Here is a 110,464-nt window from a genome sequence, read left to right as displayed (position 1 = left end):
GAAAAACCAAAATGTGAAAGTAACAAAAGTGTAAAAGTCATAGAATGTCAGAGGGTAGCAGGCAGTGAGACACCAGCTGTGCACAAGAGACACTGACAGAGAGTGAGGGTAACACAGGACTATATATACACAGAGGGCTGATTAGGAAAGTGGAGACAGCCGATTAGGCACAGGTGCACACAGTTAACAGACGGGGAACAATTAGGGAATCATGGATTACAACAACAGGAGGTAAATTAGGATATAAGATAGAATAGACTAGAATAGAATAGAATAACTTTATTGTCATTGTAACCAGCACAACAGAATAAAAAGTGTCAATCCCCATGGCACTCATTAAAAAACAAGAAAATATTATTATTAATAGTAATAATATTAATAGATGAAAAAGATAAACACATGTAAGTGCACACATAATAGACATATGACAGACATAGAAGGCTGATCTTCAAAGTAAAACAAGAAGCAACGGAAAAGACACCTGCTTGGAGTGTGGAAACAAGAAGACTCGCATTAGAACATGAAAACAAAGAGACAAGACAGACGGGAAGTAAAACATCCATCCATCCATCCATCCATCCATCCATCCATTGTCTTCTTTCCTCTTCTTTTTAGAGAAAAAAAATTAAACCATAAACCAAAACACGATTACAAAACTCAATTTTATCACTAGACATCAAGTCAAATGAAAAACCAAAGACTCAAGAATAAAGAACTTAGCCTAATTAAAAAGAAGAAAAGAACGAGCACTAGAAGCTCAGTGAAACCAAAGACAACTTTTTTTTTTAATGCATGAACAGTGCACCATGCTGAATCTCACTGTGTTCATCATGCTCAAATCTGCAAAGAGACACATGCTAAAACCAACACAAACACCAGTCACCACCACAATGCACCCTGCACCACGAACAATATACCTTTTACACATTTATCCACATTATCTTTGTGCTTTGTGGTGTTTAAAAACAGAACAGGTTGCACAGACTGTGTTTGCCAAAGTTTTCAGGTGGACATGTAAACTAAAAAAAGTGAGCTCAGATTGTTGATTATCTAGATGGAGCAGATTGGGTAAAAGACAAATGAGGGCACACACAGGAAAACTTTTAGGTTGTTTTACTTTGAGAGGTCTGAGGCGTCAATAAAATGACTCAGAGAAAAATGTCTTTTTTGATTTGCTGAAATCTGTCACTGTTCCACAGAGTTCAAGACTCTGAAAAGCAGTAATCCATCACCGCCTCATCTCTGTGGACATTTGGCCCTGACCTTGAGCCAGCATTACTGATGTATTATAGCCACCGAGACTGAATAATTACACTGCAGAGGAGAGGAAACTTAGCACATAACCCGGCTGTCTCTCGAGTGGTTATAAATATGTATGGAGAGGTGTAACTTGAACACAGATGCTGCTGCAAAGACGATTATATGCAGAGTGAAAATCACTGCGTGTGGGTGACCGTGGTGGAGCTGGAACGTCCCCTCGCGAGCATACCGTCACTCTGAGCCTCCTATCGGTGTTTAATGAATATTTGCGTGACTGAAAATGTGATATGTAGACGCACGCTTGATGCACATAACACAATTAGTCGGTGTTACAAAAAGTCATGTGAGACGGTTTTGTAATGAGTGAATCAAGCTTGTGCAGAGGTGCCTTGACTACTTTTGTGGAAGGCAGTGATAAAATGATAATTAGTACCATTACAAGTTCATCCAAAAAATGCTCCTAAACATCACATAGTTCTTGTTGACTTCCTGTGTGTTTGTGCTTCACTACTATATTTAATCATAAGTAATTATTAAACTTGGGATCTCTTGTATATTGTGTCTTTTGTCCTGTCTCTCTTGGTCTGTACTCTTTCCATCTTTCCCGTCACCCGCTCTGAGCCTGGTTCTGCTCGAGGTTTCTGTCTGTTAAAAGGAGGTTTTTCCTTCCCACTTTCAAGTGCTTTGACGTAGTGGGTTGTGTTATTTAAAGTGAAGTGAATAATTAAATTGAAACTGATTATTAAAATATATGAAAAGTAGTAGGCATTGTGTAGAGTAATATCTATGAAAATAGACACAACTTCAGTAACATAAATTAAGCATAACATGATGTGAAAAAGTCCTAAACTCGACAGAGTTAGAAAGTCACTCAGGGTGGGCAAACAGACCAACAGTGCGCTGACTTTTAAAAGGCACAGACACATGGCAGCGCCTAGAATATAGATCTTTGTGTGCATCAGCTTTTCATTTCACTGTGGGACAAAAGCCACTGAATGTTTTATATTCTGTAAAAAGAGTGTATTTGAACTCAGACCAGATCTTTTGCTAACCACACAAAGTACTTTTGGAAATCTTAAACAGGAACTGAATGCAAAACTTAACACCGATGTCAGATGAGATCTGAACTCCATTCTCCTTGTCAAAAGTTGAGTCTACCACCTCCGAACTGACTGCACCGCATTTTTAAAGTATAAACTCAAACTGAACTTTTACTGCTTTCAGAATTCAGTCTGTTCAATAAAGTCTTCTTTATTGAAGAGCTGCTGATCAAATACTCGGACCTGATTACAGCTGCTTGCCAAGTTTCACTATGTTACTACCACAGGCGATGTGGAAGTGGATGAGCTTTGAACATGCTGTTGTGAAGCTACATCTTCAAATCAGAGTTTCACAATGAACTCACCCGAAACTCTGGCTGATTGGGACCCACACCCAGTTTCACACCTTGGCTCAGGTGATTAGAGGATCATCAGGGGGTCCTTTGGTCCCTCTGTGGGGGGATACTCCCACTAGGTTTATATCTGGGACTCTCCACCATTTGACCTTAGAACTGAAGAAGCTTCTCGGATGAGAGGTGAAACGTCTTCAAGAAACTTAAAGAAGTCCAGACGCTTTTCTTTGCAAGCTCCTTTGACAAATCAGAGTTTACTTTAAGTTTGTACTGTGTAAAAACAGAAAACAAGGAGAAGCTTGAGAAAATTTAACTCTGCAAATGTATTTTAAAACATCTTTAAACAAAGGTGAGCAGGATCTTTAGAAATGTTAATTAGTCCTGACCTGTCTTGCACAACAGCTCTGCAAAAGGCCAATGTATTCATCCACTCAGAAGCAAGGGGGCTCTTTTGAAGTAAGCAATCAAAAACTGAGCTATTTCAAAAATGTTTGGGGTTACCTTGGGAATATGAATAATGCATTTGCAAATGGATCTGTTTAAGCACAGATAAGTTTTATGCATTCATTTAAGATTTCAGGAACCCAAGCCAGCAAAGATGTGTGATTGCTGTAGTTTGAGTTCCCCTCCAAAAAATTTTACACCATTTGGACAGAGCCAGTGATGAGGACCAATAGTTTCACAATGATGTTGTTAATATGTCCATGAAATGACAAATGATCTCATCCATGATGAAGAAAGCCGGGCTTTGTGTTAACTGGCTAAATCTCTGGTTATAGTATGGTTAAGTGGTATCACATTGGTAGTCATCAACTTTCTTTAACCCAGAGTTTCTTTTTCAGGTTCACACAAAAGGGCGTGTTGCACAAAACATTGGACTCCACTTCCTCACAAACTTGAGTGAGTAAGTAAGTGCACCCTACCCTACTATATATATATAATTTTACAAGTCACACTTAACAAGAAATCCTGTGAAACCAGCTGTTTCTAAGTAATATTTTTTGTGGCTAAAACCACTTTGTTTTAAAAACAAACAAACATTTCTTGTGCTTTTCACTCACAAAGAGACTCAGTCACATCTTCAGACACTCTGATTAAAAGTTGTCCTCTAGAGCTGTTATTTGGGAGTTACAGATTAGCGACATCCCCTGGGTATATTCATTCTTCATTGCTGCCTAGCTCAGTTTTATCTCAGTTTAGCTAAGCATCTGATGTTCGAATAAAATAATCTCATAGATATTCCCCAAAGACTCTTTGCAGTTTGGGGCCATTTCTATAAACCATAAAAGACTGTTAGACTTTCAGAAAGGCCATTTAAATTAACTCTCAATAAAAACAACTCATTGACTGAGGAAAAAAATGTTACAGAGCCAAATGAGACAGACAACAAACACCATCTACATCAGCAAAACATCCAAAATACAAGCTCTTCAATTTAATACTGAACGTGGTGAATCACGTGTGGGACTGCTACTAAAGTGGTTACACTTATTCCAGTAGTTACATAGTAGCCACTTGAGGCAAGCTTCAAAAGTGAGTCAGTCCCCACAAATTCAACTGAACTGCCAGTTGTTGAGTTGTTGAGGTCCCACAAACTGCAGCTCCTTGAGTACTTCAGGCTCAGTGTAATTGTGTTTAAAAACCAAAGAAACAGTTGTAATACAGATTATACACAGATTATACATACATGTCACATTTTCCAATCCAAACAATTAAATTCAATTTTATTCAACACTAAACACAAATGATATGATATATGGCCTGGAAGAGCCATTTACCATCCAGTTAGCTGACAACCCGTCATGCTCTGCCCCAAAGATGATAAGAGATCAAGTCAAGTCAAGTGGCTGTATTGTCATTTCAAACATGTGCACTGTTACAGTACACAATGAAGCGAGATAACATTATTTCAAGACCATGGTGTCACATATAATATATAACAGAGAATCAGCACAGGACTACATATAGTGCAAGTGTGCAAAAAATGCAAAAAACAAAAACAGCGCAACACCAGTCAGAACAGATCGATACACACACAAGACAGTGCAGACATACCAGTGCAATAGAAAGTGCAACAATGACAGTGGGTTGTGCAAAAAGACTGAGCATTGTGCAAAAAAAAAAGATTAATGATAAGCTAGTAGCACGCAAGTGATCCAAATGCAAAAATACTAAATGGCAGGTAGTTATGATGCTGTTTTGATCTGCAGGTTGTAACCACAAAATAATTTTGCATGCGCTAATTTTACATCCACTTTTAAGAGGCCACATTGTGGCGGTGTTTCTGTCAGTATCTTATATGAAGAATGGACTTCTTTGAATTCTTGAAGAATTTGTCCCACAGGTGCTGCAATCACACAATTCAGAAAAGTAGAAGTTAAAAGAAGGGAGGACAGAATAATAACCCTGCTGTGGTCACTAGTTTGGCAGAGGTTTAAAAAAAGAAAAAGAAGAAGCAGCTGTTCCTATGATTCTCGTGGTCCCTGTCTCATTGTGTCCCCGTTGACTTCTTCAGCCACAAAATCATCACACACAAAATCCGTCTCGCCTGAGCAGTCCCGCCTGTGGCCTGCGTGCTGCTGACCCCAATGACATCACTGTTGGTGTGCAAGCACAGGAGGTCTGCATGCTGTCAGCGAGGTTTCTTTAACAGCGCTCACCAGCTGACACGAGTCACAGCAGGATCTCGAGTCTGTCAACAGCAGATTCTTACCGTATCAAAAACCTGCATGCACATTGTGGACACTCTTTTCTCCCTCATGTTTACAATGCATGCAGAAACAAAGTCAGTGATGATGGTATTTATGAAGATGTGAATTTTTACACAAGTAAGTGAGTTTATATTGGTAAACTCCCATGAGATGTACAAATTACACATGGCTGTCTATAATCCAGACTGTATATATACTGTACTGTTTTTTTACAGTTTAAGTACTTCCCAGGCGTGTCTGAGGAGATTACTGCTGACTTGACAAAACCTAAAACCCCAATCAGAGATGATTGGTATCACAATGGTCTCTATCTGTGTACTATGTATACAAAAGCCCAATAGGGGACCACAGTTGGAAAAAAGCAATACTTATAAACTCTGTGCAGTACATCAGTTCAATGCTCTGCTTTGGACCAGTGTTAAACTACATTGTTCCTATTACAGTTTTTTACAGACGCTAGGACACATTTCTCAATACTTAGGTTACTTTTGCAAAACTCCTCACACAGTGAGCACAACAGAAGTCTATGTGGGCTAAACTGAGGATCAGTTTTCATTGTTTTGGCACAAAATGCATTCAATGACTACATCTCTCAAATTTCATAAATTATTTTCTCACTCAGACACAACAACTGCCAAAAATCTTTGTACGTACAGGACATTTTGCATGTACTTACATACTGTTTTCAAAACTGTTAAACTTATGGTCAAAACAATAACATAATGCAAAACTGAATAAGACAGCAAAATTCAACAGCAATATTTTATTGAAACATATTTTAAATCTAAAAATCTAAAAATCTAAAAAAGATTCTTTCCTAGGTGTATTGCCCTAGATGACATGAGATGTGATGTGGATGAGAACCTGTGGCCAAATGGAGAAGACCGAGTAGATTAGCATTACTATTGTATGTGTATCAGTGAATGGTGTGTATACAAATTCTTGTATTTTGGGATTACTTAGTGCAAAAAAATACATAAACAAATATTAACGAATTCTGCATGATGTCTGATTCATTCCAGTAACATATATTGAAATTATAAACAGAGATGTGTCCTTGTTTTACACAAGAAAACACTGTGTAATGCTACATGTTGTTAGTGTTCTTTAGGTCATTGTTTTGTGGGTGACAAAGTGTGTTTGTCAGTTGTCAACCTTTGCTAGTGTTCTGGAAGAATGAGTTTATTTGAGACCTGAATAAAGTGTTTTGGTAGTTGTAGTGCATTTTGAATGTGAAATGAACTGCTTTGCCAAGCTGAAGGTCAGTTAGGAGAATTGTGTGAAGAGTTTTGCAAAAGTGACCTAAGTATTGAGAAATGTGTCCTAGCGGCTGTAAAAAACTGTAAATTAAAGCTTAAAAAAAGCTTTTAGACAGTCTTTCCATCACCATGCAATAATAGTCGATTCTGTTTTTCTTCCCTCGCCTTCTTAGAAAATCAGATTCCATCTGCTTCACTGGCTTACAAAAACAATAGCAATTTCTCAAACCAAACCAAACTCACAGTTTTGGTGTCAGTATCTCATTAGGTAATCATCAAATCTAATTTTAGCAATCAGAATAACATCAGCCTTGTCACACATTCACACATTGCTGAAAACTTGCTTTACCTCAAATAACTGACAATAATCTTGACTCGTGATCTGATTTGTTTCCCTCCGAGTGCCGCAGCATGTGTCGTTATAACATGTCCTTTTCTTGTTCTCCCTAATGAGGTGTTATTAGAGGCACCGATGTGTCTCTCCGTGTAAATAATACCTGCTGACAACCACCCAGCTGCTGTCACCTGAATCGTCACGGCATGTATGTGTATGTGTGTGAGTGCATACAAAGTAGGTGGACAGCAGTCGTGGGAAGCACAGTCATGTCAAAGCTTTGTGTTCACGTGTTATTGTTATAGCTCGGAGAGAGGCTAGGTGCACATCGACATAAATTAGCCTGACATCTTCTGCACCTGAACGCATCACAAAGCAGCAAACGGTGAAGTTATCTCCTCTCTGCAGACAGATGCATATTCATATCCATTAGAAATGTCACATGGCGAAGAAAAAGTCCCACCTAACTTTTATAGAGCCTACCATTCAGAGATGTAAATGTATGGTAATTAAATTTGCTGTTTCGACTTAATTTAACAGAGAAATAATTGATTCAGACATTAGCTGTCTAAATCTCAATTGATGGAGCGTCTTGCAAGTACTAAAAGCCGCTCATTGATCAAGCTCTAAAGCTCATGTTCATTGATTCAACTCTACTCTGTACCATTTCGCAGAGACTGTGCTCATGTTAATAGAGTCAGTGACGGAAGAATTAAAGCTTCAGTAACAGAACAAAAAGGTTAATAATGCAATAAAAATGCAGGGTTATAATTCAGGTGAAAGAAAAGATAAAGCCACTTCAGAAAAAGATCATTTATTTTCAATTCACCGAACAAAAAACTGTTTGTTACTAAAATAGCTGTACAAATTAAACTCTAACAGCAGGTCACTCTAACTCACTAACACCACAGTAAACCTTCAGTACAATTAAAAAGGATTGTGCTGCTATAGTTCAGAAGTGAAGCACTACTAGAAGAGAACCAAACCTATCAACACCACCTTGAAAAGTACTCTTCAAAACAACTCAACACGACATTCACTAAAGAGTTCACACTATATAAACCGATTCAGTGTCCTCTTTAGTCCGTGGTTTTGCATTTAATCGACATTATTATTTGGTCTTCTGTTCCTCCTCCAGGCCCGTCTGCATGCTTCTACATGTAGTGGAGTGATAAAGCTATGTTGTTTTCCCCAGCATGCCCTGCATCGTCTTCAAGCATTTGGTGCCATCATTGAAACACACTTCCATGACTTCTCCTCAGTTCAAAGGTCAGGTTTATCGTAGGGGTCATTTTTAACTTGCACACGAAGATGCTGCTGAATCAGCTAATAAAATCTAATGACATCTGGGATGAAAAGAGAAAATACAATAAAACTGAAATCCAGTCCTTGCTTAAAATACACCATAGAAAAAGACAACTTACAATGTTCTCAGCAAAAACATGACCATATACTGTGTATGCAAGCGGTTCACTACATTTAATTTTCACACCATTCCCGGCTAAGAGCAATGAACACAATGAGAGAAACTGAAGAATTTAGATGAGGTTTTTCTAATCTCACTAACCTTCCACAGAGAGGAGATTGGGGTGGAGTGATGGGTTGACAAAATATTTTACATAGGACAATGTATTTCTTGTGTTGTTAACCCAAACCTTTATAAACCTAAACAAGTTGTTTTCAATGAAGGTGAAACTTATAGGAGCAAATTTGGGGGTTTTATTTGGCCAGGAAGTGGGTTGGAGGTACTTGGCTCAAAATATAATATTTATGTTATACATTTTTCATATAGTCCTTTGGTCTGCACCAGTTGATACATAACAAAAACATGTTCATGCTTAACTGACTTTCAGATAAAAGGAAAAAAATGATATTTGGACAAAAAGTGGAATGCATTCATAGGAACCGGAGGCGGGAAGTAATGAAGTGTGGTGTATCCATTACTGGTGTTTATCATGCGTGATATAAAAAGATGTGATAGAGATGAAAGACGAAAAACATATATGCAGGGAATATGAGTGCAAAGCAAAGACATGCCTGCGCTAGAGAAAAGTGACATCGTGAGAGAAAATGAAGACATTAGTTTGCTATCGTTGAACCAAAATAGTCAGCAATGTCCTTACATGACCAAAGCCTTGTGATTTTTACTTACTTGCGTAAAGAAGTTAAATCAGTACCTCAACTTCTACCAATCTGTGGTTTTTCCACCTTTGTTCAGATAACAGATTCCAGAAAATAAATAGAAGCCATACTTTGCTTTGTGTAACAATGAAAGAAGCATGAATAACAGATAATGTCAAAGAAAAGAGAACACAAACATGTTCATTGTGAACAGATACACTTTTCTTTCCCACCATGAAATATAACATTAAAATAAATGAACTGAGCTCACTGACAAAACAGCAGACATTCCTTATCAACATCATTCCTGTTCTTGTCCTGTTCTTTCTATAATCACAAGAGGGGTTGATATAAAGTCAGAATTGTAACATTTACATCATTTTCTATGTACAGTTTTTCCACCGATGATATTGACAAATGACCATTTTTAGAGTCTGTTTAAAAACACTACCATAGAAGCAAAAACAAAGCAAACAAAATGAAAGAACATGAGTTTCTGGTTCTGTCTGTGTCTTACTGTCTTGTTGAGCCAGTAGTCAGGCTCAGTTTGTTGTGTAAAGCACTGAGGCTTGACAAGGCATCTCTATCTCTGTCTGTCCCCTCAGCTCCAACACTGCCAGGCCAGAAGCAAGTTGAACCGTCACTTAAATAAAATATTCCTTCTGGTTCTCAGTGGGACCGTTCTGTGAAGTGATCCGACTTCTGAATGGCAACTCTGCATTGTCTTCGGGTTTCACTGTTTTTACTTCCTGGCGCTGGCATGTGCATTTCCTCCTGTAGAGGAATCGGGCCATTATGGCTAATGCAGACACGGTCACAAAGATCGCCACGGCTATCACACCTGCAAAGCAAATACATGGACAAAGTTATAACAGTATGGCAGAGGCAATATAAGTATATGTTAAGGACATCAACCATAGACTTCACATAAACAGTGGATGTAACTTCTCAGTCTGAAAAGCTGATAATAAAGTGCCTTAAAGCAGCCAATAGGAACATCCCTTAGCTTAGGCTCCAGTTCTGTAGACCTAGAGAATTGTTGGAGACTTCTTCCATGCAAACTGTATACGACAACGGCAGCCTTACTTAAAAAAGCAAATACAAGGTATGCAACTATGAGGTGCAATCAAAAAGTTCTGACTTGACTCATAAAAATAAAAAGTGAACAGTTCCATTAACACACCTGAACAGTTTTAAAAATGTCATTTTGAAATTCAAACCATATTTTTTTGCCTTTGATAAAAATGAAAACTCTTGTTCATAATTTCTTGGTATCACACTAGCATTTTTCCTAAAAGTCAGTGTTCGTAGAGACAATCTGTTTGAGTCTATGTTTCTGCTTTTTCTTCATGTCTAATGAAAAACTTGTGAAATTCTCAAGCCAGCAATTTCTGGATTGGATTGAGTTTTGAACATTTTAGCCATATGTGTAACATGGAGATGAGATATTCTTTTATAATACATCGCTGAAAATATACCCGCAACAGTTTAAAATATGTCAGAACTATATGTGATCAAAAGAAAAAACGTTTTATGCATCATGAATTGTTAACACCTGTTAATTGTCAAAGCTGAAATTAAAAGTTTCTTCAAGTTAGCATACATCTTTACATTTCTTCTTGTAAAAATAACTGCAACTCTCTTAATCCTTTACAAATTGAAATAAAACCAGTTATAGACTTATGGTACTTATGGTGCCCACCATCTGGACTACTTTATGCAAATCATAATGCAGGACACACACCACCTCTGGAAACTCCTGAAAAAGGCTCAAACTATTCATTGATGTTCTAAAATGAAAGCAGATTCAGGAAACTAAACTGGTTACACTTGAGTGCTTTTGTCTTATTTTCAATTGGAATAAATTATCACCGGAGAGCCAAACTGGAAACAAAACATTATGAAGTAAAACTCCTATCTGAAGGCGAGTGGTCAGTGGCCCAACAGACACAGGACACAAAATTGCTTTGCTCCATCATTAGTACTGCAGGGTCCACATTTTCTCCAGGCTCCCTGGGCAATTTGAGCTATTAGAAGGTATCTACACTGATGTTAGCAATAACAAAAACTGACAGGAATTGTACTTGGAGTCGAACGTAATTTGTATTCTAATTAGCCATGTTTTCCTTTGTGTATTCAGACACAGTCAAGCTGTTTGAGAGGCAGCTGTGGGCTTTCATTTGCACAACACGCAGTTCAGTTTTAATCATCATTTCACTGCCAGTTCCTCTGCACTGAGGTGTGTCAAAAGAAAGGTATAAATGAATTCCAATAAAGGAAAAAAGATGTGATAGGAGAACAAGTTTGAAGCTGTCTATTAACTGACTTGACATCACATTATCCCCGTTGGCTTTGTACACAATTTCTGTCTCATGATTGATGATAATGGCAGAGCCACATTGAAACAGGTTGCTGCCACAGTACCTCCGATGAGAGCTGAGTCACTCCTGATGGCATTCACTAAAGGCTGACCTGTTCCCACTGATCCAGACTGGCCTGCAGAACAGAGACATAGAAGAAAAGGTGCAAGGAGGATGAAAATATGAAAGAGAAAAGAGGGAATTTGCAGCACAAGCATCACAGGGGAACAGAAAGAAGATGATGAAATAAAGTACAGAGAATAGATAAGAGAAAAAGAAAAATAAAGAAGCAAAGGATGGCCATTAGTGAGGCGAAAAATAGATATTGCGACATGCTCAAAAGAGAATGCAGAGAGGGGGAAACGGGAATCATCTACGGTGGGACTTCAGAGCGGATTAGATGAGTGACCACAGGGGAAGGATATGACAACGCAAACTCTCACCCCTGGTTCAAATTAATTGCCTCATTTTCTAGCCGTTACTGCAGTGCACAACAGCATTAGAGTCATCCACATCATGAAGTTGGAGAGGTATCACCCACAGAGAAGTGCCTAGGATATGAATTTCAGTAATATTAATTATTTGAGTCTGATGGGAAACATAATCCCGTGGCTGTGTGGTAAAGGAACATTATAAATATTGGAGGATGTGTTTGCTACTCACTATCTGACCTGTGTGGAGGATGCTGCACCTTTCACAGATGAGACATGTCCAAGCGTTGTCCCCTAACTACAAATCTGTGTTTTAATATATGCCTTTATTTCCTGTAATACGTTTAGACTGACTTTTACAAGAATAGCACATGACCTTTATGACTGTTATTGCTCCGCTGTGCAGAAACCTGAGACATGATAAGTCTGAGTGGTAAGCAGTTTAGCATCTTTCTTTTCTTTTTTTTGTAGCAGTGTTTATTTGAAAATCTGCAGGGGGAGACCAGACATTGCATTTATGATGATATTCAAAGCTATTTGGATGATGTTCTAATTATGCAAACCACCAGGATAATGTCATTACAATTAATTCCTTTCCCTGACACATGCATTTGCAATTGTAAAAAGAACATCTGTAGAGGCTGACATAAAAAAACTGATGTTTGACACTGTCCTAGTCGCAGGAATAATGCAGAAAAACCATCATCTAGCAGAAATTGCTCCATGAAATGTCGAGATTGTCTTCACCTAGTCGTTATGCGTGATTCCAGATCTGCATATAACACAACTGAGGAAGCAACGGCTCATTAAATAGGATGTGCAGCTTTAGAAATTCAGATGTCCTTGGTAGAGACACAATATTATATTTTCAAAACGTATTAATAGTTTTAAACACATAAATAAGTAAGTCATACTTTTTCTGCCTATGAGACACCAGTCCTTTCTAATTTTCATTCTCATTTGGCAAAACACCTGCTGTCTCGGGTGTCCTTTGGCATTTGTGCTGTGGCAGTAGCAGCGGTGTCATTCTTAACTCGTCCCATATGGATGCTTTTAAAGGATCTCCTGATGCCACATGCACATGCACAAGCTAACTGACACTTTGCAACATGCAGAGTTAGGGTGAAGAGGCCTGAATTAGATGCCTAAACTGAGGTGTCTGAAGAAACAAACATAAAAAGCATCTGAAAAGAAAAGAAATCAGCCAGTGATTTCAAAGCAAATCACTCTGCGTCACGTAAATAGCACCAGCTCTATTTTTTTATGTAAGCCATTTCAAGCTGAACAAATCAAATAAGGGGAGCAGGAAGTCAGATACAGGAACAGCAGAGAAAATCCAGTCAACTCTCAAAACAGATGACCCCATGCAGACAACAGACAGAACAAAACTGTGTTGGAGACACTGGGGTTTGACCATCATTGCCACCACTTCAATCTCCTTCAATCTCCAATACCAATAAAGAAAGCAAGGAAATAACCCTCTTACCTGATAGATGGTGTGTGGTTTCTGTTGCATGAGAGAGGTTGGCTGAAGTAAAGCCACAAATGGACTGGATCAGCGGACCAGTTACGGTAACTGGACTAGTTTTTGGGTGGAGCAGAGCAGCTTTCAGAGGGCTGATGGAGTTAAAGAGGACAGCAGATAGACAGCCAGTGAAACCCAAAGAAGCAATCTGAGCCAAGTCCGGATCCAACCCTTCAGAATCTATAGAGAAAAGACAAGCACACAGACTGATGTTTTATAAAATATACAGCAAAGATTGTGATTACTTCACTTTTTTTTATAAATTGATTTTGCTTTAGCAGTGCTACTGTAACTCTGCTAAAGAACAAAAAGGAAAAATAATACTTTGGGCATAACAAATTAAATTAAAGTGCTGCCGGCAGATGATAAGAAAACAAGCTGAAAGAATATCGCTTCAAAGTGGTAGGTGCAGCGACTGATTTAGAATATTGATCAAATAATCAGTGTCTGGTTTTCTCTCTTCCAAATAGTCTGAGGTCTATTAACTCCACTGCAATGCACTCATAATTACTAGGAGAAGATGACAATGATGAGGTTACTGATGCAGTTTCGCTATGAGGTGAAAACTGGCATCAGTGAACCTTCTATTAAAGATGCTAATGTTGTACATTTAGTTGTTACAAATGATCAAATGTTTTATACAAAAACAAAAAAAAGTACAAATAATGCTGACAAATGGCTGGGAACAAAAACAAGGTTACTGGAGGATCCAACAAAACAGCGACAACAAAACAAAACAAAAAAAGTCCCAAAAAACTCAAGAAAGCATGAAGACACATATGAAGCTTTTCTGTTCTTTGGCTCATTGTCTCCTCTGTACTTTTTGCCTGTGACGTGACCCTGAAACGAATCTTAGTGCATTTGAGGACACTGATTTTGTTACTTGTTGAAAGTCAAGCTTTAGCTGCTTGGCTGGAGTCGGGACACAGCTTTAACCCTTTAAAGCCTGAATGATTAAATAGTTGCCAGAAAATTCAAATGTTTATAAAACAGAAGTTTTTTTAAGCCATCTGATGAATTGCCGGAGGTTTCTTCCTGTTAAAAGGGAGTTTTTCCTTCCCACTGTCGCCAAAGTGCTTGCTCATAGGGGTCATATGATTGTTGGGTTTTTGTCTGTATCTATGAAGCGCCTTGAGGCGACTTTTGTTGTGATTTGGCGCTACATAAATAAAATTGAATTGAATTGAATTTGTATAAAAATAATTTAACTTGCAATGTATTTTGCTGCATCTGGCATTTAAAAAAAAAAAAAAAACCCTTTAAAAAATATTAAGCAATTGATTTAGTTTTTTTCAGAAGGGGAAAATATACATAGATGATCTAGAAGTCTCAAAAACAGAAAACTGAATGCAACCAAGATTGCAATGGCAGAAACATTCGTCTCAGTCTTTCAGGAACCGGTGGGTGATGTCACAGCAGCTTTCATTTTGTATACTGTCTATGGTTAGCACTTAATGAAGTTGTAAAGTTGTAGTAAAGCTGGTGTTATGTTAACAGCAGGCAATAGTTGTTTCTGGCCTGGAAGGAGTTTTGTTCTTGTCATTTTGTGCAGTAAAACTGAAAGCAAACCTTATGTCGTATACACCCTATAGAGTCTAGACAACACCGCCTCCAGTGAGGGAACCAGTGAGGAAAGTTTTGAAAGCCTTATTGTGTCTGATATAGCAGAAAAAATAATTCTGTCTGAGTGCTCTTCAGCCTGAAAGGCCTTGCTGTCTCACTTACCGTGCACTCTGCCAAGAACCAGCGACCTTATGCCATTGAATTCTACACCAGATGTCAAGTTGAAGTCCTCTTTGGGATTCTGGTCAATCTGACAGAAAATAAAAGGTTTCCCTTCAAAACGGGCTTTAAAATAAACGCCAACACTTGAATAGTTAGTAAGTACTTTGGTATATACAACAAATGATATAATGTAAATACTGATTTTCAGAGAGGTTTTCTCTGATAAACCTCCTGTCTGTTGCTTTTTCTGCTGACAGAGGCTGACTTATTGTTTATTGTTGACTAAGAAGACGGGTTGAGTGCTTTTTGTTTGCACGTGTGTGTTACCTGCATAGAGACAACGTCTGCCAGTCGACTGATGGTAATAACATGCAGCTGTCGGTCGGCGAGGTTCTTCACTTTGCTCCTCAGTGTCTCTGCATCTTTGCTGCTGTCCAGTCTGTACCTCACCTCTAGCTTATCTGTGGTTAACAACAGCACAGTAAACTGCTATATTTCTGTGTGGCACAAAAGACAGGACTGAATAACATTGAATACATGTTTAAATGGGAAGTTTCAAAAGCTCCTGTAGTTGAAGAAAATATTGTCTAAAATCACCTTACATAAAAGACATTTTTCTCCGATTATATTCAAAAAATAAAGCTTTCATTGCCACCATGCATCCTTCCCCTTTGCCATCTCTGTCCATTGTCCATTCATTGTAAGCCTCGTGTTACATATTAAAACACCAAATTAAGTATTGGAATTCCTTCATACCAATTGATTTTTTTGTAGGTGGCTGGTGTGGATCTCATGCATATTCTAGACTATGTGATGCTCATTTTCAAGAGCATGCTGAACTTTATAAGGTGAAGAGGAAATAAAAACATATTGCTTAACCTCCTAGGACCTGGCGTCAACATATGTAGACATCACATTTTGGGTTGTCTAGACCCAAAAAAACAAATTTTGCCCCGCAAGGGCCTGATATCCACTTACGAGGACATTATACTGCCACTGTTCTTTTGAAATTTTAAATGAATGTCCTCATATGTGGATCATTTTTGATCCACATATGAGGATATGTGGATCCTCATATGTGGATCAGGTAAAAAAAAATAAAAATCAGGCAATTCTTTGTTTTCACATTCATTAGCTCCCAATCAGCCCAAATAGCAAAGAGAAATTAAAAATGCGTGCCATGAAAGAGTTCCAGTCTTAGGAGGTTAATATGAAACAAAAACAGCCAAGATTTACATTTTCTGTTTTCAAACTCACACACCTCTGTCAATATGCACAGTTTACCTTTTCAACTTTACTGTGAGTGTTATTAGTAACTTCATTTATATAATAGTGTGCTTTCATTGTAGGATTGTTTATATGATCCTCTGTTGCTTTTTTGCTTTGAACGTTATTCGAACCATCTTTCTGGAAACTCACATTTCCTTTCCTCCACTTATGTGTTAATGAAAATTGCACTTCTTCCTTAGAAAAGTCTCAATTGCATTATCTAATAACTTGAGGTGTAAATGTGTCTACATCCAGTAAATAGTTTTCGTCATGTCTCAAAACTGTTTATGTTGTTTCTGCCTGATCTCATCCACTCATCAACCTGTTGCATATATAATGCGGTCGTGTCACTTACTCTCCCCTTGATTTTGCTATCAGTGTGGTATTAAGCAATGGTTACATCCTTTTTGCACATACTCTTTCTTACTCTGTAATGTTGCTGTCAATTTATTGATATTTATTTATAATCACATCTGTCAACCCTGAATATTTATTACTTGGTGACTTGTATTTGTTGTATATATTGTGCTATTCCTCATATAAAGATATTGTATTGATAAATGCAAATGCAAAAACAAATGCAATTCGGATTTCGCACTCTTCATTCAACTGAAACGGCTGTCTGTGTTTTTGTTGAGAGAGTGAAATCTTACTTAGACAAGAGCAGTTATGTTGCGGCTGTTTTTCTTGATTTCAAGCGTGCGTTTGACACTGTGAATCATCTTAAGCTCTTGTCTAGACTGTCGACATTTAACTTTAGTAATCACACTGTTAAATGGATACAGTCTTATCTATCAGATAGAAAACAATGCGTGCAAATAAAGAATAGCAAGTCACCCTATCTTTACTGTACGCAAGGTGTCCCCCAGGGTTCAATTCTAGGCCCCCTGTTATTTTCCCTTTATGTAAATGACTTGCCTAATGTGTGCAAAAATGTGGACACGATTATGTATGCTGATGATACGGTAATTTTTACGCAAGCCAAAACTGCTGATGACGCAATACAATACTGGGGTTTGTGCAATATAATTGATGTGTTTCCGTTATTGTTATCTATACTGTCCTCTGTGTCCACTCTCCTTGTCATTGTTTGTTCTAGTATAATGTGATCACTGTTTTTGTCCTTGTCACATGACCTGTAAATAGTGTCTCTGTATGTTTTTACTAACTTGTGTTTAACACCAACCTGCCAGAGGGTCTGCAGATGGAAATTAGCCCAAGGCTATAATCTGGCATATTTTCATTTGTTAAAATGTTCATTAATATGTATTGCCCCTCTTTCTAAAAATAAATAAATAAAATAAAAATAAATAGTCTAATTTGTTATTGTTAATGCTACTGTACTGTAGCAACTGTAACCCACAAAATTTATCTAGGGATTAATAAAGTATTCTAATTCTGATTACATTTGAGTAAGGTTTTTCCACTTCCACCTCCTTGTCCACTCTCTGTTGTCGTTTTCATCACATTTACTTGTTGTGCTTCCTCTTTTGACATTTTGACAGCTCTTTATATTGGTGTTATTCACTCCATTAAACCTTTTTAAATGCTCCATAGGTCCTTGTTCTGGATCCTCCAGCCTGTGCTTAACATAAGGGGGGCTTTAGAAGTTCTGCTGCTGAAGTTCAAACCTAGCATGAGAATCGAGTATAAAGGTGTCACGAAGAATTAAGAGAGTTCTATAGACAAAACATAACGTAACTAAGCAGCCGGTGAGTGCACAATTCCTAATTTTAAACCTTCATGACTTAATTCCAAACATAAACCTTTTATGTTTGTAGCATTTTAAAAGCCATCTTCCTATTTATATTAAAAATAGACCCAATCAAATTTTCTCCATAAACATGCCTCATTATGTAATCATGAATATATTAAAGAATATATTAATTCAAAAGATCTAGCTCTTCAAGGGTATTAGCAACTAAACAACTAAACAATGATCCATATATTTGGAAAAGCCAGGCTCTCTACAGCATGAAGTACTTAGATTTTCCTCACACCTTTTTAAAATGAATAATGACTGATCACCATTGGTTGTAGGAAGATGTGTTGCTGATCAGGCCTTTCTCAAAAGCAAATGTTCCGTCATCCACTGCGAATTTAAACACATTATTTTTAGTTTACTCTTACTATTCATATTGGCATATCTTTAATAATGATTTGGTTATGAGAACAATGACAGGAGAGACAGAGTGAGAGCAGCAGAAAAAAAATGGGGGCGAGAAAGAAACCTGTTCCAAGTTTCAAATCATGCATTATTCATATTTTCAGCTCTGCTAATAATTTTTTTAAACAATTTAATACGTTTAACACCCGTTTGGCTTTTGAACCGTGCTTATTAAAGGTGAAGAAACAGCAGCAAGCCAAAGGCAGTTATAAAGTGTGTTCACACCGTAATGACCATGATTAACAAGTCAGGGGAGGTGATTGCCGAGCTGACAGACTGAAACTACTCCACAGAGAGAGTTTGTCAGCAAGCTTTAAGCTTGTAGGTGGTAAAAAGTTAGAAAATACTGAAGTTGAAAGGTTCAGCCATCACTAACAACAGCAGGTGCCAGAAGTATAAAACTCCAGAGATTCACAACTAAAACTGTGGGAAAAAAAGAGAAATTTGCATGCACATTGTTTTTGTTCAGTCTATTAGAAATATATTATCTGTATGTGCCCGAGGCTAATTTCCGCTCTTATCATCATCCACGAATGGATGTAGAGACTCCCTAAAAAAAAGCCTATAAAATGCTGTCTAAAACACATTTTCCTGTAGAAATACCAGTTCAAGTGTGAGAAAAGGCATTTCCATGCTTTTACTAGATGGGTCTAAACTAGAATAAGTCTGTTTGCAGACAGTCAAATCACTCTTTGACTTTTACAGCTTTCAGGTAGCTAAAATATCCCACGAATGAATCACAAATGTCAGTGCACCTGTTACCTCTTATGTACTTATTAACCACATGTGCTCAGCGGTGGAGTTATTAGATAAACAAGATGAAATAAGAGGTATTAATTCTGTCATTTCAGCAGTCTGATATATATGGTTGAAAGTGAAGGTGGAGCCTCACTGACTTAACAACTGGTTTCACGAATTATAAGCGTAAAAGTGGAAACTCGGCTTATAAATGGAATTTCAGTCAGCTACCAAAGACAAGCCCCTGCCTTCTAACCTTTTTAAAACAAGAAAAAAATATAATTATGGTAAATTATGTAATGATACCACGGCATTCAAGCTGTATTCAGTATAATTTTCACTATTGTAGCTTCTGAATGCAATGCTTTAAGCTCTAAATTCTTCAGCATCAGCGGCAGAAAAGCCTGCAGGATTTTCAAAACCTGTGTTCACTCAGAGCTGTTAGCCTACAAGACAACATTAGCTTCATAACAGAACACTGAATATTAGTAAGATAAATTTCACGAGCTGACTTTTCCACTAAATTTCAAATACAGTGCAAACCATGTTTACGGTCCCAGAATCATCTCAATGTGTGCGGTGTGGGATAAAACTGCCAAAAGGATGAAGCTGATGACATTTTCTGTCAAAGAACAGGTCCAAGGATAGTTTAATCCAACTCTTGAAAGCAGCGCTTTTAATCTTTTCAATCTGGTGTACTGGCATAAGCCCTTTGAAATGGACCCAAACCACATTGTGTTCAAACTCATTTTAATTCTCAAATCCAGTCTCACGTGTCCATACTGCTTGCTCACTGTTACCCACTACTTTAACAGCTATGAGGCTATTGAGCATAATTTTTAATAATAATAATAATAATAACAATAATGCATTTTATTTGAGGGCGCCTTTCAGAAACCCAAGGTCACCTTACAAAAAACAAAATTAATAAAAAGAACAGTAGTCATAAAATACATAAAATAAGTTAAAATTACAAAACAGAGCTTGACAACAGATAAAATCAGCATTAAAGCGAATAAGCCAGTTTAAACAGGTGTGTTTTGAGCTGTGTCTTAAATACGGAAAGGGAGTCAATATTTCTTAGTGCAGGAGGGAGAGAGTTCCAGAGCCGGGGAGCAGAGTGACTGAAAGCTCTGTTCCCCATAGTAATAAGGTGTGAGGATGGAACAGATGAATAGCAGATGATGATCTGAGAAAGCGGGAAACACTGGTGATATGGAGCAGGTCACACAAATAGGAAGGAGAAGATTTATGGATACACTTGTATGTAAGAAGTAAGATTTTAAAATTTATCCTGGCTTCTACGGGCAACCAGTGAAGCTGCTGAAGAACTGGGGTAATATGAGTGCAAGTTATGACCCGAGCTGCAGAATTTTGAAGAAGTTGGAGTTTATGAAGGGACCTTTTAGGGAGACCAAATAGGAGGGGATTACAGTAATCAATTCGGGACGTAATAAGACTATGGACAAGGATGGCAGCAGCATGGGGAGTAAGGAAGGGACGGAGTCGGTTAATGTTACGTAAGTGGAAGTAAGTAGACCGGGTTATGTAATTAATGTGAGACTGGAATGAAAGAGTATTATCAAGTATGACACCCAAACTCTTAACCTGAGGGGAGGGAAGGGTGGGAGAATTTTCAATGTTAATGGAAAAACTGTGGGATTTGGTTAAGATAGATGGTGTACCAACAAGTTTAGTCCCTTTTTGTGTTCCCACTGTTATCATGCTTGTCTATATTTTCTATTGTTATTTAAAGTGTTAATATATACTGTTAGTAAACCATTTAACTGATGGCCAGACTTTTAGCTCCTAATTTACAACTCTTTTTGGATAGTTTTAACTGATTTTCATCATAAGACCAGGAAGGTAACAAGACGACTGAATAATTCAGAATATAGAATCAAAATACAAGATTATCAAAAATACAAAACCAGAAAACCCCAAATCCTAGAAACTCAAAACCCTAGGTCCAAGACCCAGGGACTATGACAGTGTGTCCTGGGTCAGCCTATGATGGAGCTCATGCTCCAAACATCTCCCCTAGGAGGTGCCTAGGAGGCACCAAAGTCAGATACTCGAATCACCCCAACTAGCTCCTCAAGGATTAGTGCTTCTTCTTTAAACACTCCTGGATGACCAAGCTCCTCACTTTAGCTCTAAAGTTGAGTCCCAGCACCCTGTGGAGAAAGCTCATTTCTGCTATTTGTATCTGTGATCTTATTCTTTCCATCTCTACTCACAGCTCATGGCCATAGCTGAGGGAAGAAACATAGATCGACCAGTAAATTATCAGCTTTGACTTCACACTCGCCTCTCTTCTCCTCCTCTCTGAATGGTTTAGGACCAAAATACATCAGTGACCTCCTGACCCAGTATGAACCTTCCAGATCCCTCAGGTCATCTGGATCCGGTCTTTTATCAGTTCCCAGAGTCAGAACCAGACACGGAGAAGCCGCATTCAGCTTTTATGCTCCTTATATCTGGAACAAACTCCCAGAAAGCCTCCGATCAGCTGAAACACTCAGTTTATTTAAATCCAGGTTGAAGACTCACCTGTTCTCAGCTGCATTTGAATAAAGCACCAAATCCGCACTCAAAACTTACATTTTAACTACTGATTTTATCTACTGTTCTGATTTTATCTGTTTTGATTTTATATACTGTTTTGTTTGTTTGTTTGTTTGTTTGTTTGTTTGTTAATTAGTTAGTTAGTTTGCTTGTTTTAATCAATTTTAAATCATGCTTTTTATTTGTTTTTGTTTCTAATGTCTCTGTAAAGCACTTTGAATCACCTTGTTGTTGAATTGTGCTATACAAATAAACTTGCCTTGCCTTGCCTTGCCTTTACGACAGCAGAGTAATGTACCATCCACTCTTCCATCCTTCGTGAACAAGACCCAAAAATATTGATTGGTGTAAATTGTAATGGTGCATAGACTGGTGTTCATGCAGTACTTTTTAGCCTTACTGACCATTTAAAGCACTTTCACACTAAAATGCCATTTTGCAAACCTTTGTATCTTACTTTTTTCTAGAACATTTCAACATGCAGACAAGAGTAGACAAGGACCAACTTTACCTTCTGAGCCCGAGTGCCCCACCAAAACATGGTGGTAGATTGGTTAATCATTGGCTTGATCATCTTTTTTATTGACGATCACAAAAGTGCTGAATTTCAGCAGACGTATCCTTTATTTAGACATGCGATGAAATATAATCTTCCTGTTTAAAACCACAGCAAAGATAAAAATGTTACACAGGTGCAGTAACAGCACAGCAGCAGCAGCGACACATCAACCAAGCTGCTCGCAGTCTTGGCACAGAGTCTTTTCACCAGAAAAGGCTTGTCCAAGAGTTTTAATGGGGTGCTTCAGTTTATTGTCGTGTCATGTTGACTACCTGATCACCATGGCAACTGTGTGACCTCCTGGTCATCAGCTGCCTCCTGGGTTATTAAAGCAGCCGATTCGCAGTCTATTTACAGCTAATTTAGGTGGTATCCCACTTTCAATAGGTCTATCAGCCTTCTTTGTCCTTTCCAACTCAGATGGGCCCCTCTTGTCTCTTTTTTGGCTGAACTCACAGCGAGTTGATTAAACACAGAAGTGAACAGGAATAGAGAAGAGGAGAACTTGATGATAGGAAAAAGAAAGTGAGTGAGGGCAGGAAGACTTGTTGTATTAAAAAACAGAAGGATGACAAACGGAGAAGAGTTGAAGTTATGGATGAGGCCTTCATTGCCTGAATTCTTGATTTTGATGTCATTCACTATTACATGCCTATTACAGAAACACCAAACCTGTTATTTTGATAAGACTGAAAAAACTTTTCATTCATAACACTCCTCATTTTTTTTAGGTACACCTGTTCAACTGCTCACTAAGGCAAATACGCAATCAGCCAATCACATGGTAGCAACATGGAGGCCCATTGACCATGACCATGTCTTCATTTTGATGAAACTGAGCATTAAAACAGGGAAGGAAAGAGATTTAAATGACTTTGAATGAGACTGTCCGGGCTGGTTCTGAAGCTTACTGGTTTAGGAGCAGGTGATTTACTGGGATTTTCCCCATACAATCATCTCTAGGATTTACAGAGACGGTCTAAAAAAAAGAGTAAATACTGAAAACATCTGGTTGATGTCAGAGGAGAATAGACAGACAGATCGAGCTGATAGTAAGGCAACAGTAACACAAATAACAACTCGAAGTTGCTACAACAGCTACAACACCACTGTTACAACTTATAAATATAAGCAACAAAAGGTCATGGTTATTTTATAACGGCCAAGTCAAAGTATTTGATGCAAGAACACTTTCCTTATTAAAAATACAGAGAGGATCTCAGGGCTCACCTGGCTTGCTGAGCAGCACAGCAAAGTACTCTCTGTGGTAGGAGCTGACGTACAGGAGCAGAGCAGGACTCTGGCTGGTCCTGAAGCTCAGGGACACGTTTTCTGCTTTTAGGGTTATGTCAGAGTAGATGGAGGAGGGGAAGGAGCTGCTGCCACTGCTGCTCCTGTTCAGCTCGTTCACCATCTGCTCCTTGAAGACATAAGTGACTGATGTTTCTGACTTAAAGCTGGCTGAAACCTCTGTAGGGAGTAAGTCGATAAATTGAATTACAAACATAGAAGTTACAGCAGTTATGCAGTAGTTGTGGCGGGCATTATATTTTAATATGTAGATGATTTATAAGATGTGAAAGATTTTACTTGAGCTTTTAGGTTTTAGCTAGGAGTTCTTCTTCCTCACATCGAGCTTTTCTTTACCATTTCATACACATTATACCTGATAAATAAGCCCCGGAAACATTTTATCCCAGTCGTGTCATTTCACTGAACCACATCATTCTGCAGATACTGTATAGTATGATTTACATGGCTATAAATAATATGTCTTCATACTGACAACTAATCTCACAAGAGACAATATCAATGATTCATATATTTAAATGTGCCTCTGTTTCATTGACAACACCTAATTAGTGAGCTGGTGAAAAGGCAGCCACAGGAAACCAGCTGACAGGTGAAAAAAAACCCAAATCTAGCTCTCTAATTATAACAGAGTCGGATGTCAGAGTTATGATTTCCACTGTAGATAAAAATGCAGAGTTCCAACAAGCAACGCAGCTGGGATTGTTAATAACTGAATATAGATAAAGCTGTGTTACTGTGCCGATGTGATGACTCAATATTTCTCTGATAACTTAAATAAAAAGAAGTATGGGTACGCACTAGTGTTATGACAGAATCTCTCCATCAGGATGCCCAGCAGGGGCTTCTTTGCTGACAGTTTTCGGAAAATGAAACATTTGTCAGAAAAGCTCAGTCGAAAATCTGCACAAAGCTTCTGGTTCCATTTTAAAACCCTCTTCTTCTTTTGGCTTCTTTAAGAAGTCAACATAACTGATCTTCCTCTCTCACCACATCAATACATCTCCTCTTTGGCTCTTATCTTTTCCTCCTGCCTGGGCTGGCTTTACTCCTGCCATTAAGGTTGCAAGCTTTTGCACTCTCAGTGCCGGGACCAAGCCAAAATGAATGTGAAGCATTTTGGCTTCGATTTGACGGCAGATGCCACATCAAATACACCTGCATGCAGCAGTGTTGGTCAGCAGCGGTACTGATCCTTTTCCATCATAGTTTAAAAAGGATTTGAGTAGATTTTAAAACTTAGTTTTGCCTTTCAGAATGAAGACACAGTGATAGTACACTATGTGTCAGTCACACTAAACCAAAAATAGGACAGCAACCTGCTAAAGACTAGGAAAAACTGGTAGCTTTAAGGTGATAGAAAAGGTAGCTGGTAAGCTTGTATCTTTTATGTTCTAACAGTGTTGTTCAATTATTTGTTTTATTTATTTATATTTTCTCTTGATTTTAGGCACTTTATGACCTTGTTTGTGTTTTATAAATAAGTTTTACTTGAGTAAACTGATTACAAGTAGTTGCAAATAGTTAACCCGAAGGTAGGGCATGTGACACAGCCTCTGGGTGACCACTTTTGATTGGCTTTTGATTGAGAGGCAACCTGTCTCCTATTGCTGTCCAGCTTGGACGGATTGCAATCACTCTCAAACGGATTGCTAAAGGTTAGCATATAATTCCTGTCTAATTCATAAATACAAACAGAAAGGCCAACATGTCACAATCAATTACAGTAGTGTCGATAAGTGCAACTTGTCTATGATGCATCTCTTAATCTTTATCTTTAAAACTACTATTTCAAAGGCAAAAACAGCACACGTTTGTTGCGCATCATAGCAATACTTTTGGTTGTACTTTGGTCTCCAGCACTGGTCGCCGTACATCTACATGTACAAACCAAACCTCTCAGCTAATCCTTGAGTATCTACAGTAGAGTATGCGGAGTGTGCCCCAGCACAGCTGGGTGTGACCTCACTTAAATATGACATTGCTGTATATGTGTTTTATTTATAGGCCATCCAGGTGCTGCACTGTAGCGCATATGAAGGTGGTTGTGTTGGAGGTCAGCAACTACAGTTGCTCAAGGGATACTGACTGGGTTTTTAAAAATTTCAAAAGATACACTCATACTTCAGGTTCCTGTGTTAATTTGGATTATGTAACTTTTGATAGAAGAACAAGAACAAGAACTGCACTACTGCTAAAGTGACCCAAGGCTACACATTATTAAACCCCAAATTTAAGCTTTTAAGTGATTTTTAATGTAAGTTTCAATTTGACATTGTGCATCTTTGAGCTTGAAGACCAAGTCTCTGTACCTTTGTTGCAAAAAGGTCCAGTGTAAGCGGATGAGCTGCAGTCGCAGGAGAAGCTGGTGGGTCTCTCCACACAACGACCCTGATTTTGGCACAGCGAGCCGTAGCTGCTACAATGACCTGGGCATCCTGCCTGAACCCCAGGGGTGATCTTTGCTCTCTCCTCCAGGTCCAGAGTGACGCCATTCAACTGCAGAGAGCGGATGCAACCTCGAAAGCCCTTCTGCCTTGAAGCTGTGCCTCCTGAACACACAGGAGACACACAGAAAAAAAAACCATACACTGTAATGAATTTTCTCTGTTGTCTATTTTATTCTACTTATGTTTCTGTGCAAACCACCAAAATAGATACAACGTGAAATAATATAATCCCAGTGATGTTTAAACATTTAACAGTTGCCTGGAGAACAAGTTAAAAATTGCAGGTTTGTCCAAGACCCAAAATATATTTAAAAACAGTGGCATAAATCACAAATCCTTGCATTTGAGAAACAGTTGCCATAAAACTAATCTAGCAAATATTGTTCTTGCACATGCGGAAAGGTTCCCTTCTTGAAAGCTGATGTATCTATTGCTAATTTAAAAAAGAAAACAGCTTTTCTAACTGTGGCAGTCTGTGGGAACATTTTTAGCCACCTGGTCTTAGGTTGTCTAGGATTTACCTGATGAATAGGTGAAAAAGAGATGCAACATTTTGATAATTGGAACTAACAAAGTCATGAATGTAACTCTATTTTAACCAGTTTATTTTTCTATATTTATCATTCACAGTGAAATAAAAGTGCTGCAGGACAATGCAACTTAGGAGACATATTTGCAGTGCTTTATCTTTTTAGATCTAATTTATCTTAATCTGAAACACTACCTATATGATTTTTATGTATTCATACTGTACAGACACGCATGAATGACAAACAATCTGTGTGTTATCAAATTCTTAAGCAAAACTGACTGATCTGATTCTATTATTAATGGCAGAACATACTCTGCACCTCCAAGAAAAAAAAAAGGCCTGTCATCGGTTTCATACTGAATTTTTAAAATGAAGCACAGTGAAACCCAAACTGGCAGGTGAAAAATTCCAAAAATTGACATTTCACCGGCTGTGGCTCTGCTCACCCAGCACCAAGCTGATTGTTGTTATCTAGAAAGTTAGCGACCTGCCAGTCGCTCTGACAGTCTGCTTGTCCTGTCTGGTTGGCTGACAGTGACAGGAAAATATATTTTTTTCCTTCCAGGTCAGAATTTAAACTCAAAAAGTTATTGTTTTCTGAGTTTTCGCATCACAACCTCCAGCTGTCCTCAGAGTTCACGCTCTGCAACATTATAATTGTCTCAGACTGCCAAACTGGCAATCTCAAGACTGTTATGATGAGATAAACAGTTTCCCATGGCTGCAGAGTTGATGAGGTTCGTATCAGGGCCAAGAGTTTCATCAGGACCTGTCAGGAAATGACTACCTTAACTAATGGACTGAGTTCAAACACTCTACCAAGGTTACTGCAAGGACACTGACCACAAAAATGTGACTTTTTTCTACACATCCCCAGGGAATTTCTATCACTTTGTGGGGATTTTCTCTTAAGTCCATTAAGCTTATATCGAAGTAAGGTTTAGAAACAAGAACTGCTTTAATGTGGACTTGTTTAAACCTGTCAGCATCAATGCGGATCAATAAGCAGACAATGCAATATGTTCTTTGTGCACTATGAGGGAAGTGTGGAGTCGTGGAAGATTATATATTCTGTGACGAGAATGCAAATCCACCAACCTCCCAGGGGGTCAATGAAAATGTACCCCATGAGCACAGAGCGGTTTTGTGTGTAAAAATAAGGGACACAGTGAAAGCAAAGCACAACGAAACAAAGAGCGAGCAGAAAACAGACTATTTGAAAAGGTTTAAGCAATAAAAGGAGAAATCTGACAGCTTCGACAACAAGCCTGGGCTGAAATGAAAGAAATCTTAATCTCTAATAATAATTACATGAGTAAAAATGTCGTATTGTTTTTGTTGGGACCTCAAAAAAAGCAGCTTTGACTTGATTGCACACCTATAAATAACTGGCTGTTCAGCTGCAGGTGGATGTGCCCATCAGCCGGCGCCTCCTGCGTGACAGCAGGAAGCTCGTCGAGGCGAAGCGATGCCTCTTTAACGTTTCGCTCGGCTTGAATACGATGCCACCTGTTGTCATTCAGCGGTGATCCAGCTTTCACCGAAACCTCCAATGGCCCATTACCCACGTCAAAGGAGAAGAGGACCTCATTGGAGGCTGCATCAGAGAGGAAAGAAAAATAAGACTTATTTTAGAACATGTAAGAAGCACCTTTTGTGTCTCCTGTACCTTCCTGCAGCTTTTTTGGTACTTGTTGCCCTGCACACAGGGCAGCTCACACACAAAGATGTGCTCATTATTTGCATGATTTAACTGAGTGAGCTTTTGTTTGTCTAACCTCTAACTAATTAATGGTGGGTAACAATTGTAAAGGAAAAAATATTATCCTATTAATGTATTGAGCTATTACCTTGCCAAAAGAAGACCTTCACTGCATCTTGGTATTGATTCTCTGCAGAAACTCAAATAGACTTTCAGGTGACTTGAGTTCTGATGACTGCAAAGACCATAGCATATGACTCAAATCATTTTCTAACATCATATGGATGGGAGCATTTCCACCTTGGAGGAGACCGCTTTGTTCAGTGGTAATTCTAGAGTCGGTTGAGGCGCCAGGCAGCAATTCACAGGAGGCCTCTACAACCAGCATTCATCATAGTTATGTTATAACTATTTTGACACCATCTAAAAACATTGTGAATATTGGTTGGGGGCCATGATTTGTGCAAATGATGTTTATTACAGTATGTCCCTCAGGCTCAAAGATTGCATTCAGTCGGTAAGCAGTATGAGTTGAGTCAGGCACGGCCAGGTCAAGTCAGGTCTCTCCCACTGTCACTGCAAATTTTGAGCATTGCCACTGCTAAAGCTTAAAGTTTGGCAGCCCACTGCAGTTTCCTGCCTTGCCTGGTGGCAGGCGGTGTCTCTGACTCAAATAGGTTAAAGGTGATCAAGCCATTTTGTATTGATTTACAATAAGCTTTCAAACTGAAGAGACAGGTAGACACAAACCATGCAAGTAAAACACTATCCACAGCTACACAGAGCCACTGCATCCACTCACTGCAATGTCCTTTAATTTGTCATCTGTCTGTCATATTTATTTATTTTTCCCCAGAAAATAGAAAGAAAGGACACAGAGCAACATTTTCATAGGCAAATCTGATCACATCAAGTTGTTTGCCTGCCAGGAATTATTACCAGTACAGCATGTTCCTTTGTTTTGAACACCAGAAACTTTGTGTTGTTTTATAGTGGAACCACAAAGGATCTTTTATCTTGCTAAACTCTTTCTTGCTTTCCCCTTTTACTTGTCAGCATGCTCACTCTGAAGTCCTCATTCTCTGTAAGAACTACAGCACATCATCTGTGGAAGAAAGATGAGGAGGCAGCTGACACACGAGCACCACTGGAACTCTGACAAGAAAAAACACTTTCAGGCTGAAGTAATCTATCACCTAAGTGATGCAAACACAACCTGACACCAAGCAGCTCGTCAGCATGTCACATAAAACTGCTGACAACTTTGGGAGATAAAAATGAAGTACTGTAGTTGTGACAACCAGCTACGAAGATAAAACACTAGTTTGTTTTCACAGAAACAAGCTAGCTATTGATGTAGAGTCAATGTCCATCCATCTTCTTCTGCTTCACAGGGGCAGCAGCCTAAATGGAGAAGCCCAGACCTCACTCTCCCTGACCACCTCCTCCAGCTTGTCTGGGGAAACACCAAGGTGTTTCCAGGCCAGCCAAGAGATATAATCTGTCCAGCGTGTCCTGGGTCTGCCTCGGGGCCTCCTCCAGGTGGGAAATGCCTCACCCGGGAGGCGCCCAGGAGGCATCCTTGTCAGATGCGCGAACCACCTCAACTGGCTCCTTTCAATGTGGAGCGGCTACTCTGAGCCCCTCCAGGATGACTGAACTCCTCACCCTATCTCTAAGGGAGAGGCCAGCACCCAGGGCAGCCCTGGTGGAGTCCACACCCACCAGAATGAGTCTGAATTATTGCTAGCTATGTGGGCCAAGCTCTTGCAAAGAATGTGGCAGACACCCCATACTCCAGAAGTACGTCCCATGCACCCTCAAATTTCCCTGAGAGGGTAAAGAGCTGGTCCAGTGTTCTGCAACCTTGGACGACAACTCCTGAATCTGATGTTCGATAAACAGATGGACTCTCTTTTCCAGCAACCTGCCACAGACTTTCCTGGGGAGGTTGAGCCTGTGATTCCCATATAGTTGGAACACACCCTTCGGTCTCCACCATCCTGGTCTGCCAATCCAGAGGTACCGCAACTGACCTTGATGCAGCATTGAAGAGCTGCATCAACCAAGATGCAGCTCCAGCATCCAGAGCCTTTAGGAACTCAGGACGAGCCTCATCCTGGGGAAGTTCTTTTACTGCCTAAGTAATATGAAGAAATATATCACTTAAGTAGTAAAAGAATCAGTCTTGTACAAGGAATTCATGGTGTTCACAGAAGTAGAAATTATGTCAAAAATATATATGCTGTAAATGTTTGCCATTTTAAAATTCTCTTCAGGGTTTGCTTTTAAGGAACGTCAGGCAGGTAGGAAAGTAGGAAAGAGGATATTTGAAAAGATCCTTATTCTTTTCTCTTCTTTTCCTCACTTCTGAGTTCCCATGCTACCAAACTCAGTTTGTTCTTAATTCTGTCATCATTCCCCTGGCCAAATAACCTCCTCATCCACCTGCTATTAGCCCGTTAGTCTCTAATCCCTTTTCTGAATGTTCAGAGAGCAGCATTCCACATCTCAGTTCAATGCTAGCTCTCCCTCTTCCTGTTTTCTATCTTCAGCAGGACCGGCTCTCCTTTATTGCTTTGTTGCCTTCATCATTTTTATTACTCAAGCTCTAATTATCCTAACTGAAATATGTGGCATGTTGAACTAGCTGCTTAGTCTGGAAAAAAATGAAACGAATAAAATAAGAGAATATAAAAAAGGAAAGAAAGTAACAGTACCTCCACACTGCAGATACTGTCTTGCTTACAGTGCAACAGTTGTAGCTTTACAGCACAAATACTGATAAAGCACTGAATCAAGTGTCAGATCTGATAGCTAGCCTTTAACATATATACTTACATGTTCTTCTTTTTAACCCTCTCATGGCAGGCGTTGCAGATTTGCAACAGTTAAAAACTAACAACCTGATTACCCCACATACATATTTTAAGAGTTTTTTTTACTCAGAAGTACCACTGCAGGACTTGGTTGTGCATTAGCAACAAAAAGTTTAATTTGAGCCTGAGAGGGTTAAGGTAAAACCAGCTACAGCGGTAGATTAGTTTTCTTTTGCAATCACATGAAGTGAAGCACCTCATCAAGAGAGGAACAAAGAGGAAAGCAACAATAGCACACACGTCAGTGTTTGAACTACAATAGTAAATAGACTTATATAGACTTGCATTTATACAGCTCCTTTGTAGTCTTACTCACCACTCAAAGCACTTTTTACTGTACAAGGCAATTCAAGTATACATTGCATACACCACATTATTCTGTATACTTTATCAATAACACTACACACACAATCAATACGGTGGGGGTTCAGTAGTTTGCTCGGGGATACTTCGAGCATGAGACCCATGATCAAACCACACTCTTTCTGATTACTAGACAGGCTGCACTGCCTCCTGATCTACAGCTGCACATCATATGATCTCAGTGCAAGTTCACATAAACTGACACACAGACCATGCCAGCATCTCTTTTTTAATACTATGCTAGACTAGTCTGTTGTCATATTCAGGGGTACACATAAGTGGTCCGCAGGTGCGCATGCACTGTCAAAATAAAAAACGCGCACCAGATAAGAAGTTGCAACACGCGTTTACGTACATAAGGTTTTTTTTCTGGAGAAAGACAGACATTTGTTTAGAAATTTTTAAAAAGTCGAAGAAGCAGGCTCCTTTAAGCAATTACTTTGGTGTTCCTCCACCTCCAAAGAAATTTCAGGAGTCCGAACCGCGAAAGAAGTGCGTATTCTCGGAAAAGTGGTTGCAGGAGCTGCCTTCAAACAAATGATGAACAGAGATGTGGTGCAAAATATGCCGTGAAAATCCCTCCAGAAAATAATGTCATAATGTCTGCTCTGCAGGGATGTGTGTGTGGACTTCCACCAGCAGATATAAATGACTGCAGGTGGGTCAAATGTTTCTTTTACATGGTAGTTCAGGTCAGCACTGCTATGAAGTGTTTTAAGTAGAGTGATAGAGAGCTACACGCTCTGGTGGTTATAAAAGCACTGCAGCTGGCTGCAACAACAACATCAAAAACAACAATTCTGTGATTTCCCAGAGGAGGAGAAATAAATGCCAGTGCTGCAGTGAAGCATTTCTTTTGAAGGGTTGATGGACATCATCACCTCCGGCTGAGTTAAAACCGCATGAAACTTTAACTCGGAGGACTCTCCTTCCTGCTCAGTTTGTACTCACATCTAAGTGAAGTCTAGATTAGACATCTCACCAGAGAGGTTTTACTCACAGTTGAGTTCAATCCGAATGAAGTCTTTGATGCCCAGGTTTTCCAGGAAGACACCAGATGACGAAGTGGTTTTAAACAGGAAGGAGATGTCGGCACTCAGCTCTCCGTGTAATGTAGGAAAGTGGAGGTATGATGTCTCCTTGTCAAAAAATGCAGCATTCCAAACATTTTCTGCAAAATGCATGAAAGCATTTAAAACATGAAGCAGGGTTCAGGAATGAGTTTACAACTCTGACATGACACACATGCATCATTTTAAAAACACGTACAAAGTGACAAACTGACATTGGCACTCTGATTTCGACTTACTGTCTCCATGACAACGGAGAGGTCCCACCTTGTAGGTGCTTTCGGAGCCAGGCCTCTGGATATCACCCAGCACCAGAGATCTAACCGGGAGCGTCTCCTTATGGGTCAACAGGCCTGAGTCATTAGTCCTAAAAAATAAGGAGCAGAATTTTTTATTAAAAACAAACTCCAAACTAGAGGAGGGAAAGACATATCTACCTTTCGCATAAAATATCATTCACTGTAAAGGATAATACGACAATATGTTGATTTATGCTCTTGCAGCTGCCACACCTACTTGCAAAAATCCGCTGCACTGGCAGCAAATTTGGTAACTTATAAATGCAGTGAGGCTATGAGCTATTTTTTTTTTTTTTTACTTTTTATTTTATTTATTTGAACAACTCACCTGTCCATTACACATACAGTTTCTTCAGAACAACAGAATACAAAGAGAGTCAAACTCAAGACAGTGAGATTAGAAAGAAAAAGGAACAAACAAATATATATATGTATAAAAATATAAATACATATAGAATAATAATTAGAAAAATAAGATAAAGTAAAACAAAAGAAAAAAGAAGAAAAAAAAAAAAAAAAGGTAACATGCCTGTGGTGTCAAACATTTCCATTGTTCATTTCACATTCTTTTTTTTTTTTTTCTATGCCCATCTTCATTCAGTTCAGTCTTTATCCTTTTTTCTTCGAGGCTATGAGCTATTTTTATAGTGGAACACAACACACTATAATTGTTTTGATATGAGTATTATGATATACAGTACCATTCATTGCTGTCAGCATCACAGTTGCAGTGATATCTGGAGTCCACACAGTTATTCTGCAGACTGCAGGCACATTGCTGGCTCCCTGGTGGAGCTCCGCCCCAGTGAGTGTGCATTTGTCCCACACCTGGGCCTCCTACCCACCAGCTGAGTGGAGAGCCCTCTGAAACAAACAGACATATCACTTATATCAAGTGACCGATCCCCAGATGGTAGTTATGTTTCTATAATGGGACACATTTTTGTAGACTATTGTAATCAATAAAAAAAGAAACACAAAAAGAAAGAGACATGGCTATACTGAATGATTTTATATCACAACCACAACTATTTGGTAGTAAATTCAATCAGAAGGTCCATCCAATCATTCGATTCCACTTATCCTTTTTTAGGGTCGCGCTGGAGCCTATTCCAGCTGTCATATGGCGAGAGGCAGGGTACACCCTGGCCTGATGGTGGAATTGAACTCAGGACCTTCTTGCGGTGCAGCAACAGTGCTAACCACAGTGACCTGTGCTGCCTTAATAAGTCAAAAGGTCCTACTTTTTTATTACTGCTGGCTGCCAAAGGTAAAACAGACATTCTGTTGATCATATCTCAAATTATAAAAAACAATTAATTATTACTAAAAACAGAAACCTGTTATGATGCAATGTGTTACACAATACACACTATGCAAGAGTCTTAACTATTGTCTTGAAGTACCCATGCTTGGTCCAAAATAACTTCAACTGCATGTTTAAACTGCATCACAACAATACATAAATTTGGCGTTAAAGATCATCCAAGGTCTTTACCTGATGAGGTGAGTAGGCGTGACTTCCTGCAATGATAAGCAATTTCCTGTTCGCAGTGCTCTGATAGGCTTATGATTGCTGCTAGTTGCTCCTCATCAGATGCATATTCAAAATGCACTTCATATGTATTCACTTCTGGTGATGGCTGGACTCTCGTTAGGTCTGTGTTGTTGTGGTGGATCACCATCCATGTGTTGTCCTCTGGTGCAATGAAAGAAGAATAAGGGAAAGCGTGTGTTTTTAATTTTCACCTGTATCTGTATTTGTATGTTGTATGTATGCAGGACTGAAAGATGGAGAATAAGGCAGGATGAAAGAGAGAGAGGAAGAGATTGTGCGCCAGGCATGTTGACGGGTGTGTGTTTTGATGTGTGTATCAGCTACCTGTCATGTTGCAGTATAACAGCTGTGGCTTGATGGGTCCGCTGCTGTCCACATCAATGTAATAATACCCCGAAATGTTGCCTTTGTGTTTGTAAGCCTCGCAGGACTGCTCATATATTGCTGAGGAGAGAGAGACATCCTCGTCATCATCGCTGCAGACGTTTAAGTTTGTTTTTCTGTCTATGCAACTGCACAGTGGTTGCTCATTTTGTTTTTCAGCATCTGGTCTTGTTCAACATATTGCAAGTAACTTAAGATTTTTTTTACAATGTAGATGCAGAGGGACCAACTCTTCTCCACTGGATTATCTGTTTAGCTACATTTTACCATTTAATACACTCATCACTTTAATAGGTGCACCTGTGCAACTGCTGGTTAATGAATATGTTAAATTACTTCATCATATGGTTCCAACTCAATGCATGTAAGCATGTAGACATGGTCAAAACTATCTCATAAAGTTAACTATATACTATATAGATCGCCAGCCCACTTACTATTTAATTTAATGCACCAGTATTTTTTAATTTATGGAAAACATTATAACTGAGAATAAATGTGACTGACTTTGAACATGACATGATTGTTGGCGATAGAGGGCTGATCTGAGTATTTCAGAAACTGATGATTTTCCCACACAACCTTCTCTAGGGTTTAGAGAGAATGGTCTGAAAATGAGAAAATATCCAGTGAGTAGTAGTTGGGTGAAGATGACTTGGTGATTCCAGAGGTCAGAGAAGAAAGGCCAGGCTGCTTTGAGCTGATAGGAAGTTCAGTAGAGCTAAGGCATTCAGAGGTGCATGTCACATCTTGACGCAGATGGGCTACAGCAGCAGGAGACCACACTGGGTGCCACTGAGGAAGAACAGGAAACTGAGACTACAATTCACAGCTCACCAAGACTGGACAATAGAAGATTGAGAATCATCAGACTAGAGAACATTTTGTCAAGTCCAACCAGGTACAAAAAAGGTGCACCTAATGGTTGCAAGTGTATCTGTCTACATATCTTCAAGGTTTAGTGAATAAAGTTTATGCTATATATCTGATTTAATTTTGCTGGTCTTTTTTTTAACTCTTATATTAGTGCAAAGCAACAAAAATGAATTATTGCCTAATAATTGTAATTATTATATTGATATGAATTATAATTGTACTGTTTATACTGGTCAAATTAATGAAAAAAATGGAAACCTCAATAAAAGCTGAAGATATATTCTCTAAACCCAAATCTATGTCCACAGGTTGGTGCACCTTGATTAACAAAAATTATTCAGCAGCAGATGAATAGATGTGGATATCATATCTTGTGCTCTTGTGCGTGCTTGAAACCACTTAAAAGCATGGAATAAAGCACACTGTGAATGGGTGAATGTAGTGAATGGGTGTAAAGAGCAATTTGAGTGCCCAGTTACAAGAGTGCTACATAAAGCTCTATACAAGCATCAGTCCATTTACCATTTAATTTAATGCACTAGAATCTTGTAATTACCACTTATGGTTTACAGAGGCTGCTGTTGCCACTGCTGAACAAAGACTGCATAGCCATGCTTGTCCTGTAAAATATCCAGTGATTTTCAGTTTTGTTAGATGGTCAAAAAGGAGCACTTTACAAAGCCCCGAAAAGAAGAAAAAAAAATAGCAATGCTTTTGCAAAGGAAATTCATTATTTTGCTAAAAAGAAGCACATGTTACATGCTCGTCTAAGAAACTGCCTCATGGTTTAAACTAAAGTGCTTATAAAGGATGTATTTTCCAATAGAGTTGTGTATCATTTCTTTCATTATTTCTTGTGTGACCTCTAAATCACTCTGTTTTTGTGCTAAGAGTTATCCCATGAGTGCTTACAATCATGACTGCTGGAAAGAAGTTAGATCTCTGCTTGACCTTCTGCCACAAAAATGTCTGAAGGGAAATGAAGTTAAAGCAGCAGGCTGTCTAATTCAGCGGTCCCCAACCTTTTTTGCGCCACGGACCAGTTTATGCCCGACAATAATTTCACGGACCGGCCTATAAGGTGTCGCGGATAAATACAAATAAAAATAAAACTAGTACCGGTACCGAAAAAAAGAAGATTTAATCATAACACACGTGAAAAGACCCAGGAAAACCGAGTTAACGATAAAAACGATAACAACGCTGAAAACCGATAAAAACCCTGAAAACCATACATTTCACACCTGAGCCTCAACTCTTGCGGCCTGGTACCAAATGACTCACGGACCGGTACCGGTCCGAGGCCCGGGTGTTGGAGACCGCTGGTCTAATTAACAGAAACTCACAAACATGAGTTGAAATACAGATCTGTGACCTTAGAACGACACCACTCAAAAAACCATCATGACCTTACAGCTGTGACAAGTGGCTCCGCTGTACCCGGTCCCAGAGCAGTTACAGTGGAAGGTGCTCCATGACTGACTGCAGCTGCCTCCATGTTCACAGTGGCTGGGGGAACATCTGAGAGAGAGACAGGAAAGAAAGCACACGTCTCCATATCTATGTAACTTTGTTGCAGGGGAAGTACTTAATGAACTGCTTTATGACACAAATCATTCTGTGTTATTGGTCTTCAGCTTAATGCATCAGTTATTCAGTGAGGCAACTGCTTTAAAATACCCCATCGTCATGAGAGAACAGTGCAAGTAGCTCTCGATGCCCAGTTTGGTGGAGAAAGGGAGAGAATGCATCAGTTCTGGGGTCTTATTAAAACTTGTTTGCTTAGTCTCAAAGACAATAAAGGCAACTGAAGACAAAAGATGGGTACTCCGGCTCCCTCCCACAGTCCAAAGACATGCAAGTTTGTGGGGATAGGTTGATTGAAAAATCTAAATTGCCCATAGGTGTGAATGCGGTAGTGAATGTGAGTGCGAATGGTTGTCTGTCCCTGTGTGTTGGCCCTGCGACAGACAGGCGACCTGTACAGGGTGTACCCCACCTCTCGCCCTATAACAGCTGGAATAGGCTCCAGCACCCCCCGCAACCCTGAAAAGGATAAGCAGAAGCGAATGGATGGAAGGATGGATGGATGAAGGATTTCATAAATCTATTTATAATAAACTTCACTAGCTGGGCCCACGTCCTCATTTTAGGTTTGACAGTGTTTCAGTAGGTAAAGGTGAATGGCTTGGACATGAATTGAGCTCCAGTTTGGGACTGGTGATGGCTCCCGGGCCTGGCAGATCCCCATGTACAGAATAGAAGTGAAGAAGTTAAAGAATTGAAAAGGAGAGGGGAGGTGGGGCCAGTAAACAAGAATGAACAGCTTGGTGAACTGGGGGAACATAAACAGGTGAGAACCGGAAGGTTAGGAGGGGTGGACCCGCTCCTGAAATTTATCTCCAGTAATGTGTAATAAATTACTTATTTTGAGTAACAGCCCCACTCACTCAAAACAAAGTCTAATGGGCTTGCGTTAAGAATGTTAATATCTGTTCGTAAGATGGACTACAAAATGAGTATCTTACCGCTACTTATTTTAAACTTTTTACCACAACATAAAAATAATGCCATTACAAAAGTTGGAACTTTAAAGATAACATATAGGCGTTCCTGCTGGAAAGTAGCCCAACTCAATTACCCCTCCTTGGTTTGGAGTTTTGTGACCAAAGTTAAATTCACTTTGGTCACTTACCACAGCTGACTCAAAGTGAAAATGAATTCATCATCATTTCCGAGGCATTAGTAAAGACAACTGAACTATAGTGAACTTTAAACACACTTTGATCAATTAGCACACAAACTTGATTTAGAGAGCTCATATAGTTCTTCATGCAGGGGAACATCTGGACAAGAAGCAGATTTTATTACAGCAGCTGCACCAGCTGTGAGTTTGACAGCCTGTTGTTTAAAAATTCAAAACATACCAGCAGGTCATGCACATGGAAAGCAAATTTATTATTAATATGTACATGATGTGTGCCACTTTGCCTATTAAGTTGATATTTTTAATAAATGGTTGGATGGCGCCTCATTTTGACATCTAGGATGGAATGATCTCCTCTCCTTGCATAAAAAGATGGTCAATAAAGACAGTGGAAAAAACAAAACTATACATACATAGAAACACAAAAAACCCAACTTATATAAAAATCTAAAACAACAAATATATTACAAAACCCAGTGACAGGTGGAGGGGTTGAAACATTAGACAGCAAAGCAGACTGGTGCCAGTTGTACAGAAATAGACCACTAAATTAGAAGGTTTGGTTTGCTATTTGTATGTGCAGGTGTGTGTATGATACACATAACACGCCTATGCCAATATCTCAGCTTCTGCGACAATTTTCTTTACATAAATATTACCTTTTTAAAAATAACCACACTGGAGGCAAATGATTATTAACTAAGAGTCTATGAAAGCCCACTGCTGGATAAACCTTGTTCTTAACCACTGTTATGTTTCCTTAAAAAGTCCAGGGGGTATTTAAACTAAAAATGTTCCATCAAAATAGAGGAGAAGTGCCGGGGCGGATCTCACTTCACTGCGGATATGCAGTGAAGTGAGAGGGCTTTATTGACACAGAACCCGAGTGACAACAAACAAAAGGAGAGTGTGGCGAAAAACCGAACTTAGACATAAACTACACTGGGAAAACTAAAACCTAAACAACAAACCTGAACACGAGGGAAAGCGACTTGCAGGGAGATTCACAGACAAGAAAACACTAAATAACACAGACGAACCAGCAACACACTGGGGAGACAGGAGGGAAGCACACCTGGGTGAAATCACAACTGACGAGGCAGGGGAAACGTAAAGTGAACACACTCACATAAGACAAGGACCTTCAGAATAAAACAGGAAACTAACAGACACAGAGAACCAGACAAGACACTGAACTGAACAGACAGACTCACAAGCAGACACAGTGACACCATAGACAGACAGAGGGAACACAGAAGTGGGAGCAGGCAGGCACAAAACAAAACCCTAACGAATGGCAAACTGAACCCAAAGACAACAGAATAAACAAGAACACAGAATATTATAAAGAAACACAGAGCACTGAGTTGTCGGACTCAGGACCATGACAAGAAGACAATAAAACTGTAAGTTTGTTGCCAAACAAAACAGTAAGTCAAAGACAAAATGACTCAAGCACCCTACTCTCCACTGAGTGGGATGAAGCGGTGCCAAACACAGCTCACAAGCAAAAGCTACAAAGGCTCTCAGGGCTGGAGCGCCCCCCCGGTCTTTAATACTGTGGCCTAATTGCTGAGTAAAATCAGCTGCACAGGAGGGTGGCACTTAAGGCCAGAGGGCGAGTAAGACACCCTCATACAGGATAAATCACCACAGGCCCTGCTTGTGCTGTATGGACCTCACATATTAAATACTGCAAAACCAGATTAATCATCCACAAGAAGTGATGTTTAAATTCAGCACAGCCATCACAAAACCTCCTATTTATGGATGCAAACAGAACCATCAGTATGCCGAGCAAATGCCACCTCAAGTTGCTAAAATATTTCATGCCTTTTAATGCGAGTGTGTGTTAAATAAAGTAATTGCACCTAATGCATTGTGATTTTACTTGGATGAGGCCTAGGCAGCTTCAAGCATGAGAGTCAAGCCTGACCTAAGTGAAAAATATAGAATTATAAGATTGAAAGGAAACTTGCAGATTTACAGTACACAGTTGTATGTGTGAGAATAATACATCACTGGACAAAAGTACCTGAATTTTCACAGCAATTCGTGTCAAAATTACACACCATAGAACAAGTCTGAGAAAACTGTGCTGCTGTTAACTTTTTCCTCCTCGGTCTTCCTGTGTAAAACACGGAAAACAGCAAAGCGGATGACTGGAGGAAAAGAAGCGGAACAGCAGAAACATCGAGAGGAAAAGAAGAACACGGAGAGAAAGGAAAGGGGAAATAAAGTTTGGGGTGTGCTGAAAAAGAGGAATGAGCAACAAAGGGAACGAAGGTTGGATGAATAGAGCGGTGAATGAGTACGTAAATATATTTGGAAGGGGAAATGAGGTCAGCAAATTGTGACTGCGGAGAGTGAAAAAGAAGGGGAGGGAGAGCAGCATGTATTTTTAATCTTTTAGTCAGGGGGAAATTTGCTGTTAGAAAAAGACTTACTCAGCAGCCCTGTCAGATGGTAAAGTTAGTTTTTTTTAACACCCAATTTCTTTGCTTCTTTTCTTCTCAAAGTAAGTTGGCATGAAGCCAGTTGCAGCACTCCACCACTTTAAATATTTGCATTTATCATTCTTTTTTTATACATTTTTCAATCAAGCCTGAGAGTCCACTGATACATTTGGTATGCATATGATCAATCAAGCACCACTTATTTCAACAAAAGTGTGCTGTGGGTTGGAGGTGAGGGGTTGGAGAAGTGTAAATCAATTTTTCAAGTTGACATTTTATTGAAACAAAAGCTGCTCTGTGGGTAATATGTGTGCCATTCACCAGTGGGCTCTAATGATTTGGAAAAAGGTCTAATGTCATGTTCTGAGAGCAATGTGTTATTGCTCACACACAGCACAACATTAAACTCACACAGTGGAGCTTAACTTGACATTTTCGGCAGTATGGAAAGAGAAAATAGACATATTAGTGCAGTTGCTCGACTATTTTATGATATGGAAATCCCAGAAACATCGATTCTGTCAGACGGTAAAAAATGATTTTTCAGCTACAGCGTTTTAGTCCCCAGCATGTATGCATGCACGGTGCTGGTGTCCTTATAAAATGTTATACTGTCGATACAAAGCACAGCACCAGATGCAGAGCACAGCCACGCAGATAACAACTGGAAGAGCAGGAATGAAGAGGCAGCAATCAGGAAACTTGAAAAAAAGTTTAATCAGCACGCTGCTGAACACTAATTGCTTCGGTGTGTGTGTGTGAACGCCTCCAGGTTTATTTTCCTCATACCAGTTGAAACAGAGACAAGCTACATGAAAAAATTATGACGTTTTCTTAGCCAGAACACATTTCGGGAAACATTGACGCATATTGCGTTTGTATCAGATTCACTGTTGCCTAATAATCCACATGCGACCCCATTTCACAAAAAGGCTTCAGAGGGAGATTAAGAAGGTTTACAAAGCAAGCGTGAAAACAAAATCAAACATTTTAATGCCAGTGAATCCTCTTTTCTGACAATCCTCGTTAATACAACAAATGCATTACATAGAATAATGCGTTTCTTTTCCTGGACAAATGGAGAGACGGACATAAGCAATACCCAATACACGGCATTTACATAAATCAGTGTCGCAAACGGCCCCTTTAGGTCTTACCTGTCAATAATGCCGCACATATCGATTTGCAGGTGACTGTAGTTTCCGATCAGCCTCTGCTGCACCTTGATCAGGTCCAATGGCCGGTTGTCCACAGTCAGTAGACGCATGCATCCATGGAAAGCTTTGAAGGGGTTCAAACACTCCTGGCTATTTTCTTCAGCAGGACAACCTGGACAGAAGAGAAAACATCAATCAGTAAATGAAACACAGGAGAAATCAAGCCATCATTCTACCATACCACCATTATTGTAGGGTCTCTAACTTGCAATATAAAGCTGTTGTTGTGATTTGGCGCTATATAAATAAAACTAAACTGAATGCACTGCGTTGCAAGATTCGATTATATAGACAAAGATGAATAATGATGCATGTGTTTTATCGTTCATTTCTCGCTTACCACCAAAGAATATATGACCTCCTGTGGTAATTAAAAATGAGGGGCTCGCATGAGCACTGGCTCCTTCATCACCATCCACTGTGATGGTCAGACGTCCTCCTCCTGATATCAAGTCCACAGAGTGCCACTGACCATCATTCAGAGCTGAACCTGAAGAGCCACACATATATGTCTTTATGTTGATATCATGTTTCAATTCTAATTCATTGAAAATGGAAAAAATAGAAGATGGTTCTTGCTCAGGAATCTTTAAGTGTATGATATTATACCTTATAACATAAGAACTCCCAACAATGCTAGAAGAATAATTTTGCACTTTCTCAAATCCCACACAGCCTATAACAGGACATAATTTCATTCAGTTCTATTCTCACTGCTGGAAGTAGTTTCTATTAGGAAATGGTGACACTTGGAAAAATCATGCAAGCATACAAAAAGAAGGATACCTAAAAAATACCTGTGTAATTCTCACATTTGAACACTCAGCCATCAAACAGACTTCATACTATCAATCAATCAATCAATCTTTATTTATAAAGCACTTTTCATACAGCAATGTAGCACAAAGTGCTTTACATGATTAAAAGCAGCCCACCCCACCCCGCCCTCCAACTCACTCCCCACACTCTCATTAACATAAACAATCATGGATACACACACACACACCCCCCACACACACACGCACTTAAAAAGTAAAATTGGGCTGGACAGACATGAGCCCGGTGATTACAGACTAATTATGGTTTAGTTTGGACATCTGTCATGTTTGGGAGTCAGTTTTAACTACAAAAATGTCTTTCTGAAGCTGGTCAGGATTTTGTATCTTGATCAGTAAATTTGGATGTTTGGATGATATCAGCTTGCTGCCTTCCAGTGTTTTGGGCTCAAAACAGAAATTTTATATCACGATTTTTGATACTGAATTTCTAACATTAAGCTCCTTTTTTACATCACGGCTTTAAATTAGTCCAGTTAGTAAGTGCAGGCAGGATGGAGGCGGGCAGACTGACCTGCGTTGAGCTCCAGGGGTGCCCTGCCAGACTTGTGGATCTGTAAATGTGTTCTGGCTTTGCTCAGGTAAAGCCAGACTCTGCCTTCTCGATTTGGGAGTTCAAAGGTCAGGAGCAGCCCGGCCTTGTTCCATGTCCGAAACTGAAGCCCCACTGAGATACCCAGTGAAGATTGATCTATCCTTGGTAACCGAAGGAAACTCTGGGGGCCGGTGAACGTCATGGCAACAAAAACGGGTTCAGAACATGAAAAGGTCACATTGCCCTGAGACAGATGGAGAAGAGAAGAGGAGACAGGAAAAGATATGAAATTAGTATAGAAAATAATCATGTCTGAATATAAATTAGTTCCAAGGCTGTCTGGTGCCACCCAAACACACAAAGATGTCATCAGCAATTCTCCTTTAAAAAGCATAGGAGCATTACCATGATGATTATAGTCAGGCTTAATATAAGCACAGGCAGATCTTAGTGAAGACCAATGTCAGCCAAAAGATTTCTAAGGTCACACCGGGGAGCAGAAGTTTGGAGAGGCAAAAACAGATAGCGAGAGAGTGAGAAGCAGGCTTATAGTTTCGAGAAGTGGTAATTGCAGTAAATCCACCGCTGGGGCAGCAACAGTGACACGTTCCATTCCATGTCCTCCAATGGGAATACTGGGTTTCTATTTTCAGTTCAGCACAGAGCACACTGACACTTGATCAAATCTAAAAGCTCTTTGTGGGGTAGTCAAAGCAATATAGAGCAATGCAGACTGAAGAGGTGAAAGCTAAAGATGGTCAGTTTTCTTGTACATATTGCTGTAGCTGGACGAGATCTAAAAGCCACGCATACATTTTCATGTGCACAAACACACACACACAAGCAAACAAGGTTAATTGGTGAATTTAAATTGACTGCAGATGTGGACGCAAGGTAAATAAAACAAATAAAGTGCTGCATAAATATATGTAAAGAGGCACTTTGTGACCTGCAGGTATAAGTACTTTGAGTGGTCACTAAAGACTTGAACGGCACTATATAAATGCCAGTGTGTTCTCTTATGTGTTGCATTTGTAGTTTTCCACCGTTTTTACTAAAATATTTGTTTTTTACCCGACTTCATCATTTCAACATCCATTAAAATTGTCTCTACAAAGTGTGTTTGTAGTCAGTTTCAGCATCCATGCTCGTTATAAACAAATATTCCACATTATGAATAGTTAGAGGTTTGTGTAGATAGCAGAAGGGCCTCCAGAATTAATGAGAAAAAAGAAGAAAGTCAAACTCTCCTCTAAAAAACAGGACAAGAAAAATGAGATACAATATGTGCCCATGCTGTCAATATGTATAAAGCATAGACATAAATGTAAGATCACTCTGCTAGTAATGAGTCTAGGAGGTGGATGCCATCCAGTCAAACAGGACTAGCAAGTTGGAAGATGATACTCCCCTCACAGAAGGAGAGAGACTCAAAAGCTATCAGTGTATCAACATCTGGAAGTTTTAATCTCACGGTGTGAGATTCAAAAGCAGCTGGTCAGCTGAGGTCATCATAAAACCATCACCAAGCATCGCCAGAGAAGCTCTAACATGCAATGAAGGAAAGAGAAAGAAAGGACAGTCAAGAAACACCTGGACAGAGACCTCCAGGCAGACATCAAGAGGACAGAACTTAGCTGGAGTTTAGATTGACTAGATGTTGGTCTGAGGTGCCATTTTTATTATAATAGACGCCTGACAGAAAATATTTAATATGCAGAGAGATACATTGAACTATATTGAACTTTTTAAAACTAAATTAATTCCTAATCACATTTTTACATGCATTTAAATACATGAATATTGTGACATTATTTTTTACATCTGGCCCTTTAAGAATTATTTATCTGTTTATTGTTTAAATCAAGTAGTTTTACTTATAACTATGTAGTTCTACTTTGACTCCTGTCTACACATTGTGAAAGATACACAAAATAGCTTTTTCAGCAGCACACTGTGAGCAAGTTTACCTTCACTGTAACCCGCTGGTCTTTTTGTTTAGCGAGGTCTACCAGGTGCAGGCCATTGTAAACTGGGTTTTCCAGACAGCCATAGAATGACGTATAGCTGAAGCCCTGCTGTGCTCCCAGTATCATCTGTACAGGAGACAGAGTACACAAACAAGCAGATACAATAAAATGTCTGCAGCTGCGAGATTTGTGTCTTTCTGCCATCTGTCTTTTCATGAGTTATCATCCTATCCTCAAATACATACCTGATCATGGTCCCAATGTGCAAATGTTGGTGAGATGTGCACCCACTCTGTGCTTTTGTCCACTGTGAGCTTGAGGTGATTGCTGTGATGCTCCACTGCAACGTGATGCCAGTGCTGGTCGTCTAGCAGGCTGCCCAGAGTCACAAGATACCGGCTGTCAGGAGACAAACTTTTTCCTGGCGCGTGGGAGGAAGACGAAGAATGACACGATCATGTAGTAACAGTGGTTAAAAGAGAGAACGCTCGAATCTTAAAACGTTTTTCTTTACCGATGGCGATAAGTATTACATCACTGACTTTTCTTTCTGCAGGCTGTCAGGATCTTTTCCATGTAGAAACTATTTATTTTAATTCAGTTTTCCTCCAAATTGTTTCTGCAGTGAAAGAATTTGACTCTGACATATTTATTTCTAACTGCACAGCAGGAGCTATCGCTTCTCCTCCTCCTCCTCTCTGGAAATGAAGTTTCAAATTTCTCATCATCTTGAACTCCCCGCTGTTTTCTAGGTCTCTGAAGTGGTGCCACGGTGTCACAGTTTTCTGCCGGGGTTTATATCTTGGAAACAAAACCAAGGCTAGGTCTACATTTCAGAAAGAACCAGAAAACGCAGATGGCGAAACATTCAGTAATTAACACTAAACGGGGTAGAGAAAAAGAGAAAGAGAGGTAGATGGGTATAACAAAAATGTCCAGTGAAATGCTTCTGATTCTTTCTACTCCCCAAAGTGTCAGCAGAGTGAAGCACTTTCACTGAGTGATGGGCGAGCTAAATGCACTCTGTCATTAAATATGAATTAGATATTGTTTGAAAGGAGACTATGTCTGTGTGGGGAAAGAAAGAATGAGTGAATGAGAAAGGGAGACAGACTGGGGCCAAGTTCACTGTGTTCTGTCATCAATCATAATTGATCTGTCAAACAGATAGTTGGCGCAAAAAAGGGAGAGACCTGAGAAAGAGATGGGAGTAGTCATCACTGATCAGCAGACTGATGTCTGCGCCGCACAAGGATGAAGAGAAACAGGGAAACTGAGCAAAGGTGTAGTCTACTGACAACTGTTTTGTTTTTTTACTATACTAATAACTTCTGTGTTTTGGGTAAAATATTCACTCACAAGCCACTTTACACCTGCTTCAGCTGCTCATTACACCAAATCACATGGCAGTAACTCTATGCATGTAATCATGTAGACATAGTTAAAACAACCTGGTCAAGCTCACAATGAGCATCACAGTGGGGAAGATGATTTAGGTGAGTTTGTACAATCAAAACTGCTCCCAAAAAACAAAGATGATTACATCAGCGCTGTAACTTGCACTATTTTATCAACCGATTCACACTATAACCAGGGTTTGCTTCTTATCTGTATTTAATTTTATTTAATTAATAACGGTACAGTACTGTGTTTTTGGTAACCATTGTCCTTGATGTAAATATGTAAAAACTGTGTATGTTTCCGTTCTGTGTCTTGTGTACTGTTTGTTTGTTTGTATATGTGTCTTTCTTGCTGCTGTTACATCCAAATTTCCCCTTGTGGGACAATTAAAGGATTATTCTAAAACCAGGGAATGCAGAAGAGCATCTCTGAACACACAACACATAAATCCTTGAAGCAGATTGGCTTCAGCAGAAAAAGACCACACTGGATGCCACTCTAGTTTAGAACATAAAACTGAGGCTACAATCCACTCGTGCTCACCAAAACCTGACAGCAGATGACTGGAAATATTAATAATAAAAACACCATCTCTCGTGCCAGCTGAGTCCACATTATTCTTCTCTCATGCACACACATACCAGTGATGCAATACACCTTCATACCAATGGTTTCACAATATTCCAGTGTTAAACAGCTGGCAACAGGTGCCAAAGAGACAAATACATTTATTATAATTATTACATCAATATGGCACCGAAAGCAAGAGAGAGGCAGATGGTTTGGGGAAAAAAAGAACATGGAGGTAAACAATTCAATACAAGTTCAAATTGTGCAAGAAGTCAACTTTAAAAATGTTTTATGAGGAAGGAAATGCATTCAGCACATTTGTTGAATGTATACATAATTTTTATTTACCAGAAAAGTTCACATGACATCTTTAAATTATTCGAAAACAGGCCATGAAGATAAGCAAAACAATGTGAAACTCTTGAATTTTTTATTATCCCACCGTAAAAGCTTTTTCCTGTCCAGAAGATCCTTCTCTGGAATATTTGTTGTATAAGTATCTGATGGACTTTTGGAAATTTCCCAGTATGACATCATCTTAATTTAGTATATGCCCTCAGAATAAAAAAAGATTTTTTTTCTCCAATGTTATTTTTACTTTGAAAAGTTCCTCAAAGCTGTTTTAATTTTCACATAGGTCCTTGTTTTAAATCATTTCAGACAGCTACCCAGGGCAATACCGCCTCATAATCTGCTGTCTACTTCTGCATTTCAGCACTTCGCTGCAGCTCTAAATCTAATTTTGTTAGAAGGCACTGATAGATGACAGACTGATATAATTGCTTCAGTATTTTCATTTTATTCTATTTAGAGTAAATGATTGAGACGGTGTGCACAATCAGTCAACACAAGCATAATGAACAACCTCTAAATGTGCTCACAACACAAGCTGCTTGCTCCAGGAGCAAAAGTTTCTCAAGCAAGCAAAAAAAAATAAGCAAAAAAGAAGGAATTACAGTTAAAAACAAAACGGAAGCAAGAAACAGCAAATCAAGTCGATATGAAGAATTTACAGTACAACTATTCTACTGCTGGATTGTTTCTGAGATGCATCAAAAAGTAAAGCAAGTGGACATGTACCCAAGTTGTTACAATGTTAAAGAATTGGCTCCTTTGGAGCATAAGCAATATGGAATATACCAGAAGATCAATGAACATATTCAGTAGTTTCTAAACATAGCAAGCAAATCGAAAAACATTTGGTCCTGCTCCAAACTCAAGACCATCCAAGTCTCACAGGGCTTACAGCTAATCAGTTTACAGTTGTGAGTCAAACATAGCCTCTGTGTCACTGAAATGATTCAGCTGTGGGCTGTAAAATTAAACACAGTCGGCTCCTTCTGACATGAGCATGTTGCTTCTTGGATGAAAGCTAAGCAGCTTATTTACAACCCCGTAAGACTGAGTAAGCCTGCAACGCCTCCGCATCAGTCAATACAGGCAGAGCAGAATAACAAGGTAAGTCAATATTGTAAGACGGTATTGAACATGACATGCAGCCCACCATTCACTGTGACAGCTGAGCTGGCAGAATGAGTCATCACCTGCATCCGACAGCAGGGTCGAGAAGCACAGCCACTAAATGACAGGAAATATTTAAATATTTTACACCTGTAATAATTCATCATGTGCTATAAAAAGCTCTGAGTGCTCATAATAATGCAGGCGATTCCCAGCTGCCTGTTGGGAGTAAAATACGACCAGTCACTTTTGACATGTTCGGCATTCTGATGTGCCGCCTAAGACTCCTCAGTTTGTCATTTTGATTTGTCATGTGTGCCTACATGGACAGTAAATGAACTGCACTCTGTTTGTGCAAATGAGCGTGAGTAAAAGAGACACACTTTATCAACAACTCTAAATGCATATTGTTGTGTACAGTTACGGCCTTGGGACATGACCCCTCTGTTTAGTGGAACCTCACTATTTTGGGGAAGCCTGAAGGAGTCCCTTTCTGAGTTTTTCCCCCTCTCCATGTGGTGCCTGAAAAAAGGGCCTTAAGTATAGCTTTCCTTGTTATTACTGCAAATATCTACAGTGCATTTGTAGGAGCTATAGTAAAAACTCTGGGGATGTTGTCTGCTCATCTGTCATTTTCTTGATATTTCTGCAAAAAAGGCATTTATATTTTATACCTGTCTCCTAAGGGATTATTTTATATGTAGAAAACCTCCAATATTTCCATGATATATATGTATATATTTATATCTTATACCTGGTAGGCAGCTTCTTTATTTTACAAGAGAAAAGTGCTACATTTTTTAAGCAGCACTGTCTTTATTCTTCACCTAACAAAGACACTTGACCAGAGGGCACAAGATCAGTGAACAATGTCTGCTGGCAGATTTGCTTTCACTAAATAATCAAAAGCCAAAATAAAAGAGAACTCAGCTTAATTACAAGCTTAGGTATGACCCTGAGAACTATAATCCAAGAATTTGATGAATGTATAGTAACCATGAAATGGGTTGCTTCTGGAAAGAACACATGAATTTTAATGAGCCAGCGTATTTATTCAAACTGGGCTCGAGAGCTAAGCATCGTCTGTTAAATACTGCTGAAGGCTGCGTTGTGAACATGGGCAAATAAAACTCTCAATCTAATGCTGGTACAGGTGCAAATCAGTCAGTTATTACCTTTGCTGTAATTTGGAAAGTTAAACTTTTAAAGAAGTGCACAGAATGACAAAGGGCTGAATTATCACAGAGTGATTCACTGAGCCAACAAAACTTATCAGACATAGCACGACCAGTTCTCTCCATGCAGTTCTGTGAATATGTGCAGAAAAAGAGGGACATCCAAAAATGCATGTTTCAGCCATGTGTGAAAGTTAAGCTACACTGTCCTTTCTTCTCTTTACCTGTGAAGTGTTTTGAAGAATCTCCTGTCAGTTTTTTTACATTAACTCAAGGTTTGATCCAAGGTTGATCTTTGGCTGGCATAAAAAAACTGCTTTTCAAAGGCTTTCATGATCAAGAGGTCAGCGTTCAAAAAGCTCTGTCATCTCAGTCAACTTCAACCTGATTTTTGAATGTTTTCATAGTGATTATCTCAGTGGGCTGCATGCCTTTATTCTTTTCAGCATCTTGGAACAAACCCACAGATCGAGGATGGCTTCTGGATGAACTGATGTTTATTCATATGCTCTTTAAAGAAAAACACATTCAGCAATTAAATTTGCTTTAGGCCAAAATTCAAACACAAATCACAGAGAGCTGCTTCAGACAACAACTTCCACCAGAAACTCACGACAAAGTCTCATATCTGTGTAGCAGCTAAAAGGAAAAAAAGGGAAAAGATCGTGTTACACAATTAACCTTACTGTCGCCATTCCAACACTGACATTTTTGTCATGGCCAAAAATATTTTGGAATGAACTCATTCAAGCTTGCATGTCCAAAAAGTGAAAAAACATAAATCTATTTTCACACAGTTCTTTAAAAACCTTCAACAAATTTAAGGAATCTGTGTTGATCATGTTCAAGCTGAGGAATTTGTTTTCGCTGCAGTACAATCAGGAACTACAGTTGTAAATTAGACATTTCAGTCAGGTCTCATGGGTCAGCATAACTTTGAAACCAGTGTAATTCAAGAGGAAGAATGTGTTGCCTCTGCACACCCTATGTTTTGGAACTTTTCTACGAATTTCACAGAAATCTATATTTTTAAGTTGTTAGTTGCAACCTGAAAGTATTGCTTTCAGGCTGCACATATATAGGAAGAAGGGGGCAAGTAGGTGGGAAAATAATGAGAGAGAATAGGACAAATAAACACAGTCCCACAGTTAATGGAAGGTAAATGACTCAATTTCAAAACAAAACATAAAAAGAAAGGCAAGCAGAGAACTGGAATGACATATTCAAAGGATGGTGATAAATTACTAATGCAGAACTGTTAAGGCAGAAGAAAAGACTGAGTGCAGAGGGCAGAGGAGCAGAGATAAACCCAACCACAGCAGCCAATGAAATAGGGAGTGGAATGACAAAAAGTAAAATACCAGAGAGAAAACATGCCCAAAAAGTCAGCTAGCCAATCAAATATGGACAGAGTGGATTTTTGTTTTTAATTGAGGCATAACCGAGATTGCGGAGTGACGATAATAATAATAAGTCCCTATGATGACATACTGAACCCAGATAGGATCTAGGATATTTTCATTTTATCCACATCAAAGCAAAATGAATATCCTGTTTAGTGAAATAAATTAAACGAAGCGCAGCAGAAGTATAAAGGTTAGACATTTAATTAAAACCAGAGAATTACTTGGAGGAAGATCTTTTATGAAATATTACTGTACTACACGTGGTAAATGTAAATTCAGCATATCCTGTAGTGATGAACTGAAGAAGCATAAACCATAGATAAATGTGTTCTTCTCCTCCATAAAATCTCTGGGATAACATTAATAAAGCTGGCAAGTTTGCCAACCAAATGAAAAACCAATAAAATAAACCATTGAAAGGTTATCTTGTGGCAGCTGGTTCTTACTTGATTTTTTCTTTAAAAACTATATATATATATATATATATATATATATATATATATATATATATTACAGTTCTTTTAATATTATCTAACATAGCAAACTTATTTGAAATAGCAGTGTGATGGAATAAAATATTGTGAAAAAGAAAGTTTTCTCATGACTCTGTGCAATAATGGAAAAAACAACCTTATTGCTTCCAGAGGAATCAAGAGGGTAGGTAGCAGCCAGGTGCTACTAATCTAGCCCACCTAAGTGATCATCATCAAATGTGATCTCCTCCATAAAAGCTGAGGTTTTGGCATTCAGGTGTGTGTTACTACACAATGCCAAAATCTTCCCAGGAGTGGATGTCCTAGCAAATTCACCTCAAAGTCAGAAAATGCAATTTTCTGCAAGACAAACTACATCTCAGACTCTAAAGTTATCATAACACTGCAATTAGAAAAAGACTGAACAAGTATGGTTTGGTGAAAACCAAACACAGCATATCAGCACCTTATACCAACTGGGCTTCTTTCCGTCATTGAGTCGACCATGAACTCTTCTGAGTATCAAAGTACTCTAGACTCAAACATGATTCCATCTCTTATTTGCCAGACAAAGCTTGAATGATACTGGGTCATGAAACAGGACGATAGCCCAAGCACATTAGCAAATCTATAACAGAATGAGTCATGGACCCCTTGTTGATCCTCTACTAATCACATGAGCCAAGGTGTGAAAACGGGTGTGGGTCACAATCAGCCAAGGTCTCGGGTAGGGATGGGTATCCGGTGTTCTGACATAAACTGTAGTAACCAGACTAAAAAGCAGCGCACATTTCAGTGCTTTATTTCGGTGCTTTCTTTCCCCCTGAGATGTCATACACTTTGGATTTGAGACAATCATTTTACCTTTCCAAGGATAGTAGGCGGGCCCAGGTACGTACGTTCTTTTAGAGCAGAGCTAAAGATTAAAAATGCCCAAGGCGAAGCGGTCAAAAGTCTGGCTGTACTTCACAGCAAAATATGCAAACTCAGCAGCCTGCAACAAGTGCTTTAAGGTGATACTGTCAAAGGAGGTAACACCTCGAATCTGATGACACACCCGGCAACGCATAGCGTTTTTTTAAAAGCCGAGAAATGCACGTATTTGATAGCTTGCTGCGAGACCTCACACTTAGCAGCACATCTTCTGCGGGTGTGGTGCCTGTTATCGACCCGGAGTTAGCAACATCCCCCAAGAATCCGAAGAGGAGAGTCCTGGCCCCTAGCCCTACCAGTGTAGCAGAAATGATGACGGATGATGATGGCAGCAGTAGCCGTTTAAATTAAATTACTGCATGTAAGGTGAACTAGCAAACACCGTCATAGTTACATGCGGCTGTCTTCTTGTTTGATGGCAGATACTCCCTTCACCCTGGCCAAAAAGGCTAAAATGACCAAAGAAAAAGTGGAAAACAGCTAAACATGAGAGGTTTTTGGACAAAGTTTTTTTTCCATTGTTTAAGCACTGCTTCCAGCCCAGAATGATACCATATATGCCCTATAGCTGCAGAAAAGGCTAACATTGTTATCTTTTTACAAAAAAAAACTAAACATGAGAGGTTTTTGGACAAAGTTTGTGTTTTCCATTCTTTAAGCACCGGTTCGAGCACCGTTTAAGCACCGGCACCGTTTCAAAAGTATCGGTTTGGCACCGGTATCGGATAAAACCTAAACGATAACCATCCCTAGTTTTGGGTGAACCCACTGTGAAAACTAGCCTACCCTATCAACTACCCTATCATGTGATTTACTAAGATCAATTGACCCAGGAAGTGAGTGGGCGTTAAGGCGTCTACGAAGGGATCTCCCAGAAAATGAATCAAGGTGTTGCAATGGTCTAGTCAAAGTCAGACATCAATCCAACTGAAATGCTGTGGTGAGAACTTAAGAGAGCTATGCATAAATGAAAATCCACAACCTTCAAGGAGTGCTGTAAAGTTAAGTGGGCCAAAATTCTAGACCTTGAATGATAAGCCCTGACCTTGAAAGTGAGGTTTCCCTTGTAGTGAAATTTGTTTTCATGTTTTTATATTATTATTATTATTGGGAAGTCTTTGCTCTTTTCATCTAAGAGTTAACAGGTGTAAGATTATGCATATGCATATGCACACAACCCCCCCTGTCTAATAACAATGATGACCAAGCAACGTTCAAGAAATACATCCACCAGAAAATGCTGCAATGTCAACACAACTTTCATTTTATAGCTACTAGTAATTCACCACCAAAATGTTTGTTAGTTCTTTTAGTTTGTTCAATAAAAACAGCAGCACAGTTTCCACACTGCATGAATAAAAACTAAGAGTTGTACCTTTTCTGATGAGCAATTGAAGTTTTCCTTTTTCTAACTCCAAGGTGAGGCTGTGCCCGTTCTGTCCCTCTGCGTGAAGCAGTATCCCAGAGTTCTTCAGGGTTTTAAACTTCAGGCTGATGCTCTCACTGGACATCTGCCTCGGCCTGGGAGTCAACCTGTAGATGAGGCTGCTTCGGCCATTGAAACTCAACACGTCAGAATCTTTAAAAAGACACACACACACACACACACACACACACAAAATCATTACCCTGGATTCAGATGCTTGTTATTGTTATAATTCATTACACTCATTAAATATTTAATTATGCAACCCTGCTTTCCAGAAATCCCATCTGATATGCTGCACATTTTGCAATTTTCTGTTGCAAAACATACATTCTGGATTCTTCATCTTCTACCTGCAGTGTTCATATACATATAAAATATTACAGTAAACGCTTCCCAAAGGCAAATTAATATTTAAGCATCAATAAAAGAAGAAGAGAAGCTAATATTCAAATGATGTCTGACTATAGAAAGCAGATTAATGACCACTGTGCAGCTTTCATGTCACTCTGAAGAAAATTATACACTAATGGTGAAAGTGTTGCTTAAGAACACAAATCTCTAGCCTACAGTGTCTCTATTGAAGCGTCAAATTAGAAACGCCAACTCAGACACATCAGTTATTGGATCCAGTGCATGTGAACTTCTACAAGTGACAGAAAGGCTGAAAGCACCAGAAAAAAATGCCTTGAAATTGTTCAAAAGTTTGTCTGCTAGGGCTGGTATATTATATGCTTTACATAAATCTTCTTTTCTACAAAGTTAGTGCAGGTAAAAAAATCAAGTGAAAAATTAATTTAAATTCCTTAATCATATAAGATGTTAATAAGTAAATAAAATTAACTCATATAAGATGCCCTTATGTGGGGTAAATCTTTGGGGCTTGAAATCTGAAAGACTTTCGTTTTTTTATTTACAAAGTGGGAGATCACATACAGTTACAGAGTTGTGAGGTACATAGTGCGGAAAAGTCACAAAACGTTTGTGCGCTGCCAGCAACATGTCAAAGTCTAATTAAACCCATTAGCATTAACACCATTAAAGCTGCAAGGTTATATTTTCACACCGCGCTAACCCTCTCCATCCACACTTCCTCTCAGCAGGTGTCTGGTGAGCTCCTACTGTCTGTTTCACCTGTGGCTCATTTCTACTGTAATCAGCATTGATCTGCCGCCTCTTCACCAACTCCCAAGGTACATTTACATCCCCTGTTTTATGTACACATTGTTTTATTTACGCCTTTTGAGGAAAAAAATCTTTGGTAAGGTTCCAAAGGTAAAAGAAATGAAATTTATTGTTTAATTCTAAGAATTGGTTAGCAAATGCATTGATGTCCAACCCTTTCACAAGGCTAGACGATGCAAACCTGTCTCTATTAGATGTTAAGCATAACAAAAAAAATGAAGAGACACTGAAAAAAAAAACATTTTGGTATTTTATCCCCAAAATATGCTTCAAAGTCACACAAATGGGAATACACAGTAAATACAAAGTGTTATATAATTTTTTCAAGACGAAAAAACAAAATTAAGTGTCTAATCTACTGTCATGCTTTCAGTTAATGTCTGTAAGTGTAGAGAAACAAGTACTGAAAAACAAAAACTGACTGTAAGGACATCCATAGGTTTCCAGTCTGAGTCCAATCCGACCATTTGGATTCCAGTTGAGAGGAATCAGGCGGACGTAGCGAGCGATCACTTGGTGCTGTAGCTTATGCTGAACCACACTGTCTGCATTACTGTTACCTGCAAATGCCTTAAAGAAAACAAACAGACAAACACATAAAATCACAGTTAGCTGGTTTTGTGGCTTTGCATTCATGCATCAGTCGACTCATCTTTTGGTTGTGAGACACTACAAAGATAACTAAAATTTCCTCCTGTGGACATTTATTGTAGTAGGATTCTTACAGAAAATGAACATTTCATCTCTCCGTTGAAGCTGAACTAGTATCCCCAAGGTATCTGTGAGAAGTGATGTGTTTGATTTTTCTCCTAATGGAGGGAATATTGTTGAGATAGGGCCACGTTTCTGGTGAACGGTTTCTCAATCAGGTAGAAAATTAGATTTGTGAAGCAGTAGTTGTAGTTTTATGTGCGTTAAATGCTTTGGTAAACATGTGGTCCGTGGAGAATAACATTTATTAACTTCTGCCTGTCTGCATTTTGTTTTAGCTTTTCAGCTTCAACTTGGACTTAACGTGATGCATTAAAATTCCTCTATGTACGTTTTAAACCTTTAGCTGACTGTTTTTCTTTTCTCCTCCCTCCCAGAACCCAACAGGGACATAAGTAAAAGACTTTTAATAAGTAAATGACTTCCATTATAAATTGCAGAACCTAGTCTGTTTTTCCTAAAATACAAGCACTTATGCTTTTTCTTAATATTCCCTCTCTTGGTGCTTTTCAATTAAAATGTTTCACTTGAAAGGTTACTTTGTGTACCTATTCGGATCATTATTTTTAATTAATATGCAAATACTGTAAACTCAACCTAAACAGCAGAATTGTAGCTCTGCGAGGAAATAAAGGATGGCTCAGTGAGCAACGTCCTTCACATGGAGGACATCTGCCCAGCTGGAAAGCCCTTAAACAAACCATTCAGTCCCCACTAGCTCGAGGCTCTGACAGGAGGGTGTGGAGCATGAGGTTAGCCGCTAATTCAAATCACTGCATTGGACTTCTTGACCTTGTTTGAAGTGCCAGGTAGGTTTGGTTAGATAATAATAATAGTAAATTATTACTCAGGTTATCTTTATCTTACATTAACACAGACGTTCCCAAAGTGTGGGGCCCGCCCCCTAGGGGGGGCGCAGAGCCATTGCAGGGGGGGCGCGGCATGAAAAGGGAAAAAAAACAAAAAAACAACAACGCTTGGACACTGCTAGCACGGGCGCCCACACAAACGCAAAGCAGGAGATGAAGCATAGCTGAATATGTTTCCAAACCAACTTCATTCTAAGCCAAAGACTAGAAAATATGGTGAAGCATATCTTCCCTTTGGCTTCACCTGCACAAGTGCCAAGGTAGGTCTCCCTGCAGGATTGGTTTTCCCTTTGTTGGGAGCAGCGCTGGGCTGTTTAAATCACGGACAAACAGTATCCCACATTCTTGATTTGTAGTTCACAAACACTTGTTGTAATGACTAACTACTCCTGACTTTTTGGAGATGTTAGCTCTTTATACAGTAAAGTTACAGTGGGATACAAATAACATCAGGCTGATCCTGCCACGATTTGTTCCCCCGGTTCAAATCACGGACAAACAGCATCCTACAGTTATTTATGTTTTTGAACCCATTTTGCAGAGTGATTCGAAACGCCGTTTACGTGTGGATGAAACAGCTGCGTTTTCAAAAATACCCGTGTAGGTGTGGACGTAGCGTAAAAGACTTAGTAGTTTATTTTTTTTTACTACCTGTAATTTATTGCAGATTACTTGTATTTGCTTAATTGTTTACTAAATGTTTGAGGTGTGAAATAAACCGCAATGGAGCAAAATATGGGTGTGTGTGGTTGGAGGATGTGTTCGTGCGTGCGCGCGCGCGCGCGAGGGGGGGCGTGAACATTTTTCTTGTAAAACAAGGGGGGCCCAGCAAAAAAGGTTTGGGAACCACTGCATTAACATATGTATGATGATCCAAAGGGAGCAAATACTTCTTTCATAATAACTTGTTTTGTGAGCTGCAGTAGGTTTTTCAGCTGGTTGTGATCAGCTCATATTCACTGTTTTTTGAGGTCCAGCCAACTGAATGCAATGAAACAAAGGGCGTTTTTACTCCTTGACACTATAAAGTTGGTATAAAAGGCAGAATTTGACTCTAACGAGCATCATCACCTTAAATATAGACTCATATCTAATACCCTTGATCTACATCCTAACATTTGACCATGAATGCCACAGCCTCTGTGCACCAAACATAATTCAGCAACACACGTGTAGATAACACTTGCTTTACAAACAGTAGTTTAAAATGAACAAGACAATATATGCATAGTTTAAGTTTCCATTTTTTTAAACGTCACTGATGACACTCAAAGTGTCAAATATGTAGGACAAATGTGAATTTGATAGAGGACACATTTTGTGACAAACTGCGCAGAAATGCTAAATGCATGCACGTTTACATGTGATGATATGTGAGCTGCTTGAATAATTGCATTTGAAATGACTGGCCTCTTAAAAAAGAAACATTTTTTCATTTAAATTGTGGCCAAGACTTTATTTACATTTAGACTATGAACAAATTCAAGGGAAGAGAAAACAGAAGGGATGTGTTGAAGGTGTAAGTGGGCTGTGGGATGTAATTATTTTCTTATTACTGGGCAAGAAATCTCCATGCTGTCAATCTGCAGCACACAAAAAACTAACCAATTAACTCATGATATGTATTATTCTGTGTATAAGGTTTAATTGCTTGTGAACTGAAGGTGCCAGAATGCTGCTTCAGAACACTTTAACCACTACTAAAGCTACAAAGTCAATGAACATCCAGGAGCCATAACATAGACCAGGACAAATCTGCTCCACTAACATTAACAGAAAAATATTTAAGAGACAATCAGCATCAGAAGGAAATGAAAATATGTTATGCAAATCTAGAAAATTTACCACATTGAATTTGTATTTCTTAATTAGAACAGTATATAGATCCCCAACACAATCTGCTCTTTTATACCATAACAGCTGATGTGAAGCATGAAAGAGGAGACGATGAGAGCGAAAATTAGAGAATGAGCGCTTCACTCAGCCTCACAAACTCTGTCCTCTAAGCTTAAAGGAAAAAGAGGTCCTGGAGGAATTGTGACTGATGAAGCTGCTCAGCAGTCGACTCTGTACCCTGAGAGCCGTGATAAACTAGGCTGACTAATATGCAGAGCTTTGGAAGGACTTCTGAGACATGCCAATGATTTATACCGACTTATGCTGTGTGTGAAATCAACAAGCTCTTAAGCTGTGAGAAGTCTTTTTTGTTCTTCCTCAGAAGGAGTATTAAGCTGACATTAGTTTTACTCTTGCTGTGAAAGTCTTAACTCTCCTAATCTTTAAAATAAAGCTATTCGCCACAGCATCAGCCTGACTGGGATTCATTACCCGCTAGGTGTGGTTTAAGCAAAAAGTTGTTAGATCTTAGAAAGTGATCAGAAAATGCGATGCTAATTACTTTGGATTTTGTACATTTGAATAAACTGGAAGGTAGTTGTTAATATTCAGTTTCTGGCCAAGCAAAATGATCACTAGTAATGAAATGCAGACTCCTGGAAAGGTGATCCTTTTATTTAGTTGACTGAAAAGCTATCTGCTTTATTGACTTCTGATATTTTATATTTTTGCTGCTTACTTTCTACAGATTTCTGTTTTAGATCCAGCATTTTAGTCAAGACAATGCATTTGGATGTAAGCCCCACATCACCTAAGAACACACTCTCGGTCATATATTTTTAACAGTTTCTAAATTATTAATGCTGTTATAATAACATAATTTTTTCAGTCTTGCTTCCACCAAAGAAGACATCAGAACACCGAGGAGAAAAAACACAGAGGTTTAAGAAAGAAAGTAACAATAGCTGAATTTCATTTAGCTCCTTCAGTTTCACTGCCATGACATTGTACTGTTTCTTTCCACGTGGTTCTAGACCCCTTTTTTAATTTCAGTATTTTTTTAAACCTTTAAAAAAAAAAAAAACTACCTTAGTGCCTGCCTTGGCGTGTGGTTAACCCACAGGGCAGCAAATTGATGCTATTTTTGTCCCGCTTCAGGGCAACATCTCCAGTGCAGATAAGTCAGAGGTCAAAAGAAGCCAGCTGAGATGGTTCAGGCATTTAATTAGGGTGTCTCATATGTGCCCAGAGGCGCCATTTGCCACTAGTTAAAACTAGATAGTGTTAGGGACTCAGGTCAGTGGGGAGACCCCCAAGGGCTGACAAACTTTAAACTACAACAGTGGCCGTGTACAAGAGACTTGACCTCCCTCAAGGGGCTCCATCTGACTACACTCACTGCTGTCGAAGTTGTGTACATGATTCTGTTTAAGCAAATGTAATGACAACAAAGAGGAGTTATCCAGAGGAAGAGGAAGAGGGAAAAAAAGTAAGACTGTGGTGAGTGGAGCCAATAATAATCAAATATTAATCAATAGATCCTGCGCCCTGCGTCCTACATTCGGATTCACTGCTGAGGTGAACATGTGGAGTTAGAGTTGTGACACTAGCAGTCAACTTGTTAGTATAGCTAGCAGGTCGAAAGATCATAAAGCTCATAGTTACAGTATTAACACTTCATAACCAGTAAATAATAACAACATAATGGTCATGAACACTATAGTAGTTTGAGGGTCTTTCTGTGGATATTTACCTAGGGCTCCATCAGACCCTGAGGTAGACCCAGAACCTGCTCTAGAGATTATATATCTGGCTGAGGAATACCTTGGGATCCCTCAGGAGGAACTGGAAAGCATTCCTAGAAAGCAGGATGTCTGGAATAACCTGCTTAGCCTGCTGTTCTCACTTCATATAACCAGTGGATGGATGAAACAACTTCTCTTGATTAGAAAAAACCTGACTTAACCAATACACTAAATAAATGAAACACCATCCTGATTTTTTATTGTTTAACACTAGAGGTTTGACTTTCACCTTTTAAATCTCTCTTGATGCTCTCCCTCTGCAGTAAATTAATAGCAAACACCTGAAGACTTAGATTTGTTTTCTATTTCCACAGCTCAAAATGTTCACATAATTGTAGATGATGGAAACCTTAATACATTTCCACCTTTCCTTGATTTTTTCAGAAAATTTAGTTTTCTTTAGTCACGCTTCAGGCTCACTTTCCTCCAACTCTGATGACTCTGAGCTATTACAACAAACTCACCCCTATACTGTCTTCCTGTCGATACTGTTTCCAGTTGTGCCCTGTGTCGCTGAACATCAGCAGGTAGGCTGTCTGCCAGTCAGAGCTGCCATAGCGGCCTTGTGTTGCAACAGCAGTGATTCGTGTCCGCCCACCCAGGTCGACTTCCAACCACTGATATCTGTCTGAACTCAGAGGAGACCAACCTCCAGCTCCTGGGCAGAGGGAAAAAGAGAGAGGGGAGGGAAAGAAAAACACCCTTAATAACCAGAGGAATTGAGAGTTGACTTTTTTTATCTCATTATATATTTTTTGGAGCTTAAAAAAAATGGTTAAACCTTGACAGTACAATACCTTTAAACTTTTCTCAAGAAAGTTAAGACTAAAAGAACACCAAAGGGGAATACAATCAATTAAATAGTATCAAGAAGCACTAAGCTCTTCAAAAATATCTGCTGAATGCTTTAAATACAATTTCATAATTAAGAAGAACAAAAAAGCATTCAGGCAAATTTGAGCAAGTTCTTCCTAAACTAATTTCATCAAACAAACTTTTTTTTTTGTAGTACAAGCACCTTAAATGCAAATGCTTTATCAGCTTCTTTCTTTAGTGTTTAATTTGGAGTAAAGAGTTTAATCTCTGGCTTAAAATATTTTCTGTGCATAATAAAAGCTGCAACTAAGACATTTCAATTCAAGTACACAATAATTACGCGGCCAGCTCATGGGCTCCATATTACCTCCGTACATGGCAGAGGCTCATAATACGGTGAAGACAAGATAAAATCAAATAACTCTTCCGCCCAGGATGATTTCTCCCTGTCAGAAATGTTAAAGAAAGCTATAAGGCACTGCACCAGCATTTTTCTATTTGGCCTCTACCTCATTATGTTTCCTTTGGAAAAACAAAAGACACGTTTGCACAATTTCACTGACAAACAAGCAAAAACAAAAACAACAGCTTGACAGGCGAATAATTAAAATACCAAAAGGTGATTTTTATGTTTGCAGTACTGGGTCACGTTCAACTGAAATTAGATAATAACAATAGATGTTACCAAAAAAAAAAAAAGATTTTTGTATACAAACTATAAACAAATGCTTTTGTTAAATGAGATAAATTGTTACTACTCGTCTAAATCCTGCTTTTCCCTCATTAGGAGATCTGATTGTTTTGGCTCATAACTTAACTGCCTTTCTTAAAGAGTTCATAACTCTTTTTCCTATTTTTCTTTTAATTTGTTTGCAAATTAGTCATTAACACTTTATCTCAAATATATCCTGCAGATTTTGACTACAGGATAATTTAAGGACTAAGAGTCCTGGCCCACTTTTGACCATATAGTGTAAGTATAATCATAGGCAAGTCAAACTTATTTGTATTACACTATTCAGAATAAAGGTAATTTAGAGTCCTTAACAGAGCGCTAGATAAACACAGAGATATTTCAAACCTAACACAATTAGACACAACAGACAACCAACACTAGAGTTGTTTCCCATGTTCGCAGACACCTTGTTATATATATCTGCTGCACTAATAGATGTGACTGTCACTGTGAATACAAGTTGTTTCCACTGAAAGCTTAGTAGAAACGAAATGTCAGAACAGCAGTAAAACTATGTAATGATCATGTCCTTTATAGACAGCTGTTTTATTCTGCCCAGTAATGTCTGATCTTTAGACCATATGTGGACACAGAGGACAACCTATGAGAGGATCTGTTCACAGATGTCTATTTATATATTTTGCACTAATGTCTTCTGTAGCCTACAACTGTCCTTGTACACTAAGGATAATGGGTAAAGCAATTAAATAATATATAAATAAAATAATATAAAAAAGTCAAATCTGTCATCAAGGTAAAAAACAAAACAATATCTAATGTAACTATGGATATAAACAGTACACAAGTGTTCAAACATATTTTGTTAGTAAGAAAAAAACAATATTTAGCAACTTCCTATTTGATGAATCAGCAACCCCAGTTTGAATAAGATGATTTGTTCTCATAAGACAACTATCTTATCAAGATAACAATTTGGACACATAATATTTTTTTAAATGTCTTTTTGGACGTCAGGGGTTCTGTAACTCTCTCAGTCAATTGTGCAGCAACAGTCATTTTTTATATCCCAGGCCAAGCTGAAATTATAATCAAAGCATAAAAAATATTATTCAACACACTAAACAACTTTGTGAAGGTTAAAGGAAATGGTCCTTATAGAGAAAGTGTGATTATACCAAAAACAGCTATAATTCATTCTGATGTTAAAGCAGCTTGTGCTCAATTATATGTGTGTTTTTGACTGACAAATCTATTGTTCATTATTGTTATTGTTGTTGTTGTTTTTGTTGTTGTTGTTAGAGAGATTAGAGAATGTTACGCCATAGTTCTTTGTTTTTTTTGTTGTGTTTTGTTTTGGGTTTTTTGTAGCTCATTCCATTTATAGGCAGCAAAGTATTTAAATGCAGTTTTTCCAAGCGCAGTTTGAATAAGAGGTACAGCTAATGTTAAAGTGTCCTGTGATCTGATATTGTAAGTGCTGTGTTTAAATTGAGTCAGAAAGCAGAGGTAAGCAGGCAGTCTTTGCAGTATAGAGCCTCCTAAATAAACATCGTACATACATGGTTATCACATTTTTCATGGCTGACGAAGAATCACCTGTGATGAGTTGTAATGTACTGTGATACACAGAATTGAAAGGTTTAAATGTGGATTTAGGAGAATGCATACAGATATCACCAGATATCATCAGTATCATTATCTTCCCAGCACAATTCTTTTTATAATGAAAGACAATGATAATAGAAATATATGAATGCAATGTCTGCTTTTTTGTGAAAAACTTTTGAGTCTTTGATTAAAGCCCGCTGAGTCACTTGGTATCAGTAGAATTAAAAGTTTGAGTTTGAGACTTAAGCAAAAATTAAAGAAAAATCACTTCTGCTCTGCTCACTTAATCCTTTGTATCTTCTCAAGGAGTAGGAAGTTCCAGAATTTTCTCCGAGAACATTAAAGGCCTCCCAAATCCAATTTAATGTAGAAAAAGTTAAATGTTTTTGCATAGCCACTGATATTACTTTCACACAGCCAACCCTTTTGGAACCAGAATCTGATAGTTCAATTTCCCTCCAAAAGAGATATTATCATTTTGATTTCCAGCTTTTCTACTTAATTACAGTGCGATTGCACATTACGATTTTGAAGCTGACCTCAAAGTTGGACCCTGTATGTTTGTCCAAAGAGACAGATGATTGAATACCCTCATCTGGTAGTTCAGATGTGTCCAATGCCGTGGCCAGAACGCCTCAATAGTGACAGCTTCACAATTAGCCGCATGTAGCTAACAATTCCCATTATTTCTGCTATGTGAGGAAAAAAGGGAAAAGATTGAAATGGGGAAAAGCAAGGAACGGACAAAAGACATCAAGCATGTCAGTCTCACTGCATAAATTATGTCAGGCTGAGAAAACTAGACAGATCTAATTAAAGATTAAAAAGTACTGTTCTTTGTGGACATTTGATCGATCATAAGTTAATAGAAATGGGAAAAAAAAGAAAAAATTGGGCTGTCTGATCAGCTGCTTGATTGATTTTTTTTTTCCAAGATGTGCTCATCTGTCCAAATCTTGTATACCGCAGCTCACCAAACCTATCCAAAAAATGGCAAGTTATCTTTTCTGTACTTTAATGTTGCAGCAATTTCTGTGTGTAGCAATTGAAGCTTTCAGTTTGAACAGATCAGAATTAACGTATTGAGTGAGAGAGAGAGGACCCAAACACAGGACACATAAGCAGGTAAGCAAGAAAAGTGAATTGTTGAGTTTTTGGCTCTACAAAAGTCCAACATGATCTGACAAAGAGAATGCATGCACACATGGAGGACATACATGGAGGACATACATGGGGACGTACATGGGGACGTACATGGGGACATACATGGGGCAGGTGGAAAAAATTAAGTCAGGACAGACAAACCCAAAGACTTGAGCGCTACTGTAAACAAACCACGAGTGCTCTTTTTGACTTTGACAGTCCTTCATTGTTTCCATGTATATTCAAAAGAAGGTATAATATCTTATCACATGTTGTGAAATGAATTAAAAGTAGTCATAAATGTAAAAAATATCATTAATACTATTATATGTCATAAAGTAGAGATGTAGTTGGGCGATGAACAAAACTATTTATGATCCAATTGCATCAAACATCATAATTAATTGACACTTTGAGGGGGTAGGGACAAATAAGTGAATACTTCTACCTACTCCTTTTCAAACAAATAATGGAATAATATATTGTAATGATTGTGAAGGCTCATGTTTGAAATGTTTGAAATAAAAATGAACTGAACTGAACTGAACTGAACTTTGCTTTGACTCCTCTCCCTTTGCATCTTTTCCTCGCCTCCTCTGATCCCATCTCTAATGGGAGGAACAAAGGCAGGAATAGAGGATATGCTACTTGGGAACTGATAAGGGGGAGAATGAAACAATAAGAATTTAGACAAATATCAAAAACAAGCAGTAAAATCTAAACAAGAACCAAAACTTAATAAAAAGTAAACAAGAACCCGGGACTGTGAAGGTTTGGTTTAATATTTGTGACAGTTTCACTGGTTGCAGCGTTTGCTGGTGTCCATGCTGGACGCTGGAGAGAAAAAAATGATATCATGAAGGTAGGTGATATGACAAGATTAGCATTCTTATGACTATTGTTACTATTACAGTAAAAACAATAGTAATCATTATTTCATTACTTCTGAGATTTCACAGTATATGATGACATGGCAAGCTACAGTAAGATAAACGTTTCTTCTTCTTCTTGAATGAGATCTGTTTTCAGTGCACCCCTGCATTTACTATCATCTAATTTAAGCACTCCTGATTAGCCTGCAATTCACACAGAATTACATGGCTGAATAGGTTGTGCATGTTTCTAAATGTTAAAACAGTTTTTCTGATTTGATTTTGGTGGGAAATCAGTTAATGTTTAAACAGTTTGTTTCCTTCAGCTCATTTTTATTTATTTATTTTTTAGAAATCATAGAAATAACAAACACATGGTATCTCCATTTTATTTTCCCAATAATTTGTTCCCAAATATTTAAATTAAATTTGCAAAAAAATAATAAAAAAATACAATAAAATAAGGAAACAATAACTCATTTAGGATATAAAGAAGGCAAGTTAGAGGTTTAGGCAAAATTTGCATACCTAATCATGGTTGCTCACAGGCTAATGCTGGGGTTAACGGTGCAACAAGACTGATGCGCAGTGATTTGAAGCAAAATTAGCAATCCATTTCTCTTAAACATCTGTGTTGTTTCATACGAGTCTGCTAAATGTGCTGGTAAATTAACTCTGAATAAGGTGGCTCCTTGGAGAATAACTATAGAGTATGAGGAGTGTTAGCAGCAGCTGGAGGAGACGTAAATGAACAGAAGCTGCTGATTTATTCACTGATTTCTTTGGAGAACAGTTGGGACTTTAAAATAAAAGCAGCTCTGGTTAATTAATCTGTAAACATGGACAAATTTTGGATTCTTTCTAGTTTTTGTGTTAATACTTTCAAAACAAAATGCAATCTGTTAAGGAATCCATAGTAATTCAGCTTTAGATTCTTACCCACATAAAAGCTAAAACAGAAAACTAATAAGACTTTGCAACCTTAATGATCCCAGCTGTTAGTGCAAGAGAATGAATGAATGAAGCAAAATGAAGCATTTCTTATTATTAGCAATAACTTAAATCCTCACTGATACTAAACAGTAGAGCCTGCGAGATTCTGTTTTAGCAAACAGTTAAACCTCTCAGCTCAGAGGCTCCATACTGTCTCATGTTTAAAACATATTGTACACCTTGCATGCAAATCAGCTGTATCTTGCTGTGCAAGTGTATATACCAATCAATATGAGTAAGGCCCTATGGTGGGTAACATATTTCCCTAACAAGTGAAAGTTCGCTAACTTGCGGGTTGCATCACGAAGGATATCCAGTGTAAAAATCTGCCAAAACAAATATGTGGAGCCATATTAAGTACCATAGAGTGACACAGTACACATGTGCAGGCAAAATGAGTGCTCTGATTTAGAAATGGTAGTTTCTTGTTTGCACAAATTCTGATGCACATCATTAGCTTCAGTTTTGTTTTTATTCTATCTTCATCTCCTTGGTGATATTTTTTTAGCCATGCGGGAAAAAAAAGAAAAACTGATGTTGTTCAGATGTACTTAATCTTCCTTCAGAAGCAACACATCTTCTGTTATGCAGATCAAACTCGGATCCGTAAACAAACGGAACAGGTTGACAGAAGTGGAGAAACACAGTGGGTGTGTTTGCTCACAGCTTTTGCCATCAAACACACCGAGGAAACAGCAACCTGCAGGCTGCGCTTCCTGCTGTCTTTTAGGTGGTGAAAATCATTCACATCCCGAGTTGTGTCAAAGACAAAGACATCACACTTCCTTTTTCATTTATGTCTCTGGTTTGAGTGCAAAGCAGCCAAATGATGGTGACTGATGCACCAAAGTTTTTTTCCCAGTGACCACGTAGCCACACATTCAGTTGTTGACCTCTATCTTCTAATGTGTTTGCAAAATATTCTCTTTGCCGATTAGTCAAATCACAAGGTGTCAGTTGATGTGAATCCAGCTGAAATGTGTCTTTAATGTTGCATGCTGCACCATCAGACGCGCTGCTGCACCATCAGACACGCTGCTGCACCATCAGAGCAGAAACAAAGGACAGCTTCCCTCTACATCTGCTCAAGGAAAACAGTGGAGAGTGAAAAAAATGACAATGATGCAGCAATAATTTATTAATGTTAAACTTCTAAATTTTATATGTGAATACTTGTGAGTATAGCAGAGGGAGGGATAGAATGGTTAAACTATTGTAACACTCTTTGGCTTAACTACATCACCAACCTTGCCTGTTACCTTTGAGCCTGTTTCCTGAGATGACAGTAGATGTTATGAAACATTTTAATCTAAAACAACAAAATAAAATGGTAAGTGCCAATGAGATGTCAGGATCCTGGGGTTCTGAAGTGCATACATCTGGTTTAAAGACAGCTACCTCTGAGGTGTGTTCAGAAAATTTGCCCAACCCACCAGTGGAATTAAAGAAGCACAAAACGAGAATGTTTATCTACAATAAAATCGATACATCTACGCGAAGAGGATACATTTTAAAAGGTTATAACTTGATCAGAGTTGAAAGGATTCCCATAGCTGGTTACATTTTGCATCCATGTCCCAATTCTGGTCAAATAACAGTATTTAATAAGCTGGAAAAGTTATTGATTTGAATAAGCCGATAAATAAATAAATTATTGCATCCACTCTATTTTTCATCATGGGATTCAGTGGTGAGTCACAGAAATATGAAAAGGTTTCAGAAGCATTCAAAACCATTATTTGATTTTTATTAGCTTTAAGAAATATATAATATCTTTGACACAGTAGGAGAACGCTCTATGAATCTATTTTGGAGGATCGCACCTTCTATTTTAAAAGTCTTGCAAGCCCAGGATTCCTTTTATACTAGGAGGCACCGGCGAAAGCACAGAATGAAATATGAGCATTGAAAAATGTCACTTAAAAATACTTCTTCAAAAAGAGGGGAGGAATAGACTAAATTCCTAATATATGAAGTTTCCTACACCTCTGTAACTCTGTCTCATATAGTTTTATGTCCAGTTTATTTTATTGTTTTTCTTTGTTTTGTAGGTTTTCTTTATTATTCTTGGGTTTTTGAATTCCTTTTATTTTGCATCAAGTCCATCATCATTTTGTGTTTAGTCTTTAGGATTTGTAGTTTTTAGTTCTCACTACTTTTGTATTTTATTTTCTGTTAGTGTTCAGTTATAAATAAGCCTTTGTGCTTTAGTTCATTCCAAGCTTGTATATGTTTGTATCTTATCAACTGGTTGTGTCTATGTTACATGTTTATATGTTATGTTACTTCCTGTCTTATTTTGATAGTCATTTGTGTTCTGCTCCTTACTTTTACTTGCCAATAGTCGTGTCCAAATTCGTGGGCTGCATCTTCCTGAGGACCCGGCCTTCACGGTCTACGTGGGCCGGGTCCTCCAAAGGGCAGGTAGGCTGAAAGTAAACGGCTGTGAAATTAGGCGGTCTAGCCTTCAGATCTGCGTCACCGCTGTCTCGGTGGAGTTTAATAAACTCAGCTGTCTGCTCCTTCCTATCTAAAATATAACAGGACACTGGTGTAAATTCTCGACCATCTCTCACTTCTGTTTAATCGGTTTTCTGTGTGATGTTTATTCAGCTGTGTGAAAACCACCCGGGGGATTAAAAAAGGTTTTTTTTAATCTAATCTAATAACTTTAATCTCAACCAAACTGATTTACTCACGAACAAATAAAACACTGAAAAAAGCCAAACAATAACATTTTTAGGTTGTCTAAGTGACTTATAAATTACGTTTAACCTGAGTAGCGAAAGACTGCGGTGATCCGAAAATGATGTGCCGGGAGTTTGTCGTTCTCGGCGGCTTCAGTGACCCTCGAGCTTCTGGCTAGCTATCGAGCTGGTGGATAACAGACGTCTCCAAAGATGTTTTGCAAACATGTGATATCTTGATAAACTGAGCATATTTGAAGTTTACACAGCTACATTCTCGCCTGAAAATATGTTAAAAGTTTATTTTGTGACCCAGAAAGAGTAATAAGAGTAATTTTAAAACTTAGTACCTGTCATGATCCGGAGTCTGTGACTCTGTGTTTATGTTTTAGTTTATTATTATTCTGTGGTTTTGGTTACCTTGGGTGTTTGTACTCTTCTGTTTCATGGTTCATGTTCCTATGTTCTGTGTCCCTGTGTTAAGGTTGTGGGTTATGTCATTACGTGTATGTGTTTCCTGTTTTACTTTGAAGATCCGTGTCTGATCTCAGTGTGTACAGTTTACTTTTCCCCTGTCTCGTCAGGTCAGATTACTCCCAGCTGTGCCCTCCTTTTGTGTCTCATTCCCTCGTTATCCTTCTGTGTATTTAAACCTTGTGTCTGCTTCTGTTAGTTGTTGGTTTGTTTGCGTTTCTCCCTCTGTCGTCCTTTGTGGTTTTTTCCTATGTTCTCCTCGTCTCCCTGCATCTCGGTTTCTTGTCTCAAGATTTCAGGTTTGTTTTTCCTTAGTTGTTCCCAGTTTAGGCTTTCTTAGTTTTAAGCTCACCCTCGCCATCTCTGTTTGTATCTACTTTTGCTAAATAAACTCATTTGCACCAGAGCTGCCGCATCTTGGGTCCTAAATAATTCACACACGGCTTGCCCCGGCAACCCGTGACGGTAGCGGCCAACATTGTTGAAAACTGGAATTGGCTGAGCAGCGCTATGAATTCTGGGATATGGTGGGCCACGAAGGACACACCGACCCATCCTTCAAATTCGGGGAAAATGAGGACGCATTTGTCGGCTGCATTCGAGTCTACGAATTTGGACAGCCTTTTTTTTTTTTTTTTTTTTCTGCCTGTCCCATTTGGTTCTTTAGCCGTCAGAATTGTTGTCTGAAGACCAACAAGGATACCCAATGGATTTATTTTGCCAAATGGATCATCATGGCATTGCCGTATTGGTCCATTTGATCGACCTTTGTTTTTATTATTTATTTTATTTTATTTTCAGTTGTTACAGACGGGACAGACATGAGTGAGGGATAGGAAAGGGAGAAAGAAAGAGGAAGGAAAAGAAAAACAGAAGGGGAGAGGGACAGTGAGAAAGGGGGGAAAAAAAAATATCTCCGGGATCACCTGTTGAGAGAAAAAGAATAGAAAACAAACAAAACAAAACAAAGCAACATACTATGTTACTTATACTACTTTGTCGCGTCGCTGTGACGTAATCGGCCTACAAATGCGGCCTCAGGAGGATGCAGCCCATGAATTTGGACACCCCCATGTCTCATTTTCAGACTTGGTTCAGCTGTGTCTTGTTCCCCTGGTGTTTCCACTCTGTCCTAATTAACTTAGTGTATAAATAGCCATATATTTCCTCTGACCTCTGTTAGATTTTTTGTGTTCCTTGCTTGGTTGTTGTCCCTCATGTGTGCTGGGTGGCTTTTGATTCTGCTGTTTATATTTGTTTTTTGGATTTGTGACGGACTTCTATAATCCAACTAACTTAGGTTCAGGTTTTTTTTTTTGTTTTGTCTTGAAACCTCTTAATTTTTGTCCCTTTTCCACCACTTACAACATTGGTTATATTCTAGCCCAGGGGTGGGCATTTCCAGGCCTCGAGGGCCAGTGTCCTGCAGGTTTTAGATCTCACCTTGGGTCAACACACCTGAATCACATGATTAGTTTGTTACCAGGCCTCTGGAGAACTTTGGGACATGTTGAGGAGCTAATTTAGCCATTTAAGTCAGCTGTGTTGGTCCAAGGACACATCTAAAACCTGCAGGGACACCGGCCCTTGAGGCCTGGAGTTGCCCACCCCTGTTCTAGTCCATGCTTTTCTAACTTCTAGCCTATACATAATAATGTCTTGTTATTAGCTTATTCTCAAAGCTCCCAGTGAAGTTATTCAGTTAAGTTTAAAAACCACACTGAGAGCACTAACAGGGATGAGGGAGAGAGATCATATTTCTCCTAAATGTCACTGCCAGATTTAAGTTGTGAGTGGAAGGGATTCAAACTCTTGAATGATCAGCCCATAATATTTAGTCATAGTACATTATAATAGAACACTTCATTCTCAAACTGCAGGCTTACTTGCAGGAGTTTCCAAAAAATAAAATGGGAGGCTGAACTTTTAGCTATTGGTCGACTCTGCTGTGAAAACTATTAGTAGTTTGAGTTCAGGAAATTAGGCTTAAAACTTCTTGATTGAGTTTATAGTCAGGGCTGGGTCAGGCTGCGATAGACTGAAACTTCAGAGGGACTCTCAATGACTCTCAATTCTTTTTAACTCTGCATGCACTCTCTGCAACAACTGCATGTCATTACCTTTTGTCTACTCTGTCCTGTACAGAGGTATTGCTTTTCTTTCCTTTCTTTACCCCTAAGCCTCCAGTGTGTGGGAGGAAGATGACTGCTGCTCCTTGAGCCTTGGTTCTTTCAGAGCTATCTTGCTCCCAAGCATCATGCTGTCCTTGTGCAAAAAGGACTGTTAAATTGGCATTAACTGTCTAATATTGTAGGTGTTAAGGGGCTTTTTACCATAATATAAGTGTTTGTGAATCTGTGCTATATAGAAAAAACTAAACTTTAGTTTATATAGCTTCTTAACAACAGCTCCTTTTAGAGTTGCGCCCTCCAATTTCATATTGACAGTTGTACATGGGTTGCCGAAACACAGCAGTGGATGGAGTTGCTAAAATCTGCAGAATCGTTCATATCACACAGTTTCACACTTTCGTTTGATTAAGTATTATTATGAAAAGTAATGCCTACCTTCTGCCCTAAGTACAACACTTAGGGAAAACCATGTGGAAAGCTAATGGAGTTTGATTTATTGATCAAAAACATCTCAGCCAAGACAAATGCAGTAATTACTGTTACTCACCTTCTCTGCGGTTCAGCTTGGCAAAGCCGGGTCCATGGCTGCCGGATAACTGTGATGAGCTCCTGAACGATGATGGTGGCAGGTTGGATACCAGCGGACTGTGACACACCTCTGAGAATCAGAGAACACATAATTTAAAACAATAGGTGAGCATAAACTTCGTCATTGTTGCAAATGTTAAACACAATAGAGATTAATGTTCATAATTATTGGGCTTTAAGCTGTGTAGTGTTCTCGCCATCTGACAAAACACCTTCATTTAACGTAATGGCCAACAGTGGAGTGGATCAGTCATGTCAGGTGAGGCTACTCATACTGTCTAATTCTTATCGACTATATTAAATTGATGCTGAGTGTAGTACGATACAACATTTAGCCTTTCTTTCAATTTACAGACTCAGCAGCATCTTTGAGCTTTACCAGCGACTCCATGATTACATGAATATACATAATTACATTTTTACGTTCATTTAAAAAACCACTGCAAGCACAAGTTCAAGGCAACATTTTGTCAGTTATAAGCAATAAAGAAAAGAAATATGCAGATTTTTGTGCATTCATGTCTGATAAACAGTTATTTAACAAACCAAAATGTTCAGTAATCTGCTGAAGTGACTAGAGGATTGGACTTCAGCTAAATCCTCCTTCTGCTAGATGATCTTTGTGGCCGGGAGCCAAATATCTTCGAGAGCTTGGAGAGAGATATCTCTTGGTGAGATTATATAAATGAAGCATCTTAAGCTTTGTTTAGTCAAGATTTAATCAGACTTGGCCTTCCTGCTTTGATATTGGATTTCTGCCTGTTCTGGGAAGTTACACAGAAAGTTTGACTTTGCTTTCACTTTCATCATTTTAATTGAGCTTAAACAACACGGTACAGAGATTTTTGCAATGTAAAAAGTAAAGCATTAAAAATCAAGTACAAATTACTCTGGATTATAAACAAAAGTACTGGCATGCAAAGGATAAAAATGACCAGAAGCTAAATACAATTGAACTTTTTGATAAAGCGTAATAGGCATTTGTGTGTTTACACAGTTTAACAATTATTTGCATAAAATTTTTAAGATTCTACTCTGAAAGATCTACATCTGTGCACTTCATCTCCAAACAAAAGCACCTGTTTCTGGCAGCTGATAAAGAGGAGCAACTTAAAGATAATGCATAATTATAAAAATCTACTAATGTCTCCTTGATGCTTGAATGGACATCCACAATTGTCTACAGTCAGGTGTATAAAAATGAATCTTTTGAAGTTGGATGGCTGATTTTGAACAATAAATGATCGGTTCCTGTTCCTATGACAATTGATGTTTTGCAATATATTTTTAGTTTTTCACCCCACCCCTTCCTGAATGAAAGTGCCATCTAGTCTATCTTTTCAATTATCAACTGAGAGAGGTAAAGCTGACAGCTGCATTTTTCATCTCCTTTCAATGTATATAAAAAAGACACTTATAGTCTGGACTTGAAAATTAAGGTGTAAACAGATCTTCTTTCAGTGAAACACTGAAGATTTAAACCGTACATATGTTTAGGTATACCATGGTGTTTGTGCCATTGCCTACACAAAACAAAATACCTATATAGATTTCCAAGAATGCCAAGGTTGGAAATTAATATGAAAGAGAGGTATAATGTGTACTGTTTGTGGCTTTGTGTGTCTAAAATTATGCAGAGATAAGAAATAAAGTTTTCATGAGTGAGAGATCATTTGATTGAGTTATTACGTGGTCCGTTCCCATTTCTGTGTTGCTGTCAAAGCTAATTTTGAATACAAGGTGTCCTTTAGCGGCAGTGTGTAGCGATAGTGAGATGGATAGCTCACTTCCAACTAGTCACATATGGCTGCTTTCCTGATTTTTTTCAAACATTTAAGTTAAACCAGACCACATAGTTTTAGCTAGTTTTAAGTAAAAAAAAGAAACTTGCAACACAAACGTCCAAACAGGACATTAACCACAACACCCTGCTAACTTCCAAATCTAGACTTTGTGCCTTAAAACACAACTGTTTTAATTTCTCAGGAAAAATATTGCTGCATTAAGTGCATCAAGGACTAAAAGCAAAGGTGACCTTCTACATAGTGAGACAGGTATTTCACAAATAGGCAGAATGTGATGATGCAGGATGACTAGGCGTTGGTTGTATTTCCAGCAAACATATGTGATAAAGATATATTAATTCAAAACTGCAATAATAATAAACAGTATCTTTGAATATATTGTTCGAACTCCTATGAAACATTATAATACAAGATATTTCAGGCTTTCTTAAATGTCAACATTTTAATGATTTAAAATATATTTGAAATTTCTCGTGTCCATTTAAAGAGAACTTCGAGACCTTGTTCTTATTTATTTTGTTCAGTGTCCAGTTATTCATTCATTACATATTTGAAATGCAGCTTTTGTGTGTTGAAATTAAAGACCTTCACTGAGTTCACCTATGCACATTTAGCAACAGAAAGCACAGGATAAAGCCATACGCTGAGGAGTGCGATGCTTCTGAAACTGGACCACGTTTCCTGGTTCCACTTCTTGAAAAGGGTGACCACTGTCCGGCGTCAATACAGAGGCACTATCCCTAACATCTATCTGACGCTGCAGAGGTGTGTCAGTCAACTTTAAGAAACCCAAAGCAAAGCTTTGTCACTTTTTGGCTGCTTCAGTGACCTCAGCCACCCTGATAAGCGAGTCATCCCCATCGTCCCCTGCTCTGCTTCTACTTTGAGGATCTCCTCAATTCCTCTCACACTCTTTAAAGTATTCTTTGCAACAACTGACTATAACCTCAGTTAAGGTCAGCAACACTCTGTCCCCACTGTATACACGTTGAAAAGGAGGCTGCTTGCCCTTCTGCAGTTACCTGACTGTTTCTCAGAAGTGCCTTGATGTTGGCTGAAAGTCTTGCTCGATGGCCTAGCCAAACTCCTCTTACATCCAAGTTTTTGCTTCACGTACTGCAAGGACCTCACTCCAACTGTCCTTTTTGTACCTGTCAGCTGCCTCCAGAGTGTCACAACCTAACAAAGCCCAATAGAACTCCTTCTTCTGCTTGTTTCACACTCATGTATATGAAGCTAAACCTGTGGATTGATAAAGGTGGTAATTTTTCCGAATTGGATTCTAATGGTTGTAATACCTTTTAAGGGCTTCTCTTAAGAAAGCTTAAGTTTAACTAACTTTAACTATTAGGTCTGCACTCACTCAATCACAACATTTTATAGGTCCAGTAGCTGGTGTTGTTAGCTGTGAAGCTGCATAGACAATCACAGAATTGTGCATAATGAATTAAGCTGGCTCTGAGCACTTACTGCTTACTCAACTGGAGTTCAGTTTCTCATGGAAGAGTTAAGACATAAAACAGAGACCACACAGTACAATTAAATTCTCTGGTACTCATTCTGTTTGCTCCATGTTGCTTTTTTGGTTATTTGTTTCCAGCCCATATTCTTAAGACCATGTAGAAGCAGACAGTGTAGGCTCTCAGAGGACTGGGTGTTAGGGCTAGTAATGGAGTGCTAGCTTGACAGCCCTCAGCCTAAATAGTGATATTGTGAATCATTAGCCCTGACAGCTCTTATATCCAAAACTCCTGTGACTTTGAGAGTGCTATAAAAAGAGAACCCCTCCCAGTGCTCTGCACGCCCATGGCATGTATGAAATAAATATATATCCAAAAGAATGAACGTTACACACATTCTCTCATGCATCCTGCCATCGTGTTGTCTCACCAAATGGAGTCAACTTTACTCTGTCAGTGAAATAGCAGAAGCATTCATGAGTGGCTTCACCTAAATGAACAAGAGCTGTCAGATTTATTGGTATGGAGCTCCTTAATGATACTGGACTCTCAATACAGTGGTGCTTAATGTCTAACTGACTTTATTTTCTAGCCAGTAATGCCCAGCAAAAAAATATTAGAGCCTCAAACGCAAATATTCCTCAATCCTCCAACAAGAAGGTGCAAGTTAAGCTCACTGGGATGAGCAGGCGGGTTCGAGTCCGACCTGTGGCCCTTTGCCGCATGTCATTCCCTCTGCTTTCCTGTCTCTCTTCACTGTACCCTTTTAAATAAAGCTGGAAAAAGGCGAAAAATTGGTTTTTAAATAAATCCTCCAACAAAAATTGTAAGCACTTATTGCAAATACAACAGTTTATGTTTCAGTAATACACACTAGGAAGTTGTTTCCATTAGCAGGGTAAGAGTTCTGTAGCATGACCACAAACAATAACACCTGTGTTTTTTTTACTGCCATTGGAGTTATTAAAGTTTTGGTGTAACATACGGACATCCAGAGAAAGAGCTGTCCACTCACCTTTACATTTTCTTTAATCACAGGATACCAAAAGTATACAAAGAAAAAGCAAAATATTTCTGGGGATAACATTTAATCATTTGGTACATTATTTATTTCGGATTTTGCAATGCCAGGCTGTCTTGCATTGCTTAGGGGCAGATGTTGAAAAAATTACTAGATGATAAATTATTATACAGATAATAGTGGAGTGGATCACTGTGAATTATGTGCACCAGAGACCATTTTGCAGTGACATCACACCGGCAGCAATGCCCATTACGATGTTTATATTTCTATTTGTGAGCACCTAAGGACTACTTGTATTGACAAATCTGTCCAAAGAGAGAGACACCGACTTATAAACACCTGTTGAACTACTTAAATCCATCCTTGTGGTACTTCCCACTACAGTTGGGATCTCAGGACCGCATTTTTTCATGATGGCGCGCATACACAGACCCAATTAATGTGCGTCTTCGGTTGTGTTTTAATTTAAAATAAGCTTCGTAATGTCACGTTTTTGCTAGTATATAGGTAGCAGAATGGAGCATTTCATCGGGGAGATCTCTCTTCTGCTCTGACTTGCCTGCCTTCATTCCAGCATGTATCTCTGGCTTGACACAGGAGGCTGCCTATTGAATAGCTCCTGAGCTGCGACTGAATGCTAAAAAAAAATGTTTCCAGTCCTGCCTTGTTATAAACACCTCTGGCATGCTGGTATTGTTTGAAACGGATGCTTATCCACTCAAAAACTGCCAGTCAGTAGCTCAGTTTACTGTCAAACACAGTATCCAGTGCAAGTCATATCTTGCAAAATGTTAATGGAAGCGTATTACATCTTTTTTCTTTTTTTTGAGGAGGCAACATGAGTAGATTTATTTTCAAATACCTAACAATGACACATAATGTCTTAATGCTGATGTTAAGTAGAGTTATATTTGAGGCTGGATATTGCGTTAGACTGTGCTACATTGCTGTTGCTGTTGATCGTGTAACACCTTCAGAAATACAATATCACTGCTCGCTGACACAAATTTCAGTTTAGCCAGTCATATGGCTCAAAGCATGTAGGCATGTAGACATGTTCAAGACCACCTACTGAAGTTCAAACCGAGCATCTGAATAGGAAAGAAAGGTGATTATTTCAGAAACTGCTGTGATTTTCCTACACAACCATCTCTTGAGTTTACAAAGATTCCCGTCAGAGGCCTTACTCTAGATGAAAATGACTTGTTGTGTGCGAGGAGAAAGCCCAGACTGCTTCAAACTGACATAAATCCAACAGAGAATCAAATGAAATCGATTGTTATATCCAAGGTATGAAAAAAAGCATGTTTGAATGTAAAACACATCAAACACTGAAGCAGATGGGCTACAGCAGCAGAAGACCACACTGTGTTGCATTCCTGATGGGAAACCGAGGCTACACACAGAATTTAGTGTAAACAACATGGATCGATGTATCACCGTAGTGGTAAAACGGTGGGGGGAATATTTTCTTGGTATACTTTAGTACCAGTTGGGTATCATTTTAATGAGTACTGTTGCTTAATCATGTCCATATATGACCATATACCCATCTTCTGATGGCTGCTTCCAGCAGGAAAACATTTAATCTAACTCTTAAACTGTCTTCTTGAGCATGAGAGTGAGTTCACTGTACAGAAATGGTTTTCACTGTCACCAGATTTCAGTCCAGTAGAGCAATTTTAGAATGTGCTGGATTGCGATAATTGCATTATAGTTGTGCCGCTGACAAATCTGTGGCAGCGGTGGGATGTGTCATGTCAATATGGACATAATAACTTGTACATGTTGACGTGTACAATAAAGCCAACCGGAGTTCTTTGAGTTAGGGAAGATGTTTTACCACTCATCCTAGACACGTCTTCAATTCTAAAAAAAAATATGAACCACAATCACTGAGGAATTTTCACAGTTCATTCTTTAAGAGTAACAGATAAAAATAAGTTCACAGAGACAATGTTTTTCTTTAGTATGCAAATATGAAATTCTGGAAATTCTGGTTAGAAATAAAATAAAACAGACCAGAGAGAAATCAAAGAAGAAAAAGGAAAAGAAATATGTAGTTCATGTCCTCTCTAGAAATGCGCTACGCATTAAATCTCCACTGGGCTCCTGCACTGATCAGAAACTGTGGCTTCCTCCCCTGGTGGGAGAGCCTGACCCCTGTGTATGGTGCAGAATTCTAACAATATCGAAGTATCTTTGTGCTCATTGCAGGAATATTTAGGGAACAAGACAGGTAGAAGTCTTTCATGCTGCTGCAAAACCTTGTGTTCGCTCATGCATGTCCTAGGTACAATCCTTGTCACATTCGCATATAATTTAGGCCAAGGGCAAATAAAAAAGTAGCAGCTCGGTGAAGCATATTTTCTGATCAAATTTAGATTCAATAAGATTTTGGCAGCATATCAAGAGAGCTGTCTACATTACGAAAATGTTTTCAAGTGAGAAACAGACCTTTACTTGAGATGTGCAGGTGACTGTAATCCTTTGAGTACCAGAGGAGCAATACTCTGCATACACGTTTAACTTTCATCCCATCTGCAGTGACAGAAAACTGAAACCTGGTTCTTCAGTGCGGGAAAGGTTACAGAATATGGCAAAACAATACAAAACGTCACAGACTTCAATTACTGGTGAAATATTGGACTCCCAACTACTCACGTAGTGCGGCATAGAAATCAAAAGGAACATACTAAAAGAACAAAAACAATTCGTTAGTACATTGCTGGCAGAGCTCGTTGATGGTTCCTGTTTTGCATTTTTGAAATACTGAATATTCATCTCATCACATTAAGTCTATCATTTGTTGGAATAACTGGGAGCTACTAGTTAATGATATATGCGTGAACGGGAAGCCTTTTTTTGTCACAGCATGACATTTTTATTATTGTTTTGCAAGTTTTTAGTATTTCCCATCTGAGAAAATAACCAAGAGGCAAATTCCAAAAACTGGATTTTACCAGCAGATAAATTTACACTGACAGCACAGCGTGGACTTCTCTTAAGCTGTTGCTATACACCTGAAGCCATTTCATCTTTGTACATTTGTGCGTTAAAGACAGATTGAGTGCATAACTTATATGTCAGTTACACCAACTGCCTTAACCTCCATATTTAACTCCATACTTCATTATGGCTTCATGCTACTGCCTCTACCCCGAGGAGTTTATAGAACTATCAACAAAATTTTTTATTTTACAGCGTTCATCTGCCTTTCTTTCTTGTGTCTCATTGTATTGGTTCCTGAACTAATAATGCACAAGTAGATTAGTCCATATACTATTGATCAGCACTTTTATAGTTGGCAGGGATTCATCGTTACACACAAACACATTTTTAGTAAGGTCTGTTGACGCAGGAGAGGATATAAGACTTCCTGTTGGGAGGACATACTTCAAAACTTGATAATATTAGTAATTTCCTAAATTTGGGATAAATTAAGTATATCCCCCCTTTTAAACCAATCCTCAAAGGGTTAATGCTTATTTTGGTTTCCACTGACCTTTTCCTGGTTTTCTTAACAAAGTGCACAATATATGTTAGTAGAGATTTAAAACTTTAAAATTCCATTCAATAAGATTCAATGTCTGAAGGTTCACTTAATTTTTTGAGCATGTGAACACAATGTAAACATGTGGATAGAGAAAGGAAGTACAACAACAAAAGGAACAAGCGCAAGGAAAATCTTTGGAATATACACTCACCAATCACTGCTAGTACCAGTTTGGACCTCACTTTGCCTTCAGAACTACTTTATCTTTTCATGGTATTGATTTAACAAGGTACTGGATACATTATTGTGAGAGTTTGGATCATATTGACAAATTTAGTGAGCCCGTGCACATTATAGCCTTAGTTCCCTTTTCTTCTGCGGCTGCTGTAGCCCTTCAAGGTTCGACATGTTGTGCGTTTACAGATAATCTTCTGCACACCTTTGTAACAGTGGTTATTTGAATTGCTGTTGGCCTCCTATCAGCTTGTCAGTCTGGCTATTCTGCTCTGATCTTTGGCATCAGCATGGCATTTTGGCTCAGAGAACTACTGCTCATTGGATATTTTTTCATTTCTGGAGCGTCATTAGCAATTTCTGAAATATTCAAACCAAGTCTGTCTGGCATCAGCAACAATTTCACATTCAAAGTCACTTAAATCATATTTCTCCAACCATCTTGATGCTCGGTTTGGACGTTCACCAGGAGCTGAACAGGGGTACCAGACAAAGGCACCGGTTAGTGTATCATTAAAATTAAATGGGCTGTAACAAGCAGTGACCCTAGAACTAGGAAAAGGTAAACATGGAAACCAGAAGCCAACGAATACACCAAAAAGCCAACAACATGACAGGATGCAACATTAATGCAACAATAACTGTTATATTTTCTTTTATTTATGAAGAAAAAATTAATTTTGCATGTATTTGTAATTATTTAAGTGTTGCCGCGAAATCTTATTTTCTACACATTAAACTTGAACTGAATTAGGTTACTGATCATATTCTTATATGATTTTTCCTAAATGAAACAATGTTTGCTACTCATTATCTCATCTCAGAGAGACGCATTTATAACCGTGGCTGCCTGCGCCTCTGACAGATTTTATGATTATTACAAACAATTCTCTGCTTGCTTCTGGAAGAGGGATTAGTATGCATGAGAGGGAAGGATGAAAACAATTCAAATGAGATGATGCTAGATTTTAATCAGTGAGAAATATTTATGTCACCAGCTAATTATTATTATGTAAAATGCATAAGTTTTAGCCTATTCATAATTTGGGGTCACAGTAGTTACAGTAGGAGTTTTCTCAGCTGTTTGGTGTAGATTTTTGTCTTTGAATCTTTGCCAGCTGCTGGGATGCTATTCTCAAACTGATTATATAGTGAAGTAACATAAAATGAACTGAAAGTTTCAGCACTCTGACGGTGCACACTCATCTTTCTCTGCTATTTCTTCAGCCTCATTTACTGAATCGTTAAATTGCTTGTCAGATATATATGTCTCTTACGTCTCAAAGTTTTAGCTTTGACTCAGCTTTATCCCGAGGTGCTCAATATCAGATTATGTCTTGGCATTTCAACTGCTCTCACATTTGCCACGATGCTGCATCTAATCTAATTACAGTGGCAGCTCTGAGTGTGGCAGGTTGCAGAAGATGATTTGCAGTCCAAAGGAATGTGAGGATGACAAAGCATACATGTGGCAAGCTAAATTATTTCTGAATTATGAATACATTACGTTGTCCCTGTTCTTCGTAAAATATGCATGTTAGAGATGACATTCAGCTGTCAGCGACATCCATTAAATCAACCTAAAGTTAATGCATTACGGTCAGGGCAGGTGTAATAAATGACAGGTAAACAATGTACGGTACGTGCAGAATAAATACGTACAACACAGAAGTAATACTGCATGCTTACTAATTAGACAAGTAGAAGTATTATAACAGTACATTATAAATAATAAACTATGACCCAGAAGTACTGTAGAAAGGCTTTTATGTAACTGAGGAGTTCCACATTCAAATTTTTGTGAAGAAATGCATGTAGGTACAACATGTCTATCAGCTAATGAGAGAGATACAGTGCATGAGCTCAGACTTGGAGCAGAATGTCACAGCTGCGTTGGTACAAGGGTAGTATTTTTACAAAAACTGTGAAAATCTTGTTTTTGGGGTGAAGTTGTCAGGGTGTGACTTGGCAATGTCAGTGTCAATTTCTTTTTTTCTAATCCTAACCACAAACTTAACAAAGAGCAAGTTAAAACAAAAAGAGAGGCTTCTTTTTGTTTGCTTTCAACGATGTTTTCAGTGAGGCTTCATAATATAAAATCATCGCAAAACTATCAAGGTCCAACAAACAAAGCCAGTGTCCTTGGAGAAAGAAAAGGTAATTAGATTACCGTTACTTTCCCGTAGGAACGCTGCGTTACTGCGTTACTAAAACCATGATTTTTTTGCGAGAACGTCTCATGACAGTGACGTAAGCGAGTGCGACGTTCGTGACAAGAGCTGTGTGCAGATCAACAATGGATCATATATCGAGTGCGGGAGAGAGTATGAGAGTGTGCAGCGTTTAAAGCGTGGAAGTACTGACCTTACTTTGAGTTTGATTCCATAAAAAGTAACAAAAACATTAGTGTCCGTTGTGCGTGGGAAGAAAACTTATTTTTACAGCGAAAAAACCCCTAAACTTCCAAGCAAGCACCGAGTAGCTACGACGTAATGGGAAACTCACAGAGAAACTCGCGGATTCTTCCACTGACCGCTGCAGCACACCTGCACCAGGATAAACCTCCGCCTACCCAACTCCTGCTTTACAGGTGAAAATAGAGCAACAGGACCGCTAGTCTTTGACTTTATTTATTTTCTGCTGTGTTTTACTTGCATCTATTTGAAAGACTGAGTGTAAACACAAAAAATATTTTATTTCATGTGCTGGAATGTGCAGAAAATAGGTTTAAATGTTAAACAAATTTCCTCCAGTCAGAGAATGGTGCATATAATTAAAGTTTTGCTTGATGCATAAAGTTAAAAGATTAAAACTAATAAAACAAGTTTTAAAAAGAGACTTTTCCATTTGATTACATTTTGTATGATGGATTATGCAGAAAAAGTAGAATTGGGCTGAAAGATCTATCGCTTTATCCCCTATTCAGGTTGTAAATCGTGTTGTTAAAAAGTAACTAAGTAATTAATTACTTTTGAAAATAAGTAACCAGTAAAGTAACGGGATTACTTTTTGGGGAAGTAATCAGTAATTAGTTACTGATTACTTTTTTCAAGTAACTTGACCAACACTGCTAATAACCTTTTGTGCAAAGATTAATTTTACGTCCAAATTAAATAAGAATGCACTGAAATTCCTTTTCTTGTTCTAAATGTCACATGATGAGTCTGCATATTTGATTTCACGCAAATTTGATGCAAGATGGTCTTCCTGACACACATCCCTCCCCCACTGGGAGTGCTCACGAGTATATTTGCTTGTAAGCTGAATGTATTAACCATGACACTATGGAGTCACTCCGATCATAGCTAATGATGGGATTTTAAATCTGGCTAATCAAACTTTTGAGATCCTTGAGAGTTTTAGAAATCTGAAAAGAATGCATCTGGCCTTGAGTTGGGTTTAACATCACTTTATTCTTCTAGTATGTTGGGATTCTCACACTTTGCTCAAGTGATTCTTTACAGCAAGGTTTAAATCTTCAACCAGTAAATTCAAGTTCTCTTCTTATACAAACTAGGACCCACAACAATGCGGTGACCGAACACAATGATCTTAGCAGAGTTTGACAGATTCTTGGACCAGCTACACATGATCTACAGTGATGACAGGACCCTGTGATAAATGAGCGTGTGTTTAGGGAGCCAGAGATTCAGGGGCATTGGCCTTGAGCAAATATCAGTGTGTCACAAACTCAGATGGATGGACCGCACAGCACTGTCAGTTTTATCACTTAACTACTTGTCTCTGGGTTAATAAATCCTGATTCTTGACTGACAGCTCCAAGTTTACTCTGATGGGTGCCGCCGCCGTAACGTGGCCTTGACTTCATCAACTCACATTCATGACTCGCCTCCTCTGAACACACATTTTCATAAATGACACTAAAGAAGAAATATGACAAGGGGTTCTCCTTAGCTTCCTCTCACTTTTCTCATCTCTGCTGTCACAAACCAGTGTCTCATAAATCATTCATCACCATCACATCAAAGGCGTAAAGAAATGCACAACACTTTCCTCACTAATGAAATTTGCAGGTTTATGTTTATATCAAAATAGTGAAAAGTAAAAATTTAATCAGGATATTCTATGTGAAATGAACAGTCGGGAATCAAATCAAATCTTGAAGGAAAATCACATATCCAGCATTTCATTAATTACCCACTAGTGTAAATCTCTTTGTGGGTGGAAAATTAACATCATAAAATGTGAAAATGTAACATGCAGTGACAAAATAATTACTCTGATTTTCATTTTATGAATGGAATATACTAACCACTTAAATATTTTACTGGAATTTGGCTTGTGGCAGGTGCTAATTTACCCAGCTCATGCAATTTTCAACCAAATTTAATCATCTTGAGAGCACTGAATAGATTTTATTTTCCAAAATGTGTTTAAAAAACAGACACACACTCTATAGTGCTCGAAGATTTTCTGTTAACATCAGTTTTACATATTTGAACATTAGACTATGTTATGAGCACATAAATGTGCTGTGTCAGAAAATGCATCTTCAGTCTGTTTGTGACAAAAAGAATGTCGGCTTGACCAAACTGTACTTCCTCTTGTGGCCACTTGAGGCTGGCTCCAAAAGTGAGTCAATCCTCATACACTAACTATTAGTGCAACTTGAAACAAGGCAACATTTTGAGAAAATAAATCAAAATTTCGAGTTAGCCATTAGAAAATCAGGAAACTCCATAAATTATGTAAATCGGGTAGTGACTGTATCAGTGAGCTAATAATGTATATTAAACATGAATACATTGCTGCTATGCTGATAATAAGAACAAGTGATTCAGCTAGTGATGTAAAGATTTCATCATTTTTAAAACCCCACAGAGAGTACTCAAAAGTTTATTAATTCATGACCAGCTGCTTTAGCACCGGTAGCTTAGCTCCAGGATTGATGGTAAACTTTCACCTCCTGCTTCCAGGTAACAAGGAAATGACATACCTTCACAGAGCTTCCTGATTGGCTGAGCTGACTCTGAGAATGATTGCAGATTAGATGGTGATCCATGAGATGAATCCTCTTGTTCATATTTTTCCCAGGTTATTTTAATTTATTTAATAGAAAAGCAATATTTGGTTTTCCTGTATCGATACAATATTGCCAAGCAAAAATATCTCAATACTATGCTGTATCAATCCCCCCCACCCCCCATCCCTATGGATTACACAAAGCAAGTGAATCACAGTAAATAAGAAATATGTTAAATTCTCGATTTAAGATGTTTCTTGCAAATTTGTGTCATTAAATGTGTCATTTGTGACACAAGTGCTGCAGGAACCTCGTAACCTGTATGGCGGCTAATTTGTTGTGTTAAAGTAGAAGGTGGTTGAAATACTTCTACTCTTCATGGAAGGTTCACATAGCAGTTTCACGTTAATACGACTGTTTCAGTTCCTGCAATTTAAGTTAATTTTGCATTTTTTTTTTTAAATTATGTACATATATTTTCCTAATTTCTTCTACTGGCATAAATATCCGTGCTTGAGATTAATGTCAGTGTTCTATAAGCTTTAGCCTCCGTGCCTTTGATCATGTTTACGTTTATTAGGCTGAAATATCCTCAGATTTTTGTTTTTTACCCTGTCTGAAAATAAGGTGATCTATTTAAGGTCACTGGAAACTTTTCTTGTTCTATTGTGTTTTCCCCAGAATCTCCACAAGTGCCTGCACGACATCAACTACAAAAGGAAACTGAACTTAAAGAAGACAACACTTCCTTGTGCTTTTTTGTTTTTACGAGATGCAGCACCTACTGCCACTTAAGTACCGTATATATGTTTCAGTTTGGAAACCTCTCTTCTTGGTTATTAGTATGTGTGAAAGACTGGTGATTCATGCATTATGTAAACATTTTTTAGCCATCATGTGTGCATTCACAGGCACATCTCTTATTAGCATTCCTTTGCTCTGCTTTCATCATGTTCACACATCCTCTTGTCAGAGGATGCACACGTTTCACACATCAGCGCATGCATGCTCCTACGCACAGACACACAGGTTAGAAGAGAAGTGGTATTATCTGTCATTAGGCCCCGGGTGAAACACACATTTTACAGAGTCCAAAATTAGCTGAGTGAAGAGATAATGATCCCACGTTGGACTTTAGAGTAGTAGAAGAAGAGAGAGAGAAAAAAAAACATCCCTCGCACCTCTTTTAGGTGTCTAGAGTCTTGTGTGAACAGACACAGCAGTCGGGACGCGTGCTTTGTCTCGTCATTAGCGGTGTGTGTTTGTCAGCATGTGTATTTGGAGGAATGTTGTGTAGATAATTGGAGGAGATAAGTGCATTCTGTGCATTCAGCTGGATGTGCCAGGTTCACACAACCTATGCGGGACCATTTTGGAGCGGAAAAACGTGTCTTTGAAGCACGGTGTTACAGAGGAAGGCTGTGGTTGAAAAAGAACCTAAGCTTTTAATTTTATGGATGACAGAGAAATAAATAAATAGCATACTCGTGGTACGATCATAGCTATAGTAATAACCACATCTTTATGCAGCAATATAATGGGAAAGTTTTGCTTAAAATTTTTCTTATTTATACTGTAGGGAAGGATCATGGGTTGGCTTTCTTAAGCACTCTAAGGTTTTTTGCTGTCATTGTTAAAAAATTCACTCTCGTTGGTTATGGCAGACTTGTAACCTGTGAGTAAAAAGAACCACTTTGACTGTTGGTTTGAAATGAGAAACAAACGGTTATTGAAAGTTGGATGTGAATTTAATGAATGCCTCATAATTAATGAGAAGAGATTAATTTTTATTGTACAATGGCCTGTGGAGACACGGAAAATGTGTTTAGGTGAGTGGCCTTTTATCATCCAAACAAGATGTCGTTTTATCTGTAGTCAAAAATCAACCACTGTTGTCTTTCTTCAGGTGAGACTGGGGAGACTTGGAACAGGATATCTAGTCACGCTGGGCTGTGAATGATTCTGATAAGATGTTAACAGTTACGTGCAGTGTTAGTGAGATATTAGCTATATCAGCTTCATCTTTTCTTCTTCCTCAAAGCTTTCGTTATCAGCTGTCTTTACTTTGCTGTTCCTACAGCCACAACTTCATTAGGGAGCTTGGTGATCCTGGACAAATCCCACCACTAAATTGCATCTGCGCTTTCTATGATCTGCAGAAAATAACTGTACAAACAGTCAAGGGCACCAAATGAGCAGCTGTTTTAGTTCATCAGGAGAAAATTACAAACAGATTGTGAACACAAATTGATTGAAACACACTGGAGGGGAAAAAAGTTCTTCTTTGTGGTTCTTTGGTCCAGAGGGATGACTTCAAATTGTAAACTATTCCTCAATCAATGTGCATCAGTGTACACAGCCCTAAAACCCTAAGAATGTTAAAACTGGACACTTATGCTAATTCTTAATACATTAAATTACCAGTGCGCGTATGTCCATTGTTAGCATCTTTCAAATTATTCTGTAGGACATGACTGATTGAAGCAAAGCTTCCATGTGTGCAGACCATCACAAAGTTGCTTCCACACAGGCAGCGATTCAATTTTTTTCACATCACTATGAAGCTGACAATTGGTTACTAACGCACATTCCAGGTTCCAGTTGCCTAGGTAACCCTCTAATGCTCTTCTGTCATGTGTCAATCACTCGTATCTTGTGCTCTTAATTTAGTTACTTTAATCGCTTACCTCAGAGTTGGGCATAGAATGGCACTGATTTTCATCCGTGTTTGGTCATCACGCCAGTTCACACAACACTTCCCATGTGGGTACACTTTAATACCCACTTTTCTTTTTTTTACTGGTATCATTTGGAATTCATAAAATGGGATATGGCTAATATCTAAGTACTTCCTACAATGTTAATGAGCTGATTATAACCTGAGATAATTCATGTATTCTCTTGAAATCTTTGCTGGCACCCTCTAATCAGAACACCTGCTGTTGTTGATGTTCAGCCTTTTCATTCGTTAGAAGTCTTCATAGGGCAAACAGGCTGCCCATCACAGACCTGTCTGAAGCCTGAATCGTCATGTCACAGAAATGTTTGTCCGGCCATCCACCTGCTGCTTCTCCCAAAAGAACATTGCTGCTTCAGTACTTTCGGGAGAAGCAGCGGGTGGACGGCAGGGTCACTGTGACCAGATGCAGAAACAGAAGCATCTGCCCTCTTGTGACGGTTTTACCTCCTTTGTTCACTCTGACAAATAGCTTGAGTCAGACCTTGCCTATGGCACTGGCTCAGCACTAACACAAAGTCAAATAAAATGTGGAGAGAGGTCTGGACACTGGAGATTATTAAGTGGATGATGTACTGTATGTTTGCTTTCTGAGAGTGCAGAAATGGGTTACAAGTGCGCCTTATTGATTTGAGAGAGACCGCTGCATTTTCTTTTGTTTTAGTTATAGTTTCTGATAGGCACTTTGTTGAGCCCAAACCATTTCCTCCAAGGCAGAGAAATCTCTTTATCTCTTTTTTTCACTCTTTCAAAGCCCATAATATCAGCACATCTCCGTGTCCAGCGGCTGTTGTCTGTCAAGGGGAATATAAGCCTGACGTAGTAATATCTACCATTTATCTGCCTGTCCAATGCTGCCTCCACCGAATGAAGCCTGCGGTGCTTTCTGAAAAGCTTAATAAATCGTATTTGTTCAGGCATGTTGACTCAAAATACAGTTTAATACGGCATCACCTCTAGGAGAGGAGAAATTTGCCCACTTCATTCCACTGTGTTAGCAGCTTTGTCACTGATACACCAGTGTGTGGCACATGCAAACAACTCAGATGTAAAGTGATCCCTCTGTTAACATTTCCATCAAAACAGTGTGTGATCTGGATCCCAGTGGTGTAGTGGGATTATGCGACACAAGCATTTTGGGATATATTTCACTTTGTGAGGGCAGGATACTTTGATTCATGCGTACAGTTGATCTTTTATGCTTTGCTAAATCATCAGCAATTATGCTTCAAAAGTTACAAATCAGAAGAAACACGTGGCGAGTGATTTAAAACAAAAAAGGGAGAAATAAATCAAAAGAAACGTGTTACTGCAAAATAATTTGCAAAACACAAACAGGGAGAAAAAGATGAAAATAGTAAAACTTAATGAATTTAGTCTGAAGTTTAAGTTTTCAGAAACAAACAGGCCTTTTTTTCTCACACTCTGAGCATTTTGATATCTACATGCTACTAAGAGGAAATAAATGAAGAATTATTAAAGTAAAAAACAACAACTTATTTTATCTTTTTTCTCTGGTTCACAATGTTCATGCTTCTAAAGTATGCAGCTTCACTGGAGCAGGTGCCTTGCTCAAGGGCAGCTGCTTAATAAGGTTTGGGAGAAGAAATTGTTTCTTGTTCGCTTTTCCCACCCCCATGCTTCATGCACTGGTTCCCAGCGCCTCCTTTTAACCAAAGCAAAATCAATGAAAAGATTTGAGTGCATTTTCCCAAATCCAGATATTGTTTTCGTAAAAAGCATGTGAAACAGCAAAGTTAGTTTTCATGGATTACACACAGAATGCAAAATATCTGAGAGCTCAAAAACTCCAACTCCAAGGCAAATGAGCTACTTGTATTAATGCAAACCGAAAAACAACTTTACATGACATCTCATTCTACTCACCAGCTTTCACTGCCCCATACAAGCTGAATAATATAAGGGCGACATGTGCATTAATTCCCAGGACTGTTTTACTCCAGAGATCCATGACGAAGTGAAACGATGCTGAAGAAAAGCACGGGGAAGGAGGGAGACAGTCTTGCCTCTCCACTCCTCTTTACTTCAGTCCTCCAGACTCTCTCACTCCCCAGATCCCTGATGAATTTTTTTGCTTCTGCGTCCAACGTGCTTACCAACATCCGCCTGGCTCCAAAGAGATAGCACCAGAAGCAAGGCTGCTCTCTGTTTGGCTGCACTCTGCAGAGTGAGGGGAAAGAAGTAAGTGAGGGAGAGAGGCACACAGTCACAGAGAGAGAGCGAAAGAGAAAGAGAGAGAGAGGAGTGAGAAAGCTTTCATTATGTCACAGCGCCAAAGCAAGCTACTTTAGTCATTAAGAGGACTTAAAGAAATTCTAGTGTGCTCGAATCCTTTGGTGGAAAACTATGGAAAACCCACTGCAGGCTGGGCTATTGTGTTCCAGCAACATTTGAGAAAAAGTGTCATCTTAGGTCCCATTAGGCTCAGGGCTCCTGCTCACGGTCTGTTTGTCATCGTGTAATCCAACAGTTCAGGTCCAGTGGTCAGTGACGGGATCCCCAGCACAGTTACTGAGTCACTGCAAATCAGCAAAGCAGCACAGTGAGGGATGATACAGGAATTTAAAGGATGACTTCAAATTAAAGGTCTGATTCTCAGTGCTGTTACTTTAATCTTTACTCTGAGCGAAATCTAGATCCAGAAACTGTCCCAAAAATACATGAAAATATTTTTATGGCAACAAATGCAACATATGCACCATAAACTGGTTAAAATAAGGTCAATGCACAAATCTAGAATCACTTTGAACATACAAGCTAATCACCATCTTCCAAGTATTTTAGTCAATCAGCTTTAATCAATGAAGAATTATAATTATAATGAGTTTACGCCCTCTTGTAATCACATCTAAAGATTTTAGCACTACACTGGCTTTGGTTTGACAGCATAAATGCCTGCTGGCAATGAGTGCTTCATAGCATGAAAACATAAGTCCTTTTAATTAGGTCTGAAGTTGCAATATGCAAGTATTTATATACACTAGTCCGAACTCCTCCAACATCCAGAACAATTTATTCTCTGCTCATGGAAGCTAGAAATCAAAATCTAGGCTTCAAATTTTCTTCATCTCTATATTCATTTGATACATTCGAGTCCAAGCATGGGAACATCTAAACTCCAACCAATTATAAACAGATATAAATATTTATTGCTTCTAAAATGTATATGGCAATATGGCAACACCTTTAAAACACTAATAAAAAAAAAAAAGCCAAATCGAAACAATGATCTTGGATTGTGACAGAAAGCCTCAGGTATTGTTTTTTTTTCTTCTCGCCACCTTCAGTCTTTGTACTCAAACAAAAAGACAAGAAAAACAGGCCTGATAAAACACCACCTGTCTAAAAAATACTCTTTATTGTCCACTTGAAAAGTCCGACATTGCTGCGCAGTCATCTGTCATTTGAAACCAACACATAATGAGGAGGTGAGAGAAGTAATTTCTCTGTCTAAATTGGGTTTTCACACGTTGATGTGAATACTGTGTAAATATCTCACTTCTTCTGAATGAAGAAGTAGATAATACGGCGGTCTTTGTGGCATTATCACAGTTAATATAACTATTCCTGGATCACGTCGCTGTGCTTGTTTTATCTGCCATGATGACTTACCATGCAGCCACTCAGGAATGTGAGAGAGGCTTTTCAGGAGCAGGGAGGCAGGCTGCATATGAATGAGTAAGCACTGTGACAGAGAAACTAGAGATACGGGCTGAAGCTGCCTGCATCTTATTGAAGTGTAATTTTAGTTTTAAACGTTTCTGAAAGTGAGAAGCTGAAACCCACTCTCATCCTATTGTGCACAAACAACATGCATTGTGTATTCTGAGTATTTATACATCAGCAAAAAGGTCATTCAGAGTCAGAATTACATTTATTGGCAAGCTTTTACACAAAGAGACGTTGCAAAGAGTGGTACAGAAATGGAATATCCAGATGTGGTCAGATGTTTACATAAAACCCTCATGAACATGAATGTCATGGTAATTTGGGGGTTTTGATGATTTCTGTTCTTTCAGGGTGGAATGATTGTACAGCATGTACCTTTAATGACTTTAAAATGACTTTTAAAGAAAAGAATTAGGTTAACAAGTTTGAATTTAGTTTGGATTTTCTCTAATCCACACAGGCTTAAAACTCTACATATAGCCTCAAATATATGCATACACTCATTAAAATATTTGAATAAATGGTACAGAAGAGTCCAAAGTATCTTTTAACTTCACAAGACCAAGACCTATTAATGTCACACGGGTGATTATGATAAAGTAAAACTGATAGTTTCTCTTTGCCAGAAAAAACCCCAAAAGCTTTCTCCGTTCTGATTGTATTGGTCAATCAGAACGGAGAAAGTCCAGCAAACTCGGTGAACAGACAGAGACAGAAGACAGAGAAGAGATTTACGTTGGGATAAAATTGAGAGGATAGGAGGAAAGTTGGGAAATTGGTTAGGCTGATCAGGAATAATCCAAAGTCTCAAGCCTGCCATGCACTGGAAATTGTTGTAACACGAGCATCACTGTCCACAATGAAGCAAGTTGTAGATGGACTAAGAGGGTGGAAACCAAGCTTCCCAAGTATGGAGAAAAGTTTAATGGTGAGACGGGAAGAAGATTGACAAGAAGACAAGACACAGGAGTAAGGGTGAAGCTTCATAATCTTAACAACCTGCTTTCAATAATGGCAACCTTCATGTCAAGCATGGTGAAGGTAGCATCATGATCTATAATCTAACAAACCCTCTTAAATAAATTCTACCAGTTTTGCTAAGAAGAGTGGTTAAATCTCCAGCCTTTATTATGACAGAAGCTTACTGACTAAAACATCTGGCAAATATTTATACACTTTTCACTAAAACACTAAAAACGTCTGATTGAGGTACAACTTGCAAAGGGACAGATAAGGATAAGATTTAAGGAAGTTTTCAAGCCTGGATGCATGTTTTTGACAGCAGGCAGGGAGATGTGCAAAATGCAAGTGAAAGCATGATCTGCAGAGTTTCTAATGAAACCAGTGTGTAAAATGTTACAGCCTGAGCAAATAAGTGTGTTATTGTAACACATCAGCTATGTCCTTGACCAATGGTAGGGTTGCGAGTGGGGTGTAGGGTATGTTAAGAAGTCCAACTGCATGAGGAGGGAAAGTGCTCATGTGCCTTGAGGAATCTGTCCTGATGAACCCTAACTGCAATCTCCAGGGGGATGGGTGGGAGAGCACGCTTTCTTATCTCAGTATCCCGGAGGTGTGCAAGCAATAATTACCATGCATTAAGCTTATCATTACTTCATTTCTAAAAAGCATGACATTTCCAAAAAGTTTCTACTCTGCATAGACTTTATAAAGTGACACAATGACTCTCAGTGCCCCTGTAGGTTAATGACCAAGCTGACTGTAAATATTTCCATGGATAACATTTACTCAGCATTTTCAAATATTTCTGTGTGTCATCAGCAGACTCACTGTGTAAATACTGATGTAACAACAATCTAGTGATCATCCATCATTTCAGTGGATCTTTGAAAAATATGATGATTTTCTTCTTTTTGAGGCTACCCAGTGATGCAGTCATCTCACAGCAAGAAGGTCCTGGGCTCAGCAGACATCTGTGGGCCTTTGTACTGTGGAAGGAAGCTGGATAACCCAGAGAGGACCCATGCAGGCACAGGTAGAACAGGCAAATGCCATGCACAAAGGCATATGTGGTCCCTGGGCAAATTAAACTGTACAATAACCAAGATACACAACAAAAACAAAAGCAAATTCAGTATCTTACAAAGATGAGCTAAATGTGACCACAGATCTGGTTTGCCATCATGCATTGTTTGCGATATGCCTTAGAAGAAGGATGTGTAGGAGTTTCTTTCATTGCCATTTGTATGCTATTCCAATATTTAGTTCCCTTTACTGAGAGCAGTTTGTCTAAATATGCTGCACCTATGAAGCAACTAAAACATCTGGTTAATAAATTCACTTAATTAATTTCTATTTTTTATTCAGATTGAGAGCTGAGAATCTTTTTTGATCAAAACTAACAAATACAGTATTTTGTACATTATGCAACGAACGTATCATCCATTCGATTTCTTGTGGTACAACTGAGTACAGCCTTTTCCAACCCAATTTACTTAAGTCAGATATTAATAGTGTTCCTTTAAGTAGATCTATGGTAGTTTCTGTTTCCTGCTGTTTCATCCTGGATGCAGAATTATTTTTTCATTTTTGAATCAACAGATCTACCATCTGGGTTATAATGTGAAAAATATTTTTCGTCCAAACCATGCCATTTCCAAATCTGCCTGGTGGCAACTCAAACAGCTAATGAATTCTTATGAATTGTATCAAAGTGAAAATAACTGAGATTACTTTGACATTGTGTTTTTGGTGCATTAGTGCTTATTTTGCCTTGACTTTGTCCCTCTGCTTTGCAGCTGTATTTGAGGCCCTCTTAAGCCACGTGTCAGGGATCATTTATTGAAATTGTTTTTATTGTTGCATACCAAATGAAGCCCACCAATGACTGATGTACTCGCACTCTGCTTCACTACACTGTCTGTGTAAAGATTTTGTCTTTGGGGAAAGCTAAAATTCATCCTGTTTTTTAAATTTATTATTAACTTGCCAAATGTCAGAAAAGGGAAATCTAAGACTTTTCTCACAGTCTAAATTAAATATGAATTTTGTGAGGTTACAAATGTATCCTGTTAATGGTACAATCATATGGGTTATTGACACTATTATCATGTTGTTGTCAGGCATTTCTTAACATTTCTCTCATATGCACCGTTATTGGTTTAATTACTTGGACATGAAATAAAAAAAGGGGAAAAATTGTATGTCCACCACATTTCCATCACTGACAACGAGAGCTGGAGCCAATAAATACCCATGACCACTGCAGAACAATCTGATCCAGGAATTACTGCTGATTTTACCCCGTGTAATGAAGACCAAGGACAGTTTTTAATGGTTGTCAATGTTTTGATTTTGCTTTTTGCTTTTTTGGGGTTCATTATGAAGTGGGTATGAGTGGTTACAGGGTAACAGAGATGTATGGGTTGTTTTCCTAATTACAATTACAAGTGTTTATCATAAATATTAGGAAGAGATGTTAAGTGTAACTTCCACTAAGGAAAATGCTGTCAGTTTTGAAGTATTTAGCAAATGCAGAGCTGGTTTTCGGATTTGCTTGGAGTTCGATTTTTTACCTGAGCAGAAAATGTTATTTAAACATAAATAAAAGCATGATCTTTTAGTCAAGGTCTAGTGATAGCCATGAAATGGTAAGCATTTAAACCGGTGATGTTGCTCTTTTTCTCTTCATTCACTGCATTGGAAATAAAAAGAAATTCACAGATTTCTTTGTTAACACCTTAAAAAGGGGAATAGTGTTGGTTGTTAATGTTCAGTCTTTGGTCACCTTGAATATTAATGAAAATTTATCCTGCAACACAGAAACTGACTTATTTATGAGGGGTATCTGCAAACCACTGGCATGCATTGTTTATTTGGCAGCCTGGAGCACTTTCTTGCAGAAAAGTGCATCTACACTTTGGTAGCAGCAGTGTTTGCCAAGCTGATTATTTGTTTCAATTGAATGTGCAGCTAATTCTTAAATAATATGACTAAGAGCGCTTTAGGTAGAATTCCTCTACATGGAATGCAACTGCCTGCTATGGCTAATTTCGCAGAAGTGGCTGTTTCCACTATTGACTTCACTTTTTTCACTTTCATTACTGGCCATGAGAAATGCTTGGTTTCTTTGTATTTCAGCTGACCTCCAAAACAGCTAATGCATGAATAATTTTAATAAACATTGATGAAAGAGACTGATTCATACAGCGCTTGTGTTTCTTGTTTTGAAAAATCAATGTCATCCATGAAAACTGTGTACATGCATAATGTAAGATTTGGTAGCTTAGCTTTCAGTCAACCCTAAGAGTGTGGAGAAAACAGAGGTTGCAATACAAGGGCAAATTAAAGTACAACAGGGCCTCGGGCTCTGACTTTTTCAAGGCAATCCCTTCCCCCCATTCACTTGCATGACAGAGCTACTGCACCGCTCAACCTACCAAAATATCAGCCACTCTAAATTTCCATATATTAATGCCCCAGCAATCACTCATGACAGCAGATTAATTTAATGACTGTCACGGCACCAAACACAAGTCAAAAACTGATTATGAGACCACAATGGAGCATGCATAAGAAAGAGGATAGTTCCATATCAGTCCAAATAAACAGCACATCTGTCTGTGAAGCTGATGAAAATTCTGGACACTCTATGTTATAGAAATTTATCCAATCAGCATTGTGCACTCCTTGTTACTAGTCTACATATGGCCATATTTTGGTGTACGCTTTAATGTCAAAGTATGCATAATAATGTAATTACTGCTACAAACACACAGCCCACTGTGAGACTGGATAATTAAAAAAAAAAACAAATAATTTGGCATGATAGAAAATATTCAGATATAAGATAAAATGCCTGTGATGAAACCCGGGGCTCATCCTGAGGACGGTCACTGTGTAACAACAAAAAGCTATTTGAAACCTCCATGTTTGACAGCTCACCTGTCACAATGTTAGACAGCTGTGGATAAAACCCAAGCTGCGTCTCTGCAGAGACATACGCATAAATCAGCACAGCTCTCTTACTTCAGAGATGCTCACACTGATCCTGCAGAGATTTAATACATTCAGAAGAAAAACTGCTGCAAACACCTGGAAGCAGACCATTTCACCTCCTGTTAGCATTTTTTGTCTTCTTCACTTTATATTAAATTTTTAGACGCATTTAAGTTTTTATGAGATTTGAAACAATATTTTTCCACCACTTTGTTTCGGTTTACGGGGTGCGTTTCTGTTACCCACAGTCCAAATCTTCCCACAATCCAAAGACAACTGATGATTTTAGAGTGGCTTTTTGTGTGTTTGTTTGTCCCTGTGCACATGTGTGTATGTGCTTTTGCATGTGTGTCTGTGTTAATCCCATGACAGGCTGGGCACCTGTTCAGAGTGTGTCCTAAAACAGCTGGGATAGGCTCCTGTGTCCTTTAGTTGGATAAGCAGAAGAAAATGGATTGATAGTCTCCCACAATTGCTGATTTCTGTCCTTAGTGAATGAAGGTTCAAAAGCATTAAAATAATCTTCGCATGCTTCAGGCCACACACAACTTTTTTCTATAAATCTCACTAGTGTGTCCCTGCGTGTTCATTTGGCACGAATGTCTAAGCTGGGCTTTTTGCAAAAAAGTCCCTATTACGTTAATATGTTAACTTTCAATTGGATAAGATTATAAGCAGAATCAGCCAGTCACTACTGATTAATGATTTTAAAGCTTGTGATCTCAAACAAACAAACAAAAATCTGCAGTCAACCACCCGAGCTGAAAAACTGACTTTCATATTTAATGTCTCGCTGTCTTGCTGATTGAGTGACTGCTCTTACACTTCCCAGACATATGACAGCTGATTTGTTCTTGGTGGCTCCGACCTCAGTGAGCAGTGGGGTGAATGAAAGCATGTCTTCTAGTGTTCTGGGGGCATTTAGGCTCAGGCTGGGCTTTTTCACGGAGCTGCTGGGTATTGACCGGTTATTGAAGCGTGATATTAGCTGCAAGTCTTTGAGCCAAGATGCCTCAGAGCCTTAAAGATTTCGGAGCAATGCTTACACATCTGCAGTGACTGACAGGAGCCACTCAGCTGGAAGAAAACACCACTTTGGGGGTGTGACTTTTACTAGCTAGAGAACAGGATAAGTGCCAGAGGGTAAATTTGCTTGGGACAGAGAGGACATACTAAACCAGGGGTCGGCAACCTGCGGCTCCAGAGCCGCATGCGGCTCTTTAGTCCTCATACTGCGGCTCCGCGTGGTTTGGGAAAATAAATTAGTATTTAGCTGAAGTGTATTTTATTTGTGTTTAGTTCTTTTTTTTAACTTGTAGTTCTAAATTGGAAGATTATTGTGATATTGAAATATAAAAATAAAATTATATTCTATTATTTTTTCATCGCTCAAAATAAGAGTCACACTCGCGGAAGCCGGTGTACCCGCCGAAACGCCGTGCATTTATCGAGACTTTCAACCCCAGGTAGGCCAATTATGGATCTTCGGATCCACATTATGTCAGCAGCTATTCTCCACCATGAACTATGTTAAAGACAAACACCGCTCACGCCTGACAGATGACAGCTTACAGTCCTGCGTAAACTGACGTCGTACAGCCCCGATTAGCAAACGCTGTGCGCAGAGGTTCGGGACCATAAGTCTTATTGTAAACATATCACGGCAGACCGACGATGTTTGCATGAACACGCTTTTCAGCATCTCTTTATTGACCACTTTTCACACACGGTTGCTGTACGCATACAGCCGGCTGTAGATTTTCACCTCACAGACCGACATACACCACCAACAACACAACAGCACAGATAGCGCAGACGTAAAGGCAGCGAGGCATGATTGCGGGAGTGGCTCAGGTGCGTCCGCCTCCCCTGCAGCAGCGCTGCAGACCACGCCCCACCGCACGCATTAACCTGGTAAAATACATATTTAGGCAGAATTTTGCAAATATCTATTTTTAATTTTTCAGCAGCATAGTGCTTTTTTACCAATTATTTTTTAAAAGTCAGGTCAAGGCTCCAACTGCCCAAAGGCGATATAAGGGTAGCGGCTGAGAACAGTTTTTGTTTGCTACATGGATCATTTTAGTTCAGGTTGGTGTCTTTCCTTTTGTTATATTTCTTTAAGAGTTCAAAATGTGTTGATTACATAAATAAAATGTAATTTTCTCTGTAGCACTTCATGGATTTCATAAGCAACACACCTTAGTTGTTCACACAAAGCATAAAGGTAAAAAACAATATATACAGTGTTATCTTCATTTTAGATGTCAAAAAGTATTTGCGGCTCCCAGTGTTTTCTTTTGTGTGGAAACCGAGTCCAAATGGCTCTTTGGGTGTAAAAGGTTGCAGACCCCTGTACTAAACCATGCAACATTTATTATAACATGAATTTAAATCAATTCAGCTTTTTTGTATGCAAACTTCAAAACAAGCACATTTCTTGCAAATAAGATGTGCCTGTACCTGCTGAGGCTACATTCACCCTTTATTTACTCTGTCATTATCCAGCGAGATGAGGATCTTGCAGCCAGAACTGGTGCTGAGATGATATGGAGTTGAGTCAGAGGGTTTGATGATAGGAAAGACCTCAGTTCAATGTGCAACTCTGGGGAGAAAATGCACATCAGCCTTAGCTTTGCCTTCATCGTTTATAAAAGGAAGTTTCCAGCAAGGCAAAAATATACTGGAAGAGATGTGGATAAATCTCACCAATAACCAGCAAAATTGGTTTAAGGATTTCTCACTCTGACCTGCATTGCTGTTAAGAGCATTCAGTCAGTGAATCTGTCATTGTGGTGACCTCTGACCCTTATAGTGGGTTTGTTTAGTGTATAATCTGTTCATAAAGTTGAATTCTTTCTTCCCCCACCGTTAGGCACAGCAGCACTATAAAGTAAATATCCCACATATGAGGCTGCCATTTCATTTCTCAGCGAGTGCTCCATTAAATTAATGTAGGCGACAAAAATCTCTCTGAAACGGCTCGGCAGATTTCTCAATCCTGGCTCATGATGCAGTGATCAAGAGACCAAGGACAACGATAACCTCTGGTTTCCTACCCACTCACCATCCACATCCAAGCTAACAATTCTCTCTCTGTCTACCCCAGCTCTTTGTCGTCTCTTCATTTGTGTCTCTGACGTCCTTTTTGTCTGTCACTGCCAACACCAATTTCCTCACAGACAATCTCCTGCTGACAAGAGCTGTGTTAATCTGAGTAAACTGATTTTCACTCTTACAGGAGGTAAAGTACAGCATGGCTTCCTCTTTGTTATTTTTGTAACTCTGCAAGTTGCAAGTAACTCTGAAGTGTAAAGTAACATATGTTTATTCATTTCTTTCTTCTAAAACCAACCATTTCAACAGGGTTTCTCTGTTCAGGTTCAGTCGTGCTCACAGTGATAATCTCCTAATTTTTACTTGAGGAAATAGCTCCATTTCTTGGGTTAGCTACATTACTTTTCAAGTCAAGATATGACGACACAATATTTCTATTCTTGGATGACTGGATGGTCAGTGTTGGGAAGGTTACTTTTAAAATGTATTCCATTACAGAATACAGAATACATGCCCCAAAATGTATTCTGTAACGTATTCCGTTACGTTACTCAATGAGAGTAACGTATTCTGAATACTTTGGATTACTTAATATATTATCATGCTGTTTACAACTACGTGAATGTTGTTTACTGTTACTGAAGGTTCGCGGCTGCGAACCGTAGTAAAGGGACCTCTGACTAATACGGTGGGTTCTGTGTCGGGCTCGTAGCCGAAAACTAGCTTTACTTTGTTGTCTGGGTCAACTTTGCTTGCGAGAGACAGAGAGAGGCATTGAAAGGCTGCTCCAACAGAACTTATTGTTTTTGGAGGAAAACACGAACACGGTGTACAGTCGAGTCTTAATAGCTTACTTACAACTGGGCTTGTCAGGCACTCTTCTTGGCTGCAGTGGTTATTATTATATTTACATGCTTCCAGCTCCCGTTTTTGCTCGATGACAGCTCATACTTTTCCTTTTTCTCCCTCCTCGCGCTCACAGACACATAACGGGTATGGCAGTCCATTCTCCCTGCAGCACGGACTACACTGCCTATGATGCTACATTCTTTAGAGCTATACCTGTAGCATTCTGCCTATTAGCTTAGCACAACAACAACAAAAAGGCCTCTCTCACCCAGGAAACACAGAAAGAGAGAGAGCGTCACCCTGTAACCATGGCAACCGTAACGCTGCCACCTGGAACAACAGAACGTAGCTGTCAAACAAAACCCAAACAGTCCTGACCTGCGACAATATGAAACAGGGAAGTACCGCCGTGTAATCCATTTATTTCAACAAAGTAACTGTATTCTAAATACCACCTTTTTAAATGGTAACTGTAACGGAATACAGTTACTCATATTTTGTATTTTAAATACGTAACGGCGGTACATGTATTCCGTTACTCCCCAACACTGTGGATGGTTAAGTTCTGGGTTTTATTTTTGCTGTTTACATTATTTCAGTGTCATTAAAGACAAGTGAAATCCTTAATTTTTCATTCAAACTTGACAATAAAAACAAATTTTTTTAATTTAGAAGGACCTTCAGTGATCTCATATTTAGGATAGGATGTTTTTGTCATTTGAAGAATGAAACTTTGAATTCATTGCCTTTCCACATGTCTTGATTTGCAATTGTTTGTGCAGTGCACCATGAATTCCTATTGCAGTTTCTCTTATTTTACTTTTTTATATTACCTGCAAAGATCCTATTAGTCCATCCTACTTTATATTTTCATACATTCTAAATTATATTCAGCTGTTGTTTTCAACATCATTTGCCAAAAAGGAATGATTGATCAAATAATATTGAAAATAACAATATGAATCTAGGAGAGATACTAATTTGTCATTTATATTCCTTTTCCTCAGTGAAAGTTTGTAATTAATCATGTATTTTGCTACAGTCATGTCATTAAATGAAAGCTGCTCATAAGTTATTCTTAAGCAGTAAGCCAAATGTAACTGTGTCTTATTGCATACAGCTTCCTAAAGTAGCTCTTCTTTTAATTATATGAACCTTAAGCTTCTTCCTGTCAGCCAACAAATGACATAATCTCAGTAGGTAACTCTGCAGCTTCATCTTCTAAAATTTACATAGCTTTACGAAGTGTTATGAATACATTTTCATCTCAAATCCATATCAGTCACTGAATCTGTGCACATTTAATCACTTGGCTGATTGAACTGCCTGCTGCTGGCAGTTTATTGTGGTAAACCAGCAGTGTATGGAGGTGACGAATTAATGGAGAGCCTAACGGCATTACAGGATGGTAATGGAGCTTTTTTGTGCATCAGTGGTTCCAGGTTCACCAGGCTAATGGGGTATTACTTGTCTAAGGCAGTGATGACAAGTAATGTGCTATAGAGAGATGTGAGGAGGACAGGATGAAGCATGTAGGAGACAATAGGAGGGTGAAGAAATGCAGAGCTAAGAAGGGAAAACAGAGGAAACGAGACGGAAGCATTATCTGGATACTGTTTCTGTTCTCACTTCTCATAAGTATAGTTAACGTTTGATGACACTGATGTTTGGTTTTAATTGCAGTCAACTACTCATTGCCGTTGATCAATTGCAATATAAACCCAAAGCAGAAGGTTAAGGATCTGGTTGTGTGGAATATTAAACTAGATGAGGGAAATCGTGTGATGACCTTCATGGAAACAAAACCAAATGCTCCACACTACTTTCAAACTGAAAGTACTCTGTGGTCTGGCAGGATGATGCAAGGTGGTGACCGCCAGACCTTCTGTCTTTATATTTGTTTACCTGCATGTTTAGTTACACAGGGAGTGGGTTGGGGGTGACTATTCTACTTCAGAAAATGAATCTAGCCCCTTTAGACAGGGTGAAACCTGAAACCTTGAAAATGCAGAGGATAAAGCTTTCTGACCATTTTTAATGTCGTACTTTGAGTGAAAACAAAAGCAAAAAGCAGTTGTAAGAGACAGAGGTTTGGTTTCTAGTTCAGCTCCAGGAAGAAAGGTGGGACACAATGACTCGGAGAGCAGGTGACTTTGCAGCCTGTGCATGGCACGCAGAACAGACCTGGAGAGCTGTGAACCGTTCAAAGGAGACTTTGCTAAACCTTCCTGATAGGTCAAGTGTATCCGTGCTCTTTACAAAGTGCACAATGTTGAGTTCATGTGGTGTGTATCCAGAGGAGCAAAGAAAAGTCAGGTATTCACAGCAGCCTGTCTATCATTTATACTGAGAAGAATGAACTGCTATGGAAAAGACTCAAAGACCTTTCTAGTGGCCAAAAGCTGTGTGTGTGTCCTGCTTCTTGCTCCCTTGCTTCATATAGAAGACAGATTTTATTGATTCTCACTAGTGAAAATGCCCCTATATGTCATTTCAGAAAGGCTCAGAATCAGAATACTATTCAATCCCTGAAGAAATTATGTGCTCACCATTGCTCCAAGAAGGTAGGGACAGTAACTAAACTATATTAAACAATACAACACATTCAAAAGGTACTAAATGTAACAAAATAGCTCTAATTATAAATATATCGCTATTAGACTGTAGTAGCTGTTAGACTGGAGGAACAAATAATATAATAAACTCAAAAACCCGGGGTCAACGACCCAGGCATCCTAACACAGTTTTGTACTTTGCATTGTCTTTTTGTTGTGTTTCTGCTCACTGTTGCACTGAAGGTCGTCATGTGGGCAATTTTTCACCCGAGCTAAAATTAATTTTAGCCGCCTGCCTCTACCTCTGTCTCTCTCTGTCTGTTTGGAGGAAGAGGACGATAAATCAGATAACTAAACTTTTCCTTTTGTCTGTGGGGGCAAAGACACTTGCAGTGGTAATAATAAAAAAAAATTAAATAAATAAACAAAAAACTTCATTCTTGCTGAAGTAAGACTGTAACTCTTTTTAGTGCTGTGTCATCAGTTACGCTGAATTGTTGTTTAGTTTTTGCAGGTTGGATTGTTTTGTTAATAGCTCTGGAGTTAGCACTTTGCTTGACAGTCTTAGCATAGGCAATGTTTCACAACTATGACAAAGTCTGCTATCAGAACATATCATTTTATTTTATTCTTTTTAGAATTGTTCTACCAAATCTTGGAAACACACAAACAAGAAAAAAAAACATTTTTTATTTATTCTAAATAAATGCTTCCCCCCCAAAAAAAACATAGAGTTAGGGTTACTTAAGACTGAGTCCTCCAATGTTAAATGTTTTTAAAACTATTTTACCATTATAAAAATGGAATAAAGGCATTTTGAGGTGGGCGCTTTTTGATTTTCTTTGAAAGGGATTAACCTGAAACGCTAATGACCTGCTGAGCACATGAGAGAGATGAGAGATGTGCACACGGAAGAGACAAGAAGCTACATGATAAACAGAGATCACTGAACGTCAATGAAATTCGGCAACTTGAAGTGACGGGAAGCAAATTAATAGTGGAGTAAAGTGGATCGGTAATAGGTTAAATTAATCTGAACTGTGAGCTTCAGGTTTGAGGCCAGCATTAGGAGCGAAGGATACTGTTAATTGAAAATATGTTACCTGAGCAATGACAGAATGGAATGTTAAATAGAGACCAGCTGTCTGCTATAGCAGTTTTATACATAGACAGGGTTTCAAGAGTGAAGATAAATTTATGGTCATATTGGCTCCGACAACACCAGAAAAAAGGCAGTTTAGCAGTGGTATAGAAGTAGAAGTAGAAACAGGAAGAAAAGATATCAAGTTGGGGTTATTTTTCCCCAGTTTGCTCTTGAACGTCTGTTCCAGAACATCGCCTATCAAGCTGTCGCAATCTGCAGTTCATGAAAGCCAAAATGATCCCAAAGCCTGGTGTGCACCAGCACTTTTGGCCACGGTCCACGAGAGTGACAACAACAAGAACAAACTGGGCTTACGTGTAAGAGAGACTTGTTAAACTTGCATTCCCTGCACGGTTCGGTCTGTGTATCACAAGGCACCTCCATATCTGAAAAATGAAGCCAACAAAGTGGCAAACACTAAAGGCTGGTTCCAATCAATCACCACTGTCTCCCAAGCTAAAATGCCCAACTTTATAGCATGAGAAATTATTACTATTATAAAAAAAACTGACAGCCTGTTATAGTTTTGGCCTCTATTTATAGTTTTGCCCATTATAACAACTGATCTAAAGAAAAATCAATCTCTATAATTGAATAAGGAGTATTACCACACTGATACTGTCTCCTAACACAGGCAGCTGAAGCCAGTCTTTTAGGCCTCATTCACTACTTTGAGTCATTAAACCTGCTGATGGTGCCCTTTAGAGCATTCTAATGGTCCACAAAGCACTAATGAGTCAATGTGTGCCTGTGCATTTTACACATATGGTTTATGAATAAATCTACAGAACATAACTGTGACTACATACACCGTTTATACTGGTGTTCATGTGTGTGTATTGTCCAGTTATTACTCATGGTGTAACAGAGGGTGGTACAATAGATAAAGGATATCATGGTGGGAAGGTTAGGATTGGTGGGAATTATGCACACTTGGTGAAAGTATAGACATTTTATACTTTAAGTAGAAGTACAAGCACTACTGTTTGTAAATACTCCAGTAAAAGTACTGATTTAACTTCTTTACTCAAGTAAAAGTAAAAATGTACAGTCTCTGAAATATACTCAAAGTAACAAACTAAAGGGTAGCTCTTTGGAGGATGTGTAAACCTAACTTTGTGCAAACCTAACACAACCTTTTGCCATTAAAACATTATAATAAGAAAATATCAGTAGATAAGAATACAAACTTCATTCTAACTTTTTCTATTCTGCTTATAATCAGCTTGAATCTGAAGAAAAAGAATAAAATTTTTAAAAAATATCTATTTTCTGTTGCTTACACTGTAGAGGGTGCATTGCCTCTGAACAGCAGTAAGTGGGATACAGCAGATGGGGGAACCCTAAAATTGGTTGTAATTGCTCAGTTTGAGGAAAAGAATCACAACTCACAATAATTTCTATTGAGAGCTCGAGTAGATTTTCTTAGTGCACAGGCTGTGATCAGCTGACCTGCTGCTCTTTGTGGATGTAACTGAATTTAACCAGATGTCAGCAGATGTTTCATGAGCTGTCCTGGCTGATTTCCATCCTCTACACTGACAGTTTGTGTTTTTTTTGTTACACTGTTTATGCTGTCTTTTTTCTAGATGGTATAAAGGTGGAATTCAGTTGATAAATATAAGCATCATCAGCTAAAATTCATATGAATCTCTGCTACACTTGATGTAATCTACCTCCGACCATGAAACCAGTGCACCAGTCGCACACTGCAGGTTAGTGCAGGATAAACAGATTAGATTAGTTTAGTCTACTGTGATGGACTTAAAGTAAAGAACAGAGTATTTTCATGCTGCCTTTAAATAACAGTTAGTCTACTTCAGTTTGTTTTGCATGTTTCACACTATGAAAAAACACAATGTCACATGTACAAACCCAATATCTGATTTAAAAACATGACTACTTTAAATTTCCAGTTTATTAAACACCACTGAGCAGTTCTTACCTTTAAGTATAACATCTCTTCTTCGACTCCTGTCCTGTCTTTCTAAATTTCTCCATCTCTAAGTGAAGTTCGGTCTCTTTCTTTTCTCTCCCTGTGAAATACAGCAGTTGGATCTTTAGCTAGCAACACACTATGAGACAAACTCTTTGTTGAGCTGATAGAAATGTTGCATTTTAAATTACCTGACACTTTTAAAAAGTCGCTCCCTTTATGTTTGCTCTTCTTTTATAGAGCTAACTAGATGCTGAGTTGTTCAGGTGCTGTGGCAAAAAAACAGGCAAAAACAAAACATAAAACACCATCCCACTATAACCCCTGACTTTGACACACATCATCTCTTTTTAAGCGACATCTTCTGGTGATTAATAAACGAACATGAGTGCCATTCATGTGTTTCTGTTTGGGCTCAAATCGGTTTGATGTTCGAAGGCTTGAAGTGACGAAATAATAACTCCTCCCAATTGCGTTAAAGCAAAAGTAACTATAACCTTTTTTGAAATGTAAACGTACAAATATTTGTTTAAAAATGTAAGCAGTAAAAATAAAAAGTATTCAGAAAAAAAACTACCAAAGTAAAGTATAGATACCTGAAAACTGTATCTAAGTACAGTAACAAAGTATTTGTGCTTCATTAATTCCCACCTCTGGAATTATGGTTAAATGTACAGGAAATTATGTAATTCAGTGCAAATACAGTCCACTGTGGGTTTTTGGTGTTGTGATATTCTTGTACTTGTTTTAAGATAAGATAAGATAAGATAAGACTTTATTGATCCCACAACGGGGAAATTTTTTGCGTCACCTCAGCTCAGGTACAGATATATGAAGGAAATACAAAAATACAAATAAGTAGAATCAATGAAAAAAAGTAAGATAATACACTATATACAATGGTAGCATACACAGTATGTGATTATGGATATAGTTGGAAATATGGAAGACAAACTATATAGCTTGGAAGGTCATGGAAGGTCCATTATGCATGAAGTGGTGACCGTGGATGTTCACAGTGTCCAGTGACTTATGACATCGTGATTGAGGAGTTATAGAGTCTAACTGCTGTTGGGATGAATGATCTGCGAAAGCGCTCCTTCCTGCAGCGAGGGTGTTTCAGTCTCTGACTAAAGGAGCTGCTCAGCCCTCTCACATACTCATGCAGTTGGTGATGTGGGTTGTTCATGATGGATGTCAGCTTTACTAACATCCTCCCCTCACCAACCACCTCCACAGACTCCAGGGGACATCCCAGCACGGAGCTAGACCTCCGCACCAGTTTGTCAATCCTGCTCCTGTCCCTGTCCGTGCATCCACTCCCCCAGCAGGCCACTGCATAGAAAAGGGCAGATGCTACCACAGTGTCATCGAATGTCCTTAACAGAGTCCTGCAGACTCCGAAGGACCTCAGTCTCCTCAGCAGGTGGAGTCGACTCTGGCCCTTCTTATACAGGACGTCTGTATTTGTAGTCCAGTCCAGTTTATTGTTGAGGTGAACACTCAGGTACTTATATGAGTCCACTATCTCAATGTCTTTCCCTTGGATGTTCACCAGTGTTGTTTTAGGCAGCAGGATTTTTAGCAAATTTAGTCTCTGCAAAAAGTCAACATAGACTTGAAAGATGTAGGAAGAGACAAACTCAAATGACTGAAAATTGCTTCCAAACAGGGGCGACATTAATGTATTAAATTGCAACAAACAGCTGAAATTGGGTCCTTCATGTGCATTAAATGATTATCAAGAAGTGGTGACAAAACCCAGCCAGATGAAAGGACTGTATTCACTTTGGGACACACAGTGAACAGCCTGTTTAATGCATTCCTGTCCCTTTGTAAATTTGTCATTTCTTGCATTTCATTCTGTTGTGTGCTCGCAGTGATAAGGGAAATGGAAAAAGGAGGCTTGGATCTTTTCCCAGTTTTTAAAAATTATTTTCCCCTTTCGTTGTTCTTCATTTGAGAAGGTCTTGCATGCTCTAAAAAATGTACTTTATCTGAGATTCTTTGAAGGTCCAGTGCATGTCATGAATTATTTGCATTATTGCTGAGCCTTTGTAAATCATACAAAGATTTTGAATAATATACAAGCAACTGATGGCTACATTTTCACTTTCTAGAGAAATCAAAGAAGCTCCAACACCAAAGGGTTTATCAGTGGAAGCTACTTTGTCAAGAAGCTAAATATAGACTGAACTTCTTTAAGTTTTTGTCCCATTTTTTCTCCCTAGACTTGCTCACCTTGTGAAAATATTTGTAAAAAGGTAGAAAACATATAAAGCAGAATGTGTGCAGTGAAGACTCCTTTTGAAATATATCAGCAGTGATGCTTACATACCACAACATGACTGATCAATGCATTTTTTCAAAAGGAGCAGAGCTTAAATGGACGCGAACTCATATATAATCATGTCATTACAGTCAGAGTGAAACCTCTGAAGAAAGCTTCTGCGATTTCCTCTGCGTTGCAGTCGGAAAAAAAAAAATCCTCTAAATGTTCTTCAAAGCCTTTTCACTTTTAGAGTGCAGCTGCTCCAACGCTGCCATTTAGTATTCTGTTTATGACTGTGGAATCAGAAACTGTGTCATTTTCACTGCTCTGCACAATCAAAGCCAATCCGAAAGCTGTGATTACATCTTAAAAACAAACATTACAGTTTTCTGTCAAACCTGCAGTGGGGTCTGCCGGTGATTTGGGTTCTCTTGTTTGTCCAGATAAACCTGGGACTGAGAGGTTTACCTGTCATCACCGCCTCATGCATATATAATCTTAGAGTAATCAGCAGTTGGAACAGCCTCTGCATTGCTCCGTTAACAGAATGAAATGGAAGTTGAGACACCGGCTCAGTGAACTATTGCCCAAAGAAGCCAACTGTGGTTGGACTGCAGAATCACAACTATTGTCAGACTAACTTTACTTAACTTCTACGAGGACGCTGATGAGCCACATCTGAAATTTCATCCTGTTCCTGTATAGAAGGTTAAATAATGTGATCCTAAATCTTGTGAACCAGCTCTAGTCCCACCAGAATCTGTTTTACTTTAAAGGTAATAAAATGTCATAAATTACACGGTACCAACAAGTATATACATTCACTGCAGGCATGAGGTGTTCAGATGTAGACTTACCATCAGCAAGAAATTACAGAGTCTATGTTCGCTGCCTGCTTTCTTCAGCTCCTCTAGACACTTGTCATTTTAGCTTCAGTCTGATGCCGTTTCAAGGCAGACAGCTCATCATGTTGAGTGACATGAGGGGATGTGAGCCACTGAGGTCAAGTGTAATGGGAGTCACGCTTTCAATGGTGCAAGGCAGAAAGCTGCATGAAGTAGTTTTAATCATAATAATGTGCTTTGATTTCTTTCTGTGGGGAAGTTATCTTTATATTTGTCCCCCTTCAGGGAGTGTAAAGGTCAAGGGCAGATGCAGCAGCACAACTGCAAGACATTCACAGTCTAGGACACTAGATCAGTGGATATGCTTTCCAAAAAAGCCCAGACTTCCTGATCAGCAAACGCCTTCGTTGCACTGGCTGTCCTCTACTGGCCTCCAGCTGAATCTGGTTGACTTTAAGGTTTGAGTCCTTGCTGCTGAATAAATAACTGGATTTTCCCCAAGTGTATATTGCAGAACTTTCATCATCCTTTAGATCTATACTGAAAGCGTTTTCAAATGTAAAATAGACATAAAAGTCTGTCGGTTTCAGG

General features: G+C 38.7%; 1 protein-coding gene across 1 annotated transcript; it reads right to left on the bottom strand.

Annotated features, from left to right (window-relative positions):
- Nucleotides 1–7,805: 7,805 nt before the first annotated feature.
- On the bottom strand, nucleotides 7,806–90,605 carry LOC102781712 (contactin-associated protein-like 4). The gene is made up of 24 exons (XM_087850035.1): nucleotides 90,454–90,605; nucleotides 72,786–72,896; nucleotides 61,281–61,474; nucleotides 56,018–56,165; nucleotides 54,360–54,563; nucleotides 45,811–45,986; nucleotides 45,566–45,691; nucleotides 43,575–43,839; nucleotides 42,565–42,714; nucleotides 42,165–42,336; nucleotides 37,259–37,365; nucleotides 34,909–35,028; nucleotides 34,525–34,725; nucleotides 33,728–33,890; nucleotides 32,967–33,094; nucleotides 32,658–32,828; nucleotides 28,092–28,310; nucleotides 26,044–26,283; nucleotides 23,651–23,890; nucleotides 15,447–15,580; nucleotides 15,120–15,207; nucleotides 13,356–13,574; nucleotides 11,503–11,574; nucleotides 7,806–9,919 (listed from the first exon to the last, which is right to left on the bottom strand). Exons 1-24 carry the CDS (start codon nucleotides 90,536–90,538, stop codon nucleotides 9,723–9,725), a joined length of 3,930 nt encoding a protein of 1,309 aa, XP_087706161.1. The 5' UTR covers nucleotides 90,539–90,605; the 3' UTR covers nucleotides 7,806–9,722.
- Between the last annotated feature and the right edge of the window lie 19,859 nt (nucleotides 90,606–110,464).

The sequence above is a fragment of the Neolamprologus brichardi genome, chromosome 13 (genome assembly GCF_056152115.1).
Source record: "Neolamprologus brichardi isolate AB-2024 chromosome 13, ASM5615211v1, whole genome shotgun sequence".
NCBI lineage: Eukaryota > Metazoa > Chordata > Actinopteri > Cichliformes > Cichlidae > Neolamprologus > Neolamprologus brichardi.
The sequence above is the reverse complement of the archived record's forward strand: the minus strand, read 5'-3'. Positions and strand labels throughout refer to the sequence as shown.

What these genes read in the sequence shown, in the direction of transcription:
- LOC102781712 (XM_087850035.1), bottom strand. Translation starts at nt 90,538, where the DNA reads ATGGATCTCTGGAGTAAAACAGTCCTGGGAATTAATGCACATGTCGCC. An exon ending in CACATTGGGACCATGATCAG is followed by an intron (nt 45,692 to 45,810) that starts GTATGTATTTGA and finishes TCTCCTGTACAG; the next exon opens with ATGATACTGGGAGCACAGCA. An exon ending in GAACAGCCAGTTATTTATAG is followed by an intron (nt 26,284 to 28,091) that starts GTGTGCAATCAA and finishes CTGTGTGTTCAG; the next exon opens with GAGGCACAGCTTCAAGGCAG.